Source organism: Mesoplodon bidens, assembly GCF_964165515.1.
Source record: "Mesoplodon bidens genome assembly, chromosome: 10".
Taxonomy (NCBI): Eukaryota; Metazoa; Chordata; class Mammalia; order Artiodactyla; family Ziphiidae; genus Mesoplodon; species Mesoplodon bidens.
In genome coordinates, this window is record NC_138172.1 from 75,459,630 (window position 1) to 75,603,808 (window position 144,179).

Consider the following 144,179-nt stretch of genomic DNA (forward strand, 5'->3'; position numbering starts at 1 on the left):
ATTAGCTGGTAGCATTGGCTGCTCATTTAAGATTTGAGGTCTTCGATTTACACTGAGACTGATCAGTACAATGGGATTTTCTCCAGCCATGCTTAGCTGCTCAGGTGCAAGCACAGAGCACATGGATTATTGGGTGTAATTAGGGCTGCAGTTCTGCCATCTGAGTGTGATGGAGGGAGGGGGGCAGGCATGAGTAAGGGTGTTTGCAGGGAAATGTTTGAAGTCCTGAACCTTGGCCCGTATTTGAGTGCTAAACACTATCCATACAGGCCTTCATCTTATCTAACAGCCTTAGTTAGTATCATGGCTCAAATCTTAAAACTCAAACCTTGAACAAAAGCATAATGAAAAATATATGTATGTGTATATGGCTCCTCCCACCCGCCCTCCTTCGGAAGTTTTGTTGTTTAAGGTGGAGAAAAAGACAAGAGAGTGTTAGCCTGTAACATTTTAAAATTATGTTAAAGAGATAGTCACAATAGAGGCCAGAAGACATTGGAAACTCATCTTTAAAGTGCTGAAAGAAAAAACCTATCAACCCAGAATGCTATATCCAGCATAAATCTCTTTTTTTTTTCCTGTTGTGTTTACTTTTTAAAAAAATTTATTTTATTTATTTTTGACTGTGTTGGGTCTTTGTTGCTGCGCGCGGGCTCTCTCTAGTTGCAGCGAGCGGGGCTACTCTTCATTGTGATGTGCAGGCATCTCATTGCGGTGGCTTCTCTTGTTGTGGAGCACGGGCTCTAGGTGCTCAGGCTTCAGTAGTTGTGGCATGCAGGCTCAGTAGTTGTGGCTCGCGGGCTGTAGAGCACAGGCTCAGTAGTTGTGGTACATGGGCTTAGTTGCTCTGCAGCATGTGGGATCTTCCCGGACCAGGGCTCGAACCCGTGTCTCCTGCATTGGCAGGCGGATTCTTAACCACTGTGGCATCAGGGAAGTCCTGGAACCATTTTTGATACCTTGGAGAGTGGCATTTTTCTGTGCATTCTGTTCCTACAAATGCATTTTTGGTTTCAGCTAAAGCAAGACTCTACGTACCACTAATGTTGAATCTGATGGGATCTTCTCTCATCATCTCAGCTGCAGCCCCTAGCAGAGCATTCTTCACCTGATTGGCAGATAGAAAAGTGTACAACATCACTACCTTGGCTAACTGAGGTATTGTAGGTGTTTGTCAAAACTCATGTCAAAACATCTCATGGTGAACAGAAACAGACTCACAGACATAGAAAACAGACTTGTGGTTGCCAAGGGGGAGGGGAGTGGGGGAGGGATAGATTGGGAGTTTGGGATTAGCAGATGCAAACTAGTATATGTAGAATGGATAAACAACAAGGTCCTACTGTACAGCACAGGGAACTATATTCAATATCCTGTGATAAACCATAATGGAAAAAAATATGAAAAAGAGTATATATATGTATAATTGAATCACCTTGCTGTATAGCAGAAATTAACACAACATAGTAAATCAACTATACTTCAATTAAAAACATTTTATGGTGTATAATTTAAAAAAACTAAAGCAATATTGAATCTAGTTGATGATATGCATGCTGAACTGTTTAGGGGTAAAGCGTTCTGATATTTGCAACTGGCTGTGACATGCATCAGAAATAGGATGAATTTACAGGTATTCATTTTAGACAGTGGGGAAAAGAACTCAAGACTTACAGGCCATGTATAACAGAGCACCATCATTTAGATACTGATTTTTTTTTTCTTTTTTTTTTTTTTTTTTGCGGTACGCGGGCCTCTCACCGTTGTGGCCTCTCCTCTTGTGGAGCACAGGCTCCGGACGCGCAGGCTCAGCGGCCATGGCTCATGGGCCCAGCCGCTCCGCGGCACGTGGGATCTTCCCAGACCGGGGCACGAACCCGTGTCCCCTGCATCGGCAGGTGGACTCTCAACCACTGCGTCACCAGGGAAGCCCTGATGTTTTTTTAAAAGTAGTATTTATTACACATTTTTCTAATTTCAGAAGAAGAGCCTGTGTATTGTAAAAAAGCTGAAGATTAAGTAGTTTCATTTAAGCGTGGTTGTGAGTGATGGGGTTGTGTCATGGGCCTGAGATGATTTGGTGCTGTGAGGGGAGGGAAGGGCAGGTAAGATATACAGAGAGTGTGTCAAGGAGCCCAGCCCTGTGGCTCAGCAGTGCGCTTGACTAGCCAACAGTGCTCACTGGGGGAAGTGTCTGGGTAGCTTTCCCAGGGGCTGCACAATTAAGAATCCATTCTCAAGCCAATCATCTGTTGATGGGCACTTGGGTTGCTTCCATGTCTTGGCTATTGTAAATACTGCTGCTGTGAACATTGGGGTGCATGTATCTTTTTGAATTAGAGTTTTTGTCTTTTAGAAGATGTGGTATGTAGACAATGGAGTATTACTCAGCCATAAAAAAGAATGAAACATTGCCATTTGCAGCAACATGGATGGACCTAGAGAATACTATACTGGGTGAAGTAAGTCAGACAGAGAAAGACAAGTATTATATGATACCACTTATATGTGGAATCCAAAAAATAATACAAATTAGTCTATATACAAAACAGAAACAGACTCACAGATATAGAAAACAAACTTATGGTTACCAAAGGGGAAAGGGGGGGAGGGATAAATTAGGAGTATGGGATTAACAAACTTATACCTAAAATAGGTAAGCAACAAGGATTTACTGTATAGCACAGGGAACTCTATTCAATATCTTATAATAATCTATAATGGAAAATAATCTGAAAAAATATATGTATAACTGAAGCACTTTGCTGTATACCTGAAACTAACACAATATTGTAAGTCAATTATACTTCAATTAAAAAGAGAAAGAATCCATTCTCCTATCAGAGTTGACCAAGGGCAGTGGTTCCTGTGGAGTGTTTTTTCCTTCCTTGAGAGAGTCTGGACTAAAGAAATTCTGTATGTAATGCTATGAAAACATCTCCAAAAGTGAAAAGAATAGTGTGATTGTATGCTACTACTGTGTACAAAGGATGGAAAAAAACCCACACATCCATATTTGCTTGTAGTGCTCTGGAAGGGATATACGTAAGGAAGAACAGTGGTTTTTGCCAGGAGTGGATGGAGGTGGGGTCTGTCCCAACGAGGGATGCAGTGGGAGGGAGGCTTTCCTTGTATACTTTTTTAGAGTTTTTGATTTTGCAAGCTATATAAATGCATTTCCTATTGAAAAATGAATAAATAAAATGTAAAAAGAGAGGATATAGGATAACATGAGACAATGCTCTCCAGTGCCTTGGAACACATCAAAATGGGAAATGTTAAGGCTTTGGCATTCCCTGATTAATCAGAATTTCAGTTACAAAGACCAGCACTACACTGTGAGAATCAGGGACTCTGTGTCTTACTAAGTATTGTGCACATGGCTCTGCCAGCAAGGTGCATTATTTTGATATTGGTTTTACTTCTCTTTGCTTTTTTATTTATTTTTATTTTTATTTTTTTATTTTGGCCGTGCCACATGGCTTGCAGCATCTCAGTTCCCCGACCAGGGGTTGAACAGAGGCCTCGGCAGTGAAAGCACTGAGTCCTAGACACTAGATCACCAGGAAACTTCCCTCTTTGCTTTGTTTTGTATTTTGTGCGTGTATTCTACAGGTAAGTTTGTCATCACCCCCTTTCCCTTTCGCAAAGGTATATGGGCAGACCCCTGCCTATATGTGCGATTTGGAGATGCAGAAGTGTATTGGCTTCTAGAACACATGCTGCAAAGGCCGGCATCCTCTGATGGCTGTGCCTCCTGGGAATCAAATCAACTTACTCGTGAGAGCGTCAGAATTCCTGCGGCTTCCTTCTTTCTTGTCGTTTTGGCTTTTAGGGATGGAGATAGTCACTCTGGCTTTGGTCTAGAGACATATGATGAGAAGCCCTTCCTGCAATAAGTATTTAATAAATTAACACAGATTTCCATTATCCCTTCCTGAAATGGGGCCACTGTCTGTCTGTAAGGATGTCTGGAGAGTGGAAAAGTAAACACAGCATTAGGAATCCCAACATTAATGCAATTTGCACTTGCTATCAGCTTACTGCCCTCCGTCTTTGAGATGCCATTAAAAATGCATGCAGGATGTGAGTGAGATAAAACATATCAAAATTCAAGCTGATTCCAATTCACACTGACACTCCATTTCTCTGGTCCTCTGGCTTCCAGCGGCTTTAGCCATCTGGGACACAGGCCAGAGCCTGGGAGTGAGGGAAGAGAGCCTCTGAGCAGTGAAGGTGCTGCCATAAAGTTCAAAAGGCTCAATTCAAAGGAGTGTCTTTGCCACACTCACTTGGTCTGTGGAATCAGTAACTTATTTTATATTAATAATGGTAGCTCTCCCTTACTGGGCATTTACTGTATGCCAGGTAACATGCTTTCTATGTAGTAACTTATTTAATCCTCATAACAACCCAGCGAAATAAGTAACTATTAGTATTCCCATTTTACAGATGAAGAAACTGAGAGGGGTTAAGTGACTTGGTTAAGGTCACACAGACAGTGAATGGTAGAGCAGGAATTTGAACCCACGCAACCAGGCTCCAGGGCCTAGCTTATTAACCACCTCTACTCACCTCCCATCTGAGCGTGTGTGTGTGTGTTTGTGTGTGTGTGTGTGTTTAGCACATATAATTCTAAAAAGCTCTGATACTTGGATTTGGTATTCTAATTCTCTGCAGATTAGGGAGTGGGGCCACTAGAAGCAAGCACATGCATAACCTCAGGAGGCAGACTGGTGGGCTGATGGTGACTGAGGAGCAGAGAACCAGTAACCTCAAGTGGTCTGGTCCTTACTAGGAGTCAGTCCTGCACATTTCAGCTGTCCTTGCAGGAACCACCAAACACAGTAGAGTAGCATGATTCAATTTATAAAGATGACTGTGGCAGACACTCTAAGCTGTCCCTGCTATTCAATTTCCCCTTCTCTATCTTAGTAATAGAACCCTCAGCTTTTCCATGGACCATGCTGCTGGGTCTTATACTGCTAGGTGTGGCCATGTAGCCCTTGGACCAGGAGCAGAAGTGAGATGTACCAGGTCATAGAAGCTCTTCCCTTCTGCCTTTCCTCTCCATGGGCTGGGATGCGGTCTCAGGGGACAGGGAAACACCCAGGGATTATAGCAAAAGATGTAAAGAGCTTGGGTCTCCAACTCTGTGGAGTCACCACGGGTGCCCTGGACTGTTCATTCCTGCATTGTTACATGTGAGAGAAACTAGCTCTCCTGTCGAAGCTGTTTTAAATCTCTCTTAGAGCAGCCAAACTCACAAGCCGATGGATACACCCAGGGCATCAAGGAAAGGTTACGTTACGTTTGCTGTATGTTGTTAACAAGTCAAGGAAATATTCAAAGCATTTTAGAAAGTGTTACGATAACAAGTTTTGAGGCCTAATGGGAACAACTTTAATTATTTGGAAACATCCCCAGAAACTTTCGAAATGCTGGCAAAAAAAGAGCATACTCTACTTGGTTGATGTGATAAGGAGAATATGTAAATTCAGTTCAGTTCCACAGATATTTATGGAACAGTTACTTCATGCCAGGCAAGGCCAATAGAGTCCTTGTACTCAGGGAGCTGGCAGTCAGGGTTGGGGGTTGAGGGGTGCAGGAACACAGACAGATGAGCACATGGATATAAAAAGTGATCAACGCTGGTGGGCACACACCCTGCCCCGAGTTGGGACATCAAGGAAGACTCTTGATTCGGAAGCTTTGCTGGCCACTGTTCCACCTCTTGGCAGGGTTAGGTTTTCCTTAAAGAGACAAGTACTTGTGTTTTATGGAAGTTAGGGCTGAAAAGCTCATCCAGAGGGCTTGAGAAATGTGACCCATGAAACTGACACCTTGAGTTTCCCCCTTTCTTCTTTCCTTCTTCTTCCAAGCTCCCCCCATCCATGGGACAGATTCCAGCAAACTTTTTAATTCTACTTTATTATTATTTATTAAAGTATAGTTGATTTACAATGTTTCAGGTGTACAACAAAGTGATTCAGTTATATATGTACATATATCTATCCTTTTTCAGATTCTTTTCCATTATAGGTTATCATAAGATATTGAATACAGTTCCCTGTGCTATACGGTAGGTCCTTGTTTATTTTATATATAGTAGTGTGTATCTGTTAATTTCAAATTCTAATTTATCCCTCCCAGATTCTAGCAAACTTTAGGGTGTTATGGTGCCCTCTTGGGATGTGGGTTAAAAGATACTCCCTATGGGCTTCCCTTGGTGGCGCAGTGGTTGAGAGTCTGCCTGCCGATGCAGGGGACACGGGTTCGTGCCCCGGTCTGGGAAGATCCCACATGCCGCGGAGCGGCTGGGCCCGTGAGCCATGGCCGCTGAGCCTGCGCGTCCGGAGCCTGTGCTCCGCAACGGGAGAGGCCACAACAGTGAGAGGCCCGTGTACCGTAAAAAATAAAAAATAAAAAGATACTCCCTAGGATATACCTTCCAGGAATCAGAAGGGTCTTCAGCTGAGTATCTTTTCTTTCATCTTTAAATAGTGGTAAAAGTGGAAGGAGCAGCCAGGAGCCTGAGGAATTAAAACAGTGTCCCCAGAAGCATGGTCAGCGCTCTCTCTCTCTCTCTGTCTCTCCTTCTTGTCCTCAATGACAGGCTAATAGATGATGGACCAATTATCTCAGTCTGGCTGTCAGTTCTGTGGATGATGATGTTACCCTTCCCCGAGCAGGGGACTTTGGGGATGATAAATTAAAGGTATTAGAAGGCACTTGGCAGACTGAAAGTCAGTAATGACTTCAGAGCAGTCTTGCAGAAATATTGATGCCTGAGAGACACTTGATGTTTTCTTTTCCCCAGACAGTATTAACTCTGGAAAAGAGTCCAGATTATGACAGTTAGGGCAGAGGGGTGAGTTGCAGAACACAGAGGAGAAGCAAGGAAACTTGGAGTAGGGCGGTCATGAGAACGGTCTTTCCCTGAATGGTGGTTCAAGGCTGGCTTCCTTGGGGTCTCACTCCAAACTTTTTGCTGACCTTTCCAGTCCCCAAAGTTAAGACCTGGGCCTGATTTTTGCTGAGCCCTAAGTCAAAGCCAAAATCCAGCAGTTTATGCTCATGAACTTAAAAAAAAATTGCGTATAATTTTATTTTAAGGAAAATTGTTTTCTTTCACACACACACGTACATACACATACATAGACATGTATAAATGTATATACACACATATATATATCAATATTTTAATTTAGCTTTTAATAAAGATTGATCACATTTGTTTTTCATGCAAAACTTTGTGACCAGATTTTTTAGGGAATTCCCTCCCTGGCAGACCAGTGGTTAGGACTCAGCACTTTCACTGCCAAGGGCCTGGATTTGATCCCTGGTCGGGGAACTAGGATCCCACAAGCCAAGTGGTGTGGCCAAACCGTCCCCCGCAAAAAACAAACAAAAAACCCCAGATTTTTAAAAAAGATACTAAAAATGGAATAAATAAAATACCTAAGCAAAAAGCCCTTGAATTTTGCTGAAATGGAATTTCAATTATAAATGAGAAGGCTTTGATTTATCCTGGATGAGTTAATATTGTCCTCTTTGATATAATAGATAATATATTGAGCGGTAACTGTTTGGCATGCTGCACTAAGTACTTGAATTTCAATCTAATTTCTCCCAGAAAAAAAAAAAGTATAAAATTGCTTCCTGATGTTCTTAGGAGAGAGAATGAAATCCATTGCATAGCCTTAGCGAGCCCTGTGTCCTGAGTCCTGCCTCTCTCTCCTTCATTCTCTGTTGTTTTACCTGATTTCATTGTCTTCACTGCACTTATTTCTATCTCTCATTCTCGTATTTCTCTGCTGTTTAAAAAAGTCATTGAAGGGAATTCCTTGGTGGTCCGGTGGTTAGGACTTGGCGTTTTCACTGCCGTGGCTCGGGTTCGATCCCTGGTCAGGGAACTAAGATCTCACAAGCCAGGCGGTGCAGCCAAAATTTAAAAAAAAAAAAAAAATATATATATATATATATAATATATATACACACAAACACACATATACCTATATATAAAAGTCATTGACGATATAGACCATAAACTAGTGGTTAGCAGTAGGGAGGTGGGGGGGCAATATAGGGGTGGGGCAGTGGAAGGTACAAACTATTGGGTATAAGATAGGCTCAAGGATGCACTGTGCAACACGGAGAATATAGCCAATATTTTGTAGTAACTATAAAGTAACCTTTAAAAATTGTGTAAAAAATTTAAAAAAATTTAAAAGTCACTGAAGTATAACATAGGTGCACTTAGGTGAACTGCTAGATGGATTTTCCAGTGGTCATGGGCTTTAAAAACATTTATTTTTATTGTAAAATATACATTATGTAACATCTACCATTTTAACCATTCTCAAGTACAGTTACATTGTTGTGCAACCATCACCACCATCTGTCTCCAGAACTTTTTCACCATCCCACGCTGAAACTCTATACCCATTAAAGAACAGCACCCCATCCCCCGACCCCCAGCCCCCATTACCACCATTCTACTTTCTTTCTCTATAAATTTGACCACTCCAGGGACCTCCTATATGTCCGTGGACTTTCAATATGAAGTGGACTGGCTGTGGCCCTGAGACCAGACACCATGTGTTTCCCATTTCTTTTCATTTGGTGTAAGTTTATTAATGTCCACCTGTGTGATGACAGTCCCCAGCCAGCAATGGTGCCTCGAAGACTGTTCTCATGGATTTTTCTCTGATTTTCTGTCGTCACCATGAGAAACTGCTATGCAGCTGATGTCTCAGTGTCAGATCACGGCCTCCAGTGTAATAGGAGCTGCCAACTTCACAGTTAATTTCCCTTGCCTGCCTCAGTAATAAGTGGATTTTGTTACATGCTCATCGGTGATACAAATGCCATCTTTTAGAATAAATCTAAGTCATGTTTGAAGGATGCTGCCTTCCAATAATGATGATTTCTGAATGTTTCTTCCTCTGCTCTGAAAGACTTGCTTTCTGAATCTGAGGGCTTTGTATCCAAGAGTGTCTGTTTAAAAGAAAAATGTGTTAAGTATGCAGCTCTACCTCTTTCCTGCCCTGACCCCTTCCCTAAATCTGAATCCTGTTTAGCTGAGGAAGGAACATCTGGAACTCTTCAAGGCCTGTTTCATCCGGGAGAAAGGCACATCTGCTTTAGAATGTTTCTGGAAAACAAAAAAGCAGGATAGGAATTTGAAAAGATGGAAGTGTGACAAGAGGACATGTCCATTCCCTACTTCAGAGCATGAGCATCATGAGCACGCTGGTTTGGAGGAAGTGGGCAGTCCTGCAGCCAAGGCCTTACTCTTTCCAAAGCCCCATAGAGTGAACCAGTGAGCAATACAGGTGTCAGAAAAGTGGACCACAGTTTGTTATAGGCATTGGAGATGACTGGAGAGGAAGATGTTTTTCCCTTAACTTGTACGGTAACAAGGACCAACAGCCTTCTAACCCCATGGCTGTTTTGGTGGAACTCTTGAGGATGGACGTGAAATTCACTGGATGAAATGATCATTCTCAATTCATCAGACCCTCCCTGTACTTGAATTATACATCCACACCCTGTACCATGGGACTTTGTATTATCCCCCGCTGGTGTGGATGGAGAACATGTCCCCACTTCAATGGTTTTGAGTTTTCCCATGTATTATAATTTGCTTTGGCCAACAGAATATGGGTGGAAGGTAAAGTGTGCCAATTCACTCAACCCCTCTTGTGCTTATGCTATTTGACATGAGAAGAACATGCCTTGGGGATGTTCATCAGGATGCCTCCTGCTGATTTCAGGAGAATGAGACAAATCCTGTGGAGTGAATCTGAATCTAAGGGACACCCTGGAGCCAGGCTGACCTGAACCTGAAGTAGATTGATCTTAGCTGACTTCTAGACCCATGAGTGATAAGAATATATGCTTGTTGTAGGTCACTGTGTTTGGGGGAAGTTTGTTACGGAGCATTATTGTGGCAATAGCTGACTCATACAAAGACCAAAATGCAGAAGCAGAGAGAAAAAGGGTAAGTAAAGTAGGTGGCTGACATACGAGTAAGGAAGGAAGTGGTGGTGGGATCTGAGGATAGAGCAAGTGGGGAAAGGCCTCCAAGAAGAATGAGGTGGATGAGAGGAAAGGAATACTGTAGCTGCAGCTCCCTCAGATGGGTGGTGGGAAAGGAGCAGTGCACACACGCGCGCTCACACACACGCACACGCACACACACACATCCCCTATGCCTCTGGTGAGCACTGGGCCTTTCTGCTGTCTTTGTTCAGTGTTGCCAATGTCTGAGAGGTTTCCAGGGAGTATAAGTTTGATTCCTAACAGGGTCTAGATGTCCAGTTTTGGGGTCTACCTGGGCTTATGGTCACATTGGGTCAATGGAGCAATAAAAGAATCTAAAAAAATATGACAATAGTGAATAGAACAAAAAAGAAGCAGACTCACAGATACAGAGAACAAACTAGTGGTTATCAGTGTGTGGGGGCAATATAGGGATAGGGCAGTGAGAGGTACAAACTATTGGGTGTAAGATAGGCTACAAGGACATATTGTACAACACGGGGAATATAGCTGATATTTTGTAATAACTGTAAATGGAGTGTAACCTTTAAAAATTGTATAAGAAATAAAAATAAAACCAGCAAAAAAAAAAATAAGAAAAAAATGAGCGCTCTAAGGACAGAACTCTGCTGAATGTGTCTTGGCTCCATTAGCTGGGATGCTCCCTAACTCTAACCAGTTATTAACACAGGGAAGCAGCCCTCCAAAACGCAGATGCCTGGTGTGAGCTGGGTTCTGTAAGGTCTTATGACCTTGAGGAAGTTAATTAACTTCTCTGCGCTGAGATTTGGAGATAATGGAAGAAGAATATTACCCATCACACAGAACTGTCATGTGGGTAAGCGAGAGTGAAAATCTGACACAATGCCTGGCGCAGGGTAAGCCCTCCATAAATCAATACCAGTAAACATACTGCCATTTTGAAAGGAGAACGGATATCTGGTGTTGAGTAAGAAATGGACATATCTTGTTTTCCTTGAGCCCAGATATTTAGTAAAGGTAGGAGTCCCACCAAATGGACTATGATACCTGATCAAGCCCTGGACTCTCCCTGGCAATCCTCTAAGCAGAAAGCAACCCTCCCACCTTTGGTTACCTTCTTCCTCAGACCACGTCAGCCCATCTCCCAGCTTTTGTTTTCATTTTTTCTCGGGGAAGTCTGTTTATTCTTAAGCTTGTAGGAAAAAAAGCATGGAGGTGGACCTGAAGGAGAAGAGGGCAGAGCTGAGCAGGACACCCCATCTCACCACCAGTTTGGGCTGTGGCTGTACCATTTTCTAGTTGGCTTTTCCACCATGAGCTAGGTGACCTCTGTGTCACACCTAATGTTTTATAAAATGGATCACATGACCTTTATCACAACATCAGCTGGGGTATTTTTCCTCACACTGGTCTCTGAACACTAACTTTTTTTTTTTTAAAGAGTTTTCTAAATTCTTTTAAAAAATATTTATTTTCATCTTTATTTTGTTTTTGGCTGTGTTGCGTCTTAGTTGCGGCACGCGGTCTCTTTGTTGCCGCGCGTGGGCTTCTCTCTAGTTGTGGCGTGCAGGTTTTCTCTCTCTAGTTGTGCCGCGTGGGCTCTGTAGTTTGCGGCATGCGGGCTGTCTCGTTGAGGTGTGCAAGCTCAGTAGTTGTGGTACATGGGCTTGGTTGCCCAACCAGGGATCAAACCTGCGTCCCCTGCATTGGAAGGTGGATTCTTTACCACTGGGCCACCAGGGAAGTCCCTCTGAGCACTAACTTGAATTTATTTTCCGAGTTTACTGTGTACATTTGCTCCAGTTCTGTCTTGCACCCTCCTTTTCCTGGGGAGAATTTCCTAGATTTGCCTGGATTCACTAACCCAGCCATTTTTACATTTTTCTTTGAGTTTGTGTGGCGGAGCCCATCCACCCCAGGAGGAAGTCTTCCCCATTTGCTTCCTAAAGCTGGTCCTTCAGAAGGCTCTTTGTCCCTGGTCCTGGTTCAACACCTGAGTGGGAGTGGGACATGAAGGGGTTTAGCAGCCCTCCTCACAAGAGTGCAGGGTGAGCGGGGTAGGGGGGATGACCTGACCCCTTCCCAAAGGCCTCTGGCTCTTCAATAACTTGCAGAAGTGAAAATTGCATCTACAGTTTTCTCTCCTCACCCCTTCCCCAACAGAACAGGCCGGATGCTGTTTAGCTCCTCTTGCATCAGATTTGAGCTGGTACTTCATAGTTAGAGAAATCAGTTATAGAAGGGAATGCTCTTAACAAAAGTGCATACTTACTGGCTTCTTAACGTGTGCACGTCATGCTAAGCACTTTACATGTGTTTATTCATTAATCCTCTCAACCTTGTAAGAGCACATACTAAGAATGCTGACAGTAGTGAGGGCCCTGGCTCTGAATCTAGAGAGAGCTGGTGTAAACTCCATCTTTGCCAGTTACTAATGGGACTAGTACTTTACCCCTCTGAGTCTGTTGTGTTTTTTTTTTGTGGTACGCGGGCCTCTCACTGTTGTGGCCTCTCCCGTTGCGGAGCACAGGCTCCGGACGCGCAGGCTCAGCGGCCATGGCTCACGGGCCCAGCCACTCCGTGGCATGTGGGATCTTCCTGGACCAGGGCACAAACCCGTGTCCCCTGCATCGGCAGGCGGACTCTCAACCACTGCGCCACCAGGGAAGCCCTCTGAGTCTGTTTTTCATCATCTGTAAAATGGGGATGATTCTTACAACCCTTTACCATTGTTAGAGTTAAATGGGATAATGAATGTAAAGAGATTGGCACATCATCGGCGCTCAACTGGGGAAGGGACTGGGTTTTACTCACCTTTGAATCCCTGCCCCTAGCACAGTGCCTGGCCCGTAGGAGGTGCTTGGTAACTGTCTCCTGACCTGAACTGATGGTGCGGCCCTTTGAGTATTTGGGAGCTGGTGGTGGTAACAGGTTCTGAGGTACTAATGCTTCCTCTCGTTCATCTTTACCAGGCCCCTCTGCCTACCACTGAAGGTTTTCAAAGACGATGGTGCATCAGTAATCCACTCAACACCCATTTCGCCAGCGCCCACTTTGTAGGCTTGTGATGCCTCTGCCTGAAGGCATCAGTAGAGACTCTCCCATCACATTTTGTTTCCCATGTCCTGGATTACACTGCCCTCTGGTGTGTGCTTATGGGACAACATGTCAAATGAGGGTTTGTGGTGACTCGACTTTGGGGAAGAGAGGCTCCCATACTTGAGCTGTTTGCAGTGCAGCTGGGGGGAGAGGTAATGTTTAAGACCCCACCCCAATTTAGGTTGAAACTCTTGAGGTTTACCAGACACAACAGGCTTTTTACCGGTGTCCCTGACTGCCGGCTATCAAACAATGCCATCCTTCTAGGCTCAAAGTTTCTCGCCACTGTTCGGCTAAGACCGGAAAGGAACAGGAGTAGCGTTTATTTGATATCACTCCCCCTCTGCTGCCTGGTTTCCTCTAATCCCCGGACACCTAGTTCTTACAGCTGCCGCACCCTGTGCTCTAAAGGGTCTGGGATCGCAGCAGGCCAAGCAAGAACGAGAAAGTCCGGACCCTCCCGATTCGGTGCCTGCAACACCCGCGGCGTCCACCTGCTTCCACCACCTGCCTCATTCTGCTGTCTCTTCTCAGAGCTGAGCCCCCAGTCAGTAAACGCGAAGGGGGGTTCCGCAGGGCAGAGGGGTCGGTGGGGCTAAGGTCCAGCTCACCTTCCTCTCACCTCGCCATGGAACCTGCCAGAAGCGTTTGCCTTTTACGATTAGGTTGGATCCTGAAACTGCCGATATGCAGCCACTTGTGACCCTCAAAAACAGCAATTTCAAAACAAAAACAAGAACAGAAAAACATCGTACTTAGACACGTAAACCCTACTTGTGCTAGTGGTGGCCGCGGAGTCCCAAGTTCCCCCCGGCTGATTCATACCCAGCGCACTGCACGGAAGGATCCCAGATTGCAGAGCAGCAAGGAGGGCCCTACAGCCCGAAAGAAGGTCGAGTTGATTTCAGGGGCCCGGGATCGGCCCCACTTCCTGCGTCAACCCTCTTTTCCCACCCGGGTCCCGCGGTGACCTCCACGTGCTTGGTTTGGGGGGCGCAGCCAAAAGAGGAGACGCCAGTGGGAGACCCTGGAGAAGCCCGTCTTGCCGGATAGTGCTCCCCCTCCAGGCTGTACCAGCAGGCTTTTCCGGGAACTTCAGGAGGTCTCGGGCTTCTGGACGCATCGAGCACCCCAAACCCTCACCTCTGCTGCCGAACCCGGGCAGCCCAGCTGCGCACGTGGGAGGCTTCCGGGGCTCCGCCGCCCGGAGAACCCCTTAGGTGACTCCCGTGCCCTGCCAGACCTCGGCCAGGCGCAGGAAGCATCTAAAACTTGCCCAAGGGATGAATGCATAGTGGCCCGGGAGGCTTTAAATCTGCAGAGTAACGGAAGGTTTACGAGCCCGCAGTACGCAGGACACCTAGGATGAGAGAGAGTTCCGGCTCTGCGATCTACCCGCCTGCCCCACAATCCCCGGACCAACAGGTCTTGATGTTTTGAAACCTGGTGATGCAGGTTAGAGGCCTGGTCTCTTTCTTTCCAGGAGGATGCAGATAGGAGAGGAGCTCAGCTCAGGCCATTTAAATCAACAATCCATCCACCCATTTATACATTCTTTAAACAAATGGTTATTGAGTGTCTATATGTGCTAGGCACTGTGCTAGGTGCTTGCTATGTAGCAGTGAACAAAACAGACAAAAATCTCTGCCTTCTTGGCATTACAGCATTTTAATAACTACGCTGTTGCCCAGCTAACACTTCTATTAGAAATGTTACCTCTTCTACCATGGGAGAATTAAACAGATAAAATGTGGTTTAAAAAAAAAACTTTAATAAGAGGAAATCATCAAGATCTAATGTGAAATTTTAAAAAGCATTCTAGAAAGTTGTATATGTAGTTAAATTCCACTTATGTTAACATATATGTTGGGAATTCCCTGGTGATCCAGTAAGACTCTGAGCTTTCACTGCCCCAGCCTGGGTACCAACCCAGGTCGGGGGGTTAAGATCCTGCAAGCCGCACACGTTGTAGCCAAAAACAAACAAACAAAAAACCCCAACAAAAACAAAAACAAAACCAGAAACACTTATGTGCATAGAAAAAAGGACAGGGAGAAAATAACTCCTAAATATTAGTAGTGGTGTGGCAGGTTGTATTTTCTAAGATGGTTACAACAAGGTCCCCCACCCCCTAGGCTCTTCATACAATGTGACCTGGATTCTCCCAGTGAGAGGTGTAGTCAAAGTTCCCTCTCCTTACATCCATGGCTATGGATGCTTCTGCCTGATTCTCCTGGGATGCTCCTATTTGGAACCCAGACGCCATGCTGTGAAGAAGTACATGGAAAAGCCATGTGTAGGTGATATGGCTAAAGCCCCAGCTGAGGTCCCAGTTTATGGTCAACACAAGTCACCAGACATACGAGTGAGAAAGTTCCAGCCGCCTTCTGACTGCAACCACATGACCCCAAATGGAAATAGCCTAGCTTAGCCTAACCAACCCCCAGAATCAGGAGATAATCATGATTGTTGTTGTTTAAAGCACTTTGGGGGCAATTTGTTATACAGAAATAGATATCCAGAAAAAAAGTATTTTATCTAGATTGTGGGATTATGAGTATTAACAATATTTTTAAATATTTTTCAAGATTTCTACAATGACCACTTTTTTGTAATAATTAGTAAAAAAATTTTCTTATAGTCACTAAAAAGATTATTAAAAATAAAAACACAGTCTAATATATATATATTTTTCACTTCACCAAGGGAGAAATTAGGCCAGAATTTGAATTGAGGGACTTAAACCAGACTTGGAGAAAAGCTTTGCCTGCACGATTGATTACATGCTGGTAAGTATTAGTAAGATAAGTTTAAATTGGTATGATGGAGAGAGTGGTAGATTTGGAATAAGAAAACTTGGAAATGAATCTCAGTTTTCTGGGTGACCTTGAGCAAGCCCTTGCTCAAATTCAGCTTTCTATTTTGAAAAATGCAGCTGGCTGCTTAAGGAAGATAACATCCACCAGGGAGCCTGGCCCAGAAGAGGCGCTCTGAAGTGGCAGGTGATCTTGTCTAATCCATGCCAATTATAAGCGGGCATCTGCAAGCTCTGTGGAGGGCTTATCCTTTACTGCCACCAGGGGCTACAGTTCCGATAATGAAAATTGCCTGGAGAAGAACCACAACTCTTAAAAAGAAAAGAAAAAAAAATCCAGAAACACTAAGCCGCTTTTCCAGCGGTCCTTGCCCACGACGCCCCACCAAGGCTGGAGACTCTAGTTCTGCCCCTTCAAATGACTCCGTCACGTGCGGAGGCCCAAAGAGCCCCGGGATACAGAGGGAGGAGGACCGGGAAGCCCAGCCTGGCCGGAGGCGGCGGCCTCGCGTTGCTGGGCAGGTGTCCTGGCAACCCCAGAATGCGCCGCCGCTGGAGGAGCAGGTGGCGGCGGCGTCCCTCTTGCCCTTGGCTCTTGGTTCCTCGGCCTGGCGTTCGACAGTTCGGCTGCCGGTTGGGGTTGGTGCGTTGATGTCGGCTGCAACCTCCTTGGAGGTCTCCGAGCGTAGAGCCAGGCCTCCCCTGGGGGAAGGGGTGGAAGGCCCATGTCGGTGGGCGGGGCGAGAGCCCAGGGGATCTCGGCGGGCATCCAAACCGGGAAACGCCCAATCAGGGGGAAGGAGGGAAGCTCTCATTAAGAGGCCAACCCTGCCTGCTTGACTTTCAGTGGCCCGTGGAGTTGCTGGTTTTTTGACTGATGCCTTTCTTACAAAGGTCTTTTCTTTGTCTCCAGGTTGCTTTTAATATTTAAAACCGACACGTGCATAACTGCGTCCATGGACACTGGAAACTGTCCACGGGGCCGTCGACTCCCCGCCATCTACACAGCGATCTGCAGCAGTGAGCTGGAGAAGGTTCAAGAGAAAGGAGACTCTGGCATGACCACAGGAGAGCGGAGATACAGTTGAGTTTAAGAAATTAGGGGCTTCCCTGGTGGCGCAGTGGTTGGGAGTCCGCCTGCCGATGCAGGGGACACGGGTTCGTGCCCCGGTCTGGGAGGATCCCACATGCCGCGGAGCGGCTGGGCCCGTGAGCCATGGCCGTTGGGCCTGCGCGTCCGGAGCCTGTGCTCCGCAGCGGGAAAGGCCACAACAGTGAGAGGCCCACATACCGCAAAAAAAAAAAAAAAAAAAAAAAAAAAAAAAAAAAAAAAGAAATCAGGAGGGCTGGGTGGGATTTGGTTGCCCTATCCAAGTACACTAGAGTGAGAAGGCATTTTTAAAAAAATTAATTAATTTATTTTACTTACTGATTTTTGGCTGCGTTGGGTCTTCGTTGCTGCGTGGGCTTTCTCTAGTTGTGGTGAGCGGAGCCTCCTCTTCATTGCAGTGCGCGGGCTTCTCATTGCGGTGGCTTCTCTTGTTGCGGAGCACAGGCTCTAGGTCCGCGGGCTTCAGTAGTTGTGGCGCACAGGCTTAGTTGCTGTGCGGCATGTGGGATCTTCCCGGGCCAGGGCTTGAACCCATGTCCCCTGCATTGGCAGGTGGATTCTTAACCACTGCACCACCAGGGAAGCCCAAGAAGGCGTTGTTGAAGTTTAAAAGGAGGCTAGTTTGGGAGCATGTAAAAAGAACTACTTGTATTAATACTGTCTGTATTAACCAAAGATCTGATAAGGCAGAGAGCAGCATCAAAGCAGAGCTTTCATAAATGACCTCCCCGGCTCTCCTAACAGCCAAGAGGTATATTACAAAGAGTAATGGGGGCCAGAGGTTTGACCTGCCCAGTGCTTCAGTCAATAAATGATGAAACTGGGATTTGACATGAGTCTTATGGTCTACAAAGCCCAGGCCCTTTCTTCTTCTTCTTCTTTTTTTTTCTTTGCTCATATATTAGATTTGTGGTATTGTTTATTGGATGGGACAACTCAGGTGGAAATTATGAACACTTTAATGAAAGGTTTAAATTAAATAATGGATGGCATGATGGGTTCTAAGGCTGAGGAGGATGTTTGGGAGTGCATTTGCCTTCAGAGAACAGTGCCATGGAGCAGAACAGCCACAGTGTCTCAGAAAACCTCTGAGTGAGTACATATAGGTGGGTGGCCTTCATGCTGCAAAAAGGGATTGTAGAATGCTCTCTCTCTGCCCCATCAGCTCTGAGCTTGGTCTCTGGTCTCCTGTATTCCAGGTCTGTAATCTCTTAATTTGTAAGTGCTGGGAGAGGATGGAGGTATGATTTACTACCCGCCTACAAGCAGGCGCCAGTAGAGCAGTAGGAGTTTGAGCCATTCTTTGCCCAACGTGGCTAGTTCAGCAAGGAGAAAAAGGTTCTGGGATTCTAGCTTTAAGCTCCAGACCTTTCTGCAGTTTTCAGGTTGACCAGGGATAAAGGAGGGACCTGCTGTTTTAAGGGTGGGTGGAGGGGCTTCAGGTTTCTGAGTTAGGGGTACTGGAAGAGCACCAGCATCTGAGATCTCCAGATCACATTAACCAAAGATCCATGGCTTCTTTTTCTGCTGGGTAGGTGTGTCTACTCAGGAGACCACATCTGAGCTCAGCTTCACATGGAGCCCACGGGTTTCAGGAAGGAAAGGGGCTCCATGAACCAGCTGAGGATGAATGCATAACTGTGGGGATATATGCATTTTTCCAGCAGAGAGGGCCCACTGCTTTCATTAATTTTGGGGGGCGTCTGTGATCCAAAAAAGGGTTAAAAACCACCAGCCTAGATCTTTAGTTTGTTTGTTGAGCAGATAAGCAGGGATGGGAAACTGAGTGTTTGGTTAGAGTATCCACATTAAGCTAACTTGGCTTGCTGTATTATTTTCTCCCCACCAGACAGTGCTGTGGTGTAAATCTGCTGAAATGACAGTTGTGTGAAAGAGCCTTGGTTATGTAAGGTGTTATTCCTGCCTAAAGAAATGGAAATAATTATCGTGAATTCCACAGATGTTACCGAAGAAACAGACTTTCTATCTTTTTTAAAAAAATTAGTTAATTAATTTTTGGCCGTGTTTGGTCTTCGTTGTTGCGTGCGGGCTTTCTCTAGTTGCGGTGAGCGGGGGCTATTCTTTGCTGCGATGTGCGGGCTTCTCATTGCAGTGGCTTCTCTTGTTGCGGAGCACGGGCTCTAGGCACGCGGGCTTCAGAAGATGTGGCACACAGGCTTAGTTGCTCCACGGCATGTGGGATCTTCCCGGAGCAGGGCTCGAACCTGTGTCCCCTGCATTAGCAGGCGGATTCTTAAGCACTGCACCACCAGGGAAGTCCCAGGAACAGACTTTCTTCTAAACTTCTTCTTTTACTTTTCTGATTCCTTTCTAGTCATCAGAACCTTCTCTTGGTCCTTAAGGTTGGACCATCTTTTCGTATTTCATAAAGTTTTAGCGACTTGTTAGGATTTTCTATCTTATGGCTCACTGGATTTTTATTGCATTTGAGTAACAATTATCAAGATGAATGGTGGGGGCTTCCCTGGTGGCGCAGTGGTTGAGAATCTGCCTGCCAATGCAGGGGACACGGGTTCAAGCCCTGGTCTGGGAAGATCCCACATGCCACAGAGCAACTAGGCCCATGAGCCACAACTACTGAGCCTGCGCGTCTGGAGCCTGTGCTCCGCAACAAGAGAGGCTGCAATAGTGAGAGGCCCATGCACGCGATGAAGAGTGGCCCCCCACTTGCCGCAACTAGAGAAAGCCCTCGCACAGAAACAAAGACCCAACACAGCCATAAAAAAATAAATAAATAAATAAATTTAAAAAAAAAAAAAAAAAAAAAAAGATGAATGGTGACCCTTTCGAGAAAGACATTCCTTAGGTTACAGTGCCTCACCCCAGCCTACAGTGCTTATATAGAGAGGTGGGATACACATTGGGAGCTGGGCACGACAGGTCATTGACTTGCTGAAAGTAATTCAGTGTTACTCTACACAGTGGGAACATCAGTATCAGAATGGGTGGGTTCAGACTTGCATTTCCAGTCCTCTTCCCCTACCTGAGGAGATGTGGAGGGGCAGCCTGAGGTCATGCTTAAGTGTCTCTAGGTCATGTTTGAGGCTGAATTACTACTGGGAAGACCCGGAAGTCAGTTGGGTCTGGAGAATGTGTCATTTGAGCAGAGCCACTGCTCTTCCCGCCCTGGCCGGTCAGGCAAGTCTGCTCTTATAGCAACCACAGGCCACTTTCTAGAGTGTTGCCAGCACAAAACTTCTTAAGCAAACAAAGAAGTAGGCTACATTTGTAGATGTGATTTCACTGCATGCTACTCAAGGTTGCATAATACATTTACATTTTGCCCCGCAAATAAAAAAACAAACCCAAAAATCTTGTGAGGGGCCCCCTCTGATACCATCCCTAGCAGCCAATCCCTGCTTTGATGAGCTCTCCTGTCCTCTAGTGGCCGATACAATATACAACGTAAAATATCTCCGGGCTATGAAAAGGCAGCCCCTGTTAAAACCTCTGGGCAAATACTATCATAAGTAAATGCTATGATAAGTAACTCAGAACTGACCTACAGGTCTCAACCTAGAAGACATCTCTGCCCTTGATCTTATTTTTTCTCTACATGTGTGGGTCCCTTCTGCATCCTTATACATACATTTCACACCTTTTTCATAGATGTGTTTCTAGAAGTAGAACCTTGGATGAAAAGGGCACCTCTCATAGGCTTTGGAGGACATAAATGGCCAAATTGCTCTTCAGTGAGATGGAGATATTTTCAGCAGCAGTGTACAAGAATGCCATTTCTCCAAGCTGTGCCAGCTGTGGGTATTTGCAAAGTGATAGTGAATAATAGTATCTCATTTTAAGTTCAGCTCTTTCACTAATGTAAGGATGAACTTTTTTTCCAAACGTACATAGGCTATTTTCATCTTACAAATTGTAAAAAACTCATACTTTGTCATGATTATTAACTCTTTTTCTTATCATGTATGTTATAAATTTCCTCCCAGTTTAGAGTTTGCTATGGAAGTTTTAAATGTATATGTATTTAAATCTATGCCTCTTTCTTTTATTTTGCCTGTATTCGATATCTTTCTTAGAAATAACTTCCCCACTCTGACATTATGTAAACATTCACTTATCATTTTTCAGGTATATCTTTAAATTTTTACATTCAAATTTATAATTCATTAGGAATTTATTTTGGGATAAGAGAGATTTAGTTTTATTTTCATGCCAAATGATTAATTAGTTCTTCCAGCAATCTTTTTTGAATGATCTATCCTTTCTTCACTGAGATAAGATGCCACTGTTATCACATAAAATTTTATTCTATCTACATTTGCTATTTGTTCTATTGATTTATCTGTCAGGGTTTGTGACAGTAACATTAAACTACATTTTATAAATTATACTCCATTGCTCTGTAACCTTGAGCAATTTATTTGATATTTCTCGTACTCAATTTCTTTATGGGTAAAGTTATTTCTATTTTATTTGTAATTATGGCTTCTCTTTCATTTCTTATACTGTTTGCTTGTATTAAGATTTTTTCTTGAACTTTATCTACATTATTAGTTTTTCCACGAAGCCATAATTCTGATAATCTTCTTTATTTCATTCATTTCTGCTTTTATTTTATGATTTCTTTCCTTATCATTTTGAGATGTTTGCCTTTTTTCCCCTTATTCCTTGAATTGAAAGCTTAGGTCATTAATTTTGGAATCTTTGTTTTTTAACACTATAACCTGTTACTTGTAAGATAGATATTTTTCACAGTTTGTGTCTCTGAAATTGGATTGGTCTTACCAGTGCTGTGGGCCCAGTAGCCCATGTTAAGTAGTTGTCATAAACTTTGCTAGATGAGCACTGAATAATGCAGGCGTGAGGTCAATTTAGGTGGAAAATGTGACCATTAGGGGTTGAGTTGAAAAGCGATTCAGTAATCAGACTTTTGAATGAGAGGTTTAAGAATGCCTTAACCAATTAATTTTGCTTATATTTTCCTTCTTTAAATATGCACATGAGTGATATGTGATTAAAATCTATATCTAAGTAAGTCTGAAGTGGTGCTTCAATAAGTATTAAATAAAAGTCCTAAGTGATAAAGCATGTGTCATAATTTAATTGGCAGCCTCTGTTCTTTGTGGTACATAGAATAGTAATATTATTACAGTGTCTTACATTCAGCAAAATACAGTTTATGCATTTAAGGTTCTAGGTTCTAATTACTGCTTTAGTTGAATCCCACAGTTTTGATATATTGTACATATGTCATTGATCATTAAGTACCTCATGAGTTCTATTTTCTTCTATCATATGAAATATTTAGAGGTGTGGTTTGAGTTTTCTTCTATCATATGAAATATTTAGAGGTGTGGTTTGAGTTTCCAAGCTTACGGATGTTTTTTGGCTGTCTTTTTATTATGGATTTCTAATAGTATTGCATTGTGGTCAGAGAGTGTGGTCTGTGTTATATTCGTTGACACCACATTTGTGATTCCGTGTCCGGGGCTGCTGCGGACCTGTGCTCTCTCTTCACAGCTTTGCCCTCCACTGGGCTCCACTGCATCCCAGCTACTCACCCCTCAAGCAACCAGTTGGCCCTCATGTACCGAGGGCTGCTCTAGGCTCTGTGCATGTTCCAGAGCAGTTCTTCCCACACTTGGCTGGCTCTGAGAATCACCTGAGGTGCTTCTTTTTATTTTTTAAAATATCTATTTATTTATTTGGTTGCACCGGGTCTTGGTTGGGCCACGCAGTCTCCTTAGTTGTGGCATGCGGACTCTTAGTGGCGGGACGCACGTGGGATCTAGTTCCCTGACCAGGGATTGAACCTGGACCCCCTGCATTGGGAGTGCAGAGTCTTATCCACTGTGCCACCGGGGAAGTCCCCTGAGGTGCTTCTTAAACATACTGATTCTCGGATTGTCCCCTGTAGGTCTGGGTCAGAGCCCTGGAATCTGCATGTTGAACAAGTGCCTCAAGGTGATTTTCATGACTGGACACATATAGGGAGTCAGGAAGCGGGACAGGATAGAATGCAGGGCAGTGATGGAACTGGGCTTGAAGAGGAGGAAGTTCACTGCCAAGCATGAGCCTAAGAGGTAGAGGGAGACTTATTAAAAATGTGGGTTCCCAGGCTTCACCATACGAGATTCCAGTTTGATGGGTCTGTAATGGGATTTGGGAATCTGTATTTTTAAATTATTTATTATATTTTTTGTTATTTTGTTTTTGTTTTTATCTTCCTTCCCCCAACCCCCTCTTTTTTTTTTTTGTTAACTCTGTATGCAACAGTCCTTACCGTGAGAAACTCCAGGATGTGGGTATTGTGAGGGGAGGAAGTAGCTCAGCTGGCCTTTAAACTTTGTAGAGTCACAGGCAAAGTCCTCTTAAGAGTAAAGCGTTTGGTGGTAGGGTTGGGACTTGACAAAGGTGGAAAAAATATGATTCACTTGATAGATGAATTTGAGAGGGCGTTGATAGGAAACGAATAAAGAATTGGCTAAGGGTCAGTTCCTCTGACAGATGGTGGGAATTTGCCCAGGTGCCTGGCATATGCCACGTACATGTGAATCATGATACTGTGTAGGTGGAACAGCAGTCAGTCTAAAAATGTACTCCACAGTCAGAGAAGTCCGACTCTTGTTTCTTAAAATTTTCCTATAACCGAGAGCTTACATTTTATCTATGGAGCATCTGTGCTCTCTGAAGGTGTGCATAAAGAAGTGCAATATCCAGTCATCTGATTTTTTTTAAGTGACTGGACAACGCACACACCTATATAAAATGATGAGAGAACAGATTGACTTTCGCATAGGAGTCATTGTACAGCAGAGTGAAGACAGTGGGTGTGCTTCTCTATCTGACTTTCCTTGGGTTTCAGGACTTGTAATTGTGGGTGGTTGGGGAGTTATAATGCTTTGCCATTTATTCACTCAAACATTTATTGAATATCTATTTGTGCCAAGCACTGCTCCGAGTGCTACTAAGATGAATAAGACACAGTCTGGTGGGGAAGATGTGATATAAAAGAATGATGACACTGCAGTGGGAGGGGAACCCATAGAAGTTCTGAAGACAGTTCTTTGGATTGTGATCACCAGCTATACTCGCTAGTCTTTCTATGAATAAATCCTTTGGGGAATTTTCTTGAGATGCTCAATACAATGTACAGTGATATATAGCTCAATTCAGACCTTCTTTCTTCCACTTAGTTTAGTTAGAGTAGGTGAACTATGTGGCCGGGGGGCAAGCAATCTAACACAGAAGTTAGCATTTTTAGACTTTAGTGTTACAGGATCTGTGATCCAACCTGGGCCAACATGTTTATTTTCTATGTGGTCTTGGTTGCTCAACATTCTGAGCCTCAGTTTTCTCATCTGTAAAATGGAAGGATAAGTAATACTTCTGTCTGTGCGTTGTTATGAGAATTAAATGAGATAATGTGTGAAGACGTTAACACAATCTCAAGTATACAGTAAATGCTCAAACTTTTTTTTTTTTGGCTACACCATGCAGCCTGTGGGATCTTAGTTCCCTGACCAGGGATTGACCCCGGGCCATGGAGGTAAAAGTGCTGAGTCCTAACCACTGGACTGCCAGGGAACTCCCACAAATGTTTTTTTTTTTTTTTTTTTTGCTGTATGTGGGCCTCTCACTGCCGCGGCCTCTCCCGCCGCGGAGCACAGGCTCCGGACGCGCAGGCCCAGCGGCCACGGCCCACGGGCCCAGCCGCTCCGCGGCACGCGGGATCCTCCCGGACCGGGGCGCGAACTAAATGTTATTTTTTAAAAAGAAATTATTTATCATCTAGGGAATAAGATGAAGTGGGAGGTATTTTCATGAATGTAATCAAATGATGATATCTATGTGTTGCAGGTACTAAACTCAATGATTTTCTGGAATCTAAGGGATGCTTTGCCAACATAATGTCCTCTGGCAGAAGTGTCAGCCCCTCATCTTCTATTGAAACAGGTCTAAGCGTCAGTGGGCCTTTCTGCCCTGGCAGAGGGTCTGTTCACCCAGAGTAAGTAAGGGTCCAGGGAAGAGCTGTAAATGTTGGGGTCAATTCTGACCAGGGGGCCAACAGTCTGAGAGGTAGTGTGACATATTTGGCAAGAGCATGGATTCTGGAACCAGACTGGGTTCAAATCTTACTCTGTCACTTGGCATCTGAGTGAATTACTTCACCTCCCTGCTGAAGCTTTCTTATCTGCAAAATGGGGGTAATACTTCACAGTTGTGAGGATTAAATGAGATAATACATATACTGTAAAGAGATTAGAAGATTCCCTGGCATACAATACAGGCTGTGCAAGTGCTGACTATTATGAAGGTGAAATTAAACTACATGTTTTTTGGGAATACATACATACATACACAGGTGGTAAATCTTAAAGGAAATCAAAGAAATGATTACCATAACAGTCAGAGTCAGGATAGTGGTTACCTCTCTGGGAAAGGGACACACAGATGGTTTTTGGGGAGTGGGAGGAAAGGGCTGGCCATGCTTTATTTCTTCTCCTGGATGTTGGCCTTAAAATTATTTGTAAAACTGTATTTAGAAAAAAAGTATTCTGTACTTTGCTCTGTTTATATTTCTTTTATGGTCAAATGTTTTGAAAACCTTTTTCTAACAATTTTTGTTAAGTAATTTAAGTTCATTGTAGAAATTTTGAAAATATAAAAAGCAGTATTAAAAATAACAATCACAATAATCTTATCTCTTAGAGAATCAATGTCAACATTTTATTTTTTTATATGCATGAGAAAAAATTGATTTCTTTCTTATGCATAGAAATATGTATTTATTTTTCACAGTTAATATCATATTATACTATTTTTTTGCAAAACCTGCTTTCTCCAGCTCTGCATTTACCCACTTTTCCACAGTCATCTGTTTATCTGTCCATGTCCTCTTCCCCTTGATCCTAAGCTCCTGAGAGTAGGGACTGTTTGGATCCCCAGTGTCTAGAGCAATGCCTGCCACAAAATGTACTCAGATAAATGTTTGTTGCGTAAAACAAAGTAGGTGGATATTTCTAAAGTTCTTTCAGAAAGTCTCCTTTATCCTTGCAATCTTTTCTACACAGTTTGTTTGGCAAACACAAATATATAAAAAATATTTAGAAGAGACATATTTCACCCCAGTGTCAAAATTATCATACACTTTGAACTGGGAGGGGGACTCTGAGTTGTTGCATTTTTGCTCTATCTGCACACTTCAAAAGTTCAAAGTTATTACTGTAGATACGTTTATTAAAAACTAGAGATCGAGGACTTCCCTGGTGGCGCAGTGGTTAAGAATCCGCTTGCATAGACTTATATATACTACCAAATGTAAAATAGATAGCTAGTGGAAGGCAGCCCCGCATAGCACAGGGAGATCAGCTCGGGGCTTTGTGACCACCTAGAGGGGTGGGATAGGGAGGGTGGGAGGGAGACACAAGAGGGAAGAGATATGGGGATATATGTATATGCATAGCTGATTCACTTTGTTATACAGCAGGAACCAACACACCGTTGTAAAGCAATTATACTCCAATAAAGATGTTAAAAAAAAAAAAAGAATCCGCCTGCCAATGCAGGAGACACGGGTTCGAGTCTTGGTTCGGGAAGATCCCACATGCTGCGGAGCAGCTAAGCCCATGTGCCACAACTACTGAGCCTGTGCTCTAGAGCCAGCAAGCTGCAACTACTGAGCCCACGCGCCACAACTACTGAAGCCGGTGTGCCTAGAGCCTGTGCTTCGCAACAAGAGAAGCTACTGCAGTGAGAAGCCTGCGCATCGCAAGGAAGAGTAGCCCCTGCTTGCCGCAACTAGAGAAAGCCCATGCGCAGCAACGAAGACCCAACGCAGCCAAAAATAAATTAAAAATAATAATGATAATAATAAAATAAATAAAAAACAAACTAGAGATCGAGCTATACAAGACTTGTGAGTTATGGAACTCGGGTTCTTTATGACTTTTAGGCAACATAGTCTAGACTTAACCTGGAGATCCAGCTCTGCCTCTGTCTGGGGTGTGTTTTATCGTTAGCTGCCTTGAGGGCCCATTTCCCTTGCAAATGGAAGTGATTCTATTTGCCCCACCTATATCACAGGATGTTTGTAGAGCAAACAAGACAATCAGTATGAAGTTGGTTTGAAACTATTCAAATATCAGGGTGATGTAATATTATGAAAAAAGATCCTATGACTTGATAACAGATAACTACATCTGAAAGCATTGTCCAAGGCCATCTATCAAATGCAAGGCCACTTAGACCAGAAGTGATTGCTTTTTCTGTTGACACTCACAATAGTTTGCTGTAGGCCTTTTTAACTGCCAAGAAGTTAGGCACTAAACATAATGCTCTGTTATTACAGCCATTTCAGTCTAGGTTTGTTTTTGATTATTTCTGCCTCTTCTCTTTATACTGACTGATTTTTTCTTTCCAGTCAATGGTTTAATTGAACATGTACCTTTTTTGGTAACAGTTTTATTTGAAGCATAGTTCACATACCATATAATTTACTGGTTTAAAGTGTACAAGTCAATGGTTTTTAGTGTATTCACAGAGTTGTGCAATCATTACCACAGTCAATTTTAGAACATTTTTGTCACCCCCAAAAGAATCCTGTACCCTTTAGCAGTCACCCCCATGTCCCCTATCCCCCCAGCCCTGGAAACCACTAATCTATATTTTATCTCTATGGATTTACCTGTTCTGGATGTTTCATATAAATGGAATCACCAATATCTGGTCTTCGGTGTCTGGCTTCTTTTTTTCAGCCTAATGTTTTCAAGGTTCATTCATGTTGTAACATGTATCAGTATATCACGCATTTTTAATTTTAATTAATTAATTTATTTATTTGGCCACACTGCGTGGCTTGTGGGATCTTAGTTCCCTGACCAGAGATTGAACCCGGGCCCTCGGCAGTGAGAGCACAGAGTCTGAACCACTGGACTGCCAGGGAATTCGCATCATTCATTTTTTTAAAAATTGTGGTAAAAAATATGTAACAGAACGTTTGCCACTTTATCCACTTTAAGTGTACAATTCAGTGGCATTAAGTTATACTCACACTGTTGTGCAACTATCACTACTAACTATTTTCAAAACATTTTCATCACCCCAAACAGAAAACTCTGTGCCCATTAAGCAATGATTCTCCATTCTCCCCTCTCCCCATTTCCTGGTACTCTAATCTAATCTACTTTCTGTCTCTATGAATTTACCTATTCTAGGTATTTCATATAAGTGGAATAATACAATATTTGTCCTTTTGTGTTTGGCTTATTTCACTTAGCATAATGTTTTCAAGGTTCTTCCAAGTTGTAGAATATATCAGAACTTCATTCCTTTTTATGTCTGAATAATATTCCACTGCATGTATATGCTACATTTTATTTATCCATTCATCTATCAATGGACATTTGGGTTATTTCCACCTTTTGGCTCTTATGAGTAATGGTGCAATGGACATTATTCTTGTGTAAGTATCTGTTTGAGGGTCTGTTTTCAGTTCTTTTGGATATATGCCAGGAGTGGAATTGCTGGGTTATATGATAATTTAAAAAAAATATTTATTTATTTGGCTGCGTTGGGTCTTAGTTGCAGCAAGTTGGATCTTTGTTGCAGCATGCAGGATCTTTTTTTTCATTGCAGCGCATGGGCTCTTTGTTACGGTGTATGCGCTTCTCTAGTTGCGTCACACCGGCTTAGTTGCCCCACAGCAAGTAGGATCTTAGTTCCCTCATCAGAGATCGAACCCACGTCCTCTGCATTGGAAGGTGGATTTTTAACCACTGGACCACCAGAGAAATTCCCCGATAATTCTATATTTAACTTTTGGACACTAAATTTTTTAAGCATGCACGTTTTGAATATATTTCAGTCCCCTCAAATTGCGAATATATAAATTATATTCTCATGGACTTTTATCGAGGAGTAGTCTTAGTTCTCATACATGAGGGGGATTCTAGTGTAAGATCAGCTTCTAACTTCCAATTTAAGCACAATGAAGAATCTAATCCTTCTGCTTCCTTTCCAGCCCTGCTGCAGATTTGGATCTGAAATCCTCCTCCTCACATTCTGATCACTCCTCTGAAACCTCACTGCCTGAAGCCTGAAAGGATAAATATCCCCAGGAATTCAGCCTGCTTAAGTTGCAGACAAGTGAGTAAGTCATAGGTCCTCCTCCACTCCCAGGGTCTTTGCAGAAGGCTGCCATACTATTGGGTGCCATTCACTGAAGGCCCATTAGGTGCCAGGCATTCAACACACTTCATCTCTAATTCTCACACCAACTCTGCTGGGCAGCTATTTTTATGTGTTTTGCAAAAATAAAATGCTTTTATGTAAAAACCATAAATGTACTGTAGCAAAATACTAAAACAATAAATAAGTATGTAGAGTATAAAAACCCATACCCCAATATTCTCCAGTAATCTTCCCATTCTGCCCCATAGCTGTGAAGAGTTTGATATATATTCCTTGAGAATTTTGACATGTATATAGGTATGTATACATTTATATATATGTATGTTTGTATATATATATTTATTGCTTGTAATATACCACCATATTTTCATTAGTAGAAAATAGTACACAAATTATTTTCACTAGTAGAAAGTAGTATACAAATTATTTTCACTCAAAGTAAATAGATCATGGACCTCTTTCTTTGTCAATACATATAGACCTATGTGGCTAATACAGACCTTCCCATTTTACACAGAAGGAAACTGAGGCTTGGAGAGGTTCAGTCACCCATACGAGTACACGAAACTAGGAAATGAAGGGATGGGATTAGAACCCAAACTTGCTTGCCTCCAAAGCATGTGTTCCTTCTCGGCCACCAAAGAGCACAAGAGTTTCTTAAGCAACCCTAGAGCTGTCAGGAGATCTTTTATTGTTTAAAATCACTTTAGCCATTTTACAGGAAAAGGGTCAAATGAGGAAACAGAGACACTGAGAGGTCCAGTAACTAGCCTAAGGTCTCACAGCAGCCTTTCTCCTTGGTCATAATTGTATGTTCACATTTCCCTGTGTCACTGTAGTGCATGCATGTGCCACTGTTGCTGCCAGCACCATGTATCATCCGGTTAAGATGCCATGGGTGTTCCAACCCTTCCCTGGTTGATGGGCATTCTGTTCTTCCTACACACTTATTAGAGAAAGGTTGGATTGTAGGTGGTTGTAAAACTGTCTCTGAGCTTCCTAACCCATACATCACTTCCAGCCATAAAACTGGCTTTATTTTTTAATTTTATTATTTTTTTTGCGGTACGCGGGCCTCTCACTGTTGTGGCCTCTCCCGTTGCGGAGCACAGGCTCCATATGCGCAGGCTCAGTGGCCATGGCTCACGGGCCCAGGCGCTCCGCGGCATGTGGGATCTTCCCGGACCGGGGCACGAACCCGTGTCCCCTGCATCGGCAGGCGGACTCTCAACCACTGCACCACCAGGGAAGCCCAAAACTGGCTTTATTTTTGAAGGGGAGGGTAAAAAGGGAAAAAAAGAGAGCCCTCTTCGATAGCTTTCTTCCTACTTCCCTGCCTTTTGTGCCTAGTTCCACAGAGTCTGACATTGCCCTCAATGTAGAACCAAGGAATTATACCCGTTAATAAAGGCTGTATAGCCAGATAGTGCCTGGGGGGGTTTTCACAGTGTTTTGTCATCCAACTACATTGTGATGCTGGGAGCAGTGCTGATGGAAGGATTTCTGATGTCTTGTAGAAGATGGGCAGCATCCTGAGTGGACATTTTACCCAAGGCTTAGCAGCAACATCCACACCTACCATGTTGGAAAGCAGTGTTTCTTTAATGGGGTCTTCCTCGGCAACAGAAGGTCTCTATCAGAGAGGACGATGGACAAGTGCTTTGGGAGGAAGAAATATGGTAATGTTTTCCTCCTGGACCTTAACTGTGCAATGTTCAAAAATACTCCTGAGTCATGATTCTGCAGGCCCAGCATCACGTGGCTGGGGGCAGCCCTGAGGGGTCACCAGGTCACCCAAGTGCAGCCAGGAAGATAGGAAAGTGAAGGGGATGGTTGGCAGACTGCACTTTTTGGCATAGAACTCACAACATATGCTGATCTACATTTTTGTTTTTCTCTGGATTTCATAAAATGCTAATGTGACATTTAAGTCATCAGATAAGTTCTCTCAGATACTTATTAATAGAAACCTCCACTGAAGTCCGAGGAAAATAATTCATGTTTTAATTAAATGCTGCCTGTCATATGCATTTAAATCGTACTTTAGATTCTCTCTTTTTTTTAAAGTGCATTCTTTTTTTAAAAAAATTAATTAGTTAATTTATATTTCAGCTGTGTTGGGTCTTCGTTGTGGTGCACGGGCTTCTCATTGCGGTGGTATCTCTTGTTGCGGAGCATGAGTGCCGGGCGCCCAGGCTTCAGTAGTTGCAGCACGTGCGCTCAGTAGTTGCAGCACATGGGCTCAGTAGTTGTGGCTCGCAGGCTTAGTTGCTCTGTGGCATGTGGGATCTTCCTGGACCAGGGCTTGAACCCGTGTCCCCTGCATTGGCAGGCGGGTTCTTCACTACTGCGCCACCAGGGGTGTCCCTGTACTTTAGATTCTTTACAAGGAAAACATCCTGTAAACCTTAGCCTGAAGTGCATGTTGTTATTTTGCAGCTGATTTAATAAAAGGTAGTTGAGATGAGGAGTTATATACATCTCTCCTCGGCTTTAACTTGGTGAGTCCTCTGTCCCAACCTAGCCATCATGGATTTACTGAAAGACCCTAAAGAGTTTCTGAATACTAAGGGTCCAGTTATGGCACACACTTCTACAGAAATACCCCTATAGGATTCAGCCATTGCTTCAGGGAAGAATAAGATTGCTGTCGTAGGAATACAAAGAGAAAGAAATGGAAAGCTCTCATTTTTGAGTTTTAAAGTAGACTTTTAAACTCGTAGCAGAGACAAAAGACAAAGGCTTCTGTTTGGATAGAGAATACACCAAAAGCCAGACTAAAGTAGTCACTGATACGGGGACTTCGAGGAGTCCTGTGTCCTACCCAACTCCTGAAATCAAAAGCTAGTGGGGGGGCTTCCCTGGTGGCGCAGTGGTTGAGAGTCCGCCTGCCGATGCAGGGGACACGGGTTCGTGCCCCTATCCCGGAAGATCCCACATGCCGCGCAGCGGCTGGGCCCGCGAGCCATGGCCGCGGAGCCTGTGTGTCCGGAGCCTGTGCTCCGCAACGGGAGAGGCCACAGCAGTGAGAGGCCCGCGTACAGCAAAAAAAAAAAAAAAAAAAGCTAGTGGGGGATCGGATGTGAATCTAGCTGGGGCTTCTGCCTCACAGGTGGCTACAGGAAGACCTCGAGCTTCAAAGTGAAGTGGCATCTGGCCTGAATCTGAGCAGGAGAGTGGTGATAGCTATGGGCAATATTTGGGTGGAAAGCCAGCCTCAGGGTCTCATCCAGCCAGGAGATGTGGAAGCATAGCAGCATTTCTGTGCCATGTAAAGACTGTGGAGGTTAGGACAGAGAGAAAGAGAGAGAGAGAGAGAGCAAGCCAGGAGAGCTGGTCTTAAAGCTGGAATGCTGGGAGGCCACTGTACGGTGCACTTTCGACCATCAAGCCAGGGGTCATCTGAGAATAAATGTGTGCCTCACCTGACGCATTGTGGAGGGGGATGGCTTCTGAAGGATCAGACTAGATGACCCATTTTAGCAGACAACAGAAATAGATGCCAACTCTCAGAGAGTAGCAGATACCCATGTGGTTTGCAGACAGTGACCCAGGACCCAAAGCCTTCCACTAAAGCCTTGATGTCATGTAAGCCTGTTGTGCACACCCCGACTTCCCACTCCTAATTGAGTTGCAGCCATAGGGTAGAACAGGAAGGATTTATTTTTTAATTTTAATTAATTTATTTATTTTGGCCATGCTGCGCGGCTTGTGGGATCTTAGTTCCCCAGCTAGGGATTGAACCCGGGCCACAGCAGTGAAAGCGTGGAGTCCTAACTACCGGACGGCCAGGGAATTCCCAGGAAGGATTTATTTAACTGGTTTATGTCTGAAAACAACGGAGAAAAATCAAGAAGTGATTAAGTTTAGCTTTCTATTGCTTAGGCATGCTCTTGGCCCCAAGTAAGAGAAAAATCAAATTATCACAGACTTAAATCATAAGATATTTATTATGTAATTAACAAGAAGCTTTGACATCTAGGTGACCTATATAGTCTGGCTGCCCAGTGATGTCATCAAAGATGTAGGCTCATTTTATTTTTGTGTGTGTGTGTGTTACCATTCTTCGTAGTGTTGGATTTTCTTGCCTTGATGCTTGTCACCTTATGGTCACAAGATAACTGTTGCTGTTCCAAGAATCATTTTTATATTCAAGACATGAAAAAGAGGAAAATCTCTTGTTGCCTTCCCCTTTTAGAAGGAAGGAAAAGTTTTCCCATATGGTCCTTGGGAGAATTCCTTCCACTCGTGTCTCACTGGCCAGAACTGGGCCAACTGCAAGTACCTATCAAAAGTAAATGAGATTGTCATGATGATCCAAATCCTAACCCTAACCCATCACTTCCCTCCTAACTCGAAAGTAAACATTGTCCTGAATTTTGTGTTTATTATTCCTTTTCCTTCCTTCCTCCCTCCCTTCCTTCCTTCCTTCCTTCCCTTTACTGTTTTTATTGTCTTGTCTCCCCAACTAGATAGGATTCCCTATTCTCTAACCTTGAATTTTCCAGATTAAAAAAAAAAAATTGGGATGCGGGTGGTATTAGCCTAGTCCTGATTTCAAATAATAACACTGCTACCATTTCTTTTTTTTTTTTTGGCCACGCCGTGTGGCATGTGGGATCTTAGTTACCTGACCAGGGATTGAACCCGAGCCCCCTGCAGTGGAAACTCAGAGTCTTAACTAACCACTGGACCGCCAGGGAAGTCCCCATTTCTTTTTTTAAGCATTACGTGGGTATACTATTTTTATTGATTGACGTTTAAATTTCACCATTAAACATGGAACAGAAGTATATGCTGGCCCTACGTTCAGATTTTTGAAATAAAGATACATGGACAGATAGCTTTAAGGGTGCAACATACTAAACATTGCACATATATATTAAACAACTTAGATTATACCTTTATACATTTAGTAGCACAAGTATAGGGATAAGCCATGCAATTGAAGGAAAAACCTGTTCAGAACTGAACAGAGAGGTCCTTGGTTACTGACAGAATCTCCCCTTGACTTCAGGCTTGAGACAAACCAAGGAGTCTGTCAATATACAAAACCCACTGAATTCAGGACAAACAGTAGCCACTGGGTAGATATTAAGGAATTGGCTCTTGCTAATTCGGATTGTGGGGACCAGTCTGAAGGGTTGGCTGGATGCTGGAAATGCTGCAGCTCAAGTCCAGGATCTGTAGATTAGAAGAGCAGTCTAGAGACAAAATGGTTAGTGCATTCTTCAAAAAGCCCCGGTTTTCCAAACAAGTTCCTAGGATACTTTCCCCAAACAGGGTGCTACCATTTCTTGAGTGCTGATATGTATCCAGATTATTCTTATTCAGTACTCAAGATAGCTATGCAAAGTAGACATTTGAAATAAACAGTTTATAAATGAGGATTCTAAGGCTTAGGGAAGTTAAACTGCTCAAGGGCACAGAACTAGAAATTGCAGAATTGAATTTGGACTCAGGCATGACTGATTTCACAGTTCAAGCCCTTCTCACCACTTCTTGCTGTCACCTGACCTTTACTTGTCAGTACCCTGGTTTGGGTTTCAAAAGATAGGGTCACTCCACTCTCCTTGCTTTGATTCCTCAGCATTTCATCCTCAGGAAGCACTCAATGTACAGATGTAGTTGATGTTATTTCCCTGCAACTTAAGAGCTAATAAAAAGTTTAGCTGAAGAGTCTTAGCTATTGAAAAGGGTTTTGAAAGAGTAAAAAATAGAAAATTAAAAAGTCAAGTACTCCAGTAACTCAAGTACTTCCATCAATTGTGCAGATGGCTTTTCTGAGTTAGCTAGAGAAATTTGGGCAAGTAGGAAACAGCTTATCAAAAATCTTCCCCAGCTCTCCCTTTGGCTTGTATCTTGTGGGTACAGGTGAATGGAGCAATACCAAAACAAGCATTTAAAAATTAAAAAGAGGGTCCTGTTCATTGGGTGTGTGAGCAAAGAAGGAGGTTGTGCTTCCAGCCATGGATCCTTTCTTCTGATCCAAGGTGGTTAGTCTTGCAGTCCAGGATTATTCCCTTAGGAAATGCATCTGGTGTAAGAGGTGCAGGTTTAAACGACCATCCTGTACCAGGCTGACTCCATGTGGTTAGTTACTTATTCCTGGGGCATTGGAAGCAGCTGGGTTGGGTGTCTGAGCATGGGCTGAGGAAGCACTGTTTGCTCAGCATCAGTAGACTTTTTCGTGACGCCTCTCCACCAGGAAGGCCACCTCCTACTGCTACACTACCCTAGTCTTTGAGTCAGAAGGAGTAGCAGAACCCTTATTAGTTGATTTCCTCCTGAGACCCAGTTGGAGAGGCAGAGCTCCAATTAGAGCTGCCTCTAATCCCGAAGGGATTCAGGGATTCAAAGTGCACTAATGTTCAGGAATGAAAAGATTTCAAGTCAGAGTTCATGCTAATCATTTCAGATACTTTTGATTCACCATTCATTTTAAACCAAAACATCCCATCCAAACCTAAGCTATTCTTCTTTCCCAGGGTGAGGTAATCATAACAACACCTTTTATTAATTAATTAATTATTTTTTGCTGTGTTGGGTCTTTGTTTCTGTGTGAGGGCTTTCTCTAGTTGTGGCAAGCGGGGGCCACTCTTCATCGTGGTACACAGGCCTCTCACTATCACGGCCTCTCTTGTTGCGGAGCACAGGCTCCAGATGCGCAGGCTCAGTAGTTGTGGCTCATGGGCCTAGTTGCTCTGCGGCATGTGGGATCCTCCCAGACCAGGGCTCAAACCCGTGTCCCCTGCATTAGCAGGCAGATTCTCAACCACTGCGCCACCAGGGAAGACCAACAACACCTTTTAAAAAACGTTTCAAACATAGGCTCTCACTTTATTTTTTTTTAATCTGTTTTATTAAAATTTATTTTTAATTTTTATTTTATTTTAGGCTCACACTTTTCATCTCCTCAAGGTGAGACAATCACAAACAGAACATTAAGATACCTATATGTACCTCATAATAAAACACTAAATTATCCTGTTTCCATTGTCATGTCAATTCTTACAGCAAATCTGTGGATCATCTTCAGCCCTTTTTATGATTTTGTTTTCAAACACCATTCACAGTTATTGATCCCAGGAATGGAATCCCAAAGGCAACTCCAGGAGATAATCCATATATGTATCCAGAACAGAGTAAAGGCTTCCACAAAGCAGGATCAACTCTCCGACCAGGGAATTTTTCAATGTAAGTGTATGTTAATACTAGGGTTATTTAGTTAACTTTAAAGGAATTCTATTTCTTTCTACTACATATAAATTATATTTGACAAGGGGTGAATCTCAACAAGACATATTTGGTGAGAATTTCTAAAAAAATCTGTACCTAGTTCCTTAGTGTGTGCACATGTACATATGTGTAATTGAAATCATACACAGGATCTTGACTACAAAAAGGTGGTTGTTAATTTTGTTCCTGTTATTAGCAACAAATATGAAGACTTCAATTTTCATACTGAATCAGATTGTTGGTTAGTGACTACTATTTGGATTGACTTGTACTTGCAACTAAGCATTGAGGAGAAAGGGAGGGTCATTAAATTAAAAGAAAAAACAGTAGGTATAGTACATTAAAAATATTTTAAAAAATCAATCATGTTCCAAAGAAAACAAAACCACTAATTTGAAAAGATACATGCACCCCAATGTTCATAGCAGCATTATTTACAATAGCCAAGATATGGAAGCAACCTAAGTGTCCATCAGCAGATGAATGGATAAAGAAGATGTGGTGTATGTATACAATGGAATATTACTCGGCTGTAAAAAAGAACGAAATTTTTGCCATTTGCAACAACATGGATGAACTTGGAGGGTATTATGCATAGTGAAATAAGTCAGACAGAGAAAGACAAATACTGTATGATATCACTTATATGTGGAATCTAAAAAGTAAAACAAACTAGTAAATATAACAAAAAAGAAACAGACTCACAGATGTAGAGAAAAAACTAGTAGTTACTAGTGGGAGGGGGAGGGGCAAAAGAGAGATGGGGATTAAGAGGTACAAACTACTATGTATAAAATAAATAAGCTACAAGGACATATTGTACAGTACAGGGAATATAACTGACATTTAATAAGAACTACAAATAGAGTATAACCCTTAAAAATTGTGAATCACTATGTATACACCTTAAACATATTGTAAATCAACTATACCTCAATAAAAATTAATCATGTTTGTTTTAATGATGTTTACTAAAAATGGTAAAAAAATAATAAGAATTATGGCCCTTAAGAGTTTTGAAGCCCATACGTAACAATTAAAACCAGAAAATAAGACATTTTATTGAACAAAATGATGTATTGATCTCTTTGCCATAGAAACCATACCAATCTTATGGTTGCCTTTTTTGTTTTTCAGAATGCCTTATGAAAAGAAATTTGATACATTTATTCCACTTGAGCCTCTTCCACAAATTCCCAAGTGAGTTCTCTCAGCATGTTTCATATTATCCTATCTTTATGAAAATATCAATTGTTTATTTTCTATGGAGGAGCTCATAGACACCTAACACATAGGGACCTTTTGAATCCCAGCAGGTGGGTGAGGCAGTTTGAATGGAGGGTTTTTGGTTTTGAAGGTCAAGTATCTGTGGAGTCTGGCAGCTGGGCTGCTCACATCTTCAACAGATATGATTAACAAATACCAGATGCCATGTGTAGTCCTAGGTGTGCACTGTGAGGGGTTTGATGTGGAGCAAAAAGTCAGGGTCCCTGCTTTCCAAAACATAAGAGTTTGTTAGAAAAGACAGGGCTTTCCCTGGTGGGGCAGTGGTTGAGAGTCCACCTGCCCATGCAGGGGACACGGGTTCGAGCTCTGGTCCGGGAAGATCCCACATGCCACAGAGCAACTGAGCCCGTGTGCCACAACTACTGAGCCTGTGCTCTAGAGCCCGAGAGCCACAACTACTGAAGCCCGTGCACCTAGAGCCCGTGGTCTACAACAAGAGAAGCCACCGCAATGAGAAGCCCGAGCACCGTGACGAAGAGTAGCCCCTTCTCACCGCAATTAGAGAAAGCCCGCGCACAGCAATGAAGACCTAATGCAGCCAAAAATAAATAAATAAATAAATTTATTTTAAAAAAGAAGAAAAGAAAGGCATATGCTTAAATGAGTGCAGCCAGGGAGGACGGTTAGAGTTTGAAGAGGCAGAGAGCAAGCTATTGGAGTATTTCTGTATTTGAGGGAAGTATCATTCCTCTGATCTTATATGTTAGCTCAGCTCCATTCTGAACCTTATACACTTTGATATGTAGGTTATCCTTATTTTTTGAAGAATTCTGCATTTCCCATTGGTAGTTTCCTTTTGACTAAAGAATTCCTTAATAGAGAGATTTTGAATTTCCAGGTAGGAGAGCTTTCTGGTTTTTATTTTGTAATTCTTTTTGGAATTTTGAGATTTTTCATTGGAAGTGAATCTTAATGCTATTAAATTCACAAATATGCTAATTTAAATACCCAATTCTATTATCTAAAACACACATTGCAAACATACAAATATCTATTCTCTCCACATGTCAGAGCCCATTCATTTCATGGTTTGGAAATGGGGAGAATAGATCCCCTTAAACTGCAAGTCAGCAGGTGTTTCTTTACAGTTAACTTTAGCAAAATTCATACAAAATAGTAATTAATAATGATCTTCTTTACTTGTTAACTCACAAGGAAACACCTTCAAAACTGCATTTTGTTAAAGTTTCTATACTAAAATGTAGAAAAACTGAACTACACAAATATTGAAAAGTTAAAAATTCCTTAATTTTTTATTCCTGGTACCACTACCACAATTTACAGGGCAATATACCTGTTGTAATGAAAAGAAAAAGAAAAAGAAAAAGACAAAGCTACAACAGATAAAAGACCTCAGGATTTTCTTTTTTTTTTTTTTTGCTGTACACGGGCCTCTCACTGTTGGGGCCTCTGCCGTTGCGGAGCACAGGGTCCGGACGCGCAGGCTCAGTGGCCATGGCTCACGGGCCCAGCCGCTCCGCGGCATGTGGGATCTTCCCAGACCGGGGCACGAACCCGTGTCCCCTGCATCGGCAGGCAGACTCTCAACCACTGCGCCACCAGGGAAGTCCTGTAATTCATTTTTACTTTTATCACCTCACGATCAGAAAATATTGTTTTTATTATTTTTATTTTATGGAACTTATCAAAATTTTCCCTGTGATCTAATATACATTCGATTTTGGGACTTTCTCCACATGCATTTGAAAGTACATTCTATTTCATCAGGATGCGAAGTTAGATACATACCCAGAAGATTTATATTACTGATTATTCTGTTTAGTCCCTATATTTTCTTACTCATTTTTGTCCACTCATTTTGTCCACTCGGACCAAGAGTTATTGTGTTATAATGTCCCAATATTAGTGTGTTTCTATCTTTATTGCTTTTTTTATAGATTTCTTTTTTTTAAATAAATAAATAAATTTATTTATTTATTTATTTTGGCTGCACTCAGTCTTCGCTGCTGCATGAGGGCTTTCTCTAGTTGCAGACAGCTGGGGCTAATCTTTGTTGCAGTGTGCAGGCTTCTTGTTGCGGTGGCTTCTCTTGTTGCGGAGCACGGGCTCTAGGTGTGCAGGCTTCAGTAGTTGTGGCTCACGGGCTCGAGAGCGCAGACTCACTAGTTGTGGTGCACCGGCTTAGCTGCTCCGCAGCACGTGGGATCTTCCCAGAACAGGGCTCGGACCTGTGTCCCCTGCATTGGCAGGCGGACTCCCAAACACTGTGCCACCAGGGAAGCCCTATCTTTATTGTTAATTGTAGCCATTAGCATTATAAAAATATCTTTCTTTTTCTCATTTAATGCATTTGTCCTATGTTATACCTAGCCAGACATTAAGATTACAACTCTTACTTTGTTTTGTTTGCATTTAACTAATATGCCTTTGCCCATTCATAGACTTTCGAATCACTTTGTTTTCGGTCTTTCTCTCAGACAAAGAATTGAATTTTGCTTTGTGAGCCAATTTGAAAATTTTTTTCTTTAAGAGGTGAATTAGGGCCATTTGCATTTATTGATTTGACAGATTTGATTTCAATTCTATCATAATAGTTTATGTTACATGTATTATGTGTATTATATTTACCCTGAGTCTTTCACTGTTTTCTTTGATTATTTCAACAAAAGTTAAAAAATTATTTCTTCTGCTGTTTAGGAATGCTTGTGTTCCTATCCTGCTGGTTCTTTATGCTAATATCTTTCTATATTGCTGTTCATCCTGCTTTTCTTTTTCTTCTTTTTGGCCAGTGCCTCACGGCATGCGGGATCCTTAGTTCCCTGACCAGGGATTGAACCTGTACCCCCTGCAGTAAAAGCACAGTCTTTTTTTAAAAATATAATTTATTATTTTTTATTTTTATTTTTATTTTATTTATTTATTTTTGGCTGTGTTGAGTCTTCATTGCTGTGCATGGACTTTTCTCTAGTTGCGGTGAGCGGGGACTACTCCTCGTTGCAACGCGCGGGCTTCTCATTGCGGTGGCCTCTCTCTTGCTGCGGAGCACAGGCTCTAGGCGCGCGGGCTTCAGTAGTTGTGGCTTGCGGGTTCCAGAGTGCCGGCTCAGCAGTTGGGGCGCATGAGCTTGGTTGCTCCGCGGCATGTGGGATCCTCCCGGACCAGGGCTCGAACCCGTGTCCCTGCATTGGCAGGCGGATTCTAACCACTACGCCACCAGGGCAGCCCCAAGCACAGAGGTTTTTTTTTTGTTTTTTTTTTAATTAGTTTCTGCTTTATAACAAAGTGAATCAGTCATACATATACATCTGTTCCCGCATCCCTTCCCTCTTGTGTCTCCCTCCCTCCCACCCTCCCTATCCCACTCCTCCAAGCACAGAGTCTTAATCACTAGACCGCTGGGGAAGTCTGTTGTCCTGCTGTTCTTACTTGGGCTTCTACTATTGGGTTGTCAGCTTTATTTTATTTATTTATTTATTTATTTTTTTGCTGCACGCGGGACTCTCACTGCTGTGGCCTCTCCCATTGCGGAGCACAGGCTCCTGACGCGCAGGCTCAGCGGCCATGGCTCACAGGCCCAGCCGCTCCGCGGCATGTGGGTTCTTCCCGGACCGGGGCATGAACCCGTGTCCCCTGCATCAGCAGGCGTACTCTCAACCACCACGCCACCAGGGAAGCCCGGGTTGTCAGCTTTAAATGATAACCATTACTCCCACCTATTACTAGGTGTGGTAGTCCTCTTCCTCCTTACAGGAAACTCCAGCAGGTTTATCAGGGCATTTTCTCAATCATGATGTACTTCTCCCTAAAAATACAAAAATTTTAGCGCCAAAAGATGAAAACATTCTTCGTCTTCCTGCTCTGACTCATCCCAGGAACCTCACTTCCTGGTACCTCTCGGAACCCACACACTGCAGCCCAGCATATGCCCTTTCAAATCTCAACAGACCTGGGAGGACGCTGGGTGTCTGTATTAGCTGAGGTCCCAGCAGAAAGCAGAAGGCACACTCAGGTGGGATTCTGAAGACAGTTTAATGAAAGGACTGTTTACCAGTGTGTGGGCAGGTTGAGGAAACTCACATGGGAGGGCGAAGCACCCAGGGGCTCCCACCAGTGGGAAGCTCTTACTACTCCTAGGTCTGAACAGCAGAAGGAGGGCCCATGGTTCACAGAGCAGCAGGAGATGGAGAAGGGCTGTCTGAAGGGACCTGCGGCAGAGGAGAATACAGCGGCTCCAGAACTGGGGTACCTCAGGAGATAGGGCGGGAGCCGAGGATCTCCATAAGACATACCCCAACCTCTGTCTTTCCACCTTTTGATCTCCTGTTGGTACCTCCCATTAGCCAAGCCCAGCTCAAAGGTGGGGGCAGGGAGGAGTCAAGGTGATGCAGGCTACTGGGGTCAACTTCTTGGGTAGAGAGGGACACAAAAGAGACCTGGGTTTGGGGCAGGGGCAATGGTGAAGACTAACACGGTGTTTGATTTTGATACTTTGTCTGCAGCATGGGAGGCCTTCTTACTTTTGGAGGATGTAGTGCCTTGTCTGCTGAAGTTGTTTGTAAATTTTGCATCAGACAAACTCAACTCAGGGTGTTGTTTTCTTCCCACAGCTTGCCTTTCTGGGTGAAGGAGAAGGCCAACAAGCTGAAGAATGAGATAAGAGAAGTTGAAGAGCTTGACAGTTGGCAGCCAGTGGTCCCCTTGCTACAGAGTTTGCTACCTGTTGGTGGGTCAAAGAACCTTCAAAAAGTAGCATAGGGCTTCCCTGGTGGCGCAGTGGTTGAGAGTCCGCCTGCCGATGCAGGGGACACGGGTTCGTGCCCCAGTCCGGGAGGATCCCACATGCCGTGGAGCGGCTGGGCCCGTGAGCCATGGCCGCTGGGCCTGCGCGTCCGGAGGCTGTGCCCTGCAATGGGAGAGGCCACAACAGTGAGAGGCCTGCGTACCGCCAAAAAAAAAAAAAAAAGTAGCATAAAAACTGGAGGCAAGCCCAGAAGAGCAGGCTTTTGAGAGGCTTCACAATGGAGATGAGAGAGGCAGAGAGCCTCTCCCAGAGTGGATGGTGCCCTTTGCCCCGAGATGGCTCTTGAGCAGGCTGGTTCTTTGGACTTTCCAAGACAATCTTGAACAGGAACAGGTCCAGGAAGCAGGCACTGACTGTGCTCTTCAGAGCCTTTTCCTGTTAATTGCTTCTGTTAGTGCGACTGTTCTAAATCAAATGTTTGACTTGGATGCAGAATCACTGTGTTTTGCCTCTTTTAACTTTTTTGTTTTGGCTGCGCTGCACGGCTTGTGGGATCTTAGTTCCCCGACCAGGGATTGAACCCAGGCCCTCTGCAGTGAAAGTGCAGAGTCCTAACCACTGGACCGCCAGGGAATTCCCTTAAGTTTATATTTTGAAAACTTTCAAACTGATAGAAAAGTTGTGAGAATCGTACAACAAACAGACACTTACATAGTCTTCACCTAGAGTCTACAATTAACATTTGTCCAGAGTTGTACACTTTCTCTTTTTCTCATATTGTTACTATTATTATTCTGCTCAATTATTACTATCATTTTTAATAAATTTATTTATTTATTTATTTATGTTTGGCTGCGTTGGGTCTTTGTTGCTGTGCGTGGGCTTTCTCTAGTTGTGGCGAGCGGGGGCTACTCCTCGTTGCACTGCAGGCTTCTCATTGCAGTGGCTTCTCTTGTTGCGGAGCACAGGTTTTAGGTGCATGGGCTTCAGTAGTTTTGGCACGCAGGCTCAGTAGTTGTGGCTCATGGGCTCCAGAGTGCAGGCTCAGTAGTTGTGGCGCACGGGCTTTGTTGCTCTGCGGCATGTGGGATCTCCCAGACCAGGGCTCAAACCCGTGTCCCCTGCATTGGCAGGCAGATTCTTAACCACTGCGCCACCAGGGAAGTCCCTTCTCAATTATTTGAGAGTGAGCGGCAGACATCATAACCCTTTACTCCTACATACCTATATACTTCAGTAGGTATCTCCTAAGGTCAAGGGTAATCTTGTGGTTCACTGAGAAGCTGACGGCTGTGCGGGGCTGACATCTGGGACATCAAGGAGTGCCCATCTGAGTGCAGGGCACCACTTGGTCCTGCCCAGCCCCTGATGAGACCAGGGCTGCTGCCTCCACGGGGTCTCTGGACTCATTCCCTCTCCCTTGACCAGTCTTTGGCTGGTTTGGCCACACATTGCCCCCTGCCTTGGCCCCTCTCACATCTTTATGCCCTGCAACTTTTCTTCCCGTCTGGGCCTGAAACGCACTGAAGAGCCCCCATCCCTTGCAGTAAGGAGCTCTGACCCTGATTTAGCACATCTACTGGCCAAGTTCCCAGTGGACTCTGGGGAAGGACTGGGAGCCCATTTGAGATGCCTCTGTCCTTCCAACGCTGGGGAACTCCAGGAGGGGTTGTGGCCTGAGCCTCCCTGGGGGGCGGCCACTACTGACTTGAAGAGTCAACACTGAGGCTCCCAAACCTGGACTTTGTAAGAAACACATGCAAATTAAACACTCTTGGTGCACATGGAGGGACCCTGCCTCATATCAAAAAAGAAATCAAAAATCCCAATGGCTTGTTTTCCGAGGAAATGTGTATGTTTCTACCAAGTATGGAGAGGGTGTGAGGGCACCTTCCAGTGGTGATGGTGTGAGCATGGGAGTGATCATCTGGCTAGAACTGTGTTCTATTGGCTGAGCGCAGTGTGGGCTGGAGGAAAAACCAGGGTTCTCTAGGAAAGGGAGGACAGAAGGAATGCATAAGTCACAATTATACTAAAATTCACTTGCTGTTTATTTGAAATTCAAATTTAACTGGGATTTAACTGGTATTTTAATTTGCTAGATCTGGAAACTTACAGCAGAGGTGGACAAAGGAGATGGAGTGGAGGGCTACCTAGGAGATAAAATTGGCGAGACTCTGGAATGATTTGGATGTGGGTGGGAGGAAGGTATGGGGGAAGGAAAAGTGGCAATAGGTGGATGGTGGTGCTGTTGCCAGGGCAACATGTAGTGTCTAGCCCATGTGGTGGCTTCATACACCTAGAGAAAGATGCTTTCTTGGTGGACACAGTCTCGTGGACGCATAGCTTGGTGAGCAGTGTGCAAGCTAGATTTCAGCCCCCACTTTTCCCTTATGCAATGAACACTTTACACAACCATACACGCCAGTCCTGTGCTATCCCTTGAAATAAGGAATGCCAGAGAAGTATAGGTTTTCTAGGGGGAGCTCTTTTTTTTTTTTTGGCAGCACTGCGAGGCTTGTGGAATCTTAGTTCCCCAGCCAGTGATTGAACCCGGGCCCTGGGCAGTAAAAGCGTGGAGTCCTAACCACTGGACCGCCAGGGCATTCCTGAGGGCTCAATTTTTGGAAGATGAATTTGAGAAACCTGTGACACACCCAAGTGGAACTGTCCAGGATGCAACTGGGCTTATGAGTCTGGGATCTGGTATATGAGTGTGGAAAAAAAAAGTCTCCTGTGAGAAATGTAAATCCCAAGCCTGTGCCCTGTGGATGCAGGGTTAGTTGTAAATTACCTGATTGGAATATTGATCCTAAACTCAGAAATGAGCTCACAAAGACTCTTGAATCTCTGGGCCCTGAGAATAAGCATAGTCTCTTTGGGAACACTTCCCCAACCCAGGGCACAGGGGACTCCCCAGAAATAACAACCATGAAGATGAGTACCTGAGAAAAAATTACAAGCTACAACTGGACTCACCACAAGGGAGTGTCAGTAGGTGAAACTCAAGCCAATTTAGATGATTAACCATGGTTAGCATTACGGTATGAATTACCAGCATTTAGGGTGCATGGAATTCCATTTTGTAGTAACTGGACACCCAGATGTTAGTTTTTCCCAACACTAGCTGAGGAATTTCTAAATGGGAGAGGGTCTTACGGGTGGCAATCTGGTGGATGCGGGCAGGACTGGAGGACCTGTCTTGAAATTGTATTTGCAAAGCAGCGCAATATTTCTACTTAAATTCCATATCCTTATTTGGGGAGATGATGAAGATGATGAGGGTGGCTAGCCGCAGCTCCTCGCCATCCCTTGGTGTTGTCACAGGCTTTTGACTCTAATTTTAGCCCTTTCTTGCACAGTTTCTTTTTATTTATTTACTTATTTGGCCGTGTCAGGTCTTGCAGCACAAGGGCTTCTCTCTAGTTGTGGCACACGGGCTTTAGAGTGCACGGGCTCAGTAGTTGCAGTGCGTGGGCTTAGTTGCCCCATGGCATGTGGGATCTTAGTCCCCCGACTAGGGATCAAACCTGCAATCCCTGCATTGGAAGGCAGATTCTTAACCACTGGACCACCAGGGAAGTCCCCTGCACAGTTTCTTGATGGTAAAAAACTGGACAAGATGGAAACTAGAATTTCGATTAGACATGCAGTCTGCATGTTCAAGGGTGTCTTGGGGGACTTTTGACAGGGCTGCTCTGTCCCAATGGGCAGGTTGTAAAACGCATGCCCCTACAGGGGTGCCATTTGTATCACAGGCATGGGAGATCTAATTTTCTTGTTGTAAGTATCTTGTTCTCAAAACATCAGTATTTTGTGACAATTTTCCAGCAGGTGTCAATAAAGTGACTTGAGGAAGGGGCACTTTTTCTATTTGGTGAAAAGGTGACATGGAGGGGGTGTAAAGGTGGTGCTGAGTGGGAAGGAGAAGCCATCATCATGGGCTCTTGGAATGTTAGATCTGAAATGGCTCTTGAGAGAGGACCGGTTCAACTCTGGATGTGTGAGGAATCTGGCTTACAATAACAGATACCCAATTCCAACTGACTAAAGCCAGAAGGGGGACTAATCATTGGAACTCAAGGACAGGGGGCTTCCCTGGTGGCACAGTGGTTAAGAATCCTCCTGCCAATGCAGGGAACACAGGTTCGAGCCCTGGTCCAGGAAGATCCCACATGCCACGAAGCAACTAAGCCCATGCGCCACAACTACTGAGCCTGCACTCTAGAGCCCATGCTTCGCAACAAGAGAAGCCACCACAATGAGAAGCCGGCGCACCGCGACGAAGAGTAGTCCCTGCTCCCCACAACTAGATAAAGCCCACACGCAGCAATGAAGACCCAATGCAGCCAAAAAAAAAAAAAAAGTAGCCCCCACTCGTCGTAACTAGAGAAAGCCTGTGCACAGCAACGAAGACCCAATGCAGCCAAAAATAAATAAATAAATTTTAAAAATTAAGAAAACAGTAGATTGTAAAATAATATTAAAAAAAAACAACAACTCAAGGACAGGGATGCACCAAGGACAGAGGAACATATTGGATCCAGGGACAGTGGTGCAGCCAAGACCTACCTCTGTCATTCTGTACTCTCCTCTCTACTCCTCTCAATGCACCTGAGACCTGCTTTCTTCCCTTCTTAGTCTACGTTGTACAAAACATGATGGCAGGCAACTCCTGGGTGTCACATGTTAGAGATTCATTGGCCAGCAGAGAGACTGGCTTCTTCTAGGTTTCAGTGTCAAAATTCCTGGGAAGGAGACTTAATTGGTTCAACTTTGATCAGATCAATCAAATGGCCAGTGTGTGTGCGTGCGTGTGTGTGTGTGTGTGTGTGTGTGTGAGAGAGAGAGAGAGAGAGAGACAGAGAGACAGAGAGAGAGAGAGAGAGACACTTGTAACCACTGCAGCTGAGTGCATGTTGGGGGTAGGGTTGGCAGGAAGTAATGGTCACACATCCTACAGAGAAGCATTATCTCTGGACCTCCGTCCAGAGACAGAAAATGGCTTGTCACCAGAACACACACATCTGTGTGTTCTTCATAATCTAACACTGTCCTCTCAACAAACTAGTGATTTTATTGCTACAATTTCCCATTTCAAGGAAAAACAGTATATATATATTACCGGCAAGTTCTGTAGCTCTCTCAGAAGAGGCAAATGGAGAAATGAAGAACTATAAAGAGAAAGGCATTATTTAAATTCTTAGGGTGTTTCCCAGTCCACTAACATTTTCATGCCTTCCAGGGCTGGCTCCAAAGAGATGTTTTTGAATGGTGAAGGAGACCAAGTAAGTAATGGGGAGGTGGAATGGCAGTTTGGCAATCCCTACCTCACTGGGTTTTAGGTATCTTTCAACTAATTTGTCCCTCAAATTGATGAGGTATGAATTGTTAACTCCACTTTTCAGATGAGGATACTGAGATTCAGCAAGGTTATTACCCAAGCTGATGAGAGAGCCAAGATTTCAACCCAGACCGAGTCTGTCTAATACCAGTACCTATCGATGGTAACTCTCTACTACTAATCCACACAGACTGAATAGCAAGGAATGAAAAACTCTGACATGTCATTTCTGTGGATTTCTGGGACAATCACTGATCACTTGGGGTTGCGCTTCTTGTAATAACAGTTGCCACTTTTGTGATCACTTATTATATATCAGATACTATGCTAGGTTTACGATCTCATTTAATCCTTAGGACGACCCTACGAAGTTGGTACTATTATTACCTCCAGGTTAGGAAATTTAGGCTTAAATAAGCTATTGCCTTTTCCTGAGTATTCTGTGAATAAACTCCTACCAGTTAAATGCCTAATAAAGTGCTAAATTAATAAATTAACAAAGTTCTTTTTAGACCAGCTGCGCTTAAACTCTACACGCGTCACGTTCCTATTCTCTGCCATCAGGTGACGTCACAACCAACCCCAGCACTGCATTCTCTGGCAAGAGCCACCGCCGATATCTCGCGAGAGCCATGGCTTCTTCCAATCTATTTTGGGCATGCGTGCGGCGTTGGGCACTTTGGCTTAGAGTGGTTTGATGATTTTCTGTCAGTCTAGACTAGAGTAGAGCTTTAACAACAAAGCACTTACTTCCTTTCAGTCACTCGAGTTCTCGCGAGACTTGCTACTCATGCTTCTCGCCCCACCCCCCAACCCCGCCTTGCGCCTGCGCAGAGCTCTTTAAAGCAGAACGTTGCTCTTGGAGGAAGTGACGGCTTTGGTTGCTGTGTCCGCAGCGCCGTTTCTACTTCTCAGAAGCTCCGCTCGGCCGCTTGCCGAGACACCCCGTCGCCAAGATGCCTCGAATTATGATCAAGGGGGGCGTGTGGAGGAATACTGAGGTAAGTCCCCTTTTCCCGCCGTCCGCTGCCCTCCGCCCCTCCGGCTGTTGGTGCGCAGGCGCGCGGAGGTCGGGGAGGCGGGGAGGTTGCCTGCGGGGTCTGCGTGGAGGGCGGTGCGGGGCAGACCCTCGGGGCCTTTACCTTGTGGCCAATCCTACGTTATCTGAGCACCTCAAGGACGGGGACTGTGATTTAACCACTTGATTACCTGCCGGGCACTCGTTAGTCCCTCAGTGAACATTTGTTGAATTGAGGACGCGCCCTCTGCCGTGGTGGAACTCACTGTGGTGGGAGAGCTAGCAGAGCCGCTAGAGTCGGTCTTTGGGACACCCCCGTTCCTCAGCCCAGGCATCGTGCCTCTCTCTGATATTCAAAAATGAAGAAGTGCTGTGGCGACAAGTTTGTTTTTTTCTTGACTTCCTTGCAGACGGGAAGCAGTTTGAGTGCCAGGTTCAAAGTGCCCGTTTATGCCCGCATCCCTGCGGTCATCTGTTATCAAGGCATAACTTGTCCACCCTCCCGTCAGATCCCAAGGCCTGTGTCTTCCTGTCATTCCGCTTCAGCTTGGATAGAAGCCAGATAGGCCTACAGTAGTCTCTTTGCTTCCAGAAATGTAGTGGATCATGCCATTGGTGAGCCAGAGAACAGTAGAGAACGAGTAAAATAGAAACGAGGTTTTAGTGGAGTTGGTGTTCATAGTGCACTGAATTTGTCAGTTTCCCGAGAACACCATATTTTTCCATGCTCTGTGTCTTTTTACATCTTATGCCTTCTTGGAATATCCACCTACTGCTTGGCATCTTTCTGACCTTCCTTCAAAAACCAGTCCAGAAACTCTTCTGGAATTTTTGCCTGTTCATCCTGTAAAAAGTAGTTGCACCCCCAGTGGTCCCATGACAACTCTTTCATCCACTTGTTATAGTTTGCTTTGTCTTTTTGCAAGCATCACATCCTTCTGTGTGATGCTGGGAGGGTTTCTTAACCTCCCAGAGCCTCAGTTTTCTAATGGGGATGATAGTAATACCTACCTGTCTTGGGGACTAAATGAGTCACTACATTTGGAACATTTAGAACAGGGTCTGTCACGTAGTAATCTTGCAGTAAGTGCTAGTTGCTATTTCTTTTCCCCAGTAGACAGCACTGCAAGAGGGCAGGACCAGATCTTGGTATCTTTAGAACCTAGGACAGTACCAAACAAAATTTGCTTGGGAAATTTTGCTGAATGGATCTAGTAGGGTAGATAACTGTTGTATATACTTCCTTGAAGATGTGATTAAGTATAGCAGTACTGCAACAAAGTTACACATAAAGTCGGTGAGAACCTTGCCTCAGCTTGCACAGAGGGAACCAGGCTGTTTAAGTTGGAGAAGAGACTGACTTTTGTGGGAGAGACTGATGTACAAAAATCAAGTAACAGCAGGATTCTTATGATGTGGCCCAAGCCCGGTAGTCTTAGAGTCTGTGATGATAGGGGTGTGGAGTGGTGTGGGGTGGCTCATGTATGAGGCATGTAGCTCAAGTTCAATGTGGAAAAAAGCCTAAAAGTAAAATGCCCCAAGTGCATTGGCTCTAATATCCCTGGTGTCTGTGATTTAGCTTGCCGGGCTCTCCTGGGATTGGTGAGTTCCATATTGGAATGGGTGCCCTGGTGAAATAGTGTCTAGAGACTGGGGGAGTCTGGAGACAGAGTTGACTGGTGACTTAGGGGGAAATACTTAACTCTTAGATTAGACCTGAGATATGGATTCTTGGGTCAGAGTTGGGGTTATGGGACTGAAGAGAAAATGCTATTCGTAAGCTGGAGGCAGGAAGCCTGGGTTAGAGATTGGATCCACCTGAGTCTTGACTTGCTTCTTGAGGGCTGGATGTGTCCTATTTGATTCTCTTTCCCTAAGTACACAAGACCTGGTACAAGGTTGGTGTTCAGGGAATGTTTTTTGAATAAATGAATGAGCCATATTCTTTTGAAGAGAATAACAGCCACACACTGTACACACTCCCAATTACTGGATGTGATAGGGAAGGGGTTGTGTGTAAGGGAGGGTATGATGTCCTTCTAAGGGAGTTCTTTTTTTAAAAATTAATTTTATTTATTTATTTTGGCTGCATTGAGTCTTTGTTGCTGCGCGTGGGCTTTCTCTAGCTGCGGCGAGCGGGGGCTACTCTTCGTTGCATTGCACGGGCTTCTCATTGCGGTGGCTTCTCTTGTTGTGGAGCACGGGCTCTAGGCACCGGGCTTTAGTAGTTGCGGCATATGGGCTCAGTATTTGTGGCTCGTAGGCTCTAGAGCTCAGGCTCAGTAGTTGTGGTACACGGGCTTAGTTGCTCCATGGCCTGTGGGATCTTCCCAGACCAGGGCTCGAACCTGTGTCCCCTGCATTGGCAGGTGGATTCCTAACCACTGCGCCACTGGGGAAGTCCCTCTAAGGGAGTTCTTAATTTCTTGCATTTCACTGATTCTGGTTTGCTGTTTTTTTTTTATTATTGTAATGAAGTTTTGTACTTTCTTTTTAAATCTAGGATATATTGTTTGTTGATATCTCTCTTTCTCCACAGCACAACTCTGTTAGAGTTAATTTTAATTTTATCTTTTCTCACTTGGAGTTTTGTGATTGAATACACTGTTTTTCTTCAACAATTTTTAGGATGAAATTCTGAAGGCAGCGGTAATGAAATATGGGAAAAACCAGTGGTCTAGGATTGCCTCACTGCTGCATAGAAAATCAGCAAAGCAGTGCAAAGCCAGATGGTATGTATCAGTTAATGAGTGGAAAACACAAAATAACCTTAATTACGATGAAGAAAATGTCATTTCTTTGAACCTTACCAAAGAAAGCAGGCATTGGATGTAACAGAAAGTATGGAGTGGGAGATGGGAATTTAGATTTAAGAATTAGCTGTCATTTGCTTCCTATGTGATCTTAGGCAAGCTATTTTCTAGCCTCTCTTTCCTGCCACTATTTTCTCCCAACTGGGGATAATACTTGGCCCTAACTGATGGAGATGTGAGGCTCAAATGAGTTAATGTTGTTTGAAAGTGCTTTGTGAAGCATGAAATAAAACTACTTTTAGGTACAGATGGACCCTAGCTTATAAATGGATTGTATTCCAAAAGTTTATAAGTGGATTGTTTTAGAACTTACTTTCCCAAAGAAATAAATGATAAATAATGGTTAATTTTCTAGGCTAGCTTACAGTAGTTGAGTTTCCTCATGAATGGTTGAAACATTGTATATTTGCTTCCCCAGAATATAACATAACCCAACATTACATCTGTGGTGTCCCCTTTTAAGTAACAGGGTAGTGGACATATTAAGTTCTTTACATGTATTTTTGTCATGAGTGATCTGGCCCCAGCCCTGACCCATGTGGTACTAAGATCATATTTTGGATTGTATAAGAATGACCTAATTTCCTGGGCACCTGGGTAGGGGAAAGGATCAGAATGTAGAGATTGGCCCACAAAGAGGAAGATGGTCCTCAGCCTGCATAAGTGGTTCTGATTTCTGCTTCTGTTAGTGGAGCTAAGCTCCTACCGCTGTGTTTAGTAAGGTTTATGTATTGTTTGCAGGCCTCTCATCCAGCTAAGTAGACTGGATGGAAAAGGTGGGTCAGGTGGAGCATGAGGAAAGACAAAGATGACATAGTAGTTTTACTTAAATTAAAAAACTCACCAAACAAATACAGTTTTGAAAAGCATTTAGTGAGTGTAAGTCAAATGCTTAAAGAAGTAAGCCAAGGTGTTGTAAGAATCAAATCAAAGCACCAGAAAGTACTATGAAAACTAGAAACACTATGAAAATATGAGGTGTTTTGTCTTATTTGTAAATGCAAAACCTCTAATAAAGTGTAAGATGAATGGAAACAATTGGTAGTTGAGAAGGAAGGCATATGATCATGTTTCAGTCATGTTACCTTTTTTAAGCATTACTAACCTTGCATAATTAAAATACAGTAGAATTTAGTGAGATAGGGTATTTGGAATGGGGTAAGTTTAACCAAATAGGGAATATTCTGTTGTAAAAAAAAAAAAACCCAGCTTTTGTGATTGAAGAATAAGAGTTAGCTTGCATTTTTCAGATACTAGAAGCCAGTATGTCTAATACATAAGGACGATATTCATGCTGGGTGACTGATTAAGGTATAAAATGATGTCTTTTTAATAGGTATGAGTGGCTGGATCCCAGCATTAAGAAAACAGAATGGTCCAGAGAAGAAGAGGAAAAACTCTTGCACTTGGCTAAGTTGATGCCAACTCAGTGGAGGACTATTGCTCCAATCATTGGAAGAACAGCTGCCCAGTGTTTGGAACACTATGAATTTCTTCTGTAAGTGAATCTCCAAAAGCAGTATTAAAATGTGTGTATATCTTCTGAATGAGGCTGAATACACTTTTAGCATTTTCTGTCCTTAAACATTAGTTACAGATCTGAATAAAACCAGAGGAGCTAAAGCTATTGGATTGTATATTCCAAGTCTCGTGTGGTTGATCAAGATTATGTCTCCTGTTATATACTTTTTAAAGGAATAATTAAAAACTATTATACAAGGACTTCCCTGGTGGTCCAGTGGTTAAAACTCCACGCTCCCAGTGTAGGGGGCCTGGGTTTGATCCCTGGTCAGGGAACTAGATCCCGCATGTTGCAATTGAGAGCCCACATGCTGCAACTGGAAGATCCCGCATGCTGCAGCGAAGATCCTGCATGCCCCAACTAAGACCCAGCACAGTCAAATAAATAAATAAATATTAAAAAATATTATACAAATCATACATGTTCATCATAGAAAATTTGGGAAAAAAATAGTGAAAAAGCAAATAAAAACCACCCATAGTCATACTGCTGAGAGTTAACCATTGGAACATCTTGATTCTTCACTAAAAGCTTTTTTGTGTGGCTCTGCTGCATTTGTGATTTAGGGAGCTGCTTGGATCCTGTTTCATGGAAACACTGAAATTAGAAATTTAAAACCATCTCTTTCAGGTGAAGCAATAGTAGAAATGCTTTATTTTTGTTATGCCCATCTGTTGGGATTTTCAAAGTAAAGGGTGCCAGCACTAGGGAACCTGGTATTTCTAAGACTAAACGGGTGGTAGTGTGACTGATTACTCTGGGCTCATTCCTAGGGATAAAGCTGCCCAGAGAGACAATGAAGAGGAAACAACAGATGACCCACGAAAACTTAAACCTGGAGAAATAGATCCAAATCCAGAAACAAAACCAGCACGGCCTGATCCGATTGATATGGATGAGGGTAAGTGTATTTTTGTGAGGAATTTATTTCTTTGGTAACCATAGACTTCTCAGGCCTTCTTTTAACTCTCTTAGTTCTTTTCTAAACTCCTCTGACTTTTTCAAATTGCAGTTCTGTCTGTAGTTGTTACTCTAAGTATCTTTCCAAGTGTGTCCAACCTTCTATCATAGAGTAATTGCTCTTTTTGGATAATGTCCCTTTATCTTTTGATGTTTCAATTCATTTAGTAAGTTAAGCAGTGTGATATTACTGGACATTTCCTTGTGGCTAGAGGTAAGCTCTTTAGGATTCTGTGTTCTCATTCCTATTCCAAGGAGAGAGGCAACAAGTCAGGATTTGGGGATCCAGTGCTCCTACTAACTATTTTGACTTCAGACAGGAAGTTTGATCTTCTTGAAAGGGCAACACTACAATACCATGAGGGAGACTTACGATGCCTTTTTGAGACATTGAATCAGGAATCAGAGGAACTAGATTTTAATCTAGTTTAGTGCCATGTCTGCCACTTATTAGCTATTTGACTTTAGGTGAGTCATAAAATCTCCCTGAACTTTGGTTCTCTTTCCTGTCAGATGGAGAGTAATAATATCTATCTTACTTCACAGGGTTGTCGTGAAGCATTCAGTGAATATTTGTTGAGTTTTTAATTTAAAAGTTTGAAGGTAGTTGTTCCCAAAGGCAAACTGTGGCTAGGCTGGCTGCATCACTGTCACATGGCAAACTTTAAAAAATAAAGGTACCAGGGCTTCCCCAGGAGGTCTGCGTCAGTAAATTGGGGGGGTGGGGGGTGGGAATGGAGGCTAATCCTGGAATCTGAGGGTTTTTTTGTTTTTTGTTTTTTAAAGTTCCCTTGTGATTTCATTGGACACCCTTGTGTAGGAATTGCTCTAAGGTATCAGTAATGAAATTTGTTCTACTCTGGGGAGCTATGGAAAATATACTGGAGTAGAGAAATAGTTCTGAGGAAAAAAATGAAGGAAAAATGATAATGAAGATTGTCAGTCCCCTTATAATTAAACAGTAGTTTTTACGATATTTCACAATTTGTGCTGTGCCAGATAGTTGATGATAATGAAGGATATGATAATTATAGCCACTGTTTAATGAGTATTTGCTAGATGCTTTACCTATTTCTTTTTCCTTAGTTCTTCTCAACATCCCTGTGAAGTAGGAATTGTTATTCCCATTTTATAAATGGTGAAACGTTATTATCCAGAGTCACATAACTATCCAGTGGTGGGCATGATTTTTAACTTAGGTTTCTCTGACTTCAAAACCCAAGGTATTTCCCTTATGCTGCACCATATAATGATTATATTGATGGGTTTTCTCATCTTAAGCACTAGGGTATGTCTCTCACCTTGCTTCTGTTGGAGAAGTTAGTTTTTATTCTCTTTATTTTTGCAGATGAATTGGAGATGCTTTCTGAAGCTAGAGCCCGCCTGGCTAATACTCAGGGAAAGAAAGCCAAGAGGAAAGCGAGGGAGAAACAGTTGGAAGAAGCAAGGTATGGTTGTTTTCCATCTATAGTTGAACAAATTAGTCTATGCATCCTTAGGCGCAATAAAACTGTGATTTATCAACCCTGTTGGGTGAATGATAACTAGAGTTGTCTAATTCCAATTTTGCTAATAGTTCTTAGTTTCTTTATTACTTTGGAAAAGTCTTATATATATCTTCCTAACCATTTCAGAGTAGTTATAGGAAAAATACATATTTTAAAAAAAATTAAAAAAAAAGTTTTGTAAGACATGGCGGAAGTAATGCCCGGGTATAGACATACATGTATGTCTTGGTGTGTTGGATTTGTTCTGTTAGCATGGGGGACCTTCATTTGTTGTAGCCACCTTGGCGTCAGATGGCTAGAGGACACACGGGGCTCTGGGACTGGTGTGACTGCCAGTTAGTTACTCTCCTTGATTAGTGTTGGGCAGGCAATGGCTGTGAAACAGGAGACTCAGCTGAACATGGAGGGAGTTAATGAGCCTTGAACCACATTTCAGGCTGTCATAGAAATTTGTATTTAAAAAGTGAGTGGAGGGCTTCCCTGGTGGCGCAGTGGTTGAGAGTCTGCCTGCCGATGCAGGGGACACGGGTTCGTGCCCCAGTCCGGGAGGATCCCACGTGCTGCAGAGCGGCTGGGCCTGGGAGCCATGGCCGCTGAGCCTGCACATCCAGAGCCTGTTCTCCGCAATGGGAGAGGCCACAGCAGTGAGAGGCCCGCGTACCGCAAAAAAAAAAAAAAAAAAAAAAGAAAGAAAGAAAAAAGTGAGTGGAATTAAGTATTGCCCTCTACTCAAGATTTTCTCTACTTTCCCCTCCCTTTTGCTTAGATCCATGGTTGACATCATTTCTAATGGCCTAGAAACCCAGATGAAGTGGATAAAGGGGAAACTTGAACTTTATAAGAGCTTATTAGCTTTTGGAATTCAGGCATTGGAATAGCCTCCCCAGCCTCCACAACTACCTTTTTTGGTCCCTAAGCTGGGAAGTATTGATACTTCCTGACCTAATAACTAGCATTGTGTTGATGGTTTCCCCAGTAACGGCTGGGAAGTGCCAGATCCTGGGATGGAGGATTCTTTTATGCCAGAGGATGCTTTTTGGCATAGCTGGCCAACCACTAGCCCAGAATAGTTACTTATCATGGGAGTATGACTGGCCTGGGACAGTAAACAGAAGCTGAGAGAAGGTTCTAAATTTTCTGCTGGGTCTTAGTCACCTTTCTGTTCCGTATACTATTTAGGGTTAAGTAATGTGAGTAAGGTAAAAAAATTCACTTTTCAATTTTTGTCCATGGTTGTTTGGGGACCAAGTTGTTTGAGCCTTTTAACCACGTGGATTGGCCCAGGGATATGACAGGTGTATATATGAAAATCTCCAAGTATGGTTGGTATTGCTTGCTTTAACAAATACATTTTTCCAGATTTAAATTTACCCTACACTTTCTTGTAGATTTTCTTGTAGAACATCTTTATAACTTGTGCATATATCTTGTAGTTAACTAGATTGGTGTGTATGCAGAATGTACTGCAGGACTATTTACTTTAAATGTTAAATTACAGATCTGTTTTATAACTTAAAGCTTTTTATTGATTATAAAAGTAATAACACTTTTCCTACAAAATACTAGTATTGTACTATTTTCTTTTTGGGGCATGGCTGATACAATGCTATATAGCTTGGTTATATTCACTTAGCATTATATTGTAAAGGTTTTCTAATGTCGTTTGAAGTCTTTATTTTCTTTATTTAAAGAATAAAATTACTTATGAAATGTGTCCCTTCAAACCTTTCTCTTCTCAATATAGACATACATTTATGTGTACTACACATACAGTAACATTTGTGTAAAATTAGATTATACTGTATAGACTGTTTCGATGAGAAGTTAGCTCTTAATCTTACTTAATCTTACTGGTGTTCCCTTGTTCCCTTCTCTCTCTGTTTTCAAGATTTTCTCCTTGTCTTTGGCTTTCAGCATTTTAATATAATGTTTCTGTTTGTGCATTTCTTAATGTTTATCTTACTTGCAGTTCGTTGAGCTTCCTGGATGTGTAGGTTAATGATTTACAATAAATTTGGGAAATTTTCAGCCAATGTTTTATTCTCCTTTTTCTAATGTTTTATTCTCCTTTTTCTCTTTCCTTTTGATATTCCTACTGTGCATATGTTGGTGCACTTAATGGTGTTGCACCTTTCTGTGAGGCTCTGTTCGTGTTTCTTCATTCTTTTTTTTTTTTCCCTTTTCTTTGGATTGCATAATCTTTATCCATCTGTCTTCATCTTGGCTAATTCTTTACTTCGAATCTGTTCTAGTGAAGTTTTCGTTTCAGCTTTACACTTTTCAATTCCAGAATGAATTTCCATTTGGTTCTTTTTTTTTTTTGTGGTACGCGGGCCTCTCACTGCTGTGGCTTCTCCCGTTGTGGAGCACAGGCTCCGGACGCGCAGGCTCAGCGGCCATGGCTCACGGGCCCAGCCACTCCACGGCACGTGGGATCTTCCCGGACTGCGGCACGAACCCGTGTCCCCTGCATCGGCAGGCGGACTCTCAACCACTGCGCCACCAGGGAAGCCCCATTTGGTTCTTTTTAATTATTTCTTTTTGTTAATTTTCTCTATTTGGTGAAAATTTTCATCCTACCTTCCTTCTTTAATTGTGCTTACCTTTTGCTCTTTGAACATATTTGTAATGTCTCCTTTGAAGTCTGTCAAAGCTGACATCTGGTTGCTCTCACAGGCAGTTTCTGTTGTCTGCTTATTTTCTGGTGTGGGTCATGCTTTCCTGTTTATTTGCATGTCTCACCTTTCTCTGTTAAGAACTGGACACTTTGGATGATATATTGTAGCAGTTTGGGTACTGTGTTGCCCCCATCCACTCCTTGTGACTGTTGCTTGCTTACTCCTTTAGTGGCTAGCTGGGTTATTTTTAGTGAAGTCTATTTTACCCATTCCTCGCCCAGAAATGTGAAGCTTCTGATGTTGCTCCTCATGGGGACACAGTCTTGGGTGTGCCCACAGTTGCTTTGGGATGAGGTGGTTTTGACAGGACTTTCTTTGACATCTTCTTCCCTAGCTACACCCAGCTATTAAACTCTGCTAATTGTCAGCTTATTGCTGTATTGTTTTCAACGATGGCTTGAGGCATAAATTGCTCCACAAAGTGTTCCAATCAAACTTCGGCTCCGGGCTTCCCTGGTGGCGCAGTGGTTGAGAGTCTGCCTGCCGATGCAGGGGACACGGGTTCGTGCCCCGGTCCGGGAAGATCCCACATGCCGCGGAGCGGCGGGACCGTGAGCCATGGCCACTGAGCCTGTGCGTCCGGAGCCTGTGCTCCGCAGCGGGGGAGGCCACAACAGTGAGAGGCCCGCGTACTGCCAAAAAAAAAAAACAAAAAAAAAAAACAAAAACTTCGGCTCCTTTGAAGGGATAGTTTCTGAGGTCAGTGTTTCATAGTTGTTCTCATCCCAGGAGGGCTTCTCCCACTTTCTGAAAGAGATTGATTCTCTCTGGCAAACTAGTGGGCCTGCAGTTTAGCTGCATCTCCAGAGAATCTGTCAGTTTCTTCACATCTTCACAGTTGCCTTTAACAGCAACTTCCACTGTTTTTGAGAGTGCCCTGAGGCCTGAACATCTCCATATCCTGTTGCAAATGAAGTCAGTTTCTTTGGGGAGAGTTTGGAATTCTTTATTCTATCCAGGAGCCCTGATGTACTTGTCTTTGAGTGACACACCCACTTTAGGAGCTGAGTGTTCAGTGTCGGGGGTGGGGGTAGGCAGCAGCCCCAGGTCCCCTAACCCTGACCCTAACCCTGACCCTGATCCCACAGGCCCAGGCAAGGATCGTTGGGCTCCAGTATTCTCAGTAGCACTGTGCCCAAGGTAGAGCCCCTGGGCAGAAGAAGGAAGCCCCTCCTTCTCAGTTACTCTTGTCTGAACTTAGCCTCTGCATTGGCTTCCTGGAGGCAGGATGAGAAATGCTGCTGTCCTGCCCCTCCTGGAATGAAAGCCAGGGAGCTGGAGGGGAGAGAGAACCCTGTGTTCTTGGCTGCACCAAGTGTGGAGTGGAGTTTCTGTCTCCCTGAGCTGGGACGGGGGACGAGAAGAGGGAGTGGGTCTTGATTTGAATACTACAGGCTCTCACTTTTCTTATAGAATTTTTGTAGATTTTCTTGAATAAACATTTCTTCATTTGCTGTATCTCCTTTAGGATCCCTTCCAGAGACTTAACTTTTTTTTTTTTTTAATAATTTTTGTCAGTTTTGCTGGGGAGTGGGTTTGTGAAATTGCTCCTATATACTGTTTTATAATTTGATTTTTCCCCTCTTTAATATTCTGAATAGCTTTTCTAATCATTGAATCATTACATTATAGCATCTTGGGAAAGTACAAAGGAAAAAGTAAAAAATGAAATTCCAACCTCCTATGATTATTACTGTTACTGTTCGGGTGAACATCCTTCACATCTCCCCGTGCACATATTCATTGATAGATATGCATATAATTTTACATGTTGCTCCATAACATGTAAACTTGGTAACATTGTTTTAAACAGCAGTGTGTCTTGAGCATCTTTCCATGTCAGAGTAGATTTACAGATTTCTTTTTTTTTTTTTTTTTTTTTGCTGTATGCGGGCCTCTCACTGTTGTGGCCTCTCCCGTTGCGGAGCACAGGCTCCGGACGCACAGGCTTAGCGGCCATGGCTCACGGGCCCAGCCGCTCCGCGGCATATGGGATCCTCCCAGACCGGGGCACGAACCCGTATCCCCTGCATCGGCAGGCGGACTCTCAACCACTGCGCCACCAGGGAGGCCCCAGATTTCTTAATATTTATCTATCCGTCTGTCTATAGATTTCTTTCTGTTTATCTATCTATCTATTATTTTTGGCTGCGTTGGGTCTTCGTTGCTACACGTGGGCTTTCTTTAGTTGCGGCGAGTGGGGGCTACTCTTCGTTGCGGTGCACGGGCTTCTCATTGCAGTGGCTTCTCTTGTTGCAGAGCACGGGCTCTAGGCATGCGGGCTTCAGTAGTTGTGGCACGTGGGCTCAGTAGTTGTGGCTCGTAGGCTCTAGAGCTCAGGCTCAGTAGTTGTGGTACACGGGCTTAGTTGCTCTGTGGCATGTGGGATCTTCCCGGGCCAGGGCTCGAACCCGTGTCCCCTGCTTTGGCAGGCGGATTCTTAACCACTGTGCCACAAGGTAAGGCCCTGCAGATTTCTTAAAGGTTATTTAGATGGCTGTATAATATCCTATCTTATAGCTATGTTATAAATTATTTTAACTAATTTGTTATTGTTGGATGTTTAGGTTGTGTCTGTTTATCTGCTTTTCTGAACAGTGCTTGGTAACCAGTCTTATAGCTAAGGCCTTGTACATGTCCCTATTTAGTTCCTTAGGCTAAAGACTGAAGAGTGAAATTGCTGGGTTAAAAATGTAAAAAAGTTAGGGGTATTAATGTGTATTTCCAAATTCTCTTTGGGGAAAGCTATACCACTGTACTTTCTCATTACCATTGTGAGAGACTGTCCACTTTTTGCACCCTTGCCATTAAAACAAAGCAAAAATTGAATGCTGTTGATTAGATATGTAGAAATGGTACTTGATTTAATTTGTGATTCTTTAATTATTAAAGTACACTCTGTTATTTTAGCTATTTGCATTTTTTTCCTTAGTGAACTGTTTATTTCCTTTTGTTCTTCCTTCCCCTTGGGTACATTTTTTTAAAACTTGCTTAGATTCTTTATATCTAACCATTCCTAATACTAAGTGCAAAATTTTTTCCTAATATTTGCTTTTTAATGTTGTTTTATGATTTTTTAAAAATGGTGCTACAGGGATATAAATTTTAAAATTCAAAGCTGTTGACTGTTTTTTTCACTCTTTATTTAATTTATATTAAGTGAGTATATTCCCATCCAGAGATTGGATGCATATTTACTTATAGTTCCTTCTGGCTTTTCTCTTTGCTCTAGTGTATGTGTGTACCTTTAAATCAAAACTGGAATTGATTTTGGTGAACGGTGGGAGGTGAGGATTTAAATAATCCTTCCCCAAGTCACCGGGTAGTTTTCTTAACTCTGATGGATGATCCATCCTTTGCCAATGGTGTATGATTTTGAAGGTGATTTGCATTCTCTTTCTTCAGGCGTCTTGCTGCCCTCCAAAAGAGAAGAGAACTTCGAGCAGCTGGCATAGAAATTCAGAAGAAAAGAAAAAAGAAGAGAGGAGTTGATTATAACGCTGAAATCCCATTTGAAAAAAAGCCTGCTCTTGGTTTCTATGATACTTCTGAGGAAAACTACCAGGCTCTTGATGCCGATTTCAGAAAGTTAAGACAACAGGATCTTGATGGGGAGTTGAGATCGTAAGTTGCCTTTCTGTTTTTATAAATGGAAAAGTATAGTAGTAATTTTATGGAGGGCCAAGTATTATCCTTGTCAGAGCCAGATATTTCTTAGTTAGCACAATGTGGTTTACATAAATGCTTTTACTTATTTAATGGATTCACCTTTCTGAGAAAACCAGTGACCCTGGCTGTAACGTTTTTAGCACAGAACACTGTTCGAAGCTCTCGAAATGTCAGTGCTTGGCTCTTAGTGAACTGTCTACTCAGAATCACAGTCTTAACATTTACGTACCTTTGGGAAGAGGTTAGTTATTTTACTAATGGCCTGAAGGAATCTGTCAAAATCTGGTCTGCTTCTTCTTAGTTTTTTTTCTAGTGAAAATTTTATCTGTTTTTCTGGGTTTTTTTGACCGCGCCATGAGGCTTTGCGGGATCTTAGTTCCCTGACAAGGGATCACACCTGGGCCCTGGCAGTGAAAGTGCTGAGTTCTAACCACTGGACCGCCAGGGAATTCCCTCTTGTTTTTCTTAAAATGAAATTAAAAGGAAAAACATTACCGATGCATTTTAAAATCTTTTCACTTGTTGGCGATTAGTAGGTATATTTATAAAATGTTTTAGAATACAGAGGATTTTGTTTATTTCTAGGGATTTTTAGAGTTTTTAAATTGTTATATCTGAATGTTGTGGGGAGAACCTTTTAGGACTGTCAGAGATTTTTAGTTTTCTACTCCCCCAGTGGCCTTCCATTTCTGTTGACATGAATTGTTAGTAAACAACAGATGTCAGTCACTGTGAAACGGGATTTTCTTGGATGTACTCCATTGTATTTATTTTTCAAATTAGGACCTTGCTTTAGGTAGCCTCTACAAATAAAGAGATTGAAGAAAAAATAGTCATTTGGAAGGAGTAGACTAGATGGAAGGAGAGGATGACATGCAGAGGGGGAGAAGGCATTCCTGGTCCTTTAAAAGATGGCCTTGAGCCTGGCTTTAGACCTTAACAACTTTCTGGTGTCATTTGTCAGGACTTAAATATCCTTTAAAAAATTTATGAATTAAAAAAAATCATAGCAAACAATTGAATAGTTTTAAAGGAAAACTTTAAAACTCACGTTTTAATTCTATTCCCTTCATTTATTGTTTCCGTTTTTGTGTACTTCATCATTTTCCTATGTGCACACACATATTTTTACATGAACGTAGTCACAATATAGGAGTAGTTTTATGTTTTTCTTTTCATGTTATATGTAAGATTTTGCTTATCATAGTCTTTATAGTTACATAGTTTTTTTTTTTTTTTTTTTTTTTTTGTGGTGCGCGGGCCTCTCACTATCACGGCCTCTCTTGTTGCGGAGCACAGGCTCTGGACACGCAGGCTCAGCGGCCATGGCTCACGGGCCCAGCCGCTCCGCAGCATGTGGGATCTTCCCGGACCGGGGCACGAACCCGTGTCCCCTGCATTGGCAGGCGGACTCTCAACCACTGCCACCAGGGGAGCCCTATAGTTACATAGTTTTAATATTTAGTACTTAAATTACTTAGTATATCTTAGTTTCTTAATAATTCTATTGACATTCTAAGTCTGCATTCCTCTTGAGTATAGTGGGTAGGTAATGGTGTAGGGAACAACTTAATGTATATTGTTTTGTCTTTTTATCATAATTTTATTAGGAATGGAATTATTTCGTTCAGAGCATATGACTATTTATATGGCATTTAATGTTGTTGCCTATATGTAACTTTAAAAAATCTGTTCTCCACCTTGATCCATGACAGTGAAAAAGAAGGACGAGATAGAAAAAAAGACAAGCAGCATTTGAAAAGGAAAAAAGAATCTGATTTACCGTCAGCAATTCTTCAAACTAGTGGTGTTTCTGAATTTACTAAAAAGAGAAGCAAACTAGTACTACCTGCCCCTCAGGTAATCTAATAAAAGCAGGTTTTTCATTGTATGAACTCATATGCTTACCATTTATCCAGCAAATGTTTGCGGGCCTATGTGCCAGGTTTTTGCTGAGTGCTTGGTACCTTTAAGAAATATCAGGCCTTGAACTGCTTATATGATGGTTTAGTAAGTAATTGTCAGCTCTTAGCAATTTTTCCGTAGGCTAGGGCTCCAGACCTCTTTTTTTGTAGCTGATAAAGGTGGTATTTGGCCTTGTGGACTTACGGCCACTTTCTTTTAGGGAATGTTTTGTTGTGTCACACCTCCTTCTCTTTTTGAGACAATAGCTGTGAAAATCAACATGGGGGTTGTGGAGAAGAGAAAATTCATTCAGCTCATCATAGGCTCTGTTCCTTTGAATTATAGTTGGTCAGAAACATGGGGATTTTGAATAAGCTCTTGTTTTGTTTTGACGAGTACAGCTCTGCAGAATTGGACAGTTAAATGGAGCAGAGGGATGGATTTAGGAGGCTTGAACAGCTTCTTTCTACAAATGAGTGCCCTGGCTGCATCAATACAAAATGCTTGGGCATAAACATAAAATAATTTTGTTAGATGCTGTTATTCATAGTAGTGATATTTCTTTTTTTCTTTTTTTTTCTGGTACGTGGGCCTCTCACTGCTGTGGCCTCTCCCGTTGCGGAGCACAGGCTCCGGACGCGCAGGCCCAGCAGCCATGGCTCATGGGCCCAGCCGCTCTGCGGCACGTGGGATCCTCCCAGACCGGGGCACGAACCCTCGTCCCCTGCATCGGCAGGCAGACCCCCAACCACTGCGCCACCAGGGAAGCCCTAGTGATATTTCTTAAACTGAGATTTTGCCTGTAATTTTTTTTTAGTTCTTCGGATATTTAGTTTGGTAAAATTATAAGGATAACGTCTTTTGATTTTCTTAGGGATCTTGTGGCTTTGTGGACTCTGTGATATTTTAATTGGTTTTTAGTATCCACCCTCCCCCCAATTGATAAATGGTTTTGTATAAACACTATTATTTTATGTTCTTGATTTATAAATATTTTGGTTTGAAAGAATTTCAGTATGGAAATACTGAAAAGGAATTTCAGTATTTGCAGCTTGATTCTATGTCACATATGGAATTCCGCACCCCCCCCCCCACATTAAATAGAGAAGACTTTTAAAAACTTCATTATGGAAATTTTCAAACCCACAAGAAGTAAAGAGAGTGCTACAACGAGCCCCTGTGTACTCATCACACAGCTTCAGCAATTCATCTTCTGGAATGTGGAAGTTTTAAGCTGTGTTATTCTTGGTTAAAATATTGCTACTGTGATAACTGTGTCTTTAGATTTCAGATGCAGAACTCCAGGAAGTTGTAAAAGTAGGCCAAGCAAGTGAAATTGCACGTCAAACTGCTGAGGAATCTGGCATAACAAACTCGGCTTCCAGTACTCTCTTGTCTGAGTACAATGTCACCAACAACAGCATCGCTCTGAGAACACCACGAACACCAGCTTCCCAGGACAGAATTCTGCAGGTAGGCTGCCATGTGGTAGAGTGAGCCTTTCACTTTGTTTATTGTCCTTAAAAGTATTATAAAGGAGAACACTGAATGGTTTGGTTTTGTGTGTTTTAGGGTAAGCAGTTTGAAACAGTCCTGAATGCATAGCTGCTAGAGATTTCTGTAGTAGGGAAGCTAAATCCTGTCAGTAAAGCATAGCATTTAAAAATTTCACATTGCCTAACAGTCCTGGAAAAAAAATCAAACACGTGTAGTCAGTAATTTTTAAAACTTCCTTGCGATTCTGTACTTAGCTTGGCATAGACTGCCTTCAGTACTATTTCCATCTCTCTCCTTAGCACATAGGGTATACAGCTCTGTGTGTTCTTTAGGGTGTCTGCATGCCAGAGAATAGACAAACCTAACAGAATACTACTGAGCCTTTTAGCACTCTTACATCTCAATTTTCTAATAGTCAAATATAATTTTAAGGTACTGATTCAGGAGTCAAATAGTCCTGCAAGACTTTGTAAGAATAACAGTGCCCCTCATTGCTTGTTCTCTAGAGGCACCAGTGATAGCTCTTTGTTTTTACCACCTTACTACTAAGACACTTGTTACATTTTGGTTTTATTTTCAGTTTTAGGCATTTTTCCACCAAGGATTTGAACATCTGGCTCTCTCACACCTTCTGCCTCTACTGTGCATACACACTCTTTCCATTTTCCCATCTTCCATTATAGTTAATCATAATTTTGGTTAGCTCCATATTTATGGTTTACCTTATGACTATGTAAACTGCATTCATTCACTGTGTAAACTGTGGGTCAAACTGCACTTGACCCACAAAATGCCTTATAATTACTCTACTGTACAGTATTTTGTTTTTCTTTGAATTAACACTTGTTTTATTTAGTTGCTAAATTTTCTGATTACTTAGCACAAATTCAGTTCTGGACTTTATACTAACTGTAAATCTCCTGTAATCTGGTCACATTTTAGGTATTCTTACCTTTTTCAACTCTTGAAGTCGTTCCCAGAACTTCTGAATGTTCTAGTCTGGACTGATTACTCTTTAGATCTTGTTACAGCTTGTTCTCTTGCTTTCCCTTCACTGTCACCCTAGAAAGTCCCTTGGGTCTCCTCTTTCTTGGCTCCCATGTCTCTGGCTTTTTTGGTTGACTCCCTTGTTGGTGAAGTGTATCTGTCAGTAGCTTTCTGAGGAAGGTTTCATGGGAGATGGAATTTTTAAGACCTTGAATATCTGTAAATTACTGTCCTACCCTCTTATCTGATTGATAGTACACCAGGGTATAGAATTCCAGATTGAAAGGGTTTTTGTTCACAGTTTTGAAGGCAGTGCTCCAGTGTCTTCTGGCTTTCATTGTTGCTATTGATACGTCCTGTGCCATTCAGGTTGTTAATAGGAAACCTGGTTTTTTCTTTCTCTGGAAGCTTATATGATCTTCTCTTTTTCACATGTGTGTTTCTTGATGTGGGTCTATTTTTAACCACTGCGCTAGGTACTTGGTGGGTCTTTCAATTCTGTAGACTCATGGCCTTCAGTTCTGGGAAGTTATTTTGAAAATTAAAAAACTTCCCCCCTTTCATTAATTTATTTTGCTACTTATTACTCTCTGGTTTTCTGTCTTAATTGACTTTGATTTCATTGCTAGGAGATTTTCTGAATTTTATCTTTTTAAAAAATTTCTACTGTCATATTTTTAATTTCTAAGAGCTCTTTTTTAAATGTGTTCAATTTTTTTTTTTTTTTTTTTTGCGGTACGCGGGCCTCTCATTGTTGTGGCCTCTCCCGTTGCGGAGCCCAGGCTCTGGACGCACAGGCTCAGCGGCCATGGCTCACGGGCCTAGCTGCTCCGCGGCATGTGGGATCTTCCCAGACCGGGGCACGAACCCGTGTCCCCTGCATCGGCAGACGGACTCTCAACCACTGCGCCACCAGGGAAGCCCATTAAATGTGTTCAATTTTTAAATGTCTCATTTAATTAATATCTTTTTATTCCTCTGAGACTATTAATGATGGTTTTGCTTTGTTTTTATAAGTTTTCTTTTCCCTGCACAGTCTTTTTTTTTTTTTTTGCGGTACGCGGGCCTCTCACTGTTGTGGCCTCTCCCGTTGCGGAGCACAGGCTCCAGATGCGCAGGCTCAGCAGTTGTGGCTCACGGGCCCAGTTGCTCCGCAGCATGTGGGCTGAGCCCGGACCGGGCTCGAACCCGTGTCATCTGCACTGGCAGGCAGACTCTCAACCACTGAGCCACCAGGGAAGCCCCTCAAATATCTTTTGATCTTGTTCTTTGCCTATATTTAGGGAATAAGTGTAGGGCAGTTAAAAACTGACTAGACACTCCTTGGGTGTGGGTAGGACCCCTTGACTCCAGACTTTCCTGTGGGCTGAACTGGCTGGGATGTTTTATTGGGGAGATTTCTTTTTTAATTGTTTTACTTTTAAAATATATTTATTTATTTATTGAAGTATAGCTGACTTACAATATTGAATAAGTTTCAGGTGTACAACATAGTGATTTGATATTTTTATAGATTATACTCCATATAAAGTTGCTGTAAAATATTGGCTATATTCCCTGTGCTGTACATTACATCCCTATAACTTATTTATTAGGGAATTCTTATTTATTTATTTATGGCTGTGTTGGGTCTTTGTTTCTACGCGTGGGCTTTCTCTAGTTGCAGTGAGTGGGGGGCTACTCTTCATTGCGGTGAGCAGGCTTCTCATTGCGGTGGCTTCTCTTGTTGTGGAGCATGGGCTCTAGGCACGCGGGCTTCAGTGGTTGTGGCACGTGGGCTCAGTAGTTGTGGCTCACGGGCTCTAGTGTGCAGGCTCAGTAGTTGTGGCGCATGGGCTTAGTTGCTCCGCGGCATGTGGGATCTTCCAGGGCCAGGGCTCAAACCCCTGTCCCCTGCATTGGCAGGCAGATTCTTAACCACTGCACTACCAGGGAAGCCCTATTCCAGAACTTCTGACATGCTAATGTTAGGTTGACAGAAGGAATTGAAGTATTGAATTCTGCCACAGCTCAGTATTCATTTTCTCTCTTGGTTTTCATTGAGAAAAATGTCTAAGAATTCTGCCTGTTTCAAGATTTGTGTAGTAGGACCAGAAGAGAGGAATTTGCTCTCCTGTCTAAACTGTTAAAACATGCTTCTTTACCTTCTTGTTAATCAGGAAGCCCAAAACCTCATGGCTCTGACCAACGTGGACACCCCATTAAAAGGTGGACTTAACACCCCTTTGCACGAGAGCGACTTCTCAGGTGTGACTCCACAGCGGCAGGTTGTACAGACTCCAAACACAGTTCTTTCTACCCCATTCAGGTATTGTAAATAAATAACTGTTTTCTGCTTTAGAAAAACTTGAATCTGAGGACTTGGCAACATGTTTGTTTTAGAAATGCTGGCAGAGAATGGAAATAAGTGTTTAACTTGCTTTTTGATTTCTCCTCATTCATAGTAGCAAATAACATTATAGTATCCAGGAAATAGTCAAATACCAAATGGAGCTTCCTTTTTTTTTCAGGGTTTCTGGTGCTATCACCTTGTTTCTGAATACTTTTAATATGATTTAAAAGAGCAGATCAATCCATTGTTAATGATGATTTGGCGAATTTTATAAAAATTCTAAGCCTTTTAATGTATGTATTACTGTTGCTTTCCCCCCAACATTTTATTATGAAAATTTCTAACATTCAGAGAGGTTGAAAGAATGGTAAAGCAAGCATCCATATACTCACCACCCAATTCTCCAGTTAATATTTTACAGTGTTTGCTTTAATCACATATCCGTCCATCAGTCTATCTTATTTTTAATACATTTCCAAGTACGTTGTAGGTATTAGTCCATTTCACCCTAAACACTTCCTCGTTGTGTATATCATTAACTAGAGTTCAGAGTTCAGTATTTGTTTATACTTCTTTTGTTTTAAGCTACTGTTTTTAAAGAAGAATTTTTAAGATACAAACATTATAGAAGCAATTTGTAATAAATTGGAATTTGAGCTTTTAAGGTTAGAAATATTTAGGGTTTACTTTTAATTTTAAAATATGTCCTCCTACTGGTTGTTAAGTATATGAAGACTGTTACAATTGCACATGACAGCAGGATCAAGAAACATTGGCACCCAAAACCTTATATAATATTTAATTGCAAGGCCTGCAAGAGAGCCTAATCCCTCTTTGCCCATTTCTCAAATAGACTGTAAGCTCATTGTGGGCAGGGACCATGTCTTATATGGTAACACCTCACTTCACCTCTGGGAACAGCTCTCTGGCAGCACCACCTGTCTGGGACACAGCCAAGATACAGGAAGTAATCAACCAAACAAACAAACAAAAAAAAGGCTTGGAACAATTAAACTCTAAGGTGCAAAGTCTATGGCTTTTATTCCTAAGAGAGTTTCTTAGACCTAACTCAGAGCTATTCATATTTAGATGTGATTCTCAAAGCCTGGTGTTTGGTTTCCAAACAAAATGTAGAGGGAGGAAGTGCACATCTATGATGATGATGATGTGATAGCCAACAGCTACAGGCAGGGAGGAGACAAATGATACTGAACTCAAAAGGAGTCATTTGGGACCTTGAGTGTGGTGGCCAACCTCTCTGCCCACTGTGTGTCCTCAGCCACCCTGATGTGTCAAGAAAAGGTTGTGGGACTTCCCTGGTGGCACAGTGGTTAAGAATCCGCCTGCCAGTGCAGGGGACATGGATTCGATCCCTGGTCCAGGAAGATCCCACAAGCCGCAGAGCAACTAAGCCCGTGCGCCACAACTACTGAGCCTGCGCTCTAGAGCCCACGAGCCACAACTTCTGAGCCCACGTGCCAGAACTACTGAAGCCTGCGTGCCTAGAGCCCGTGCTGTACAACAGGAGAAGCCACCGCAACTAGAGGAAGCTCGCGCACAGCAACGAAGACCCAATGCAACCAAAAATAAATAAAAATAAATAAATTTATTTAAACAAAGGTTGAAAAATGTTTGGTGGGCCTAGTTATTAATAAGGTAAGAAAATATCAGATGTGATGACTTTATTTGAAGTCATTAAAATCAATATACTGTGTGTAAATACTGAGTTAGCTGAACCAAACCTTTATTTTAACCTAGAGGTCTAACTAAAAACCAGGTAGGGCGATGGAATTTCTGGAATCTTTATTTCTTTTCTGTTTTCCTTGTAAAATAATTTATGTGAAAAACATTTGAAAGCACGATCCAAATAAAATTGGCACTTTCATTAATTGGAATTTCTGTCTTTCTAGAACTCCTTCTCATGGATCTGAAGGGCTGACTCCCCGGAGTGGGACAACTCCCAAACCAGTTATTAACTCCACCCCGGGTAGAACGCCTCTTCGAGACAAGTTAAACATTAATCCCGAGGATGGAATGGCAGACTTCAGTGATCCCTCTTATGTGAAGCAGATGGTACATGTCAATTCTGTTTTCGTATTCTTTAAAAAAAGTTAAAAAAAAATATTTCATGGGTACCAAATTAAAATTTTTCCCCTTGTCAGTGCATATCGCATATACCTTAAGATTCTTGTACACCTGCGGACACCAGAAAAGGAACATGATTTGTAGGGTTTGAGAAGGGAAATCTTATGGTCTTATTGCTTACTTTTTCTTATTCTTAATGTATTTTTCAGTAATGATTATGCTGATAGTAATGCCTCTTATATCTTTTGTGATTTTTAATTTTTATCATTTACTAATTAATACTTTACCTTCTTGAATGGTACATTTAATTTTTTTTCCTAGTTCTGTAAAATGTTTTGAGTTTCGAATGCCTCATAAATTAGATTTTGAACATTGATTCCTCTGTTTTCATTACACTTTTATTTTTTTATTTTTATTTTTTTTCTTTTTGCGGTATGCGGGCCTCTCACTGTTGTGGCCTCTCCCGTTGCGGAGCACAGGCTCCGGATGCGCAGGCCCAGCGGCCATGGCTCACGGGCCCAGCCGCTCCGCGGCATATGGGATCCTCCCAGACCGGGGCATGAACCCGTATCCCCTGCATCGGCAGGCGGACTCTCAACCACTGCGCCACCAGGGAGGCCCTTCATTACACTTTTAGAAGGACAGTCTAGATCTCAAAGCCATGTTAATTTGATGTTTGTTGCTAACCTTAGTGAAGTTTTCTTTTGTATGTTTTGCAAGGTGATGTAGAAAGCTAATTATACAAGTTATAGTTTTGTTTCTGCTTGTTATTGCTTTTATTACGTCACTGTTGAGCCTTCTTATTTATGCCACAGAAGATCATTGTGAGATTTTTTTTAAAAATGAGTTCCAGTGATGGTCTGCTTCTGGTTTACAAATTAATTCTACCTTCATGTATAGATTTGGTTAGTAGAGAATTTTTTTTAGTGCCCAAATTGATATCAGGTAATGCCAACTCTGAGTGGCTACATAAGAATTAAACAGATGAAGAATCTAATGTGTGCAAAGCACGGATCTGGACACTTCAGGGAATCTAAAGTTGAGTAAAGATGTCCTTTGCCTTCAAGAAGTTTATGCTCTGGAGAGATTGGCAGTACTAAACCAAGTCCAAAAATAATTGTAATATATGAATAAAATAAGCCCTTTGAGGAAAACCAACATGCCTTGGCTGGCCAGAGAAATAATCACATTTGTTGGGTGGGTACTAGGAAAACCTTCATTGAGGAGGTATGCTCAGAGGAGGGTTGGGGGCTGTCCCAGATGGAGGCCATTAACATGAGTGAACCTGGAGCATGTTTGCGTCATAGCAGCTCATCTGGTCCTTCCACCTAGCATACGTGTAATGGAGCAGTGGGGAATGAGAGAAGTGAGCTGAGGATGGACTGGGGAAAACTTGGGTACCAGGCACTTTCTCTTAGGAAGTATGAACTGTTTTCTTTGGCTTGCATATTATCTAGTATTTGCATGGAAAAGAAGCACACACACAAATTCAGGCATTTTTCCGGTTAGGTTTTATTAGTCCAAGGACAAATTTACCTCTGAACTTGTTCTTTTCATTTGCTGTTAAATTTCAGAAATCCTTAAATGGAAATCCTAAAGGACTTTTTTTTTTTTTTTTTGGCCCCTTCAGAGATAATTCTCAAACCTTCTGTTAGATTATCCCAGAGTAAATTTGTTGACTGCAAAACAAAGTTTATGAGTGGTCTTTTTTTTTGTTTTAAAGGTTTCATTTTTTTTCATAAATTTATTTATTTAATTTATTTATTTTGGCTGCGTTGGGTCTTCGTTCCTGCACGCGGGCTTTTCTCTAGTTGCGGTTAGCAGGGGCTACTCTTCGTTGTGGTGCGTGGGCTTCTCATTGCAGTGGCTTCTGTTGTTGCAGAGCACAGGCTCTAGGCGCACGGGTTTCAGTAGCTGTGGCTTGTGGGCTCTAGAGCGCAGGCTCAGTAGTTGCGGCACACGGACTTAGTTGCTGTGTGGCATGTGGGATCTTCCCAGACCAGGGCTCGAACCCGTGTCCCCTGCATTGGCAGGCGGATTCTTAACCACTGCACCACCAGGGAAGCCCTGTGGTTGGTCTTAAGGTAGGGAAGAAATGGCGATAGAAATTAAACGAAATCTTGTTTCAACTCTGAAGTTAGGGGTCATTTTTCTATAATTAAAATTAGGCTAATTACTTTTTAGAAACTCTTACACAATATTAGTTGCATATTTTGATGTGTATGAATTGAGAAGGACCAATTTTTTTCTCCAGGAAAGAGAATCTCGTGAACACCTCCGTTTAGGGTTGTTGGGCCTTCCTGCCCCTAAGAATGACTTTGAAATTGTTCTACCAGAAAATGCCGAGAAGGAACTGGAAGACCGTGAAATAGATGATACTTACATTGAAGATGCTGCTGATGTGGATGCACGGAAGCAGGTGGGTGATGACTATTACATGTCTCAAGATCTCTGCTTAAAAGTTTTTTCAGTGTTAAAAAAAAATTACACTGAAGAAAATTACTTACATCATTAATAATATTCACTCACATAGTTCATAATATACTTAGAATATCTTGATAGGTATTCTTAAAATGTATAATTATATGGATAGCCATTTAAATATCCTCTGTCAAATTCATTATGCTTCTTTAAAATACATATAAGTAGTCTTTTAGACATTGCTTTCACTCTAGCCAAGAAAAGATGTTATTATCAGTCATAAAAACAAGTACATCTTGGATTGGTTGAGTAAATGGTTTTTCGTCAGTGTAAACTAATAAAAATGTGGCTTTGGATATGTAGCGTGCATCAGAATAAAATTAGTAACACCTTGTACTAATATATCTTCTAGTTATTTACTTTGTCATTTGTGCATAACAACCAGGTGATGTAAGTAGGATAGGTGGTGTCAGCTTCGTTTTAGAAATGAGGAAACAGGCTCAGGTGAATTAAGTTAACTTTCTCAGGTCTTGTGGCTGGAAACTGGTGAAACTTGAACTAAAACTGAGATCATGTGACCCACTTCAGGCATTCTTGCTGCAGTCCATTTCAGGATGGTTTTAGAAATTGAATAATTTCCCGGGGTTGGAGTGAGAATGGCATCAATGGAAATTGTTTTAGAGGGAAACCACATGAATGTGCTTTTTGGTGGGGAATAGATGATAATACTTTATGTGTTTAGTTCTCTTAGCTATTTTGAGTTACATCTACTCTCAGAACTGGTTTGAAGTTCTAATGTGCTAACCCACAGTATTCATAATTTAAGAATCAGGAAACAACACATTCATTGGCTGGCTTTTTAAATTAAAAATCAGTAGCTTTTGAGGTGGAAGGGAAAGGTTGTGTTGCAGGAGGGATAATTGGAAGCATCCCCTCTACATTTAGGATTTGATTTAGACAAGAAAAGAATGATTATCTGATGGAGGGAGCCATGTAAATCTGGAGAATGCTCCTGGTAGACGTTGGAAGTTCTTAGTTTCTACTGTAACAGGAGAATGAATAGGCTGATTAATTTTAGTAGCCTTATATTGCCTTTCTACAAACTTAACACAGATTCCTACAGCTTTAGCTCTTGAACATACACATTCTTATAGACTAAAGTGTTTTCAACTTTACTGAAATGTGTCAAATACTGTATAACTGCAAAAATGGTTTTTAAAATAATTTTTTAGGCCATACGAGATGCAGAGCGTGTAAAGGAAATGAAACGAATGCACAAAGCTGTCCAGAAAGATCTGCCAAGACCATCAGAAGTAAGTATTAGAATTTCTGGCTTAGGAAGTTTTAAGTTTCTTTTTATGTGATTGATTTTTTTATATTATAAAGTCTATAAAATGACATTTCATCTACTTTCTGGAATATAGTAAAGCAGTTCCCAGATCCAATCTTTGAAATGCTTCACTGGTACAAATACGAATTTTAAAAATAAATTGATTGATTGATTGATTGATTGGCTGCATTGGGTCTTCGCTGCTGCACGGGGGCTTTCTCTAGCTGCAGCTAGCGGGGGCTACTCTTCATTGTGCGCCGGCTTCTCATTTTGGTGGCTTCTCTTGTTGCGGAGCATGGGCTCTAGGTGCACGGGCTTCAGTAGTTGTGGCTTGCAGGCTCTAGAGCACAGGCTCAGGAGTTGTGCGTGGGCTTAGTTGCTCTGTGGCCTGTGGGATCTCCCTGGACCAGGGCTCAAACCAGTGTCCCCTACATTGGCAGGTGGATTCTTAACCACTGAGCCACCAGGGAAGTCCCCAAATAAGAATTCTGAAGAAAAAAAGAAAGTAATTTCTTTTGAAAATGTAAAACTGCTTTAGGCATACATCGGAGATATTGCAGGTTTGGTTCCAGGCCACTGTTGTAAAGAGAATGTCACGCAATAAAGCGAGTCACACGAACTGCTTGGTTTCCTTGTGCATGTAAAAGTTATGTTTACACTAAACTGTAGTCTTTTAAGTGTGTAGTAGTAGTATGTCTAAAAAAAAAAAAAGTACGTAACTTAATTAAAAACTACTTGATAGCTAAAAAATGCTAATTATCATCTAAGTTTCTGAGCCTGAGTCGTAATCTTTTTCCAGTAGTAACATTAAAGATCACAGCTCACCATAACAAATAGAATAGTATTGAAAAAGTTTGAAATATTGCAAGAATTACCAGAATGTGACACAGACACAAAGTGAGCAAATGCTGTTAGAAAAATGGTGCCAAAAGACTTGTTCAACACAGGGTTGCCACAGACTTACAGTTTGTAAAAAAACATACTACCTGCAAATCATAGTAAAGTGAAGCCCAGTAAAATAAGGTATGCCTGTATTTAATTCATGCTAGTAGAACTAATAACATTAGTATGTTACAGTGACATGTTTAATAATTGTACTTGTTTTAAAATTTTAGGTAAATGAAACTATTCTAAGACCCTTAAATGTAGAACCACCTCTGACAGATTTACAGAAAAGTGAAGAACTAATCAAAAAAGAAATGATCACAATGCTTCATTATGACCTTCTACATCACCCTTATGAACCATCTGGAAATAAAAAAGGAAAAACTATAGGATTTGGTACCAATAATGCAGAGCACATTGCCTATCTGGAACATAACACTTACGAAAAGTTTTCCAAAGAAGAGCTGAAAAAGGTATCATTGAATATTTCTGTCTCAAGATTTAAGTATTTGTTAGATACCATGTATCATGGACAAACATTAACATTTTCCCTTATTGATGTTCATAAGCAACTGAAATATATGGTTAAGAGACAAATATTCATATTAAGTGTTATGCAAAGGACATGCCACCCCCCCACCCCTTCCCATGTTCAGTGGCAGGCCTTTATCAGATAAACACTGGCTTTGATGGCACCGTGTTCTTGTCTCATGGGTGTATGCCTGATTGATAGTTGCTACAGTTGCTATTTTCTGTTTAACTCTGCTGTATCTGAATAGGGTGGAATGCCTTTAGTACTTAAGCCTCACTTATTTAGAATACTATGAAAAAAAAGAATATATTAAAAATATTTACAGATTAAATCTTTCACCTATTCACAGAAAGGAAATATTCACTGAGTTCATTCCCCTGACATGATTGCCCCCTACCCTTTTGGATAAGGAAATAAAGAAATGTTTTCTTCTCTAAAGTCTGTCCTGCCTCTTCCTCCATATGCATTTTATTCTTTCTGCTTTGACAGAGCAAAGCTGTGACTTTGACTAGAACTCTGTACAGTGGCATAAGATAATAGAGTTAGTTTCATGGTTGGAAGCAGAGTGGTCATTAGCTTAGAAGTCTTTTTTCTTTAGTCTTTCGCCCTGAGGGGCAGTGATGGACTCATCCATTAGAATAGGCTAACTTGGGAGAAAACCGGTAAGGTTCCTTTGTCTGTCTTCTCTCCTGCACTTTCCCTCTCTCCTCTCTTTTTCTTACTTTCTCTTTTTCTTATTGCATACGTGATACATGTTTATTATAGGACTTTTAAAAAGAAAATAGAGAAAGGAAGGAGGGTTTAGATTTGTGTTTGTTTGCCCCTGATTCATGAGTAATTTTGACTTGCTGCCTTTTAGTAAGTGCCATGGAAGCTGTCCTCTGTTGAGTGCCTGCGCTTTGGCAGGCACATTCAGTCACTGAACCAGGTGAGAATTAGACAATGAACTTGATGCGTGAACAGTTTCCTCTTTTTAGAGTGAAAATATGAGGGGAAGATGTAATTTAGGAAATAAATTTTCCTGAATTTATTGTATATATGGAAACCTGAAATAAAGATCACGTTGTTGCTAATAGAGATTCTGTAAGGGACAAATTCTAATAACTTTTTTTGATAATAATGAAGTAGTGCTTTGGAATTATTTGAAATGATTACACAGTAGTTTAAATATCCTCCCATATTTTATTTATCTATCTATAGTCCCCTTTGTTCCTAAGAATTTGAAGCAGCTATTTACTTAGCAGATTCTTTAGGGATGGTTTAAATAGAACTTAGCTGTACTCTCTCCTAATTATTATAAGAGCTGAATTTGTAAATTTTTACTGTGTACAGTTTCAGAGTGAAATACCATTTCTCTGATGATACAGTACCCGATTTTCATTAAGTATGTTAAAATTGATTTGTTTCCATTATTTCCCCTAAGAGGTATTGTTTAAAAGTATCCATTCTTTATCTTCTAGAGACTTGATTTTCTAATTTTTGGCTTAAATTTTTTCATATGCTAGTTATTTATCTTGACTTTATGTATTTTGGCCTGTGTTTATTTTCTGATGTTCCTGGAGTGATTGAAAGCTTTCTATAAAGCACAAAAAGTAATTGTCAGTTTTTCATGAGCCATGAAGCAAAGGCTGGAAAAAGTTCATGTGGTATGTTCATGGAGTCTGTGTGTCTGGTGCTGGGCTGGCTCTTTGTGTATACTGTGTCACTTAATTCTCATAACAAACATGTTAGGTATTATCTCCACTGTACAGATGAGAAATGGGCTCACAGAAGTTCAGCAAGTTCAGATAGCTACTTAAGTGCTAAATTTGTGATTGGAGCCCAGGCTTGTCCAACTCCATCCTCATTCTATCATCTTAAACCGTATCTTTTCTAGTGAACAGAAGCTGGTCTATGATCCATCATTATTTGATTTGTGCCTCCGGTCTTATTCTCTGGCGATGGCAGGGGCATTCTTTCAGATGAGAAAAAAGGCAGGTGTCAAAAAAACACCTACTTCCCCTTCACCATACTAGGAAGTCCAGAGTATAGCGGGGGATGGTAGAGTGGGAGGAGCACCCGCACACGTTGGTACCCAAGCATTGGCTTGGCTGTGACCTTGCCTTGTCTGCTTACTAGTGTTGTATTTTTGAACAAGTGGTTTAACCTCGCTAAGCCTTAGTTTCATCAGCTTTAAAGTGAGGTTAACGTTTACTGCTTTGTAAGGGTGGTGTGCTGTTTGGAGATAAAGTAGGTAAAACTTTTCAATTCAGTTCCTGGCACATAGTAGGTATCTGAGAAATGGTAGCTGCTATTATAATGAGTGAAGGCAAAGGACGTTTACATTATCAGGGATGATACATGGATGCTTGGCTTTTCAGGTCAACCTGCATTGACTTCTAGGCTTCTTGATTAATTTTGCTTAGGTATTATAACCCCCTTCCAAAAAAACAGTTAACCAGAGCTCATTGTCTTTGCCCAGAGGAGTAAAAACTAGTCTTTTAAAGCTTTCTGTTGATGGCAAGTATCTCTAGTACTCAAGCTTATTGTTATTATTATTGTGAACAGGCCCAGGATGTTCTGGTACAGGAGATGGAAGTGGTAAAACAAGGTATGAGCCACGGAGAACTCTCAAGTGAAGCTTATAACCAGGTGTGGGAAGAATGCTACAGTCAAGTTTTATATCTTCCTGGGCAGAGCCGCTACACACGGGCCAACCTAGCTAGCAAAAAGGACAGAATTGAGTCACTGGAAAAGAGGCTTGAGGTTGGTATCCTTTTAAAATTCTAATTTAAATGTACTTTGATTGAAATAATGAACCAGATAATACCACTGGAGACAACTTCAGGAAAATAGATCTAAGGTAATTGTTTTCGAATTTCTTGAGGAAAAACTGCACTGAAGTGTTTGATCTTCCTTGGCCTTCTTCATTGGTTTTTCAGGGCTGCTGGCCTTCATGATGAAGAATGCCCTCCAAGTTGACCACAGGTCAATCAGAACCTTTTAGATGTGGGGGCAAAGAGCCAAGAAGTGAACACTGGTCACTCAGAAGAGTGTAGAGCAGTGCTAGAAGAGCAATGCGGTTTTCTCAAGGGGGGCTCTCAGTGTACCAGGGAGCTTTCTTTCTGTAGCCAGAAGGGCACACTTACAGAACTTTGGTATCTTTCTGCTCATCCTCGGATTCCTGTCAGTTTGTTACAGGGAGAGCACTGAGCTGGATTATCCAGACAATGGCTTCTGTGATTTTTCATGTCTATGAAAATGTTGAAACATACTAGATGGGAGTTTCATGGCATGTGGTTTCTTAATATAGTCTGCATGTTTTGAATTCCAATATCTGTGTATGCATTTTGCCAGTGGTATGTAAATTGTGGTTCACAGACCGCTAGGCTGCCTTGTGAATTCTTAATGGTGGTCTTCAGGGATGTTTCTGAGGCCAGGATATCTTGGGCTGGGAAGGAGAAAGGGGTGCTTCAGGCAATCACAGTGGCCTCAAATTCCGCTTATGTGATTACCAATTTCTTTGCAGAAAGTAGGTTTGGAAATATTTTTATTTGGGGTTAAAATAAAAAAATAGTAAAATCACTTAGGGGTGTTTGGGGCTGTGTGGGGCTAGGGAAATGAACTGGAAAAAGTGATATCCTATTAAAATTAACATTTTTGATTTTACCTTTAAGTTCACATGTATAGACACTAATGGTAATGCCTGTGCACATCTTTTATCATTTAGTGGGAAATCAGACTTTCTGAAGTAATTCTCATCTTGGGTGAAATTTTAGCAATCCAGTGCTGCTGGTTACTCTAGCTGTGTTACTAATTTCCAGCAGGGTGTGCTGTTGCTCTGTGTTTTAATTCACAAAGTCAGGGAGACTAAAAAGAACATCAGTGGTTAAATTTAAGTTATATTTTCTGTTATGTAGGCTTCATTTCTTATAAGTGGTAGTTAGCAGTGTAATTCTGATCTAAGGTCAGCATCATAATTGATTGGAAAGCTATTTGGAAAGCTTCCTGTAACACTTATACATAAATACTTAGGGGTCTCACTTAGTTTGAAAATCTCATTCGAGGTGGGTAAACTCTTTCTTCCTCAAGTGGTAAGGACATTTTGTGCTGTTTAAAATATAAAAAAAAGTTTTTCCCTAAATCTCATTTAGTTTGTTGAGGCACTAGCTTTCATGACAGCAAATAAATGTGTCACAAAGTGAGTGGTGCCATAAAGTACAGTAATTTTTATTTCTATGTTGAATCGGTCTTGTGAGTTTTGAAGGGAAAAATACAGAGAGAACCACTGCTGTTCTTTTGGAGATTTATTTGGGTCGTTTATGAGCAACCATTAAAAACATGTGGTTCTCTTTGTTCAGTTCAGTACCAGGAACTGAAATCTTCTGTTGAACTATTTTTGCTGAAGGATTGGTGATTTTGGAAGAATATTCATAAAACAGTCTGAAGTAATTTTTCTTTTCTTGACTCCTGGATAACTCGCTTTAATGTTTACCCAACTAGTTACTTTTGAAGAACACGTAATCAAATCCTTTAATTTAATAAACTGTGCTTATTTCAAATGAAAGTTCATTAAATCTTTAAAAAGAAGAAAAGAGACTCAAAAACCCAAATAAACAAATACCCCATTTTATTTGTATTCATTCCCTAATTCAGAACTAGGTTTGTCTTAGCTTATTTTAGTTTTTGAAGACACAATTCTCCTGGTTTGAAATACATAAATATTTTATTTCAATTGTGGTAATTCTTTCATCATTTCAGTTGATTGCTAAATTATAAACATTATTCAAAGTTTGTTGTGGGGAAGGAACTCCAGTTGTATTATATAAACTAAAGGCTGTACTTAAATTATCCTTCCACTCTTAGGTTCAGGGAGATATGCCTTACTGTGCAAGCACAGTACACCATGGCTGCCAGTGTGTTTGAGTTTTGCTGCCATGAGCTCTGGAACAGTGAATCTAAATTATGGCCCTATCACAGCGTATCAAGCAAGATGAAATCCAGCTTTGTCGTGGTTGGTGTCTCCTAAATGGATTAAAAAAATACGCCCCGAGGTTTATATTGGAGCTAGTCTTCGAGCCATTGCTCTTGATTAATATTTGAAACTTAGAACTTAACTGAAAATCCTTAAGATACTCATTTAAAACTAGTAGAACCATCTCAGATTTTATGTAGAATGTTGTGGGTGGTACAAGGAGTCTGTTAAATAAATAGAATCAGTGTAGTTGCAGGTCAGAAGTAAGTGGGAAGGACTTCTGAATTGTAACCAAGTCCATGTATTTTATTCTGCTTAGGAGGTAGACTTAATTTCAGGACCTTACCAGACATTTGTGTGTAAAATAAGGCAGCAGCTGCAAACAGAAATGACACCTAATATCAGAAAAGGAAAAGTTATAAAAACATAGCATGTTGAGGCCATTTAAATATGGCGGCAAAAAGCCCTGTTATTTGAATAGCTTTGAGGGTGTTATGGGTATATGGTAGGAGGGTAGAGTGATTGCTCTTTATAGTGATACCACAGTTAATAAGAAAAGCTTAATTTCTGTTCAGTGTTATGTTTTTAAAAAACAGAAAAAGAGGGATGGCTATATCTGTAGAAAAATTTTCATCAAGTGGTTAAAAGTAAAAAGCTTTAGTACTTTATTTAATCACACATTTAGTGAATGTTACTGAGCATCTACTCTGTGCCAGCCTTTGTACTAGGCCCTGGGTATATAGCAGGGAACGAGGCACATGAGCTCTGTGCTCTTGTGGACTTCACGTTAAGTGTTTTCCAGATAAATGGAGAAGAACCTCATTTTCCGATGCTAGATAAATGAGTCATTACTGTATTTGGGAAGTGCAAATAGAATTTGAAGTGTTCTAATTTTTTTCCACTTTAAGTGGAAGTAGGAAATCGTCTGAAGACATAATTATTTTGAGTGAAATAATATCCAGTAGGTGCAAAAGTGAAATGAGGAGTCTGAATTTAGGCCTGCCATTAAATTTAATAGTATTTGAAATAGTATCTAAACTGCTGTGTTGAGGAAGTTTGGCTGAAAAGTAGATTTTGTCATGTTAGCTGTAGAAATGGAAAGGCTTTCCTTAGAGGTGGAAACTAGGTCCAGAGGTAATACTTCTCCCTGTATTTTACTGGCACAGTCAATTTAGTCAAGAAATACTATGTAACATTGACTTCTTAGAAATAAAGTAACTTAAAGAACACAGATAACACATTTAAAATCCTTCTCAGTGTATTTGTAGAACTCTTTTGGGGACCCCTGACTTTACTGAATGGTTATATTTCAGCAAAATTGGCTGCACAATGGATCTCATTTTCTCAGTGATTTTCATTATAAAGTTAGATATTTTTACACAGGAAAAAAATTCCCTTAATACTTTAAAGAGTGAACACTTAGGGTAAGGATTAAATTGGTGGGCAGTTCGGGGTGGAGGGATTATACGTTGTATCTCAGCAGGCTTGCGCTTATGTTCCCTTGTGGGTGAGTGGGTGTGTGTGTGGGGTGGCATGCGGTGGCAGGAGACAAGTCCCCAGTACTCTGGAATGCTCTCATCCTTAAGTTCTGCCCTCTGCCATGACCCTTAAAGGCATTAACAGATTTCTTGGTTGTTTCTAGCAAGAACTCTGGGAGCTGGACCAGAGATCTCCTATGATACAACCGTGTTGCTTTTGTTATGCCTCAGCGTTGAGTTGAATTTGTTTCATGCAGTTTATGAGTTTCATTTCCTAACTTATGCAAATGTAAAATGCTCTCGGCATTGCTTTATTGGTACATTACTGTTCTTGGAGATGTGTTTAGTAAGGTTTTGCCTTATTGCTTAGCTTGCTTTGCAGGGATGCAATCTGATGGTTGCTAACTGATAGATGCTGAAAATAATCACTGAATTGGACCTGCATCTCATCAATACAGAGATGGTTCACTGCTAAAACTTAATGCTAGTGAACAGTATAGAGATTAAAGGAGAGTCACTCATGGTCTCTTGTTTGCAAACATTTCGGTGGCTGAACCACATCTTTACTGCTATAGGATCATATTGTGGAATGATGGACTAGGAAGTGGAGCTGCCATTAACTATATTTATTTATTTTAGGTATCCTGAAACCTGTTTGGCTAGTGGTATAAGGTTATATTCTGGGTCCCCAAGCAAGAATTTCAGTAAGGGATGCTCTTAATGTTTCTGAACCTCAGTGTAACAGACTTTAACTGAAGACAGTATTGGAGACCCAAGGATAATGTGTTTACTTTGGAATTACTTAAGCTTAGTAACCTTAACAAACTTAGTGAGTTTGAAAGTAACAATTACACTTTTATAAGTCCCATACAGCCCCCTTTTGTAATGACCCGAGGAAACACTTATGGTTCCACTGATTCATCTCCTGGGGACCATCAGTTTTCCATTGGTCTCTGGCCAGTCTTTTTTAGACAGTTTCTCTTCTATGCATTTAAAAAATAACATTTGTAGGCTTTTTTTTTTCTAAAAATAATACCTGTACTTTGTAGAAATTTTTAAATAAAAAAAATAAAGAGAAAAGCCTACCATTCAAATGTAATCACCTTAAACATCTTGCGGTGTGTGTATGTATAAGATTAAATATGATAGAAAAAGATGAATGTATGAACATCTACACATATCTACGTGTGGGTGAAAGGAAGAAGGCCTTTAAAACTAAATTGGGATCATTTAATAGTATAATATTGTAAGTATCATTCAAAAAAAATCACTTGCTCTCTTTTAAAGTCTGTTGCAAAGGATGAGCTTTGGTGAAATCTGTAAATAATTATTCTAGTTATATTCTGCCCAACTTCTTAAAAAGTTGTTAAATAACCTTTTTTGCCCATAAACATTTCTGGGATGTTCGTTCTCCTATAGTTTTATAGCTTGTTAAGAATAAAAGAATTAGGAATTAAAAAACATAAGCAGGGGAAATGCTTTTCTCCAGTGTCAAACAAAATTCTTATAAGTGGCCTACGTACAGGTTAATGTCTAAATCAGGGAAGGAATGATGGGCAAATTCATTAATTGAGATCTTGTTTATGTGTGTCTAGAATAATTTGTTTTTCAGTGAACTGTCTGGTGACATTAAGCCATTTAGCCCCACAGCTTGACTTTCTTCAGGCATGTTTGCATTTCAGGGGCTGAGGCAGGGAGGACATCTGGTTTAGTAGCTGTGGTGTAGCCTAATGTGTTGGACTTTCAAGTGGGGCACAACTGCATAGCTTCATCTCTTAGTGACTCTGTGGCCTAGAGCAAGTTACTTAACCTCTCTGGGTCTCAAATTTTCTTACCTGTAAAAATTTGGGTGTGTAATTGTTTTTTAGTCTCATGGAAATGAGAGTTTGAGATAATGTAAGATTAAATGAGATACTGTGTGCCTCGCAGTTGGCAAGTTTTAGTGAATAGGAGTTCTCTCCCATGTTTCTTAGGTTCATATCATTCTTAGTGTTAGCTAAATTAGATTAAATTGATATTTATCAAGTTATTCACCTTGAATAACAGGCTGGGTAAGTTTTCTGTTCTCTGAATTTTGATGAATGTCTGAAATATGAGAGACATGGGTCAATTTTAGGAGAGAGGTTTGAGTAATACTTAAAGGCTCAGATTTTGTTTAATATAAATGAATTTTACATAATTGTGGATTTTAACATCTCATATGTACATTTTGGTATGTTGAAGTAGTTGACATACTTATAAATTTTAATGTCTCCATTATGTTTCATTGTACTGATGTTTCATGGTTTGTGGTGTATGGTCTTAACAAAATAGTTATCCTTTAGAGTAGATATTGAATTTGAATTTTAAAAAACCTTTTATTATGGGAATTGTCAAATACACGCCAAAGTCGACTAGTGTAATGAGTCCTCACGTGTTATCACCCAGATATGACAGCCACTCTTATTTCATGTTATTCTCCCCCTCCCACTATTTGAAACAAATTCCAGACATCATATCGTCAAACAGAATTATGATGCATGAAATTCGTCAGCTTGGTCCCCCTACACATTTGTATTAGATATATTCTCATTCATCTCCTCTTGAACTTTATGCTTTCATTTTGGATGTAGTCAGCTTTAATTATATCAAGTGTTGTCCTGCCTTAAAATCCTAATAGTTATAGTGAACTTCATTTAAGATTATTAGAAATTTTGTGCTGATACATATATAAGCACAAACTTCCATTATAATCATATTTGGGAGGCTTGTCTGGTGACACGTGAACAAAGTATTTAATCCTAATTCCATTACTAACTTCGTTAGATGTTTTAAGAAGACTTTAAAGTATATCTCTAAGTGCAGTTAAGGATTTGGAAAAAATGATTTCGACAACTTTTGGTAAATCAGCTATAAATGCAGTGGTTTGAAAATCATTTTTTGGAAGAACTGTTGGTGAATCAGCTGTAAGAGGCAGTGCAAGCTCCTTAAGCCTGTTTTGTTCAAAATAAGTTGTCCCTCAGGGCAGTTGCTAATGCTTAATTGTAGTTTTTAAAAGGGCTTAGAAATATTAATCTGGTTAATCCTGCGTCTGGTTCTTCTCAATTCTGCATATTTTAAACAATAAGTTTTTATACTCTGTTGGACTTTAATGTTGTTTCTGTGTATGAATGTGGGGCGGGGGAGTTGGGGCTGATTTAAGGTAGTTCTGTTCCATACATGCATGTGTGTTTCATGCTTGAGATTTATTGGCTAGGAAAAGGCCAGACGTTATAGGTTAGTTTTTTTTTCCTCCTAAAATGTATCGAGCAGTCATAGGTTGAGCATTTTACAAAGTACTGTATGCAGATATCTTCCTTTACGTTTTAACGATCAGATGGCAGACGTAAGATAAGTAAGCTAAAATTGAATATTAAAAGCTGTATTCCGTTTTTTCTTTATATTTTTATACTAACATATAGCTATTTGATTTTTTCTGTACTTTAATTTTTTGGTATAATTTATTTCCATATTTGCTTGGAATCTTAGCGCAATATTTGAGCCAGAAGATGTTAATAAAGCTTGAGCTAAATGAAATAAAATTGTTGGCATTAATAAAATTGTTGGCATTAGCAACTTTGCAGTTTTAAAAGCTTTGGTGTTTTGGGAATAATAAATGACTCAACTGTGTGAGGTGAGGTAACTTCCAGATACAAGGTACCAGTCATACTAAATGTGCCTTGATGACTAATTAAACACCTTCTGAGCCTATTATGCTGTTATACCAAATTGGAAATTGGATTTCCGTGGAGTGCAGTGTATATCTTAACCAATAAAAATGATAATTTGTATGACTAATTTAAAAAAGTATGTATTAATTAGAAATTCTGTGCTGTTAAGGTTTTTGGAATGTGTATTCGAATCCATATGTGATTAGAATTTCTAATGTTGGTATTCTTGGAACATGTTGAATTATAGTATAAGGAACTTGATGCAACTAACTTATGGATTTAGTTGTTCACTTTTTACTGGGAATGAGGACTTTTTGGTAGGTCTAGTTAAAAGAAAACAGCTGACACCTAGCTTCTGTAATGACAGTGGCTGAAACAGGATTCTCCATCCTATTGCCTATTAGAATCATCTGGGGGCTTTAAAAATACAGTAGTCTGAGACCATTGAAATAAGGGTCTCTGGGTTTATAGCAGCGGTAGACTTTAAAAGCTGTACGGTTAATTCTAAAGTTTAGCCGGGGTTGAATAGCATAGCTTAAAAAGATGTGCTCCAGTACCGGCTACTTGCTGTGGTGGTCCTCAAGAGGCAAACTGCTCACTTACAAGAAGAAACAGCTGTTTTTCCTTGCTTTCGTCCCAGGAAGGGAATCTCCATCATTTTAAAAATTAAAGTCGGAATTTAAAGGAGGGTTTTAAAGTGTCATCCATAGTCCCTTGGTCCGTTAGAGAGGAGAGCAAAATGGTTAAACTCGTAGTACCTATAATAATTGTAATCAGAGCTAACATTTGTTGACTGCTTACTTTATGTCACTTACTGGGCGGCTAAGGGCTTTTCTGTACATTGTCTTAGGGTTCATAGTAACTTTTAGCAATGCCTGCCATTTTACTGATGGAGAAAAGGAAATGCAGAGGTTAAATAACCTACATCAACTCAAAACAGCTGGGTGGCCGTGCTGGGTAGAAAGAGTGACTCACTTCTCCACTCCACTGTGCTGCTGACTTGGCCCAGTATTTCCTGACTCTTAGAAGGCAGATCATTGCTGTGGAACTCACTTTGATTTGTTATCTGTTAGAGGAAGATGGCTCTTTTATAAAGGACATTATTTATTCATGGATTTAGTCTTCAAGTGCTTTGCAGAGGAATAAAAGCTTATTAACTTTTATAAAATGCTGAAGATAGGAATTGTTTTAAAAGAGCTTTATGTAAATTAATTTTAGATCCATCTCATGTTCTTAAGGCGCACATGCAACGTGTCCCTTCCCTGCCATCCCCTCTGCCCTAGACTTATTTGACTTTGACTTCAATAAAGTAAGCTGGAGATGGATAGGTATGAAGTACTACTTTTCTAGTAGAAGTGTACTTTATATTTTGGGGAACACTGTGTTTCTGGTGTTCTTACATATTCTAAAAACAAAAAAGGGCATTGAGATTGACATATTTGTTTTTAAATCAGACGTAATGCATTGAAGTGCATGTTTCAAAGTTGTTATCTTGGAAAGCTATATATTTCTTTTGGTGATTATGTTGTTCCTAAATATTTAGAAAAACATCCTATGAACAGCTTTCTTATCAATATTTTGTATTTGACAGTATTTTCCCATGGGACCATTTCTGCTTATCTCGCCCCCACCGCCACATTCAGTATTTCAGAAAAAAAATTGTCACACTGTCTCCCTCGTTACAGGGTGCTCTCAGTTACATTATTATGAATTACAGAGTATCATTTGGGTATATATTATCCTGAAACTACTTAGTTTTGATTGCTTATAGAAGTCACTTGATGGAATCAGTTTGGAGGGGGGTGGGGGAGGAACAGATACAAAGAAATTAACACAGATTTAATAATTATCCCTAAGGCTTTGACCTCACAACTTTAAGTGTTGTATGTTGGAAACAAGCATTTGCAGATCGTGATGAAGTGATAACATTGTGGGGCGTAGAATGTACACCTAGAGAAGGCGTTATGCTAATGGGATTCTGCGTCCCACATCTCCTTCCTTCTCAGCCGTCTCTCCTTGGACCCTCTAAGCTGGGGCTTTCTCTGCCCTTCTGCATCAGCTCTAGAGTTTTGTTGAAACCTTCTGCTAATTGTCCCTCTCCAGTTCTCTTTTGAGTTTATACGTTTTAAATTCTTTTCACCTAATTTTAGACTCATCTGAGGAGGCAGCCCACTTGTGCTCAGTATACATGCTTAATAGGAAAACTGTCATTTCTCTTAATTTTATGGTGTCTTTTTGCTCCTCAAACATTACAAAGTTTTTTTTGTTGTTGCCAAATGTGATATTCTCTTTCCCTTATTTGGTTTTATGCCAAATTTAGGATTATAACCTTATAAAATTAATCAAGTAATTTTGTACTTTGAAGGGTGGGATTGCTGGATCATATGGAAACTATTTTTAGATTTTTGAAGAATCTCCATACTGTTTTCCATAGTGCCTGCACCAGTTTATATTCCCACCAACAGTGTAGGAGGGTTCTCTTTTCTCTACACCCTCTTCAGCATTTGTTATTTGTAGACTTTTTAATGATGGCCATTTTGACCGGTGTGAGGTGGAGTTTTGATTTGCATTTCTCTGATAATTAGTGATGATGAGCATCTTTTCATGTGCCTGTTGGCCATCTCTATGTCTTCTTTGGAGAAATGTCTATTTAGGTCTTCTGCCCATTTTTTGATTGGGTTGTTTGTTTTTTTGTTATTGAGTTATATGAGCTGTTTTTATATTTTTGGAAATTAAGCCCTTGTCAGTCGCATCATTTGCAAGTAGGTTGTCTTTTCGTTTTGTTTATGGTTTCCTTTGCTGAGCAAAAGCTTGTAAGTTTGATTTGGTCCCATTTGTTTATTTTTGCTTTTGCTTCTATTGCCTTGGGAGACTGACCTAAGAGAACATTGGTATAGTTTATGTCAGAGAATGTTTTGCCTATGTTCTCTTCCATGAGTTTTATGGTGTCATGTCTTATATTTAAGTCTTTAAGCCATTTTGAATTTATTATGGTGTGAGGGTGTGTTCTAACTTCATTCATTTACACGCGGCTGTCCAACTTTCCCAACACCACTTGCTGAAGAGACTGTCTTTTCCCCATTGTATGTTCTTGCCTCCTTTGTCAAAGATTAATTGACCGTGAGTGTGTGGGTTTATTTCTGGGCTCTCTATTCTGTTCCATTGATACATATATGTGTTTTTGTGCCAGTATCATGCTGTCATTTATTTATTTATTTATTTATTTATTTATTTATGGCTGCGTCGGGTCTTCATTGCTGCGTGCAGGCTTTTCTCTAGTTGCTGCGAGTGGAGGCTACTTTTTGTTGTGGTGCGTGGGCTTCTCCTTGCGGTGGCTTCTCTTGTTGCGGAGCACGGGCTCTAGGCACGTGGGCTTCAGTAGCTGTGGCTTGTGGGCTCTAGATTGCAGGCTCAGTAGTTGTGGTGCACAGGCTTAGTTGCTCTGCGGCATGTGGGAATTTTCCCAGATCAGGGCTTGAACCCATGTCCCCTTCATTGGCAGGTGGATTCTTAACCACTGCGCCACCAGGGAAGCCCCCATGCTGTTTTGATTACTGTAGCTTTGTAGTATTGTCCAAAGTCTGAGAGGGTTATGCCTCCTGCTTTGTTCTTTTTCCTCAGGGTTGCTTTGGCAATTTTGGATCTTTTATGGTTCCATATAAATTTTAGGATTATTTGTTCTAGTTCTGTGAAAAATGTCATGGGTAATTTGATAGAGATTGCATCTAATGTACTTTTGCTTTGAGGTAGTAGGTGACCAGTTGCGCCTTTTTAGTCCTGTTATTTAGCCTGCTTTTCTCATGTGTGCTGATGTGATCTTCCCCGACCCCCAGATAAACAGGGGTCACATGACGACAGAAGCCAAGAGAGCTGCAAAGATGGAAAAGAAGATGAAAATTTTGCTTGGGGGTTACCAGTCTCGTGCAATGGGGCTCATGAAACAGTTGAATGACTTATGGGACCAAATTGAGCAGGCTTACTTGGAGTTACGCACTTTTGAAGAACTCAAGAAACATGAAGATTCTGCTATTCCCCGGAGGCTAGAGGTAATGTTATTGGCTTGCAGCATTGCTTAGAAAGAGAGCTCCAAAGAATAATCAGGGCTTTCTTCTTTTCCTTCCCTTTGCAGGCTGTCTTTTGCAGTTGACATTGACTGGCTTTTTTTCAATGAGAGCCTAAAGTTTTTGACTTTCTAGTCTAGAATTGCCTGTGTGTAGGTGGATAGACCAGGCCAGTTTTGGATACACAGGCTTTTCCTGTACTAATTTTTTGTTTTGTATATAGATGCACTGTGAAATGGAATAAGTAACCCTTGTGATTTTTTCCCCCGAAATTTAATTGCATCCCATTCATATAGCTCTCTGAGGTACATTAAACCAGTGTCTTTTTGTTTTGTAATTTAGGATGCTGGGAATATATCAGTAGCTAGTCATCCCAGAGCATCAAGTTCCTTTGGCCAGATTTGGTTTAACTTTATTTGCCAAGTGTGCATGATAGCCCCTGCCCAGATAAAGGGCAGCCAGGGCTTATTTAAGTGCATTTGTGGGTATTGATAGGACAATAATGGCTTGTTTATTTGAGATAGCAGCAGAGGTTTTATAACAAGATGGTAGTTGTATGACCAAATCAAAAAATGGCCACAGGACTGGTTTTATAGCAGAAGTAGTTACTATTTTTGTTTCTCTTTGGGGAATACTTACCTCTTGAAAGTGTTGACTTAATTCAGGTGTTTGTAAGATGATAAAGTACCATAAGATATTTTTAATTTTCAGTGTGCTTACATATGAAAAAATTATTTAATGGTTTTGTTTCTTCAAGTGTCTAAAAGAAGATGTTCAGCGACAACAGGAAAGAGAAAAGGAACTTCAGCATAGATACGCTGATTTGCTCCTGGAGAAAGAGACTTTAAAGGCCAAATTCTGAAGCATATTCTCTCACAAGACAAGTTAATTGCTGGTGTTCATACTCTGGAAGGCTGATGCTGATGTTTATCTTCATTGACAAATTTGCCCACCATCTGTGGTTTTTCAGTTGTTTATTTTAAATGATATCGATCTCACACATTTATGTATAAAGACTTTAACTCCACAGGACATTTTAGGGTTTAAATTATTAAGACGATCATTCTTTTAGAAGTGTCCTATTTGCAGATTTTTTTTAGTTTTGGCCTTTAATTTTAAAAGCCTGATTTTAAACTGCTGCCTGTGAGTAAACTCTCAAATAAAAACAAAATATAAAAAATTGAGAATGTAGCCTTTTGTTTGAAGTAATTAGATACTTAGAGTGCCCACAAACCAGCAAATATGTACTCTTTGTCATATTTAATGAGTAACTCTTGGGTGATCAAAATGGCGATCCAGTATCTTAATTTAAATCCTTAAGAGGCAGTCCTTTTGTGGCTTTGTTAGTTTTGACCATTTTTGCATAGGATGGTCATTTCTCTATACGTTGACAAGATGGATTAACTTTTTAATACCTCAGTGTTTTTTTCAGTGTAACTTTAGGGAGGTCTCTTCTCTGCCCAGCTACTTACACAGTTCATGGATTAGGACTCAAAAGATTTAATTTTTCTTGACCTGTTATTTTCTTGTAAATACTTTTTTGACAAAGGCATTTTAAAGATTAATTTCAACAGTACTATCAAACTTTATTAAAGCTCCTTGTTTATCTAAACAGGTCAGTTACACAAGTGTAGAATTTGGGGAATGCATAGAGGTGGGAAGATCTAACTTTATAACAATTCATATGGAATCGTTACTTGGCTACAGTTCAGTATAAGCCAGTAATGTGTTGGACTCACCAGAAAGTTTGCTTAATCTTAGACTGCTAGGAGTTACGAGAAGGGGATGGAGGGACTCATTCATTCGTCAGATATTTATTGACTATATAGCCAGTGTCTGAGTCCTGGAGATAGAACAGTGACTAAAATAGGCAGGGTTCCTGTTTTGTGGAGTTTACAGTCTATTGAGAATGATAGACAATGAAAATTCAGGGAAGAAGCGTGACTTTTCTTATGGACCAGGTGCTTATTTAAGTTTTGGAGATGAACAGTTATTAAGACAAAGTTCTTGCTCCCGTGTAGGTGACATTAGTGGGAGGAATACCAAACATACAGGGAAAAGTATCAGATCGTGAACTTTAGATTTAGTGGAGGGAATTAAAATAGGGTGACGAGAGATAGTACCTGGGTGGCTGCTGTAGGTTGGATGATCAGAGAGCTCTCTGAGGAGATGTAGTTGGCATCTTAGAAGGAGGCCATCCTTGTGAGGTTCAGGGAAGAGCAGTGCCGACAGAGTTAAAAACTAGCACAAAGCCGCTTTGGTGTATTTGAGGAGCAGAAAGGAAAACAGTGTGAGTAGTGTGTCAACAATGGCATTTGTATGAGTCCTGGTTGGATAGGGCCATATAGGAAGCTGTCGTAAGGAATTTGGGTCTTACTCTAACTATGATGGGAAGCTGTGAGAAGATTTTAGCAAAGGAATGACACTATCAGATTTATCCTGTGGCTATACTGTTATGTCTCACCAGGCTGAAGGTAAGGAAGCCAGTTCATGTAGGACCCTGATGCAGTAATCCAGGCAAACAACAATAGCGACTCAAACTAGGATAGAGCCAGTCCTGATGGAGACAGGTTGGAAGAATTTGAGCAGTAATAATTCTGTAGTCTCATCTGTAGTCTTTATAAATAAATTTATGTTTTTCAGGTATCTAGTCACTTAATTCTAGTACTTTTTTTCAGTAATTTCACATGTAATTTTAGGAAATACTTTGATCTATGGTTAATGATAATATTTCTTCTAATCGTTTTATTTAATTTTTATTGCATGTTTTGTTGGCTGAAGTGTTAAATAATGATGATGGTGATAGTGGACATTCTTGTTTTATTTCTCATTTTAATGGGTGCGTCAATAGTGTTTTACCTATAGGTTGGCTGTTTTGAGTCAGGTATTCTTTTCTTTATCTGGAAAGGAAATACCCTCTATTTTTAGATTTTAAAGAACTTGAATTAGAAATGCCTCTGGAACTGTCAAATATACTTCTTGGGTATCCATTAAGATGATCTTATTTTTGGGGGTTTTTTTTCCTTCATTTGATTTGTTGATGATGCTTTAATAGATTTTCCAACATCAAACCATCTTTGAACTCCTGGAATCAGGTCAGTTAGTTAAAAAAAATTTTTTTTAAAGATTTACAGTTTACTTGCTTCGTATGTAGACTTGAGTTATAAGGTTTAAAAATAGCCGATCAAATAATATTAATAAAGAGTCACTTTGTTTTTGAAATTTGAAGTAATGCACATACCCATATCCTAAAAAATGACCAAGAATTTCATCGTTTTGAACCTGGCAGTCTTTCTGCAATTGTAAACTGCTCATGATTTTGCCTTTTAGCAGTGCAGCTTTAACTGATAAACAGATGTGCCACCCTTTGTCAGTGTCCTGTAATGCCTCGGGTTTCTTTACCAACACCCTCTGAGAGCAATTTGGGTGGCTGTTTTAACATTCACCTTTATTGTATTCTCTTACAGGTGTTCATTCAGTGGTGGTATACAAACTGGTGTTCAAAAGCACGTTCAAGTTTCAGTAAATTTGGGGCAGAAATTAAATGTGATAAAGAGCCAAAAGAAACCACCACTACGAGTGAGAGCTCTCTTTGAGATTATCAATATTAGAAATAATGTTGAGATAAGAAAAAGTAGCCTCAAAGAAAAAAAATACACTACAGTGATTGTAGACTTACGCTCTCCAACCATGCATCCTCTATCTTTACATTTATTTTCCTGGGAAAATTAGTTTTGAAATATGGGATGTCCTTTGGAATCCATTTCTCCTAAAATGTGACTGCCCTATTGCTACTATAGAATTTGATTTGCTAATATTTTATTTAGGAAAATTGCTTTTTTACATGAGTGAGTTTGGTCTTCTGGGCTATCATCCATGTTTTGACATAGGGATTTTGCTAGCTCTATAAAGTGAATAGGATAACTGTATATATTTTTCTGTAGTTATATATAACAGTTAATATAGCAGTTATAGCATGGGAGTGATTTGTTCCATGAAGAACTGAAGGACCATGCTTATAAAACTTCTGGGTTCAGACTCCTTTTAGGAAATAACTTTTTGATAACTACCAGTTTCTTTTGTGGCTATTAGTATGTTATGTTTCTTTTAAGTTTAAGTAACTTTAAATTTTTTTGTTTTAAAATGTGTATCTCCTTTTGTGTTTATTATTTACTAAATTTATACTTTTCCAGAAAACTTCTCATTTTGTTGAAATTTAACATTGGATAATTTTAATAGAGAATAAAAAAGTCTCTTTTCTATTAAGCTTGCTACTTCTAAGTTGTAAGAAATTTATCTTAGTTCTACCATTTTTTCCCCCTTGATTAGACTTGCTAAAGGTCTTTTTTTCCCTTAAAAAAAAGAAAACTGTGGATTTATCAATTGTGATTTTGTTTTAAAATGTGTTACTTTCTCATTTTATGTTTATTATTTCCTTTGTTTGCTCTAGATTTTTTTCCCTGTACCTTTTTGAGTCTGACGCTTTTTGTATACAGTTGAATACATTGAAGGTTTTTGGTTATCTCTAATTTCAAATATGTTCACATCCCAGCTATGTTAATGTGTCTTGTTTTAGTAGTTTATTTTTGTGTCTTAAGTTTTTGGTTCAGTAACTAAGAGTATTTAAGAATTCCTGTGTGGTTGGCCTTTTTTTTTTTTTTTTTTTTTCATTTTTTGCTACTTGTAGGATTTTTACCTTGAAAGAAAATATGGCTTATGTGGTTTCTGTTTTTAAGAATTCATTGCGGTTTGGGGGCCTAGCATTTTTTAAGAGTGTTCTATGGGTGTTTAAATGAAAGTTTATTCAATTTGTGTGGGATAGAGGTGAAGGTGTATCTATTCAACCACTTTAATTCAATTTTTGTTTTCTTTTTTTTTAATAAACTACCATAGAGTAATAGTGTTGTCTTAGAGTCTGCTATTATAGTTATTTCTCTCAATTTCATCTTGTCCGTCTAGCTTTTGCTTTGTATATTTTGATGCTGTTACTTAGTATATAAATACTTGTGTCTGTTAGGTACAATTCATGACGAAGACTTACTAGTCTGAAGTTATTCTTTATCTCCAATTTATGCTTTTTGCCTCGAATTTTACTGTTTTTGATATTAGAATATTTCTCTTCTTTTTTGTTTGTATTTGCTTGATAAATTTTCCTCTTATTTTTAACTTTCATATAATTTCTAGTTGTCTCTTAAACAGTGTGTCATGTTGGATTTTATATTTCAACCCATTTGGAGGGTCTTTGCATTTTAATAGGGAGTCTAATCCATTTGCTTTTGTGTTAATTACTGACTTTGGTCTTCTGTGATTATGTTTTATGCTTTCTCACTGATTTCTCTCATTTCCTAAATGGACTGTAATTTCCTGGTTTTAATTTTCTTAGTGATTTAGAAAATATACATCCTCAAAAAAAAATACATCCTCTTGTAAATTTCACAAATGATTTGTGTTATCATTTAAGGTTCAGGATCCATTCAGGAGAAAGAAATACCAGTAATTTGAACAGGGAAGTTTCAATATGAAGAATTATTAACTAGGTAGCAGGGGATTAACCACTAAGAGGGGCAGACATCTCTAAAGAATACCTGAATAGCAGATGTAGGGAGCAGCCACTACTTGTAGACTGAGAGAGTCCCCAAGGAAGGAACAAACTTGAAAGAGCCCTTTCTCTCCTCCCCCAAGGCTGATATTCAGGTCTCATTGAAGACTGTGGTGTGGCCCACTGGATGGAGAAGTTTGCTGAGGTGCCACAGTTTAAGGTGGCAGGCAGGGTGTCAGGGAAACTCGCTAGGAAGTCACTTGCTGGGGTGCCTGTGACCCTTGGAGGAAAGGTGCTTCATGAGGTGCCAGCAAAATTCCGGAGAGTGTGTGCTGCTGGCAGAGAACCTCCCGCTGGCAAGAAAGCCACATGCTGACACGGATGCATTAGGAGCAAGAAGGAAAAGCACCAGAACTGGGAGTGAAGCCCCTTCCACTTGTAGTGCCCCTCCAGTGCCCTTCTGCTGAGAGCGCCTAATAATGTGTCACTGGTAAAGGAGGAATGTTTATAGGTCACAACTCTAATATCACACGGCAGTATCGTTTCTTTGTGTCCCCTTTATTCCACATTTGGAGTCAGAAATAAAGCCAAGGAGGGGAGTGCAGACAATGTTCTCTCTTGAAAATTTTTAGTTTTATCAGTCATACATGCATATGTTTAGAAAATCAAATTCTGGAATGATGGTGATGGCTGGAATATCTTCTAGATTTTTGAATTTTCTTACTCCCTACATAAAAATGTAGCAACTAAAAACCCCTGGACAACACTTATAAGAGCTAGACGACAAGCTATCCCCATGGACTCCAAAATATGAGGGGGTGGGGATAAACCACCAACAGGCACAGGACCTGTGTGCTTTCGTGTCTGTACAGGAAAAATAAAAGGGAGGCAATGGGGCATCTGACAGACGTAAGAACAGGAGAACCCCAAAGTAGCCAACAGGTATTCATGGAATGAGTGGTAGCTAAATTTGAGAACGATGGATAAACTTGGGAAGTGTTTTGCCCACTGGGATAGTGGGTGAGTGAAAAAAGGGAGTAAAAGTCTGAAGACAAATTGGTAACCTCGATGATTGATGTGTTAACATTTTTTAAGATAGGTCTAAATATTTCAAAAGTCTGTCTCAAGGCAAGATTTTTTCCTTTCGGGGGAAAAATGCAATAACTTATTATAGATGGGTGTTAAAATTACCAGCTCTAACATATTTGTTAAACTACTATGTAGAGTTGCACTGTCTAGTAGCCACTAGCCACATGTGACTGTTGAGTACTTGAGATATGCCTGGTTTAAATCGAGTTGTGCTCTAAGTAACTTTCTGGATTTTGAAGACTTAGTATAGAAAAAATGTAAAATATCTCAATTTTTAAATATTGCTTACAGGTTGAAATGAGAATATTTTTGATATGGTGGGTTAAATAAAACATTATTAGAATTAAGTTCACCTGTTTTTACTTTTTAAAATGTGGCTAGTAGAAAATTTAAGATTACATGTGTGGCTTGTATTATATTTCTACTGCCAAACACTGTTCTAATTTTTTTGTTATTGATTTATAATTTAATTCAATTGTGGTTTGAGAATATACTCTGGATGATTTCAGTCCTTTTAGATTTATTGAAATTTGTTTTACGGTCTACCATATGGTCTGTTTGGGTGAATGCTCCTTGTTCACTTGAAAATAATGTGTATTCTGCAGGCTGTAATGTTCTGTAAATGCCAGTTAGGTCACATTGGTTGGTAGAGCTCAAGTTTCCTATATACTTAGTTGCTTTTTTCTTTCCACTTGTTCTGTGAGTTGCTGAGAGAGATACGGTGAAATCACCAACTATAGTTGTGGATTTGCATATATGTCTCCTTTTAGTTCTGTCAGTTTTTGCTTTTTCCGTTTAGGAGTTTTGTTATTGTCTGCACTCACATTTAGGATTATTATGTCTTCTTGTTGAATTGTCCCTTTTGTCATTGTGAAATGTCCTTTATATATGGCAACATTTTTTGTCCTGAAGCCTGCTTTATCTGATACTATGTCAATATGCATCTTGTTCTGTCCTTTTACTTTTGACCTCTCTATCCTTGCAGTTACAGTGGGTTTTATCATGTTGTGGTAGGCATGTCTCTTAAGACTGCTTGATATTCCACAGGTCACTGAGGCTCTGTTCTTTTAAAAACTTATTATTCCTTTTCTCCTCTGTTCCACATCTTATATAAATCCTACTGCAGTCTTTCAAGTTCACTGATCTTTTTTTCTGTCGTATCTATTTTTTATTATTCCTTTCCAGTGAAATTTTCATTTCAGATATTTCATTTGTCTTTAGCAGTTCCAGTGTGTTCTTTTTTACATCATTTCTCTAACAGTATTCATATTTTCCTTTACATTCTTGAGCATAAAGAGCATGTTTACAATAGCTTTTTATTTTTAATTTTTTAATATACATAATTCTTATTGAAGTATAGTTGATTTCCAATATTAGTTTCAGGTGTACAGCATAGTGATTCAATATTATTGTAGTTTATACTCCATTTAAAGTTTATAATAACTCTTTTTTTGGATTGGAAAATGCATCATTAATTTATTTTTTATTTTTTTATTGGAGTATAGTTGATTTACAATGTTATGTTGATTTCTGCTGTACAGCAAAGTGACTCAGTTATACATGTACATATATATAGATATATAGATATACACACACACTTTTTAAAAAAATTCTTTTCCATTATGGTTTATCCAAAGACATTGAATATAGTTCCCTGTGCCATACAGTAGGACCTTGTTGTCCATCCATTTTATATGTAATAGTTTGCTATAAAAGCTTTTTAAATGTCCTTATCTGCTAATTCCATCATTTGTCATTTCTGGGTCTATTTCTATTGACTGATTTTTCGCTCAGAACGTCATTTTCCAGTTCTTTGTAGGTCTAGTACCTACAAAGGATGGTATACATTGTTAATGTTACATTGCTGGCTTTTGTGTTCTTTGTATTGGGCTTTATTCTAGCAGGTAGTTAATTTACTTGCAGATCAGTTTAATCCTTTGAGGCTTGTTTTAAAGCAGACTATGGCCCATGCCTGTTTTTGTAAATAAAATTTTATTGGAACACGTGAATCCACCTTTTTGATTCATGAATAATTATGGAGGTTCTTTCTACATCTTGGGAGTGTATCTTGTACTGGTAACCTTTGAATTCATGGAAAAGCAATTGTCATCCTTTTCCACCAAACATCACTTGATGTTCTGCCCCTGCCCCTCTCTTCCACTGAGAACATTTGGCTGAATGTCCTCAAAGATTGTCCTGCTCTAATGAAGTGGCTAAAAAACAGAAGTTGGACCAGATTTTTAAAACGGTGCATGTGGCTTGCCTCTAGGAGGTGTATGATGGGTTAATTGGAAGGTTAAATGTATAATTTACTCTCTGCTTCCAGAGTAGCCCTTGCAAAGAAACTTAATATCTGACTGAGAGCAGAACTGTTCAAAATATGTGGGTGATGGTTATTTGATTACTCCAAGGGGAACCCACTGCTCACCAATAAAAAAGGTCAGGTTTGCCAACTGTAGTTGTGTGTTTAAAACTCTTTACCTGAGGGAATTCCCTGGCGGTCCAGTGGTTAGTACTCGTTGCTTTCACTGCTGGGCCCCAGGTTTGATCCCTGGTTGGGGAACTAAGATCCTGAAAGCTGCACGGCCGAATTACAAAACAAAACAAAACAAACAAAAAACCCTCTTTACCTGAGGAAGGAGAGGTCGAGAAAACCTGTTCAGATTTAGGATTTGCGTGCTTTCTTGAGAAATCTAGAAGTTTTTAATCTCCATAGACGTGTCCAGTGTCTGCCCCCAGAGTTCAGACTTGGTTCATAAGATCTTGTGGAAGGGGAATGACAGCCATGTTTAATTTGGCATTGGGGTGGCAGGAGCAAGCTGCTTCTCTGCTTGGTGAGTTAGGAGGAGTCCATGTGAATGAACTGCCTTTGAGTACTTACAGGATTGCACTTTGGAGAATTGAGCTCAGAGGGAAGGTGGGGATCTTAGCAGTGATGAGGCTGCAGATGGGAGTAGGCACTAAACTAGAGGGATTTACCCTGCAGAATCTGTCGTTTTCAGAAGGAGGGGGAATGGAACTAGAGGGTGGGACTAGGGAGCATCATGACTTAGAGACTCTTGTGTGGAATTATTTTCCCAGTCACCTGTCTGGTTTTATTTTCCGCTCTTGCTTTGATGATAATCAAGTATTTTGTTCTTGCCTTTAATAAGAATTAGTTCTGAAGTGACAAGCCTGTTATGGTTGGTTAAGGAAGTCGTGGCCTACCTCTTCCAAATTCCCACTGACTCCTCTGTCACCAGGGCTCAAATGCCATCTAGTGGTTGAATGGAGGAGTTGCTTTTAACAGAGGGACCAACAACTGGCCCTTCAAATTTGAAAAATAGAGCATGTTCATTTTCAAATGTCATCACTATCTTCAAGTGAACTTGCTCTTTCGGAAATACTTACTTTGAACTAGATGAATTCTAAAATAATACTAGGTCCTAAAATCCCTAGCAGTTAATGAGGAAATAATAGCAATGATTTTGCTTGATGACAAAACCACGGCAGATATGTAAAGGGAAAAACCCAAACAAAACCAGTGCTCTCTGAGAAACAGCTTCATCCAACCTGAGACTTAAGTCTCCCTCAATAGACTGAGCTACTATAGGGAACTCCCTGAGTATGGGTGCGGCAGTGAAGATCTGCGTCTCTCTAACTGTACCTGCGACGTGGTTGTAAGGTACCACAGTGACTGTGGAGCAATTTCATAAGCATCAGGATACATGTGTGTGGCCCTTTCCCAAGTAGTCCACTAGGAAGTCAGGCACTTATTGCAACTATGCTTCCATTGCTTTAAAAAAAAAAAGTCTTTGGAACTATGTATCGGGATTGTTTTGAAACCTCCAGTGGTGCTTGGGAAAGATTGACCTGGAGGCAGTTCCTGTAATGGGGCTGGAGAGGAGAGAGGCAAAGGCAGGAAGACTGGTGAGAAGGTATTGATTGCAGGAGTCCAAGGATAGGTGACAAGGTGTGAGCAGTGGAGACAGAAGAGGGTGGATTCAAGAGGCTTTGTGAAGGCAGAACTGAGAAGTGTTGTACTTGGATATGGAGGCAGAAGATGGCTGTGGGTTAGTTGCCTCTGAGAGGGACAGTGATGGCACCTCTGACAAGATGGCAAGGGAGACTGATTTTTGGAGAAAAGATGAAACGTTTGCTTCTGGTGGAAATACCGAGCGGGCATTGGGTCTGGAGGTGAAGAGAGAGATTGTTATTGGAGACCAATCTGTACTTTTTTTTTTTACATAATTTTTTTAAAATTATTTATTTATTTATGGCTGTGTTGGGTCTTCATTGCTGCCCACGGGCTTTCTCTAGTTGCAGCAAGCAGGGCCTACTCTTTGTTGTGCTGCGTGGGCTTCTCATTGTAGTGGCTTCTCTTGTTGTGGAACATGGGTTCTAGGCGTGTGGACTTCAGTAGTTGCATCACGTGGGCTCAGTAGTTGCGGCACATGGGCCCTAGGGGACGCGGGCTTCAGTAGTTGTGGCACACGGGCTCAGTAGTTGTAGCTCGTGGGCTCTAGAGTGCAGGCTCAGTAGTTGTGGCGCATGGGCTTAGTTGCTCTGCAGCATGTGGGATCTTCTTGGACCAGGGCTCGAACCCGTGTCCCCTGCATTGGCAGGCGGATTCTTAACCACTGTGCCACCAGGGAAGCCCCCCAGTCTGTACTTATTCATGGAACAAACATCATAAAATACCTATAGTAACACCTTGCATGTAGTAAGCATCTGTCATACTTGGACAGTGCTAAACCCCTCTGTGCACTAACTTAATCCTCACAAAATTGAGAGGTATAGGTGCCCTATTTTCCTCATTCTGTAGATGGAGATAAAATGGTTTGAAAGGGCAGATTATACCAATATCATCCCGAATTAAGGCTGAATTAAGTGAGCAGTGGTAGGGAACAAGAAGAAATAAGGGAAAGCACCAATGTTATTATCAATGAAACTAGAATGGAGGGTGGAGCTTAGACTTGTGCTAACAAGTACCCACCCCCGACCCTCAGGCCTCAGAGCAGACCCCCTGTGGACTAGTCTGAATTTGTGGAGCAGATGCACTCACTCAGACCGCTGCCTCCCACTGGCCTCTCAGGGCTTTGGTCCTATATGTTTGGTCAACTTTGAAAAGGTCTGTTGATCTCTGGTTGCAGCAGGTGAGTTTATAAAGTGGGGCTGAATTCCTAGGAGACAGGCTCCAAGATGATCATTTCAAGAGAAACTAGCCCTCGGCAGGCAGGGGTGGGCTGGGAGTCAGGGCCCTGGCAGCCGCCTGCCAGATGTCCTGAGTGGACTTGAGGAGCATTGAGGCCTAGAGGCTCACTATGTAAAGTGTGGTCTCTGCACCCACATCTTTGGCACCACCTGGCCCTGCTGAATGCGAATCTGCGTTCTAACACAACTCTCCGGGTGGTGTGCATGCACATTAAAGTTGGGAAGCTCTGTTGGAACTGTCCCCAGGAGCTGCCTTGTACATGAAGGAGAAGCTTGTTTTTCTCCTGGTTGCCCCCGTGCTCGGGAAACCTTGATTAATATTCTCCTCCCTGCAGAGGCCTTCCTGCTCCAAAGGCTGCCAACTGGCCCTTCCTTCGATCACTCGTTAAATCAACAATTTGTCCGTTATTTGGGAGCAGGGAGAAAAACTTTCTCAAAACATGCCCTGAAGCTCATGGGGCATATGTGATAACTTACTCAAACCAACCTGATACTTATTTCATTTCCCTGCATAGTCCACTCCAAAGAGTTTTTAAAAAGTAATTTTCTGAAAACTTTGGATAGGCCATTTGTTTCGCTATAAGACTTTCTCCCCAGAGGGATTTGTGATTATAACTGGAGTGAGAAAACTCTGTTATTAGAAATAATATTTGGTCCTGGAAACCTCTAGAGAACTTGGGTGGAAGGGGGAATGGTAGAAAGGGCAGGGGGAGTTGGGGGTGAGGATGGGGAGGACAAGGGCTCTTGCTGTATCCATAGTTCCTATGTTTGTACTTTGACAAAGACGCAGACAAATCCAAGGAAAAATAAAGGTTCAGAAAGGTGCTACTTCTTCTAGAACTGTGCTGTCCGATATGGACACTAGCTGCATACAGCTGTTACAACGAACATTTTAATTAATTAAATTGACATAAGTCTAAACAAATTTACATTCAGTCACCCTAGCTTCATATCAAGTGTTCAGTAGCCACATTTCCACCCTCAAGGAAGTTCTGTCGGGCAGTGCTATTCTAGAAAATCATGTTGGGTGGTAAGGCATGTTGGCTGCTAAGATGTAGTAATTTAATTCTAATGCAAAATTGAACTGCACAAGAAGGGGCCTGAAAGTCTGCATGGTTTTCGCTAGGCCTGGGTGGGTAAGTGTGCCTTTTGACTCCGGTGCTTTGAAGGCAGGAAGTAAAAGGGGCATCTCTGCCCATTTCCTCTTGGAGTGACAAGGAGCTGCGGGCCCCATACGGAGCCCAGAGCCAGAAGACCAGTGTTGCTGTCTGCCTTGTGTCACACTGGACAGTTGGTAACACTAGTGATCTCCTTATACAAGGACGGTGTCTGTCCCTGACTGGCCGTGTGCTTGTGTGCTGGAGAGAGCGACTGTGCAATTCTGAATTGCACATGGACTGAGAAGATGAAAACCTTCATGAATCCTCATTTAGTTAAAGAAAGCAGCAACAACAAAATTAAACAACATTAACAACAAAAAATACACTCCTGCCTCCCTGCACTTCCCATAATGTGCATATTATTCTCTCTAGAAGAAAACTCAGGGGTGAACATGGCATCAGTGAGCTTCTTAAACTGTATTAAAATATGACATTGTAGAAGTTTAGTGTTGCTTTTGTGATTCAATTTTAACAGGTTTGAACCAAACCCTGATGCTGGCTGTTTTGTATAACAAAATCTTAGCTTGGCAGTTCAGCAAAATGATATTTTAAAATAAAAAGGTATTTGCATTCTTATACAGCTCAATGTTTTAGGTAAGAGTTTGTTCATGTAAAATGTGTCTATACATTTCCTGCCTAAAATTCAGGGCACCTTGTCCTGCATTTTTTTCTCTGTCACTAAGGGGAAGCTTTTTTTCTTTTCTCCCTGTGTATAAGTAAAACAGCGCCTAAGAAATAATCCTATGTCTGTGTTCTGGTATTTTTTTCTTTTTTTGTAATACACATAACACAAAATTTATCCTTTCAGCCATTTCAAGTGTATATTTCAGTAGTGTTTAGTATATTCACGTTGTTGTGCAGTATGCAAGATGAACTTTTTCATTTTGCAAAATTGAAACTCTAAACCCATTAAACAACTCCCTATCCCCTACTCCTCCCAGCCCCTGGAAACAATGATTCCACGTTCTGCCTCTATTAAATCTGACCACTTAGATGCCTCATGCAAGTGGAATCATAGTATTTGCCTTTTTGTGACTGGCTTATTTCACTTTGCATGTCTTCAACGTTCATGCATGTCATAGCATGTGTCAGAATTTCCTTCATTTTTCAAGGCTGAATAATATTCCACCCAGGTATAGTTTTTTGTTTGTTTCTTTTTGTTTAATTTTGAACTTTGTATTGCTTTTCAGTTTCCCGTTTCTGCTGTTACTTTCTAGTTTCATACATTGTGATTAGAGAGTTATCTGTACTCATCCTGCTTTTTGAAATGTATTTTTTTTGTTTGTTTTTGTGGTCTTACATCTGGTCATTTTTTTAATTAATGTACATTGGTCTTTCATAGCATATCTCAACATATTTCAAACTCACCTGAGATCACATCTTGTAGATGCTGTGAAAACAGGTACACACTTCTAAGTGACACTGAAGTGGATGAGAGAAGGGATGTCCAAGTCAGGATCAACAGTGAAAGACAAGGTTGGGATTGTGACACAGTCTAAGAGGCCGACATGGTCCAGCCCTGATCTGTGACCACCCAGTTCCCAGTCTTGCACCTGCTTCACCGTCTTGTGCCTGGGGTTGTGGAGGTCACCGCGAGAGGACAATGTCCTCCCCACACCCTTTTAAACAAGCCCTGCAAATACCGATCCATCTGAAAACTTGGACATTTTCCCAAAGCACATAAAAGACAGAGTGATTGTCACTATATTTGAGTCAATGTGGAGTTTACAGACCCGGTACATTTGAAAAGGTTAGAAGATGTTTGTAAACCTTAATTTCCCTACATTTCCTCAAATACGTGATCAGGGCACAAATTACCATGTCCCTGAGCTGGGAAGAAGCATAAGAGCAGCCCTGGGGCTGTCTTCCTACAGGAAAATCCCTGTCTTCCTGGGAGATTTATGCTACAACATAAGGGAAATCCATTACACATCGTGTAAGTGAAAAGCTGGGAACACCTGGATGTCCATCAGTTGATTCCATGCATCCTGGCAACACCCATACTGAGGAGTACTGTGCAGCCCTGCACCCTCGGGCAGAGGGGCCTCCCCCACTCACCCTGCTCCGGGCTGGTCTTCCCTCCATCCTCCTACTGGGCTCTGTCCAAACCCAGCCAGGCCAGTTCCAGCCCACCCTCCCCCACTCAGCCCTCCTCTGTCACCCATGGTGCCAACATGTGCTTGATCTCTTGTATTTTAGTCCTCCTTCCTGTGTTGTGTCTTTGCTCTTTAGCTAGATCATAAGCTTCTTAAACAGTGTCTTCTGCCCAGAATGAAGACTGCTCCCTCAATCTGTCTCTCTGTCTCTGCTTCTCTCTCTGTGTCTCTGTGTGTTTCTCTGTTCCTCTTCTTTCTAGGTACCTCTGGTCCACAAATACCAGATCCCCACCTCTGGCACCCATACCAGCAGGATGAGCCTTCACTCTGGAAATTACCAGTTGACAACCGGGAGTGGGTAAAGGGGAAGCACTGAGGAGGAACTTCCTGGGAACAGGATCAAGCTCTGTTCTCAGAGTCAGAAGTCCTGGGTTTGAGTCCTGCCTCTGTTAATTTTAGGCTGTGTGACTTAGGGCAAGTTACTTGATGTCTCTGAACTTCTCTGTGTGAAATGCGGCTGTGTCTGCTCTCCTGAAGGACCGTTTCGAGAGTCAGGTTGGTGTGGTTGGTGAAACGCCGAGTGCCCACACCTGCAAGGCTTCCCTGCTTCCTGGGCTCTTCATGACCTCTTGACTAGAGCTTACAGAGAAGGAACCTAGAGAGAGCCTCACACCAGATTCGCAGCCACAGTGTGGTCTGTGGAGGAGAGGGGGGCTGGCTGGGGAGGCTAGGAGCGCCTGCAGGCTCACCATCCCTGGTGTCTTGACCCGCCATGTCCTTGGCATTGGTTTCTGTCTGAGTGAGTGGATGTGCTGATTAGTTGTACTTGGTGAACCAGAGGCACAACCAAAATATGTTGCTCTGTGGGATTTAAAAAAATGAACAGAGCAGTGTGGTAATGAGTGTGGAAACACATTTCAGTTTTAGTTTTTAGCCATTAACACATATGTTCTAAAAGCCAGTCTGGGAAAATGCGCTTTTGTCAACTGCACGGAAGCTGGGTGTTGTCCCTCCCTCCTTTGCGCTAATGGGGGAGACGTGAGCGTGGCACCTGTTGTCCCCTGAGTGGAAAGAGCTCTGGATTCATGAAGGCTCGACCACAAAGGAGCTGTGTAACCTTGGGCAAGTTACCTACCTTCTCTGAGCTTCAGTCTCTCACCTGTAAAGTGGGGTGCTCCTTTATAGGGTCTTGTGAAGATAAAATGTAAAGATTCTGGGACCTCGCCCGGTACACAGTGGGCCTCCAGTCAAGGGAGGTTTAACTATCACTTTCATACAGTCAGGAACGGGATACAGAACCAAACCACTGTTACTTTGGGGTTTTCTGTTACAGCTGAACTTAATCCTGGCTAATGCGCTTGCTTTACGAATAAATTCTCCACGTCTCTTAGGAAAGGAATCCAAAGTTACAAGCCCCAAACTTCCTACACATGGCCTAGCCTCTAAGCCTGTTTTGTATTTTTCCAAAATAACTACCGCTCTCTCAGCGAACATTCTCGGCACTCTTTTAACAGCCAGTTTTCCAAGCCCATATAAAAAAAAGTTGTGTGTCTCAGTTCTGGCCAGAGGGGCGGAAGCAGAAATGTCAGAGGTGTGTTCTTAAAGTGAGAGGGGGTGCCCTTCCCTCTTTCTGCACTGTTTTTACTTACATTTCTGGCACCAAATGTGTAGTTTGCCCTCCGACACCAGCCTGTTCTCCAATTCTCCAGACACCCACTGGGTGTCCTACAATCCAGCTCAGTTCTGACACTGTGACCACTTGGAATTTTTATTTGTATTCAAAAATCAAACAGTCAAACAGTGCAAATGGTGAGTTGTACTATTTTTACAACTCACCATTTGCACTGTTTGATAAGTGCAAATTTTGATAAGTGCAAAATTTGATAAGTTCAAATTTTAGATCAATCAATGTTTTAATATGTAAAAAGTGAGATGTGTTAAAATATGATGACTGTGGGTATCAAATATGCTGAGTGAGGAGGGGTGCTTGTAATAGTTGAGAAATCAGGGGAAACTTGACTGTCCCAGGCAAACTGGCTATCCCATTATTCAGAAGGTCAAAGGATGATTCTTAGGGGAGCAGTTCTTCTTTTCACAGAGACTAGAAAAGACCAATCCTGGGAGAAGGTTGCGGGAGAGGAAACACTGATGGGAGATGAGGACCACCAGGAGGGAGGATGAGTCCAAGGATGACCTGATCTATCCTTCAAAAATATGCGTATAGTTGAATAAAAGTGCAATAATAATATACATGCAGTTTTGTAATTGGCTTTAAAAATGTATAATATGGTAAATCTTTTCATGTCATTACTTTTTTTTTTTCTGTACTATTATTTTTTGTGGCTGCCATCTTGTCTCCAAAATTCCCTTCTGGGTCTCCTTGCCTTATCTCCCTACCCCATACCATACACAAGAATAAATTCCAGATGCCATAAGAAGTTAACATGAAAAATAAGTTATGAACCTATTAGAAAAAAATAGAAAACTATCTTTAAGAACTTAGGAAGGGAAGGTGATGTTAAATAAGATTACCACCCCAGTCTCCAACCACGAAGGGAAAGAACAATTTGATGTCATTTTCAGAATGGCCAGAGATATCACATAAGAATGAAAAGACAAGGAACAAATTTGTAATCTACAACATATAGAAGGCAAATGATGGGTAACCAGACTTCATAAAGAACTCCAATTAAATTAAGGAAAAAGACAAATGACTCAATGGGAAAAAATATGAATGGGCAATTTATAGAAGAGGACATCTCAATGGCTAATACACAGGAAAGGTGCCCAACCAGTAATCAGGGAAATTAAAATTAAAACAACATTGGGATACCATTTTCACTCATCAGACTGAAAAAGTTAAAGTCTAACAATATCAAGTATTGATGAGGATAAAAAGAAAAATGGTAATTTCCAGACACTGAAGGTGGGAGAGAGTGACTCCACAGAACCTGGTAAAATAGAAAACGTGTGTATCTTGTGGCCCAGCAATTCTATGTCAGCATTTATACCCAAGAGAAGCTCTTCAGCTTGTGCACAGGGAGAAGTGTACAGGGTTGGAAGCAACCTGAACATCCATGAGTGGGGAGAGGATACATGGGATGTGGAAATGTCTCAAGAGGAATTGCTGTGCAGCAATTGAAAGAAGTTACTGAGAAAAATGGGATGCAGAGTCATACACTTAGCAAGACAGCATTTGTGAAAATCTAACCCACTTGTTCATTGGGTAGGACTAGGAGCTGATACACAAATATTTAACTGGAATGATAATGTAAACCAGGCATACATATATACACACACACATCAAAAGTTAAAAATACATTCTCTTTTATTCTCTAAGTGGTAGCACAAATGGTGATTCATCAAATAAATCAGATAATTTCTAAATGATTTGTTCATGTATGGGAATTGTTAGTGTGAGCTTTTGTTTGGTGTGGTTGACCTACTGAAATGATGCAAGTGTCTGGGCCATGATTTGATACAGGAAATGGCATCAAACTCTTCCAACAATTTCCCTCTTAAATTATAGTCATTAGGTAACTTGTAGCCTCAGTAAGTGGAAAATCTTTCCGAATGTCAACGATATTATAAATGGCGTTGATCTCTTCTCAGATTCTACTAAACAAACAGCAATTAAACACCTAGACCTTATAAAGCTATCCGAGCTTTCCACACATTCTGTATCTCTATTGTTGAAAGTCGGTCCTTGAAACGTCATGTCTAGTTAGGTCAAGTCTAATCTCTCAGGTGGCTGAGAGGGGGTGCATGCTCGCCTGGTGCATGGGCTCTGTTGCTAGATTGCCTGGTTTTGATTCCTGGGCTCTGCCACTTATCTCTGTCATCAGATTCCTCATCTGTGAAAATGGGATGATGATAACGATGATGTGGATTGTTCCAAATGAAGTACAATACATTTAATATGGTGCCTGTCAGTGAAGTAGTACTATGTAAGTGTCAGCTCTCATTTTTATTAATTAAATTAAGATTGTTAATGCCAGTGGATGAACAGGTGTCCCATTAAAAAGAGGTGAAATTCAACAGGGATTACAGAAAGAGGGACCTATACTCCGGGTGGCTTCTGGCCCTGAACAGCCTCTACACGTCCGGGCCATCCTGTATCCCTTCCTCCTGTCACATAGGTGACCCATCTCGGAAATGGCAGCATTTGACCAATGGCCCCTGTTGCTGGGCTGCCCACCTGTTTTCCTGACTCTTGTCAGTCCTGCAGAGGCTGCAGTGCCTACATGTGGCCATGTGAGAGCGACTCCAGGGGAGCGGCAGTGGGCAGGGGCCTCTACAGCCTTTGGGAGTTGGGGTGGAAGGATGGTCTTTTCCATACAGGATGTCAACATCACTGCTAAGGAGTCCAGGCTGCTGTGGCCAAGGAGGTACATAGGGATAGAATCTTACACTCAGGAGCTTCAAAGGGCCAATGGGACAGTAACCTAGGTCCTGGGGCCCCGGGCTGTGCCAGGTGCTGACTCTTTAGGTGCTGGGTTGTAGACAGGTGCAGGAGTTTTTGGGAAGGGCCCAGGGCGAGGGCTATTCACCAACCAGTATGTAAGAACTTCAACTTTTTTCCAACCAGTATAGCTGGGCACTATTAAATACAGCTCCCTTGTCATGGATCCATAATAAAAGCAGAGTAGGCATGATCATACCTCATATTTATTTTCCCTGTGAAAATGAACAACTCTTTTTTTTTGTTTTTTTTTTAAAAATAAATTTATTTATTTATTTATGGCTGTGTTGGGTCTTCCTTTCTGTGCGAGGGCTTTCTCCAGTTGTGGAGAGCGGGGGCCACTCTTCATCGCGGTGCACGGGACTCTCACTATCACGGCCTCTCTTGTTGTGGAGCACAGGCTCCAGATGCACAGGCTCAGTAGTTGTGGCTCACTGGCTTAGTTGCTCCGCGGCATGTGGGATCTTCCCAGACCAGGGCTCGAACCCGTGTCCCCTGCATTGGCAGGCAGATTCCCAACCACTGCGCCACCAGGGAAGTCCTGAACAACTCTTAATTCAGGGTGGTGTGAATTTGAGTGATTGTTATTATTCTTTATATGTACTTGTTTGTATTGAGTTAAAAAATTCCCAGAAAGAGAAAACTTGGGTCATCCAAACCATTTTTGAAAGCCTCAACTGTGCAACATCTTTAAACAAAAATCACCATAAACAAATCTACTAAGGTGTCATTTGGCACCAGCAGCATTCTTAACCAGTTTGCTAAAATTGCAAATTAGGTAATTTTATCTTCAGAATTCCTCACTCCAGTTTCTGTTTCCTGTGTCCCCCAACTCCCTTGTTACCACTATCTCTGTGGCCGCTTCTGCTCCCCATTGTCTGAACTTGACTATGCTTGACTTTCTGTACAACAAGACAGGTGATTGACGGGTGTGCGATGTTCTTCCTTTTTCATTCAGCCCCCAGCTGTTTTAGTTTCTCTTTGGGGCTCAGAATTGTTCCTTCCTTGAAGATGTCCAAAGGACATGAATATCCAAAGTTTTGCTTTGTAATAGCAAAAATTTCTTCTTTTATTCCAATTTTAACTTGCTTTTCAGAAACTGACAAAAGTCCAGATGCTGGATTTATAAAGGTTAGCAGTTTATAGCCTGGTTTCACACACGCACACACACACACACAGAATAAAAAATGCAGTTCAGTTAGTAAATGTGTTACTTTCTGACCAAATTGTACTTTTAAAAACAGAAACAGATTCATGGATACAGAAAACAAACTAGTGGTTGCCAGAGGGGAGATGGGTAGGGGGTTGGGTGAAATAGGTGAAGGGATTAAGAGGTACAAACTTCCAGTTATAAAATAAATAAGTTGCAGGGATGTAATATATAGCATAGGGAATATAGTCAATAACATTATAATAACTTTGTATGGTGCCAGATGGTAACTAGACTTACCATGGTGATCATTTTGTAATGTATATAAATGTCGAATCACTACTATGTGTACCTGAAACAGACAAATGGATAAAGAAGTTGTGGTATATATACACAATGGAATATTACTCAGCCATAAAGAAGAATGAAATTCTGCCATTTGCAGCAACATGGATGAACCTAGAGAATATTACGCTTAGTGAAATAAGTCAGAGAAAGACAAATACTATATGATATCACTTATATGTGGAATCTAAAAAATAATACAAATGAATGTATATAGCAAAACAGGAACAGACTCACAGATACAGAAAATAAACTAGTGGTTACCAGTGGGAGAGGGCAGTGGGGAGGGGCAAGATAGGATAGGGGATTAAGAGGTACAAACTACTATGTACAAAATAAATAAGCAACAAGGATGTATTGTACAGCACAGGGAATTATAGTCATTATCTGGTAATAACTTTTAATGGAGTATAATCTGTAAAAATACTGAATTACTATGCTGTATACCTGAAACTAACATAATACTGTAAATCAACTATCCTTCAAAAAAATTGTGTATTTCCTGCTTAAGGAAATAAACAGCTAGAGCTGTCATTTCAGGTATGGACATTGCAGTTAGATCACTTGGGCAGGGCTCCTCACTGGACTGGTCAGGCTGCACTGGGTGGACAAGGGCCGTCCTGGTGGAAGTGAGAGGCCTGGAGCCCATAACCCAGCATCAGGGCTGCTGCAGACCAGTGGAGGGGACAGTCTGGGAGGGAGGAAGTGGGCAGGTGTTGGGGTCCTGGAAGGAGGTGCAGGGCAGGTGTGAAGTTGAAGGGACATGACCTCCACACCAGCTCCCTTCTGGACCTAATTACTGGTAGAACTCCGATGGCACGTGCAGACACCTAGGCCAAGGGACAAGGAGGCTCCTGCAGCCCTTGCACCAGAGAGGGCATTTTGTAGGTGTCCAGGGGGCTCAGGTGCCCCAAAGCTTGCCCGGGGGACCTCTCCGCCACTGGCCCTAATGCAGGAGATAGGCTGCTTTGCAGCTTGGTTCTCTGACGCGTCGCCTTTTGCTCCCCTGACTGGCACCACCACCACCTTTACTCTTCCCGATAGGCTGCTGGAAACCCTCCAAGGTTATCCCTTTCTGGAGCATTTGTATTTTCAAAGCAGACAGTAGGGCAGCAGGAGAGGGCAATGCTCTAACCCAGAGAATGCAATAAAAACTAGGGTGTAATGAGTGCCTACAGCGTGTCAGGAACTTGCAAAGTGTCACCTCATTTAATCTCCACAGCAACCCCACTTAACTAACAGATGGAGAAGTGGAGGTTTGGGGGCTTAGAAGGTGCAGTTACTTGGTCAAGGTCACAGGGCTGGTAGCTCTCTGGTGGGGCTGCCCTTGAATGCACATTGGGTAGAGTCTCAACCCTCGGCCTTTTCTCAAGACAGCGCCCCTTCCCCTCCCCTCCCTCCCCTTCCAGGTGCCCCTGGCCTCCAGAGCCCACCCGGGAGCCAGGCCCCTCGCCCCTTGCCCAGGCGCCTGGGCTGCGGCGGGTGGTGGAAGAAGGGCTTGCTGGTCCCGGCTGCCCTTCTGCGGCTTGAACAGGAAAGAGACAAAGGTCCCATTTTAGGGCCGCTGTCTGTTTCCATGTCTCTAGTTGCTCAACCACCAGGAGGAAAAGCATTTGAGGTATTTCCATGGGAAATGGTAGCCAACAAAAGCGCCGTTGGGTGGTATTCTAGTTAATTGCAGGAAGGCGGGCAGCCCTCCAGGATATTACCTTTCTTGGGCTGGAAAGTGTTTCTTTGAAAAACGTTTCGGTTCAGCCGAGGCCTCCTAAGTTTTCGCAGATTTGCTTGTTCATAACTACGAAGTCACCAGGTCGGTCCTTCGGGGGCTGGGAGGGGGTAAGGTGGGAGGGCGGGGAAGGCAGGAGGGAACCACTCCGATGACAACTATTTGCTAAATGATGGCTGGAAAACACTGGATTATATTTCCCAGCCGGTATAAATTCCTAAAGGGGGTCATTCCCTGGAGGCCTGCCTCCCCCAGACGGAAACAGAATCTGCAACCCTGAATGAAACGTCTCTGCCCCTGTGAAGGGGAGAGGGCAGGAAATGAGGAGAGGTGATCACTCTTCTTAAACACACTTTAAAAAAAATAATGAAAAGAAAAGCATTCGCAAAGGTGCATGAATCCAAGTGTGTTACTCCTGACACGTTGGGTTTACATGTGCTTTTGCCTTTTCAGAATGTTTCCAATTCACGGCAGCCCCAGGAGGTGAGCAAGGCCTCCATCCATCTTTGCACCTGAGAGAGGAGGGCTCCGAAGTTAATGACACACAGCCTAGGTCACTCCTACGGTGACAGAGAGCTGGCACGTTCTGTCTGTCATGACTGCGTACTTACCAGGCACCCCTTTGTGCCCAGCGCTGGGCTGTTGGCAAGGACATTGTGGTGGCTGCTCTCTGGCCGTGGATACACGCGCCTGGTTGAAGTGGAACCGTCCCGACCAGCCCAACCTGACCTCCAGTCCTCCCTACTGGAGCTCTGAGCAGGGAGGGATGAGGGTGGTCGGAGTGGGAAGACAGGTGGGACCTCTACCCTCCTTCTCCTGTGGGTCTATATGCTGTTCCCCAAATGCAATATTTTAATTATCGTTGGCGATTATACATTTCATATATGGCAGTTGTTATAAATTCAAATACAGCGACATAGGAAGTAAAAGGTCAAAATGTCACTTCCCCTACTTCCTGCAGTTCCGCCCCTCCCCCCACGATGAACACTCTTTAACACTTTCTCTCGTTTGTGGGTATCCTTTTGGTCATTTTCACATGCATCCAACCTGCGTGGGTCTCTTCCCGGGCACTCCTCCAAGCCCCCCTGCCCTGCCCCCCTGCTTTGCCTCTGCAGGGGACGGGCATGACTGCCGGGATATTTATTCCCGGGCCGGCCCCCTCTCTGCCAGATCAGCTGCTCTGTGGGGCAGAACTCCTGTCAGGCAGCTTCCCCTCCCGGATTCCCATAACCACTTCCTCCCTCACCCTTCATCCTTAGGGATGGCTGCTGGCCCCTGTGTGCTTCCTCATCCCTTAAACCCCATAAAGAAACCCTTTTATTAAACTCTCCTCAAATCACCCCCCTCCTTTTGCAGGACCTTGACTGATAATATATTGTTTTGTAATCTGCATATATATGTGTACATATGTGTGTGTGTGTAGGAAGTAGCATAAATGTATATATAAATCTCCCTGTGGGATCTTAGTTCCCCAACCAGGGATTGAACCCCGGCCACAGCAGTGAAAGTGCCGAGTTCTAACCACTGGTCTGCCAGGGAATTCCCTAGATCTACTTTTTAAGATGAGCATAGTATTCTACAGTATCCCATTGAGTGGATAAGCATTATTTATGCAACCAATCCCCCTACTGATAAACATTTAAGGTTGTGTTCAGTTTTTCTTTTTGATATCATGGCATTCCCAGACACGTCTATGACTTCTTCCAGGAGCCTGAAGCCTGGCATAGAGCAGTGGAAGTGAGCTGTGAGATGCTGGGCCAGGCACTTCACTGCCCCAAGCCTCAGTTTCCCCATCTGTCCAATGGGAACAGCATACTGTATCGATCATTCACCCCGGAGACACGGGATGGCCTGTGATTTTACTGAGGCCTCATCTTTGAACAGCTGCTGTCGGGGTGCTGGAGTGTGGGCAGTGGTCATCTAGCCACCCGGGAGGCAGCAGATGGTGGGTGTCCCCACCTCCACACGGTTTCGTGGTTGCACCCAGGGAGACACCCTCCCAGCGTGCTCATGATCGGCCAAAATATTAGTTTCTGGAGGAAGCCCTGAAGAGAAAACCAGCTATGAGTGCTAGAACTGAGACAAAGAAAAAATGAAGATTCAGAGACACTGCAGATTCTTCATCACAACGAAGTGTCCTGGGAGAAATGGTGTGCTCTAGGGGCACTGGGGGAGCTTTGAAGAGGAAATGGGTGAACTTGGGGGAGGGTGTTTGTGGCTGCAAGGCTGGCAGGTGGGTCCGCTGCTTCAGCCTCTCTTCAAGGCTGTGGGAGGCCCCGCCCCCTAGAGCTGGACCTCTCGGCCACTGGTCCTTCCCTCCCCAAGGCCGCGAGGCCATGGCTCCGCGAGCATCTCCAGCCCAGTTGCCAGGCTGGGGCACCCTCACCCCAGGGCCTGAGGCCCCGCTTCTGCCACAGGGCTGGAGGTCAGGCAGGCCCAGCCTCCCCTCTGTGGCCAGCGAGGGTCCAGGGGAGGCTCACTGGGGCAGTGAACGGTGGCCCCCAGGAATTGCCGAACGTCTTCATTAGGCCAACGGAGCCCGCAGCCACCGCGGCCCTGGCCAGCAGGTGTCACTGCCGCCCCAGCGGAGGGCCGGTCGCGCAGGATCAAGCTGCTCTGTGCCAGCCTCGCAGGGTTCGCTTCTAAAATGACAGAGTTAGAAACCTGTCCCCACCATTCCCAACCCCACTCCCCACAATTTCTGCCTAAGAAAAAGAGTGAAACACTGTCTCCTCCTTCCCCCAAAAGGCTGGGAAGGTGCAGGTGGAGGAGGACTTCACTCAGGCTGGCCAGCTGCTCTGCCCTGGGGAGCCGTTGGGGTGCACGGATGAAGGGCCGTGGTGGGTACCACTCTCTGGACTTGATGATCCAGCAGGCAGATGGGATAACTTGATAATCCAGCAGGCAGATGGGATAACTTGATAATCCAGCAGGCAAGATGGGATAACTTGATAATCCAGCAGGCAAGATGGGATAACTTGATAATCCAGCAGGCAAGATGGGATAATTTGATAATCCAGCAGGCAGATGGGATAGCTTGATAATCCAGCAGGCAGATGGGATAACTTGAAGGGGAGTTAGCAAGTGTAACAAAGAGGGGGCCCAGCCTAGACCTAGTGAGCTGAGTCCATCTCCTCCACAGCCTGGTTTTCTTTACTCCAGAGGCTGTACCAAGGGTCTTGCTCAGGTTTTCAGCCATTCCTCTGAATATTAGGAGAAAAGGAAACAGCTCACCTGAATAGGGTTATAGGGTGACCACTTGTCCCATTTGCCCAGCACTTCAGGGGTTCCTAGGATGCAACACTTTGGTGCTAAACCCCAGAAACCCCAGGGCAGCAGGAAAAACTTGGTCATCCTAATTGGGTACCAGCCGCTTTTCAGGCATTATTTCTTTTACTCCACATCGGTGGTCGTATAATCATCCCCGTTGTACAGAAGAAGAAACTGAGTGTCAAAGGGGCCATACAAGCTGCCCAAAGCCTCAGATGGGGAGGGAGGAACTGACGTTTGAACGCAGGTCCACTTTATGTGTGTTTGTCTGCTGCACCGCCCGCCCCCCTGCCGCTCTCTCCTAATGCCTCTGAGGTTGGGAGCTGAGCAGTGGCTTTCACAGGCCAATCCGTGAGGCCCAGATGGTAGGCAGCTGTGGGTCGTGGGCACAGATAATTACAACGCGTGCGGTGGTGGTTGCCTGAGCGGGGGCAGTAGCCCAGGAGCTCCTCAAGGGTTTGGAGTTCTGGGGGAAGCAGCCTGTTGGCAACTGGCAGGAGACGGGACTTGGGTAGATCTGGCAGTCTGGGCACAGGCAGCAGAAAAGCACACAGGAGGCCAGGCCAAGGGAGCACATTTGGGCTGACAGGCTGGATACCATCAGTTGGAGAGAGGCCAAACCACACCACCAAGAAGGCCCTGGTGACTTCATCTACCTTCCCTAGAGCCCAGACATTTATCTAGAGTACCTTCTAGTACAAGAATAAAAGCCCCAAGCCCAGTGAGCTCAGGCCCCGGGTATGGGAGCACAGCGAAGAGAGTTTGTCTGGCCGCGCTGGGTGGGGTTGGAATGGGCAGGAAGGAGCGGATCCTGATGGAAGCTCACTGTGGTCTCCCTTGTGGGCAGGCAAGGGCAGCATCGGCCACCTTTACAGCTTGTCATGAAATGGTATCAGGTTCTGACAGAGAAGCTGGAAAAACACTCAACCAGAGTATGAAAACCCAAATGAAGTGATTCACACGGTCCTGGATTCATTCCGAGAACCAACTCTTGTCAGCCGGCAGTTGCCCAGGCTGGGTGCGGTGCTCAGGACTAGTGTTACAGAGATAAGCCCCAGCTCTCCCGTCCCCTCAGCAAGTCACCGCAACCAGGATGAGTGACAAGCTTATCAAGGCAGCTGGCCAAGGTGTCAACCCTCTGCTCCTGTAAGCTGCATGTGTCTGCTGAGCAGGGCTGCTACTTACTGCCTTTGCAGGCGAGAATCAGAGAAAAGGGTCCCCCCTGGGTGGGCACAGCTCTCAGCAGCATAGTTTGCAAGTGGAGTTCAGTCCCCACTAGCCCCCGCCGCTGGATGCCTTTGTGCAGTGCACAAACTGCACAGCTGTACATGGCGGTCTTGCTGACAGAAGCCTGTTTGTGTCAGGGACTGAAAAGCCCTTTGGGAGAGAATTCATCAGAAAGGAGGAGAGTGCCGGGCGTGAGTGGGCATAAGAGTAAAGCTGGAGTTGTCTGAGACCTGGGCGATTCTCTCTCCACCTGTCTCCCCTCTGTGCACAAAGTGGTCAACTCCGCCTGGGAAGCACTCAGTAGAAGTTATTCGGGAAGATGAGGAGGAAGGGTCTCCTGGACAAAGGAATACCGCATGGAGGCATGAAATCTCCAGGCTGCTTGGAGAGTAGGGAGCAAGGTGGAGACAGTGGGGGACGAGGTGGGCAGGGGCCTGGGCTTCTGGACATTGTTCTGTGGTTGAGACGTGGATGGGATGAGCCAGGCTGGAGAGAAGGGGGCAGCAAGAGAGGCCAGGTGGGGAGGTAGCCCTTTGTAGGCTCCCCTGATACTTATTCCCATACCACATACAGAGCAACCCGAGAGACCTCTGTCAATGTCCTGAGCTCTGTCTTCTGCCCATCGTGTCTGTTCCTGCTGGGAGTCTTGGAAATAGATGTTGGGAGCCTTCCTCTCAAGCAGAAATGTCAAGTCTGAAGCAGAAGCTCCTGACCCCGCATGTGTGCCTGCTGGGACTTACAGGGGACAGAGGGTGTAATGGGGGTTTGGAAGGAGCCGGTCCCTGTGGTTGGGGTGATCTGGACAGACTTCTCATGCCTGTGCACTGCTTGTGTAGACCTGCCTAGGGCACTGCGGGAGTCACACACCCCTCCCCCGGGTTCTTCTGCCACCTGCAAAAAGGCACAGCAGCTCCCGCCCAGCTAGTGGCCAGGGTGTAAACTGCCCGGATGTCCTGATTACTTTTTCTTTTTCCTGGTGGGTGGCAGCATTTCAGGGGCCAGCTCCCGCCTCTTGCCCATGTGTGCATGTGCGCCAAAGTGTGGACCAAGTTTGAGTTTACATAGCCAAGAAATTTAGCTATTTTCTTTTCCTCTTCAGTTCTGGTTTCACTTTTTGGAAGACTCAGGGAGGAGACTGGAAAGGACTCATTTGACTGATGCTGATCTGGAAAGGCTGAAATTGTGCGGACAATGGCTAGGGGGCCAGGCTGGCCGTGTCCCAGGGGCCGAGCCCCATGCTGGGCTGTTCTAACAAGAACTTGAACTGAACTGAACCATGACCCCCAAATTGGAAAAACACTGCCCTGATTCACCGAACACAAAACCGAATCCAAATATTATTATTTTTCGGCTGAACTCTGAATTGAGCTAATGTTTTTTTCTTAAATACCAACGAAGCCAGTTGGAACTAGACACAAACACATGTGTTTTCTGAAACTATTGAACCTGAACTTCAAAATAATCTCCTATCCGAGGGTGAAGTGAGACTTTATTTGCTTGAGATTGTCCTATTCACAGCAGGCCAATAGAGCTTCCTTTATGGTAGCTTTCATGTGCTCAATTTTACTTCTCATCTTCAAAAATTGGGGTATAATTTACATGTAGTGGGATGCACAGATCTTAAATGTACACTTTGACCAATTTTAACAAATGCATGTACTCAAGGAACGCCCCCCTCCACCCGTTAAGATACAGGACATTTGTCTCAGCCCCTCGAGTTCCCTGTCCCACCCCAGCCCATCCCCTCCTCCCCCGCCCTGCCTCTAGACAACCACTGTTCTCATTTCTATCCCCTTTTGCTTCGTGTTTGAGGCTATGAACAACCCTCCTCCCCCACCCTGGAAGAAGGAGGACAAATATGATAATACCCATCTTATGGATGAGAGAACTGAGGATCAGAGAAATGCAAATGACTTCCTTGAACTCATGGAGCTAGGTAGTCGCAGGGTTAGAACGACCCAGCTTTCTGGTCTTCCAGATGAGTGCTCCCTCTTTCCACCTCCGGCCATCTGTTCAACAATGGATTTAATGCCTCCACGGGCTTTCATAGGGATGTATGTACCCACCTCTGGCTTCCAGGGCCCGATGGGATTTGCTCACCCCACAAGCAGGGTGATTGCACCTATTTTTAAAGACCTCTTGGCAAAGAGGGTGTGTCTGGGTCTCGGGCTGGGCCGCCCCTGCAGGGGGGACCCTCTCCTGGGGCCTCTGTGCACCCCGTGGTGGCAGCCTGCACTGGGGCGCCTGTCCGCTGTCTCCAGCCCGCCTGTGTGTGGCTGTCTGTCGGTGTCTCTGGCCGCCTACGTGTAGACAAACTGCGTCTGACCCCCGAGGAGCAGTGTCTGTCTCCCCAAACAGCCCAGCTAGAGAACATTGACCAGGTTCCCAAGCTGGTTTTCCTGGGGAAACATTTTCCAGAGCCTACAACAATGTTGCAATTGATTTGATTTTTCCCCCCTTTGCAGGCGATTGTGTGGTTTGGGGTGTTTTGCTCCTAGTTATAATCCAATAAAGAGCAGCTGCTGAGATTTTTCCAAGAGTGCTGCTTTCAACCGCCCTCGTTGAAAACGCTCTAATTTATTTCAGTCGCTTGTGGGAAAACCAGCCTCAGCTCAAAACAAAGGCGTCCTGTGCTGATGTAATTGCCCCATGAGTCTCTCCTCAGGGCTCCAGGTCTGCTGATGCTCACAGAGGCGGCCAGGGAAGAAGCATCCTTTCTAGATGGCGGAAGTTATCCTGAAGAACCTGCTCTCTTCCCAACCTCTCGGGGGGACACAGGCGTCCCCGAGGGTTGGGAGCCAAGCCTCTCTCCGTGGCTCGTCCATTTCCTGTGGCTCATAGGGGTCAGTCCATTGGTCTGTCACCTTCAAGTGAATTGACCTGATCATTTTCTTTCTGTTCGGTAGGTAGTTGAGTCCTGACTATTGAGGGGCTGGAAGTTTGGATGACAAGATTGATTAAGGAAGAGGGAATTTGGGGGAATTCCCTGGGGGTCTAGTGGTTAGGACTCTGCATTTTCACTGTCGAGGGCCTGGGTTCAATCCCTTCTCAGGGAGCTAAGATCCTGCAAGCCTCGCAGCATGGCCAAAAAGAAAAAAAAAAAGAGGGAATTTTGGCTAAACAGATGTTCAGTGGGGCCCAGGTGTGGTGGAACCGGCAGGAGGGGGTTCTGGGCACTTTGGGGCAGGGGAGGGGGAAGAGATGCCAAGGTGGGTGGAGACCTCCGAGGTCAACCTGCTCTCAGCCATCCAAGCTGGCCTGTTCCGCCTCCCATTCTGTCCAGGGGCCGCTAGACCCCTGGCTCAAGTGATTCCAGACCATCTAATCATTGACTCAGTTTGAAGATGTGCAAATGCCTTTCCTCTTTGAAGCACAAGGGCCTCCTGGACTGAAAATCCAGAATGGCGGCCCCGTGGCAGAGCGATGTGTGAATCGTAGAGAAGACTCTGAGTTACACGGGGTGGTGCCACCTGTTTGGCTCTAACTTCGTTTCCAAGTGAGGGACTCTAGGGGTGTGCTGTGCGGCCGGCAGTCTCCAAGGCCGTTTCCCATTTCATTCGTAGAGTGATTTCCATAGGGCCAAAGAGCTCTGTTTTCTTTCAAGTCAGAGGAAGTCACCTGCTGGTGAGCATTTGCTTGGGAGGTGACCTTCCCCGCCCATGGGCTCCCCTCTCCACCCAGCTCTTCCTTCCTTAGAGCCACCTGGAGGGGCACAATGAGGCGGGTGGCCTGAATCTTGCACAGGCAGGAGCTGGACCTCTTCCGGCCTTTGATTATTAGTGACAAGTTAAAGCACTGGCGTGGTGGAGGCATGGAGGATACCCAAGTGTTTTAAAAGTCCAGATTTCTAGGATTCACAGCCTTCAGTGATTCTGGTTTAGTCTATCTGAGGTGGGACTCAAGTATCTTTATTTTTATTTCAAAAAATCTTGAAGGCTCTATGTTCATTCAGAACATTTAGAGAATTAAGAAAATATCACCATAATGGTTCCTTCCTCCAAAAATCACATTGAACATTTCTGCAAACTTCCAGTCTTTAGCATTATACATACACTTCTATCTGGAGTACCGCGCACTCACTTCGGTGTCCTTTTCCTTTTGAACATCATGAGTATTTTCCCGTGACATTCAATATTTTTTGAAAGCGTGGTTTGTACAGGCTGTGCATAAAGGAATCTTTGTCTGCATGTCTGTCTGATTGCTTCCTTGAGCTGAGTTCCCGGGTGTGTGAGAAAGCTCCAGAGGAGACTTTGAAATACTTAGCTCATTCCCTTGTGCTGGGTTCCATTCCCCCAACGCACCCACCTCCTGCCCCTGACCAATATGGAGCTCATTTGCTCATTTTTTCCCTTCGTTTTAAGAATCACAAAAGCAGCGCATGCCCAAGGAGAGCCAATCTCCTATGAAGGTGTGCAAGACAAAAGCACAGCCTTCCTGTTTCCCTTCAAGGACCCACCATCAGTTTGGGTGCATCCCTTTCTCTTCCGTCTCATTCTTACTTTTAGTCAATTCTGTGCAGGGGCAGATGGGGAGCTATCGGTGTGGGGAAAGGACAGGCTGGAATCTGAAACCTGAGGTCCCATCCCAGCCCCACCACTCACCAGCTGTGGGAGTGTGAGCACAGTGGACAGTCCTGCATCTCTCTTTCCTCTCGGCGGTGTAGGGATAATGACATATTCACTACCTGCTCATCCAAAGATTGTTCTGGGATTAGATTAGCCAGATTTAGCAAGGAGACAAACAAAACAACAAAATAACATAAAACCAAGCAGGATGCCTAGTTAAATTTGTATTTCTTTTTTTTTTTTTTTTTTCGACGTGCTACATGGCATGTAGGATGTCAGTTCTCTGACCAGGGACTGAACCCGCATCCCCTTCAGTGGAAGTGCAGAGTCTTAACCACTGGGCACCAGGGAAGCCCCTAAATTTGTATTTCAAATAAACGTCCTCGTGGCCACCTCCTCCAGGGCTCAGAGAGCCTTAGAGCCCCGCTTCTGTGTGTGTGTGCATGCCGCAGGGATTGTGTTAAAATGGGGAGTCCGATCCAGTTGGTCTGGGGTGAGGGCCTGAGATTCTGCATTTCTAACGAGCTCCCAGGTGGTGCCTATGCTATGGTCTGGACCACACCTGAGCATCAAGGCTTTGTTTAGTTAGCATCACAAGTGTCCAGAGGCTTTTTAACGGGGAAAGGGGGAGTCGAGGGGACACAGTTGTGGTGTGTGGGCCGTCATCGACCTCCAGGCTGGTGGGCACTTTGACCATAATCACTGTAAGCACCAAAGACCAGACATACCCATGGCACACCCAACGTCAGAGCTCGGAGGGACCCAAGAGGCCAGCAAGTTCAGAACACTGAGGTTCCCCAGAGTGGGGAACCAGGGCTGAGCCAGATGCCACAACTCTGCATCCCACTCGGGCCTCTCCACGTGGGTGGGCCCAGGAGGCCGGTGGCTGCTGGACCCCGGTCCCCATCCCCTGTCCGAGTTCCTTCTTCCTATGTCTTCCTGTGTCTCACCATTGTGCCTGCAGAGCTTGATTTGAAGAGCTGAACCAGGGAAGATGGCTAGGGCCTCAGACAGCAAAGGTGCCCCTTACTGTGCAAAGAGGCCTTTTAAAAAAAGATTGATATGGAGTTAATGGCAAGTATTCCCTATTGGTTTCTGAACAGAATGCTGTTCAAAGCTTTTAACTGGGCCCAATTGCCAGGCCTTGTCCGCAGGGGGGCTGACCACTCACTGGGTTTGGCAGCCAATGCTTCTTTGTCTTCTGCCTGCCAGCCTGCCTCTGCAGCCTCCCAGCCATGGGACCACACATCCATCCACCCATCCATCCATCCATCCATCCACCCATCCAGCCAGCCAGCCAGCCAGCCAGCAAATGTCTTTTGCTCTCCTATCATGTGCCAGGAGTGGCCCTAGAAGCTGTAGGGGGATGCAAAGATGAAGGAATCAGGGTCCTTGCCCTGAAGAGGGGGAGGTAACTCAAGATGCCAGTCACGCTCACATCGTCCATTTCACCTAGTCTTCAAAATCAGAGATTGGACCTTTGGGAGAGATGGTGGTCAAACCAAGCCACCCACGTACAGGTGACAGCTGTGCTCCCCACCATCATTTCCTGGGAGCGATCTGTGAGGGGAGATGCTGAAGGCACTGAGTGGATGGGGACTTCAGAGGGAGGAGGGACAAAGGGACCCTGGAAGCCACATCAGAGCTCCCGTGGGGGGTTCACCGTCGGGGGAAGCTCATAGCCCAGCTGATTCAGGATGCGAGGAGTGAGGGGCTGGTGGGAGAGTGGCCTCTCAGTGACCTGCTAGTCCCTCCCCGGGGCAAGGAAAGGAGCCCGAGGCTCACACTGGGGAGGGATTTGCTCAAAGTCATGCCGCCCGTGGGGGCAGGGCTGGGGCTGGGGCCCACTTCTCCCTGAGGACGGTTTCCCTGCCCCGTTCAGAGCCTGAGTAGCGACCTCCAGCTGCGGACTAGACGTCCCTGATGGACCCTGCCTGCTCCGCCCGCCTTTCCCGCTGGCCTCCCACTGCACCTGCTCTCGATTTAGGGCTGAACTGCTTTTTTAAGTTGTGACTTCGGGGTAATAATCTTAAATGAGGCAGGTAAAAGGTCAGTCCCTCACTAAGCTGGGGGTTACTCTAGTCGCTGATGATTTTTGAGGGCTACTGAGCACCCTGTGAAGTGCAGGTGGGCGTCTGGGCAACTGGGGGGCCTGGAGGCTCTGGATGGGGCTGTTGAGGGGAGGGCAGCTGCAGATAGAGTGTGAGGTGTTGGCAGTGGGTGGTGTCTGCCCAAAAGATGTGGACGTGAAGGGAGTTGGAGCACCAGAGCCAACCTTACTCACCTCATGGGTGCTCCCCATGACCTTTGCACCTTGAACTTGGGGCTTGAACTTGGGGCTTTGTCCAGCGGCTTCGGTGGGAGCCAGTGGGCAGGAGTGGTTTCATTGGTGTTGATGCCCCACCTCCCACCCCAACCTGCAAGAGCTGGGGTGGTGCTGATAGTTTCCGTGTGCCCCTGACTTGGGAGGTGAGGCTCCAGCTGCGGGGGAGGCCTGGCAGACCTTTGAGGCCTCATGCATAATTTAACAGAAATCAACACTCAGCAGATGCCAGTGTCTACCGCACCTCTGGGCCTGGTGCCTTGGGGTTCTGAAATTGTAGAGGGGCTCTGAAGTATTTCCGCTTTGCCAACAACCCCTTGGGAGCACCTCCTGGGGTCCATGCACACACGCAGGCGCTAAGGCCTTCACCCACCCTTTGATGTTCCTATTTCACAGATGAGGCTGGTGAGGCCAGGGGAGGCCAAGGAACACAAGCGGTTCCATGTTGGAAGAGGCTGACAGGGATCCAGCAGGTCTGCCTGACCCCAGAGCTCGGCTTCCTCCACTTTGATTTTGTAGGATTTAGGTTAGACGTTGGGCCTGGCTCTGTGCTGGTCTTGGCAGCTGTTTGGTATAAATTGAGATTCCATCACCTATCAATCATTTGGGCCAAGGAGGGAGAAGGGGAAAAGCCGAGATGGGGTGGCTGGGCTCCGTCTCTGCGGCTGTCTCACCGGTGCTTCGGCAAACCTCCTACTCCTGGGAGGAAGAAAAGAGGACACCATCGTGAGTGACTCCCTCCTGCTGCCTTTTTACACTGGGAAAACTGGGGCTGGAAGGAGGCAATTTGCCCCAAAGCAACTTCCAGATTTTGAAAAGTTCTAGCTTCATGGAAATCTTGCCTGCCTAACTGTGTATCTGCCCTAGGAATTCCATTCTGGCTCTATTTGATTTGTTTGGTGTGTGTATGTGTGTGTGTAAATGGGCTTCATTATGCACATAAGTGTGTGTGGCACCTGGGGAATCCCCCACCTGACTTGAGGCATTGGTGTACCTTGGGGCAGGTGATAGGCCTTGGGAATGAATGTTTCTTCGGGGCAAGAACCAAGCTCTGAGTTTTTCTGTGGGTCTCTGTCATGGCCTAAAAATGGGTGCATTTGCTGTACCCATAGGTGCATCAAAATGTGTGTGCGTTACTTGGTTTTCTGAGTGCCCAGAACTTAGTGCTCTTGGAGGACAGGGATGTTTGCAGAGTGTAAATATTTTAGAGACTCCCCCCACCTCCAAACCTCCGAGGTGCCCCTGCAAAGTGAGGGACCCTTTTGTATTAGGGGGTAAACCTTCTCTAAAGTGATCTCTGAAGGAGACACTTGAAAACTGGTCATCTTAAAATGAGAGGCACCTCGACAATAACAGAGCTTCTTCTTTTGTGGCAGTGGAGGCGTGGACTACAGTGAATCAGGCGTCTTGGGTCTGGGGCTGTGACAGGCTTTAACTCCGGTGAGCTGTGTCACTCTGGGCCTCAGGCATCTCCTGTGAAGTGAGGCAGTGAGGCTGGTACATCTCAGATTTTACTGTAAACACGAATTCCCAGGGGGTCTTGACAAAATGCCCCTTCTGATTCACTAGATACGAGGAGGGGCTCCAGCATCTGCTTTTCTGACCAGCAACAGGTGATGCCAATGCTGCTGGTTCACAGACCCCACCCGGGGGAGCAAAGCTCTAGAAAATCCCCAAGAGCTCTTTTAATGAGAATGTCCTGGGCTGCAGTTTTGAACTGAGAGCACAGAAGCTGGGCTTCCTCAAACAGCCCTGGGCCCAGAGGTCACACACGCGCGTGCGCGCGCGCGCGCACACACACACACACACACACACACACACACACACTCACTCACTCCACCAGGGGAGGCAGGGACAGAAAGAAAGACCGGAAAACAGACAGTGGGCACCATGTGGCCAGGAGTAGACATTGCAAGGGATGCTGTGGATAGGAAAAAGACAGGAGGAGAGGCCTGGGAACAGTGAGGGAGGCAGGGAGACTGCCGGGGAGAGCGTGGGCGGGGGAGAGGAAGAGCGGGGGCAAAGGGAGAAGGGGAGGGTCCCAGCTCTGCTTCCATCGGGGCGGAGTTTGCAGATGGCAGCCCTGCCCCGGCATCCTGGTCCCCCAGGGGTGACGCTGCTTCCAGCTTTAATCAGGTCTGCTTCAAGCCCTGAGAGGTCCCATTATTTTATTTCTCATGTTTATATTTGAAAAAAGATCTCCCCTTCCCTCCCCTCCCCATCACTGGACTCTAGCCACCATCCCAGCCCCGAAGAGGAAAGACAGACACCCCTCCCCCATTAATCAGAGCCGACCGCGTAATGGCAGTGAGCGAGGGGGCTGGAAGCTACTGTCTGATTGAACATTAGTCATGCTGCACGTTATATTCTCTAATGAGAAAATTATTCCAAATTGCCCCGAGGGATGGTCGTGATTAAACTATTTGCCTTGACTTCCTCTGCTAAATTGAATGTGTGTGCATGTGCGCACGGACACACACACACACACTCACAGTCACCCCCACCAAGTCTGCTCACCCAAGGCCTTGGAACGTACTCTGTGTTCCAAGGGTTTGGTTCAGCCTCAGAATTCCAGACGGTTTATCCCCAACCTGTGCACAGCTTGCCTTTTCCTGCTACGTTTTGAAGCCATCTAGGCGCTGAGGAGGGAGAGGGAAACTGGCAGCCGGGCCATGGGGAGCCCTGTCAACCAACCCTCCCATCCCCCCAAGGCCCTAATTGCCCACATTCTGAAGGGGGCTCAGCTTCTATGGATGAGTGTCTTCTGGGTGTCAGACGTCTGTTTTTTTAAAAGGAGAATAGTTTTTCAGGCAACAATCTGGAGCTCTTTGCAGGTCCCTGTTTATGTTCTCTGCTCTGAAACTCCACTTTTACTTGGACCTCCTTTCCCTGAGTGGCTGGGTCAAGCCATTCTTACGCAGCCCCTGTTTGCTGTGACAGGTTTTTGAAGCGTATTTCAAGAGAGAACCAAAGCATGCTATAAAACAAGGAATCGTAGGAACTAGAAAATTTTTCTGCAGGAGTTACAACATTAAAAAAACCCCCAGTCATCCGTGGTCTTGATTATTAGGACATTATCACACCACATCCCCCGTGCCTCTTCTTTAAATTCTAGCCAGACCTCAAGGTTTGGAACAAATGTTCTCTTCTCTGGGGTCCCTCTCTGATCATGACCTCAGTTCTACTTAAGTACCCCCAATTCTGGGCTCTCATTAATTTCTCTTGAGTTGACAGGATTCCATGAACATTTACTGAGTATCGGATCAGTCAGCTTTTGCTGGGTTATACTGTGTTAACAAACCCCCGCACCATCTTGGTGGTTTACAGTAATAGCCTCCATGTCCGCTGCAGGCTGGTTGTCACACTGCCTGTTCCTTCTGGGATCCAGGCTGAAGAAGCAGCCTCCATCTGGGACCTGCTGTTCTCAAGGTGGGGGGAGAAAGAGCAATGGGGGCACCCCATGTGGTTCTTCACACTTCTGCATAGATGTGGCACACATGACTCTTTACATCCTATTGGCCAAAGCTGGTCACAAGCCTGATGTCAATGGGGTGGAGAAGAAAAATCCTATTACCAGAAGATTCTAGCTCAGCATCTCCACTTACGGGTGTGATGTGTCCTGGGTACTTATACAAAGAACAGTTCGGCGCCTTCAGACTCACCAGCCAGAGCAGTTTTGTGTCTGTTCTTCACACTCTGCCCAAAGTCTCTCAACATGATCATTAGGGTCTTTGCAACCACCATGGCTAATAATTCTTTTTTCTTTTTTTAAAGGCAAACTGCATGCAACTTAATATCTTGGTAGCATATGATTCTGTCAACAACTCTCTCCTCTCAGCTTCTAGGGTGGAGCTTTCTCATGGTTCTTTCTACTCCTCTAGCCATCTCGTCGCGTCTCCTTGGGTCCACCTTTTCCATCTATCTTTTAAATTCCTTTAAGTGTTATGATTCCCTTTGGGTTGGGAAATCTCTTCCTTTGAGTTAATTTTAACTTTCTCTTCTATCCCTATGACCATAAACTCATTTTCTTTGCTAAACTTGGTCCTCCTCTTATATGGCAGATTAAATATGGCCCCACCTTCTTTGCAGCTTCTCTTATCCAAAAGGGGAATCTAGCTCCCTTCCCCCTGAATCTGAGCTGGCTTTGTGACTTGCTTTGATGGATAGAATGTGATAGAAGTGGCACGCGAGAGTTCTGAAGCCTAGGCTTTAAGAGAATCCAGCTGCCATGCAAGGAAGCCAGTCTAGCCTGTTGGAGGATGAGAGGGGGATGAGAACTGAGGTACCCTAACTGACAGCCAGTGCCAACTGCCAGGCTCACGAGTGAGGCCAGCTTGGACCTGCCAGCCTAGCCGACCCTCCAGCTGAATGCAGCCCAGTGAGTGAGCCCAGACCAAGCCAGCAAAGGAAGCATCCAGCTAACCCTCCAAATCCTGAGCAATAATAATTCTTTGTTGTTTTAAGTCACTAAGTTTTGGGGTGGTTTATGATCAATAGGTAACTGAAGTATCCTGTATCCCCGGAAGTGGTTAATGGCACCACCGCTTCACCAGTCTTCTAACCCCCATATCTGGGAGTCACCCCTTGCTCCTCCCTCCTTCTTATCCCCACATCCAGTAAGTCAACATGTCCTATCAAAGTGATCTGAGGGAGGAATGGGAAGTTGTTTTTCCATGGGTATAGAGTTTTGGTTTTGCAAGATGAAAAGGTTCTAAAGATGGGTTGTACAACAATGTGAATATACCTAATACTACTGAACTGCACACTTGATAGTAAATTTTATATGCCTTTGTCATCACAATTTAAACAAAGTGATTTAAGCATCTCCTGATCCTGCCCCTTCCTCGCGATCTTCACCCACCACCCTGCCTTCTTTCTGAGGTGCAACTCCAACCCTGACACTTATTTTAAAACCCAGAGTCTCTCCTACTGCCTTCAGGGGAAATCCAATTCTGTACCAGGAAAGGTAGGATTACCTGTCTGCCCTCGTGCCCATCAACTGATGCTCTGACTAATGTTCTCCCTCTGTGTGTGTGTGTTCCAGGCCCTCCTTGCCTCCTTATCTCCAAGCCTTTGTACAAGGAATTCTTTCCACTAGAATATCCTCACCGCTTCTTATTCAACATTAGCAACACCCACTGGGTTTTCAATGGTTCCTGTTTTTTTTTTTTTAATACAATTTAAGTAGCCAATATATTCAAACCCTTAATTTTTCTTCATTCCTACTAATTGTCCTACTAATTTTAATTCTGAAAATCTAACCCTGAAAATAATACCAATGCCAAACAACCAACAGACACCTTGGGGTTAATGGTTGGGAGTGGATGAGAGGGTAGGGCAGTGGACGCCATGGTTTATTGTGACAATCCTGTCCTGTCACAGGAGGTCAACACCTGAACACCTTTTGTCACCTGTAGCTTCACCAGGCACTGAGTGTCTACTATGTGATGGTAATTGTGCCGGACACTTTCCATCTCTAATCCTCGCCACACCCCCATGAGGCAAGAGGTGTGTATGACCATCTCTAGTTTACAGATGAGGAAATTGAGGAGCAGGTAGAAAAGGTAATTGAAAAAAATAGACTTTTAATGGAAGTATACACATAGAGAACACATTCTATGGAGAAAGCTCTGTCCCAGAAGCTGGGAGAAGAGATTGGTTGACAGACCCACGTGCTGTCAAGATGTCAAGTAGCATGCGACTTGCCTAAAAAAACCATTGAAAGAGTCACTAGGTTTGATTGAAAATCTTGATGGATTAGCACAAAGTGAACACATCTGATGACCACCACCCAGAACAAGACGTAGAACATCACCAGTGCCCCAGGAACGCCCCCTTGTGTCCCTCCTGGGCACTACCCTCCTTCCCCAAGGTAACCATCATCCTGGCTTCTAACAAATAGGTGAGGCAGTTTGCCTGAAGTTACGCCCTGGGTAAAGGGACTGGTGCCTTCTCTACCAGCTGGAATATGAGCCCCCAGAGTGGGCAGTGTTCCTGTGAGGGCAGTGACAGGAAAGGTGGGGCTGACTTCATAATCTGGCTCTGTCCCGGCCCTGACTTTACGAGGGGTAGGCTGGACATCTGTGTGTCTGGGGCGAAGGTCATGCATTCTCAGCAAATGGAGAAAGGCCTTTCAGGGGACTAATTCTCTTTTTATCTACCTCAGCCAGGCCTTAGCCTTTAAGGCCTGTGGATACTTATACACACACTCACATGCCTCTCCCCGTGATCCATCTACCGCTTCAAGTCTGGTTTTGACTGCAAACTTCCTAATAAATCTCCGATCTCTCCCAGAAAGGTGTTGTGAACTCGGTGGAAGGAAAGCTTTTAAAAGTGACCCTCCATTTAAGCCCTGTGTCAAAGCCTTGTGTGTTTTCTTTCCTTTTCTCAACTGGAAGGTTATGTGTTTCTTAGCTACTGGTCAGACTGGATGAGACTGCCAAAAAGCTTTCAGGGAATTTCCTCACCATGTAACAAGTTTATGAGTCATATGAGAAACTGGGAAATGCTTCAGCCAGCTGCCTCTCATTGACTCAGAGCCTTTTTTTTTTTTTTACAGCACCTTGGTGCTGGGGCTTTGGATGGAGCCAGCAGAAGGGTCTATTATAACTATAGTACAAAACGCCTGACCTTGCCTGGGAGGAAGCAGTCTTGGTCTCCCTTCTCATCTCTGTCTCCTGTCCTCTCCAACAGAAAGCTATGAAAGTTCTCTGAAACTGCTCAGCCACTGAAAGGCCAACTGCCGAGTCCTGGTTGCTCCCTAAAGGACTTGCAGATGGATGGGCCGGTGGATGGATAAAGGCAGGTTTGGGGAGGGCAGCTGGGGCTCCATCCATCCGTGCTTCCCTCTCCATCTTAGAAAATGCTAATGCCATCCGTGCCAGATCGTGTTTTCCAAAGATGGTCACAATAATATCTACCATCCCATGTGCTCTTCTGCAATGTGACCTTCCTCAAGAAGTAGAGTTAACTTTTCACCCCCTTGAAATGGACCAGGCCCTGTGACCGCTTTGAGTAATAGAATAGGGTGGGAGTGACACTGTGTCAGTTTGGGGCATACCCCTTTACTAGCCTAGTCTAGTTCACAGCTCTTGGAAGGCAGCTGCCATGTAGGAAGTGTGCCTCCCCAGGGACTACCATGCTCTGTGTGTGTGTGTGTGTGTGTGTGTGAGAGAGAGAGAGAGAGAGAGAGAGAGAGAGACAGACAGACAGACAGACAGACAGACAGACAAACAGACCAAACAGCAGTCAGCATGAGTGAGGAAGCCATCTGAGTGGTGGAGCCGCTTCCCCAGCCCCCCAGTGGACCTCATGGAGCAGAGACAAACTACCCAGCCAGCTTCTTCCTAACTCCAGACTCACAAAATCATGAGCAGCACAAATGGTTGTTTCATGCCCCTAAGATTTGGGGTAGTTTGTTACATAGCAGTGGGTAGCTGAGCCACCACCCTCTTCCCAATTGCCATACCAAAACCTCCTGAGGGTCCTTCTTGAGTTTTCTCTTTCTCTCACAGTTACATCCAGTCTGTATGCAAATCTTGTTGCATCTGTCTTCACACTGCATCCAGCATCTGACCGCTTTTCATTACTTCCGTTGCCGTCACTCTAGCCCAAGCCAGCACCTTCATTTCTCCCCTGGGTTATTGCAGCAGCCTCCTAACTGCCCCCTTCAGTCTACTGTCTACACAGCCACCCCAGGGATCCTGCAAAACCCAAGGTAGACCTTGTTAGACCTTGTCGCTCCTCTGCTAGGGATCCTCCAATGGCACCCACTTCCCTCTGGCCCCTGTACCTCTGGCATCGTTTCCTAGTTCCCTCCCTTGCTCGCTCTGGCCCAGATGCACTGGCCTCCCTGTTGTTCCTCCATCGGCCTCAGGCCCTGCATTTACAGTTCCTTTTTGCTGGGACACTCTTGCCCAGAGGACTGTGTGGCTCACACGCTCACCTCCGTACATTCTGGATTCATTTGGCACCACTGAAGCCCTCCTCTTGCTGCGCCCACCCCCCATCACAGACACCCCATGCCCCTTCTCTGCCACTCCAAGTGCTTTCTCATGACATGTGTCAGCCGAGGGGCCACACGGTCCAGGTATTTAGCTCTTGTCCCTCTTTCACTTCAATGTGGGCTCCGTGGGGGTGGGACTTGGTCAGCTTTGTTCACAGACACATGGACCTGTGCTGGGCACATAGTAGGAGCTCAAAAACCATTTGCCCAGGGCCTGAGCCTCAGTCTCTGAACTCCAGAATGAGGGAGATTATTGTCACTTTCAGGGGGTTGTGAGGACTAAATAATAACATTTATGTACAGCACATGGCATTGAACCTGGTGCAGAACAGTGCTCGATACATCTGAGGGCCTGTTCCCACACTCCCATTCGCTTCCAACAACTGGCTGCTTGAAGAATCTATACTGGAAAGGCTGGGGAGAAATTATATAGATTCTATATGTAGTTATATACATTAATAGAATTATAATAATATACAACATAATATTAAAATATAATATATATTTTTATTGTGTATATAAAAGGACATGGGTGAAATCCAAATCTGTTTCTAGTAAATGGTCCTGGATATATCTAACGTTTTGTCTTGCATTATATTTTTCATCTTTTTTTTTAAGTTATTTATTTATAGTTTTAGTTTTAAAAATTTATTTTATTGAAGTATAGTTGATTTACAATGTTGTGTTAATTTTTGCTGTACAGCAAAGTGATTCAGTTATACATATATATACATTCTTTTTCATATCATTTTCCATTACCGCGGGGTATCGAATATAGTTCCCTGTGCTAAACAGTAGGACCTTGTTGTTTATCCATTCTCTATATAATAGTTTGTATCTGCTCATCCCAAACTCCAACTCCATCCCTTCCTCTATGGTTTTGTCTTTATCACCTTCTAGAGTGCTCACTTTTATAAGTTTACAAGCCAGGTGATAGAGTGTATCCTACCGGATCTGTCAGTTACTGCCTGACTCAGCGGCTGGGTCTGTAATTCCTAGTTTGAGATGGAGTAAGTATGATTGGTCCCCTTGTGCCAGATGTCCGTGCCTGGTCCAGGGGTGGCCGTGAGGTTGGGAGGGCTGGGTTGTACGGCCAGACATGCCCCCTTAGACCATCTGTAGCTGATGTTATGGGGAGGGGCGGCTCTGAGGGAAGAGGGCTATCTGCATGATACCTTCTCATATTTGTCACAGGACTGTGCTCTGCTGATGGGAGTCTTCCCCCTGATCTCATGGTCCAGAGTCTGGGGATCAAGTCTGTGAGCCCCAGGATCAGCCCTTTCTAGCTCAGCAGACCCTCATGCTGTCTCCTCACCCCTTCCCCCTCCAGGCTGGCAGGCCCACTCTTTAGTACACCTGCATCATCAGTGACCTTTCCCTACATTCCCACAGGAAACCGGTGGCACGCTAAAAATAGGACACTGGAGGAGGGTTTCTGTGCAGAGGTGTGGGCTTAGAGGAGCCATAGGGAATGTGTTAGTACAGGCCAGCGGTTACCACTCTGAGGCCCAAGGCGGGGGAGCAGTTACTGGTACCGGGAAGGAGAGCTGTCTGGAGAAGCAGCGTGACATCACCAGCCCAGGGCAATGGCCCAGGGAGGGAAACTGAACAGGGACCAAGCCTCACTCTCTCTTGTCCTCTGAGCTCCTGCTGGGGCCTCGCACGGGCTGAACCCAACCAGAGGGCAGAGGACACGTGGGCATGGACGTAGCCCACGGGTGGTTCCCTGGGACCTGGAGCAGGGGGAAGGGCAGAGAGTGCACGGGGTGCAGTAAACGAAGGCACGGGGCCCTCCCCTGCACTCTCTCCAGCTCTCTCCATGCACAGTAGGCATTCCAGACCCGACTGCCCTGGGGCCTTGGGTCAGGAGAGCCTCCAATTTCTGGCACCCCTTCAAATAACCTCTGCCTTTTGGGGCAAAGAATACATTGGCCATTATCATTAGGAATTCTTGAATCATAACTGATGATTAATACAGAATCTGCAATACACAGAGTGTGGGTCATTGTCCCCCAGTGCAGATCCTTATACTTGCTCCTCTAAAAACCCAACCGCACACTCATCTGGCAGGAGTCCACCCCGCGGCTTCTTCCTGGTCATGGATGGGTGTGAACCTTCAGAGCGTTAGGGCTTGTTTTCTGATGGTCCGGCTGTATCAGTCTACTGGTGAGAAAATGGAAGCCCAGGGAAGGGAAGTGACCTATTGTAAAGAAAAAGGCTTCTTCCTTTACTCTCTGCTACTGCCGTACTCACACTTCTGCTCACCATATGTGTGGATGTTTCCCCACCCTCCAGTTCTCTGACACCAGCTGGATGTCCCACCATTCAGTTCAGGTCTGATACCATCTACCTGAAGTTAGCATCCAATCCCACAAGCAAGGGCTCGGTCCCACAGGACTGCCCTCATTCAGATGCCCATCAGGAGTCCAGGTTGTCACCTGTGTACTTCTGACCCATCCACCATAAATCAAGGTTCCTACGGCCCCCTCCTTGGGTTCAGTCATTTGCTAGAACACCTCACAGAACTCAGGGAAACACTTAGTTATGTTTCTCAGTGTATCATATAATAGAGGATATGATAAAGGCTCCAGATGAAGAGATACATAGGGTGAGGTATGAGAGGGGGCTCGGAGCTTCCACGCCCTCTCCAGGCAGGTGTACCACCCTCCCGCACCTTCATGTGTTCAGCAACCTGGAAGCTCTCTGAATCCTGTACTTTTGGGATTTTTAATGGAGGATTTATCACATTGGCATGATTGATTATTAACTCAATTTCCAGCCCCTCTCCCCACTCCAGACGATGAGGAGTGGGGCTGAAATTTCCAAGCTTCAAACAGCTTGGTCTTTCTGGTTCCGCCTGCATCCAGGAGAGCATGAAGAGTCACCTCATGAGAACAAAAGATGCTCTTATCACTCAGAAAATTAGCAGGGTTTTAGGAGCTCTGTGCCAGGAACCAGGAGCAGAGACCAATATATATATTTTTATTATTTCACACCTGTCCAAAGCCACACAGCTAGGCTGATGGCAGAGCTGGGACATCTCTGCTGCCCTCCTGACCCTGTGCCCAGTGCTCTCTCTGCTCCTCTCTGCTGCCAAGGGACTAAATGACATCAGAGACAGAGGAGAGTCAGGGCCATCCTTCCCTTGTCCTCTCAGTCCCTTTCTTATTTTGTCTCACTGGTTCATTCATTCACACATTCCAGCAGTGAGTGAGTGATTTCTGGTTCAGTTAATAGGACTCCATCGTGTCTGGTTCTTCTCTCCTTCTGGGCTGATGAAACACCTGCTTCCCACTGGGGAGGGATGGCGAAGGGAGGGACAAGCTTATATGTGTGAAGGCCCTGAGATTCTGGGGCTACTTGGTACAACAGAATAAGCCCGTGCTGACTAATACATAGCTCATGTTTCAGAAGAAAAGATGTCGACAACAATGCAACACAAGTGAGATAAGAGAAAAAATAATAAAAAGACCCAGAAGTGGAGTGCTAAACCCCATCTGGTCCACGGAGAGAGCCATGGGCAGCAGTGCCAGGTCGGATGTGTCCCTCACTGCAGGACAGAGCTTGGTCCAGACTCCAGCCCGAGTTCAGTCACCAATCTGCTGTGTGACCCTGCGCTAGTCACTTTCCCTCTCTGGGTATAAAATGAGGGGGTTAGACAGGGTCGTCGCTAAGGTTCCTTCCAGCTCTGTGCTTCCCTCCCCCGGGGCCTCAGTGGAGTCCACATGGCCTTGTGGGGATGAGGACTGATTGAGCAGGAAGCAAACGGAAGGGAAACAGTTGTTGTGCAGGCGTTCAACGTCCGAAACAATAGTTGTAAAAGCCATAACATGAGATTTGCTGGGAGGGTTTTGTGGAGAGAAGGAAAGGCTCTTGAAAACCATCACGAGAAAGACCTGGAGTTTTGGCCTTAATGACAGACTGGCAGGCTCCCTCTTTCCTTCCTGCACCTTCTCTCTGCTCGGCACAGGCACTCTCTCTCCGCCCCTTCCCCACAGCCATCACCCCGGGGGCAGTGGGCAGGGATGATGGAGAACTGGCAATGCCACTCACCTCTGGATGAGTTTAGGTGAATGACGGGCCTCTGAGGGCCTTGGGTTCCTCCTTGGCTAAGTGGGGCGATGGTTGCTGTCCTCCCCACTGGGCATCCAGTGGGAGAACGGGCGAAGTGCCTGGCCCGGGTAGGCTACCCCGTGGATGTTCACAGGTGATGAGTCTTTGCCCCGCCGGGTCCCTGACCTTCCCCAGGTGGCCTCCCTGCTCCCGGCCTCACCAGCTGTCCCTATGTAGTAACCTTCCCGCTCAGCCTCCCCACGTCTCCGGGCTGTGAGCAGTCTGGTTCCAGAGATCATCACCTCTCCCGGGCTCCAAATGCCCCCACTCAGCTCCGGTGACCATCCCTACAAGCTCTGGCCCTCCATATACCATTGCCACCCAGAGCCAGGATGATGACACGCTTGCTATCAGGGCCTTGAAAAGGAGGTCTTCCTTGACGTTTCCCATCTCTCTTGCTCGCACTCCTGGCCTCCCACTGATTTCAGTTACACAGGAAAACCTCTGAAGCGCTGGTTCTCAAACTCACTTGGGCCTCAGCGTCACCTGGAGGGCTGGGTAAAGAGGCTTGTTAAACATAAATTGCCAGTCTGAGCCCCAGAGTCACTGATGCAGGAGGCCTGGAAATGTGCATTTCTAGCTGCTGGTCTGGGGACCACACTTGGAGAATCACTATCCTGGAGAATTTTGAAGTGGCACCAAATCCTCTTGAGCGAGGCTCGGGAAATTCAGGGATGGGCAACTCTCCTCCCCCGAGGCCAGGCTGACGTGGCTTTTATTCTTCCTGTTCCCTGGATTTGCTGCTCTGGCTGCTGGTAAGTCTCCTTCTGTGGCTCCTGAGCTCAGAGACGTTTGCCTAATTTATGGGACTTGGCGGACACTCAGAGGCTGAGGGCAGACAGAAAACTCCTAACGTACAGCACATCCGACTCTTGTGTTTGGATGTTTTTTATTGCTCGTCAGGGAGAGCTACACGTGGAAGGCCTGCTCCCTGGCCTGTTGTAAAACTCGGTAATGGAGTGCAATGGAGTGCTACGATCTCTCGGGGGGATGAACCCTTGCCCACCCTGGAGCAAGCGGGAGGTCTTTCTGAAAAGTGCGGAAGCTGGCACTAGATGGCCTTGGTGGGGATTTGTGTGCCCTGGGACTGCCCATCCTCTGTGCCATTCAGGCTGGCCTCTGCGGGAAATGGCCTTTGAGGCTGTCTCTGGTCAGGCCGACTCGTGGGTTGGTAGGCTGGTTCCCCGTGGACACGTGACCAGGACGGCCACCTCAGAAGAAGAAGATGTGTCCAGCTACAGCTCCTTTTTTCCAAGTAATAGGACAACCACCTTGCTGGGTGCTGAATGCGAAACAGCTTCCCTTCCCTGATTACCTGCTGGCTGCATCATCCCATCCTGTCCCTAACGAGAACCCATGAGGCCCTGAAGCGTGGCACCAACTCATTGCGTGGGCTCAGTCAATACTTGTGCATTAGGGAGGTGGGATTCAGAGCCGGCTCTTTTCTGCACTAGGAAGCAGGGAGGGCACTGCCCTCCGCCATGCCCACCTCAGAGCCGCCAGTTTGTCCAGTTTGTCTCTCTCCCTGCAAAGGTACCAAAAGCCAGGGCTCCCAGCCTTTCAGATTTGGTCAAGTGTGAGCAGGAAAATCAAGCAGACAAGTGAAGAGACACCCACTGTTCATCCTTGTGGGCTCTTGCTCACGTTGTACAAATAGCAGCAGAACCCTCCAGGATTCCTCTTGCTGGGTGTTGGGGCCACACTCTGTTTGGGCCGATATTCTTTCTTTCACAAAATAGGCACAAGCAGCTTGAGGTGGTGAGGAAACCAGCCTCTAAGAAGTCACCCAGCTCTCTGGGGATAAAGGGGGAGACTGTCCCCACTCCCCTCCTTTTGGGTTTCTCCAAATCTCCTCACTCTGGGTCATATTGTTGACCACCCTCTTTAATGCTCTGGACATAAGCATGAGGAAAAAGTCCCTTCTCTGTTTTCTTCCCAGTTCAGCCAAAAGCTCTGAGACTCGCCTCTAGGAATTTACTAAGAAACTGAGGATGAAGCAAATCCCTCTGTAGGGCGATAATAAAAGCCCTCAGCACCTGCAGACATTCTCCTAAGCTTTCCACCAGTATTAACTCACTGAATCTTCATGAAAGCCTAGGATGAAGGATTATTAATTATTTCCATTTTGTAGATGAGGAAACTGAGGCTCAGAGAGGTTATGTCAACATGGCCAAGATCACACAGCTAGTAAATGGGGAGCCGGGATTTGAACACAGGCAGCCCGGCACCTGAATGTGGCCTCTATCAAGTTTGGGCCCACCTACTTTTCCAGCCTCATCTCCTGTTCCCCTAAGCTCCCTAGAATCTAAACCCAGAATCTATTTCTCTTTTCTGAAGACCCCAGGCTTTTCTAGACTTCTTGACATTTGCCTGTTTTGGCCTCTCCCCTGTGGGGTTCTTGCTTGCTTGTCTCCCTCCTCTACAAATTTCCACTCACCCATTTGGGACCAGTAGAAACGTCTTTTTTGGGAACGGCCTTCCCAACCCCCAGTGTAAGTCAGTCTGCGGTCCTCTGTACTTCCAGAGGCCTTTCAGTTCATTTATGGTACACTCAGTAGTTTCACTGTTTGCTTGTCTGTCACCCCGATGGCCTCTGAGACCCGAGGGCAGAGGCTTAAGGCTGGATGGGCTGTCTGACTCCTAGGCCTGTTATTGTGCACCTGCCTTCACTTGGCTTCCCTCTGGCAGCCACATGGCTTCTGTGGCACAGAAGGCTAATTGCTCCCTAATCTCTGCTTCCTCCTTCTGCTGTTAGAGAAGTTTTGGCTGGGCTTGTGGTGCCCAGAACAGAGATGATATTTCCCTGCCAGGTGCATCCATATACCAGGTTTTGGCCAATGCAATATGGGAAAAGCAATTTCTGGATCATGTCCTTAGGTGGAAGGGAGGGCATACCCCTCTGCCTTTCCAATGGACACGGTGAGCACGGTGGAGAGCTTTCTTGACCCTGTGAGTGGTAGCCACACTCTATAGCTGGCAGAACAACAAGATGGGAGGAGGCTGGGCCCTGATGAGTACGGCCACCATCCCAGCTCAGACTTCTCCTTCAGAGAGAAATGGTGTCACCACTGACCATGATGCTTAGCGTGGCTAGGTGAGGCCTCTGTCCATCATAGCCAAGTCTGTATCCTAAATAACATACCCACTTGCCCATGAAGAGCACTTTTTCCTGGGACCTGGTCATCTTCAATCTCCCCCAGCTGTTGGAGGTCCGATGGAGGCTGTCTCCTTTCCACTGTGTGGATGCTCTGAGTTCCTTTCTAAGGGGCACGTCCAGATCCTGACCAGAGCCAGAGCAGTGACTCTCAAACCTGGTCACACATTAACACACAGAGATTTGGTCCCTACCCCATGCCTGAAGCTGACAGGTTAGAGCCTTTGGGCATGGGACCCAGGAACTGTGCTCTTAATAAGCACAATATCCCAAGGTGACATGGCCCCAAGATTTGGAAACCAACTGGTTAAGTTTATTTATGCTTCAGGACCCCCCAGCTTAGGTTCCCAACATGGCCCACTGTATTTATTCAACAAATATTTACTGAGCAAGCACCTGTTCTGTGCTGGGCCCTGTGGGGATACAGGCAGAGTCTCTGCCTTCAGGGAGCTTAACTTCTAGTAGAGCAGACAGACAATGAACAGCTAAACACATACATGTGTAATTTCAGGTAGGGGTACATGCTGTTTAGCAAAAGAAAACTGGGTAATGTGATAGAGGCTGGAGAGGGTCCAGTTTATTTTATTTTCTATTTTAAAAATTTTTAATTTTTTATTGGGGTGTAGTTGATTAGCAATGTTGTGTTAGTTTTACGTGTACAGAAAAATGACTCAGTTGTACGTATATGTATATCTATTCTCTTTCAAATTCTTTTCCATTTAGGTTATTACCGAATATTGAGCAGTGTTCCCTGTGCTATACAGTAGGTCCTTGTTAGTTATCTATTTTATATATAGTAGTGTGTATATGTCGATCCCGAACTCCCAGTTTATCCCTCCCCCCACCTTTCCCTTTTGGTAACCATAAGTTTGTTTTCTAAGTCTGTGAGTCTGTTTCTATTTTGTAAATAAGTTCATTTGTATCATTTTTTTAGATTCCACATATAAGCGATATCATATGTTATTTGTCTTTCTCTGTCTGACTTACTTCACTTAGTATGATAATCTCTAGATCCATCCATGTTGCTACAAAGGACATTATTTCACTCTTTTAATGGCTGAGTAATATTACATTGTATCTATGTACCACATCTCCTTTATCTATTCATCTATTGATGGACATTTAGGTTGCTTCAATGTCTTGGCTATTGTAAACAGTGCTGCAATGAACATTGGGGTGCACGTGTTCTTTCAAACCATGGTTTTTTCTGGATATATGCCCAGGAGTGGGATTGCTGGATCATATGGTAGCTCTATTTTTAGTTTTAGAGAAGGGGCCAATTTAGATGGGTTGAGAGGGAAGGCTTCCTGAGCAAGTGCACTTGAGCAGGTCTGAATGATGTAAATGAATAAGCCATGTGGATAGTTATAATGTTAGTTACATAATATTGTAATAATAACTATATAATTATAATCATATAATGTTATTTATAGGCTGAGCTGATATAACAAATAGACCCTCAAAGTCAAACAATTTAAAGAATAAGTTTCTTTATTTCTCACATAACTCTGCAGGATGAGTGTTCAGGCTGATGGGATGGCTGTTCTCTATAGAGTCGTTCAGGGACCCAGACTGCTCTATCAGCTACAAATTTTGACTTGTAAGCCATCACCATCCTGATTGGCTGGAAGGTCAAGGAGTTTGGAGGAGCATTGTGGGATATCTCTATGGGCCAATCTGACCATGACAGACATCACTTATGCTCATGTTCCACCACAGTGAGTTTGGTCACATGGTCACCCCAACCACAAAGGAGCCTAGGAAATGTAGTCATGTGCCCTGGAATGAGGGGATGATGGATTTTGGTGGACAGTTAGTGGTCTCTGCCAGAGGTAGGGGGAACGGTAAGTGCAAAGATCGGGGAGTGAGTTTGGTGTGTTCAAGGAATAGTGAGGAAGCCAGTGTATCTGGAGAAGAGTGAGACTGGAGCAGAGAGGGGGGAAGATGAAGATGGGGAGGCAGGCAAGGCCTACAGCCAGGGGCTTCTCCCTCTCCCCCTCACTTCAGTAAAGGTTTAACAATCTTCCTGAGCGTAGCATTCTTTCATTGTATGCAAAAGTAAAGAGAGCAACATAACGAACACTGAGGTACCCATCAGCTTATCGATGTTTGACCAAACCTACTACAATTTAAAAGCAATATACAGATTTCTCAGGTAGCAAGAAGGAGGGTACCTACTGCTCACACAATCTCTCAGGGAAAATTGTGACAGATATTTGTAAACATTTCAGACCTTTAGAAGAAAAAAAATACCATAACCATCCGATCATTATTGTTACCTTTATCAGAATTTCTTATTTTCACATCAAATAAATCAGATATAAATTTTTAAACATGAAATTTGTTACTTTGGCTGGGCAACAAATTACCCCAAAGCTAAGTGGCTTAAACTGACAATAAACATTTATTATCTCCTATCATTTCTGTGGGTCAAGAAAGTGAGAGTGGTTGAGCTGGTTGGTTCTGACTTGGAGTCTCTCACGAGGCTGCACTCAGGGTGTTGATAGGGCTGCAGCCACCTGAAGAATCTGTTTATAGGGTGGCTCACTCACACAGTTGACAGTTTGGTGCTGGCTGTTGGCAAGAGGTCTCAGTTCTCCACAGAAGCCTTTCCACAGGGCTGCTTGAGCACCCTCACAAAATGGCGGCAGACTTTCTTCAGCATGAGCAATCCAAGAGGCCAACGAGGAAACCACAATGCCTTGGATAATCTAGCTTCAGAAGTCACACCCCATCCCCTCCACAATATGCCATAGTCATACACATCACCGTGATTCAGTGAGGGAGGAAACCACACAGGGCATGAATAGTAGGAGGCAAAGATCACTGTGGGCCATCTTGGAGGCTGGCGACCACAAAGACCTAACCTAAGATCATTATATTTTGAGACACAGCCCATTCAATGAGCTCTAGAAGGACCACCTTTGGAATCAGTGCCTAAATATGAATAAACAGATTTCTGATGACTGGTTTAATAGAACTGGGGGGATTTTGTAGTTATGAGGGAACTTAGAAGTAATTGATTTCTACACTCCCATTTTACAGAGGAGGAAATTGTTTCCAGAGAGACAAAATGGCTTGTTTCTGGCTAGAGAGTGAGTTTGTGATGGAATAAAGATCAAAGATCCAGTCTCCTAACTCGGGGGTCTGCAGTGCTTGGGACAGGGACAGAACCCTGGATTTGGAGTCCAGACATTTGGCCTGAGGTCTCTGAATAGATGACCCATTCCCCAGTGTCTGCCTCCTAAGCTTAACCATTGTCTAGACAAAAATGTCATCCATTTGGGACAATGTTTATGTACAGTGTTAAATATTCTCAATAAAACCCAACATATTCTTTAAAACATTGGGTTGGTGATGCTTTGTAGCCTTATTCATTTAATTAATTAATTTTGCCCCAGTAAATAGCTCTGGGGGATTTAAAGCCATGTGACTCTATTTAGTTCAGCTTCATGGAACTCTCAGACATGCTGTCCATGGAGCAGCAAACTGGGACACCTGTGGAACACCAGGCTTGTCGTTCTGTTAAGCTTCTTTTTCCTGTTGTTTTGTTTTCTGTTTTGGTTGCATGCCACAGAAATCCCCTCTGACTAGCTTAAGAAAAGAAAAACAATAATTTGTTAGAGGGACTATGGGATACCTCACAAATCAAAGGAAGACTTGAACAACTAAGATCTGGAACGAAATGCGGCTGCCCCCGATGGCTCAGCAGCTGGAGTTCCCGGATCCTGTTGGTGGGCTCCCATTAACACCACCCAGTCCCAAAGATCGCCAGCCCATGTGTGCTGATACAGATGTCAAATTCTTGGGAAGCAGAATGTCTCTGATCCACTATGGGTCATGCATCCTCCCATGGGCAGTCAGCTGTGGCCAGATCATGTAACACAGCATGACCTTTGGGCACCACCTTGAAATGTCTGGCTGTGTCCACTACTGAAGGGGGCATTCCAGGGAGCCACCCAAGAGGTGTCTATGGTACTCTGTGAAATTCCACCACAACAGCCAGGCTTGACCTTGGGTAGTGTACAGAGTCATTCCTACCACTTTTTTACACAGGAAACCAGCATCCTTAACACCACTATTAACTCACTTGTTTTCACTTATTTTAAGCATGGGGCTTTGGGGTGCTGGCCAAGACTTTTTCCTTCTTGGGATTTAGCTTCTCAGCTGTATAGTGAGGGGTTTAGCTTCTCATCTGTATAGTGAGGGGTTGTTCCTTTAAGTTGTAATATAACCTGCTGACAGCTCAACAGCCCCCTTCTCCTGCCTGGATTTGAAGAGTCCCACACTATGCATGTGAATACACACAAATATATGTGTGTGAATAAGGTCTCTAAGAAGATATCTTCGACACCTTCTAAACTGCCATGGTGTATATTCTTTTAATGTGAATAAACCAGCTCTGGGCTGAGCTGGTCATGTGATGAGGGAGAATCATCTGGATGGATTGTTAAATTTTCCAGGCAGGAAATTCAGGGGTTGGTGTATCTCTCTTCATGATGTGTAATTGTTGGTGTAATTTACGCTAGGACTGTGATCGGGGGTTCTTCCAGGGTTTGACGGATAGGAACTGCAGCAATAAATAGGGGATAGGAAGGGGTAGTTGGGTTTCAGGTGGAGAGGGCATGAGTGAATGAGAGT

General features: G+C 43.3%; 2 protein-coding genes across 2 annotated transcripts; both read left to right on the plus strand.

Annotated features, from left to right (window-relative positions):
• The first annotated feature begins 16,856 nt into the window (after window positions 1-16,856).
• SPATS1 (spermatogenesis associated serine rich 1) lies at window positions 16,857-43,241 on the plus strand. The gene is given in 8 exon segments (XM_081247623.1): window positions 16,857-17,026; window positions 24,894-25,041; window positions 29,056-29,131; window positions 29,135-29,180; window positions 30,743-30,904; window positions 36,302-36,422; window positions 37,602-37,664; window positions 42,320-43,241. Coding segments are annotated over 8 exon segments (891 nt in total). The 5' UTR covers window positions 16,857-16,899; the 3' UTR covers window positions 42,468-43,241.
• Window positions 43,242-48,620: 5,379 nt separating this feature from the next.
• Window positions 48,621-92,418, plus strand: CDC5L (cell division cycle 5 like). The gene is made up of 16 exons (XM_081246763.1): window positions 48,621-48,798; window positions 51,444-51,547; window positions 52,965-53,126; window positions 53,924-54,051; window positions 55,459-55,558; window positions 61,702-61,920; window positions 63,681-63,825; window positions 65,155-65,343; window positions 68,514-68,662; window positions 70,597-70,759; window positions 73,026-73,190; window positions 74,425-74,505; window positions 75,638-75,880; window positions 78,487-78,684; window positions 89,894-90,106; window positions 90,879-92,418. Exons 1-16 carry the CDS (start codon window positions 48,754-48,756, stop codon window positions 90,981-90,983), a joined length of 2,409 nt encoding a protein of 802 aa, XP_081102889.1. The 5' UTR covers window positions 48,621-48,753; the 3' UTR covers window positions 90,984-92,418.
• The last annotated feature ends 51,761 nt before the right edge of the window (window positions 92,419-144,179 follow it).

What these genes read in the sequence shown, in the direction of transcription:
- CDC5L (XM_081246763.1), top strand. Translation starts at nt 48,754, where the DNA reads ATGCCTCGAATTATGATCAAGGGGGGCGTGTGGAGGAATACTGAG. An exon ending in TAGTACTACCTGCCCCTCAG is followed by an intron (nt 63,826 to 65,154) that starts GTAATCTAATAA and finishes CTGTGTCTTTAG; the next exon opens with ATTTCAGATGCAGAACTCCA. An exon ending in ATGTGGATGCACGGAAGCAG is followed by an intron (nt 73,191 to 74,424) that starts GTGGGTGATGAC and finishes ATAATTTTTTAG; the next exon opens with GCCATACGAGATGCAGAGCG.